The sequence below is a fragment of the Primulina tabacum genome, chromosome 2, assembly GCF_025594145.1.
Source record: "Primulina tabacum isolate GXHZ01 chromosome 2, ASM2559414v2, whole genome shotgun sequence".
Classification (NCBI taxonomy): Eukaryota; Viridiplantae; Streptophyta; class Magnoliopsida; order Lamiales; family Gesneriaceae; genus Primulina; species Primulina tabacum.
Window position 1 is genome coordinate 47,743,288 of NC_134551.1, and position 144,179 is coordinate 47,887,466.

Below are 144,179 nucleotides of genomic sequence, written 5' to 3' on the forward strand. Positions count from 1 at the left end.
CCCTTTTACCTCAAACATCATTTCCGAGGCACCCAGCACTTCTTTATATTAACTCCTGGCCTGATGGACACGTCCCTGTTTCCACTCCTTCTCCTCTCATTGATCAAGAAACGCAAGTCAGTACTGCTCATGTTCACATTGGCTACCGGGGGAAAAGGATATTCATCCACTATCATTGCTTCTTTTTTCTCGGGAAATTTCAGGACCCCCTTGTTGATTCTTTCCTGCAAGACATTCTTGAAAGCCCAACAAGCATTAGTATTATGGTTGAAGGAATTGTGATACTTACAATAATCTCTTCCTTTCAACTCCTTCCTACTGGGTAGCTTGTGATCTGAGGGAATGTTATAAACTTTTCTTTCACTAAGTGATCGAAAACTTCCTCCATCTTTGATGCATCGAAATTATAGGGTGTTTGCACTGGAGGAATGTTTTTCTTGGAAAGTTCTTCACTTTTGCATTTCAAGAAAGGGACAATACGTGATCCGGAATTTGCTACTTCTGCCAATATAATTTCCTCCACTTCCTGGAAATAAGAGCCCACTGTAGATTTTCTTTTATGACTCTCTTCTCGTAACAATTCCTCATATTCTGATACTTTGGCAGCAAGTTCATAAAAATCGTGGAATTCCATCCCTTGAAATTTCTTTCTCAACTCAAAGCCAAGTCCTCGCTGCGCGAATGATAGATTGTCGTAACTGGTGTGGAAGATAGATTGCCCCCGGATGTTATTTCCCGAACCTGGCACTGAATATCCACACATTCCCCCATCACCATACATCCCTGGATGTAAGTTAGGAGACGTCACATAGAACATATTATCAGCCATTTGTTTATTGTTACTGCAATTTTGGAATTTAAACCTCAATTCCTCATCCCTTTTGTGCGGAGGAGTGTACCTTCCTTCCCTGACAGATTCAGGAACCAGTGCTTCTCCCAAGCGGCGATTTTCACCTGCTTGAGGAATCCCCGATCCTTGGCCTTGATCTTTAAATAGTTTAGTGTCCGCTTCTTGAAGTTTATCATTTTCTGATGTAACAACATCTCCTTTTGCAGACTTCCTCCATTCCTTCACCTCTGCCACAAATTCCATCATAACAGTAGCGAAAGCTTGGGTCATTTCTCTGAGATCACTGCGGATATTCTTTTCCATAGTCACAATGAAGTTTGTTGAAGGCCCATCACCACCAGAAACGACAACTCCTTCCATCATAGTCTCCTCTTCGAACTGGTGAACAAGTCTTTCAACAGTTCTTCCATCTGCATCAGTTTCTTCTTCCTGTGAGCGATGACCTTTCCCCTGTGATGGAGGAATTCCTTCATTCTTCTCAGTACGCTTTGGAGGCATAGAGTACCACCGGGCGTGCCAATTTGTTTCTCACGAAAATTGCAAGCGTGCTAGGCACGTGATCGTGCCAAAGTTGTGAAATGATCCGACTCCTTTATCAAACGTTGTGGATCTCGATTCGGTCGTAAGTTCTAACTCCTTCGAAATGGCTCAAAAACGCAAACATAAAATGAGGAATATGACAAAATTATAGGAGGAATCCATTAACAACATCAAATATAATTATGTTGCTATGAACTTGATCAACATTTTTACAATTAAGTTGAAGGAATATGTAAAAATATGAAGGAACTAAAATACTGGAATTTGGAAACAAGTACAGATGAACTATTGAGAGGAATTTTAAAAGCTTTGCTGATGCTTTGTTGGATGTGTTTGTTGTGTCATTCTTTCTGATTACTCCTGCTTTTGTCACACTCCACGGAAAGTTTCAACCGCATTCTACGATCACTCAAGTTGGGTCATGGCTCAATGCCCGGCATCGTGCTTTTCTTGGACCAAACTGCAACTCTTCTTGGGCTTTATCCGTTGGGCTATGGCTTGAAACTATATGATTTTATCCGTTGGGCTGTGGCTCGTGGGCTTCAAAGATTTTGGCTAACAAACTGTCCCTTAGCCAAGTTGGGTTATTGCCTATTTTATCATTTTACTATATTATATGCAAAAAAATCGGTTCAGTTTTTCGATTGTAAAACATTGAGTGTGATTTTTTATTTTTGAAAAAAACAAAAAACTTGAACCAAAAAAATGAAATTACCCAAATCCAAAACCGACCGAAAAATCGTTTAGACTGAACCAAATAAACCGAAATTTACGGTTCAATCGATTTTAACAAACATCACTAATTATGTACCTTTTTGTTTCACAGACCAGTGACGTTGGCCTTTTGGTGTTCGGACCAAAATGTATAAAGATTAGTAGAGTTTAGTCTAAGATTCTTCACGAGAAAATAGTCAATTTAGTTATCCAAATGAAAATGACAAGTTAAAAGACAAAAAAAAAACATGACAACTATTTCGCTAGAACGCTCACATGGCATTGGAAAACTATGACGTGAAGCCAAAAAATACTCATGTAACATCGGAAATTAATTATGTATCCGACATCAGGCCATCACTTCGGTGAAACAGAACTGAAACCAACAAAAATCAAAATTACGACACTGAAACACAAATTTGACAAATTGAAAATAGAAAACTTAAAACTCTAAATTATCTATTTCCCCTCATTAATCACAAAAGAAAGTTGTGGAGCATGTCAACCAATGTCTTTTCACGATCTTTTATGCCCATTAAAGGTTAATACATTTTGGCAGAGAATAAACTAATGTTTTACTAACTATTATGTTGTCTGTGGTTTCAAATGGCCCAAATGCAATACTGGCATAGAAAATGGAGCCATTTGATTCAAGTGGTTCCTCAAAGACAAGTGTGAGTCTGTGACATCTGTCATCTTTCTTGCGAGCTGTAGTTTCTTGGATACCAATTACTCTCTTAAATTAATATTATCACTTCTCACAACTAAAGTCATGCAGCTGTTACAAAAGAATCCATTTCATACATTCCATTCTTACACATGGCAAGAATCCTCTTAGTCTCTTCATCTTCTTCAAAACCATCAGTTTTCATGATGTCGAGGAGTCTATTCACTTCTTTACCACCAGAAATATTTGATTTTAGCAAGGTGTGATACATCTGTCTGTTCAATGACATAACAGATCTCAACAAATCCACAACATCTTCTGTGGCATCGGAACTCCCTTTCTCACCAAATAAACTCAATATTCTGCCAATCACTGTATCTTGAATCGTAGTCCCTTCTCTTACATCACATAAAGAGGTAGCTACTTTCATGGCCCTCAAAGCCTTCTCCATCTCACCATTCTCCATGTAACCTGCTGCCAATCTAGCCCAGATATTAGATGTTGATGCCTTCCCCGTTTCCATCAAGTACTCAAGTAAAGCTCCAGCCTTTTCACACAAACCCTTCTCTATGTGTCCAGCGATGACAACATTTGGCACCCGAAAATCATAGCAGTTTCCAGATGACTCCCACTCCTTCAAAACTTTCTCTGCTTCTTCAAGCTCTTCAAGCCTAACCAAGGAGTCCATTATATTTATGTAATCCTTGTTAAGGCACCTCTTGCAAGCATTCTTCTCAAGATCCCATAATCTGAAAACATCATCTCTGTTTCCCAGTCCAGCATGTAAAGAGATGAGATGATTATAACCAAGACCATCTTTATTCTCTAGCCTTCCCTCTGCTTTTCTCAGGGTAAAATTTGCTTTATCTTTGAGGCCTGCCTTAGCATAAAAATTTGCAACAACAGCGTATGTATTCCAATCCATGACAACGTGGGATTGACTTTCCATTTCACTCAGAATTTTTTCCACTCCATCTATATCAGATCTCACCCCATATGAATTAATGCATATCCGGTAACTCAAATTATTAGGTTGGACCCCATTCTTTTTCATCAGGTCCAAGACATTAGGGACCTTGTCAATCTCACCAATGTTAGAGTAAAGGGACATGATGTCATTGTAAGCAACGGAAGCCAAAGCAATACCCTTCTCTTTCATTGCCTGTAGATGTGCAAATACTTTCTCACTTTGATGCCCCCGAACATAACAATGTAGAAGAGCACCATAAGCCTTCTCAGTTCTATCTTGCTCATTCAAGCCATTGAAGTAGTTTTCTGCCGCAAGAAAACCATGAACCTTACCAATCAGATCCAACTGCACCGCATGTTGAACAGGGGTCAGCGTATACATTCCTGAATTTTTTGTCCATTCTGAAACCTGTAACGTTATGAGGCACGATATTAGGAAACCTAGTGACCTTCAAATGTTGCCTTATTCCTCCCAGCTTTCCCTCCGATGGGCCGATTAAACTACTGCAAATATAGTATTTTACAACACAGGAATAATAATGCCCCTCGGTCAAACCAAATCAGCATATCAAAATACCGCACACATTCTACAAAGTTCAGCCTCAACCTAGTACAACTTAAAATTCCAAAGATGCATAGTTAACACAGCAGTTCACTGAGAAATTTAACGAAAACCATGATATTCCCGAACCCAATAGACGCAATTACAAATCTTTGCTCGCGAATTTTACGTACCTGGAGAGCATGATTGAATCTTCTTCGCTTACGGAGGTCAAGAATAATGCGTTGGAGCTCCGCAAATCGGACTTTATTTCCCATTCCAACCCATGTGTCCAGCTCCCGAGTTACATCAACGCTAGGGTTTCCCAACGGACTGATTTTCTCATACAGAGATGAGATTTTCTTTTGCTTGTGCTTCGTGTAGTAACATCGGGAGTTGATAACAAAAGTTTGAACAAAAGCTTTGATCTTGTCACTATTCCGTAGCATTTTGATGTTGAATTACGCCTTAATTCTCTTCTCTTTGTGAATGAGCGGAGAGGAGTTAACAGATGTGGGTGACCTAATCTTTTTAGGGGCATTATTCAAAAAAGATAAAAAAAAAAAAATTCAAAGTGTTTGACTCCACGTCATCAATAAAATATTTTATTATTCAAATATTGTACATGAACTCATCAACCAAGTATTTATGGTCTCATTTTCACTTTAATAATATCTTAATTTTTCATTTAAATAAAATCATTTATATTTTCTAATAAATTTATCTATACTTTCATTAATTTCACATATAATTTAGTATTATATTAAGACGAACTCGAGAAAATATTGAAAATTCATTGGGTATTGTGTGTAGAGTGAAAATTGAGAATGTTGTAGATTGGGACTGATACCCCATGGATGGGCCTAGCCCAGATGGAAGACATGGATGGACCCACTACTCTTGGCTCATCCCTAGCCCAAATGGAAGACAAGCCCTTGAATTGAGAATGTTGTAGATTGGGACTGATACCCCATGGATGGGCCTAGCCCAGATGGAAGACATGGATGGACCCACTACTCTTGGCTCATCCCTAGCCCAAATGGAAGACAAGCCCTTGAATTGAGAATGTTGTAGATTGGGACTGATACCCCATGGATGGGCCTAGCCCAAATGGAAGACATGGATGGGCCCACTACTCTTGGCTCATCCCTAGCCCAAATGGAAGACAAGCCCATCAAGGGCCTAGGTATCTTCCTTTAAATACCAGGTTTGATTGTTCAGTTAAGCTATTCACTATATTGTTTCAGCAGCGCCCTTAGCTTCTCCCCCCATATATCCTAAGTCTCTGACTTGAGCGTCGGAGGGGCTAAGCCAGGACACCCTCCTGGCCCCCTCCTAACGGTCTTATTTGTGATTCAGGCCCAGGGTAATTTTGAAGCCCGTGTCTGGATTAGTGACGTTTGCGTGGATCGGACCCTAAATTTCCCGTGAGTATCACTTGGCGCCGTCTGTGGGAAACAATTGAGTTGAGACGTAGAGATGGTAGGCAGGAGAGGAAGTAGAAGAGCTACCTCAGCATCATCGCGTCCTCAGAGGGGACCCGAACAGTCTCATGTTGAGACAAGACAGGAACAACCGCGTCTGGAGACGAGACATGAACAACCTCGTCAAGAGACAAGAGCTGAGCAGCCCCGTCACGAGACGAGGGTTGAGCAAACCCGTCCTAATGAGAACGTGGGAAATTTGACCCTGGAACAGTCAGGCCAATTCATCACCCGTACAGTGGATGAGGCCATGAGGAGGAATCAAGAGTCCATGGGTGCTGGGGAACAGGCCCCTCGTCAGGAGCATGAGGAAAATGTTGAAGTCCACCAGAGTAGGGTGGAGGAGACGCAACCCATACAAAGTGGAGAGATTAGTGAGATGGGGGAGATATGGAAGGAGATACGGAGGTTGAGGGAGCAGGTACGGAGTAGGGCGCGGGTACCCAAGAGAAGAAGCCCTTTTTCACTAGCCATATTGGAAGAAGGGCTTCCTCCGAATTTCCGACAGTCAAACGTTGGAGAGTACGACGGACATACGGACCGCGAGGTACACTTGGGGAGATTTGAAAATGCGGCGTTGTTGCATCAATACTCAGATGGAGTCAGGTGCAGGGTGTTTCTGGGCACGTTGGTGAGGTCAGCCCAGCAATGGTTTAATACCCTGCAGCCCAACTCCATACAGTCTTTCGAGGATTTTGCTACAGCTTTCTTGCGCCGATTTGCCAGCAGCAAGAGGCACCAGAAAAATTATCTGAGCCTGTTTGTGATGAAGCAGCAGGAGGCTGAAACTTTACGAGAATTTGTCCAGCGCTTCAACAGTGCAGCGCTGGAGATACCGGCGGCTACCCCCGACATCATGATAAGTGCCTTTACACAAGGACTGAGGGGAGGGGAGTTTTTCAAGTCGCTGGTAAAAAAGCCTTCGTCGAGCTATGATGATCTGTTGGCTCGATCTAAGAAATATGTAAACTTGGAAGATGCCTAACGGTACAGAAGGATGGAGAATCGGCCGGGAGAAAGTAGAGCGGAGGGAGCAGAGAGAGGGGGAAGGAAGAGGGGCGCGGGGGAGAGAGAGGAGGACAGAACTAAAAGTAGAGGACAATTCTCATCACATGTTCCTCTGAATAGGAGTCGGGATAAGGTGATGGAGGTAAGGGAGTTAGGGGAGAGGGGGGAGAAGTCACAGAGGGTTGAAAGCAGTGCTCGGCCTCCGTCGAGGGGTAGACAAGAAGGGTCCTCGTCCGGGATTGAACTGAGATCTTGCCCATCCTCTAGGCGGGGTCGAGGCCCTCCGTGGATAAATCAAAGGATCGAGGAGCCAAGGAGAGAAGGTCGAGGTCAGGATGCCCCTCGGGAGCACGTGGAACCCAGAATGAAGATAACCACCCGACGAGGGGAATGATTCATATGATCTCGGGGGGTGCTACTGATGGGGATTTTGGGCGGGCGCGGAAGGCGCATGGGAGGAGGTTGGAGAATTTTGAAATATCCAGGAGTGCAGGCTTACCCCAGGATCCTGTCATCAGTTTTGGACCAGATGACCTCCGAGGCATTGTGGCTCCTCATAACGATGCCTTGGTGGTGACGGCCACCGTTGCCAATTACGATGTGGCACGAATCTTTATTGATAATGGGAGCTCTGTTAATATCCTGTTCAAGAGCACTTTGGATCAGATGAAGGTGGAAGGATTTGAGTTTGAGCCAATCTCCACTCCTCTGTATGGATTCGCAGGACATGTCATCCCTTCACTCGGTCAGATTGTCCTTCCTCTATCCTTGGGACATGAGCCTCGACGGGTAACAAAGATGACAACCTTTACTGTGGTGGACACCCCATCCGCTTACAATGGAATTCTGGGGCGACCAGCCCTAAAGGATTTCAGAGCTGTAGCGTCCACCTATCATCAGAAGTTGAAGTTTCCTGTGGGGAAGGAGGTTGGAGTCTTGTGTGGAGACCAGAAAGTTGCGCGACGATGTTATGAAGGAATAGTGAAAGGAGAGGGGAAGAGGGCACGTATGGAGGTCAATATGATTAGAAGAGGGCGAAGCGGGTTGCCCGTGGTAAGGAGAGAGGTTCAAGAGGTGATGGATGAAAAACCGGAGATCGTGACATTGGGGCCCGATAAGAAAATGCTCAGAATAGCTTCTGATCTTGACCCAGAGGTCAGGGAAAAACTCATTACTTGTTTACAGGCTAATCTCAGCGGGTTCGCTTGGTCAGCCCAAGAGCTCACAGGGACGAGTCCAGATGTAGCAGAACACCGATTAAACATCTTACCAAATTCTCGTCCCGTGAAGCAGAAGAAAAGACACTTCGGGCCCGAGAAAGATATGGTTATAAAGAAGGAGGTGGGAGAGTTGCTCAGTGCTGGGCACATTCGGGAGGTACAGTTTCCTACTTGGCTCTCGAATGTCGTTCTTGTTCCGAAGAGTTCGGGGAAATGGAGGATGTGTGTGGACTTCAGAGATCTCAACAAGGCATGTCCTAAAGATTGTTATCCTCTACCTCGGATAGATCAGTTGGTGGACTCCACGACCGGACACCAATATTTGTGCATGCTGGACGCTTATCAGGGGTACCATCAAATCTCCTTGGCTGTGGAGGACCAAGATAAAGTGAGTTTCATCACCTCTGAAGGAACTTTCTGTTACGTGGTCATGCCCTTCGGACTCAAAAACGCCAGAGCCACGTATCAGCGATTGATGGATAAAGTCTTTTCTAAACAGGTGGGGAGGAATGTCGAGGTGTATGTGGATGACATCATGGTGAAGTCTAAGGATTCAGCCCAGCTCATACCAGATTTGTTGGAAACCTTTGCTACCCTTAGATCCTACGGTCTGAAGTTGAATCCTCAAAAGTGTATCTTCGGGGTGAGGAGTGGGAAGTTTCTGGGTTATATGGTAACAGAGAGGGGGATTGAGGCTAACCCCGAGAAATTTCAAGCTATCCGAGATATGGTCTCTCCCCAGGGGCCCAAAGATGTTCAGCAGTTAACAGGGAGGATTGCCGCGCTGGCACGTTTTATCTCGAGATCCGCCCACAGGAGCTTACCCTTCTTCCGGACCTTACGAAAGGCAAAAAAATTTGAGTGGGGTCCGGATTGCGAAAAGGCTTTTGCAGAATTGAAGGAGTACCTTGCCGAGCTTCCTGTCCTGGCCAAACTGGCAATGGATGAGCCTTTGTGGGTATATTTATCTGCCACTGAAGGGGCCATGAGTTCGGTCCTTGTCAAGCTATATGGAACAGTTCAACAGCCGGTGTACTATGTTTCGCATGCACTCAAAGGGGCAGAGATCCGATATTCCGGGTTGGAAAAATTGGCTTTGGCTCTGGTGATGACAGCAAGACGCTTGAGGCCCTACTTCCTATCTCATCCGATTGTGGTGCTCACCAACAGTCCATTGGGCAGAATCCTAACTCATTCGGATATGCCTGGTCGTTTGATCAAGTGGACTACCGAGCTAGGGGAGTATGACATCCAGTATGAGTCGAGAACATCTATTAAAGCACAAGCCTTAGCCGATTTTCTGGCTGAGACCGTGCATCTTGAAAATGAAGATCCTTGGAAAGTATATGTTGATGGTTCATCTTCTAAGGATGGAAGTGGGGTGGGAGTAGTATTGATTTCGCCGGCTGGGGAGGAGGTGAAGTTGGCAGTTAGATTGGATTTTCGAGCATCTAACAATGAAGCAGAATATGAGGCTGTGTTGGCATGACTGCGAGCAGCCAGAAACGTGGGAGCTACCCGGATACTTGTTTTTTCTGACTCACAGTTGGTGGCACAGCAGATGAAGGGAATGTATGATGTGAAAGATGAGAAACTTATTGAATATGCTCAAGAAGTAGACAGAGTCAGAGAGAAATTCACGGAGATTACATTTGAACAGATTCCCAGGAAAGAAAATGAGAAGGCAGACACTCTAGCCAAAATGGCTGGGACAATGGGGAGTTGGAAGACTAGAGATGTGGTCTTTCAGGTCGAACTCACACCTCACATGAGTTCACCTGTAGTTGAACAAGAAGAAGGGGATTGGAGAACCGCTATAACCGATTATTTGAAAGAGAGAAAGCTTCTTGATAACCCTCGCGAAGCTCGTAAGTTGAAGATGAAATGCTCGCGTTATGTAATGATTGGGGAAGTGTTGTTTAGAACATCTTTTGCAGGGCCGCTTCTTCAGTGTTTGAGTTACCAAGAGGCTGATTATGTGCTCCGAGAAGTTCATGAGGGATGTTGTGGAAATCACTTGGGGGCATATGCATTGGCGAGGAAGGTGCTGCTCGCCGGTTATTCTTGGCCCTCAGTGCTGCATGATGCTCAAGAGTTAGTGATGTCTTGTGATAGTTTTCAACGTCATGCGCGTTTGAATCACCGGCCGGCCGCGATGATGAAAGCTGTCACGGCCGCATGTCCTTTTGACCAATGGGGAATGGATATTGTGGGACCGTTTCCTATAGCTCCAGCTCAAAAGAAATTCCTACTGGTAGCAGTTGATTATTTTTCAAAGTGGGTGGAAGCAGAGCCTTTGGCCAGAATCACTGAGAACGACGTCCTGAAATTCTTGTGGAAGAGTATAGTATGCAGGTACGGGGTACCTAGGAGGCTGATATCCGATAATGGGAGACAGTTCCAAGGGGCCAAATCGAAGCTTGGTGTAAAGAGATGAAGATCCAACAAGTCTTTACCTCTGTAGCTTACCCGCAGAGTAATGGCCAGGCGGAGGTGACTAATCGGACGCTGGTACAGGGTCTGAAAGTTCGACTGGGCAAAGCCAAAGGCAATTGGGTGGATGAGCTACCAAGTGTCTTATGGGCATACCGAACCACTCCGAGAGAGGGAACCAAAGAAACTCCTTTCGGTTTGGTCTACGGTAATGAAGCAGTGCTACCGGCTGAGATCGGGTTGGAATCGGCAAGGGTGATGTTTTATGACGAGGACAATGGTGCGAGACGCGCTACTGACCTTGATCTTTTGGAAGGAAAAAGGGAGGCTGCCAGCATTCAATTGGAAGCTTATAAGAACCGCATTGCACAGTCTTATAATCGAAGAGTCGTGCAGAGGAACTTTCAGGTGGGTGACTTGGTTCTGAGGAAGGTGCAAGAAGAGCAGAGAGGAAAACTGGACCCAAAGTGGGAGGGTCCCTTCAAAGTGATCGAGAGGCTGAGCTCTGGAGCCTATTACTTAGAGAATACGCAAGGCAAAGCTTTGAAGAGGCCTTGGAATGCTTATCACCTTAGGAAGTATAATTCTTGATTCTGTCGTCGATGTATTTTACTTTCTGAACTTTCTTATGTAATCCATTGGAATTCAATAAAATCAAGTTCTTCTTTTCGAATTTATGAATGTTGTTATATTATGATGGTGTTGATTTTTATTTTCCTACTAAGTTATCGCCTAGTAGAGGAGCAGAGGGCAGGAGAAAATTTTAGTTTTCCTACTATGGCATCGCCTAGTAGAGGAGCAGAGGGCAGGAGAAAATTTTATTTTCCTACTAAGGTATCGCCTAGCAGAGGAGCAGAGGGCCGGAGAAGATTTTTGTTTTCCTACTAAGGCATCGCCTAGTAGAGGAGCAGAGGGCAGGGGAAAATTTTATTTTCCTACTAATGCATCGCCTAGTAGAGGAGCAGAGGGCCAGAGAAAATTTTATTTTCCTACTAAGGCATTGCCTAGTAGAGGAGCAGAGGGTGGAGGAGGTTGATTTTTATTTTTCTGCCAAGGTATGGCCTAGCAGAGGAGTTAGAGGGTGATGATGTTGATTTTCCTGCTAAGGTGTCACCTAGCAGAGGAGTTAGAGGGAGGAGGTGGTGAATTTCTATTTTCGTGCTAAGGTATGACCTAGCAGAGGAGAAAAGGCATCGCCTAGTAGAGGAGCAGAGGGCCGGAGAAGATTTTTATTTTCCTACTAAGGCATCGCCTAGTAAAGGATCAGAGGGTGGAGGGGGTTGATTTTTATTTTCCTGCAAAGTTATGGCCTAGCAGAGGAGTTAGAGGGTGATGATGTTGATTTTCCTACTAAGGTTGTCACCTAGCAGAGGAGTTAGAGGGAGGAGGTGGTGAATTTTTATTTTCCTGCTAAGGTATGACCTAGCAGAGGAGTTAGAGGGTGATGATGTTGATTTTCCTGCTAAGGTGTCACCTAGCAGAGGAGTTAGAAGGGGGAGGTGGTGAAATTTTATTTTCCTGCTAAGGTATGGCCTAGCAGAGGAGTTAGAGGGTGATGATGTTGATTTTCCTGCTAAGATATCACCTAGCAGAGGAGTTAGAGGGGGGAGGTGGTGAATTTCTATTTTCCTGCTAAAGTATGACCTAGCAGAGGAGTTAGAGGGTGATGGTGTTGATTTTTATTTTTCTGCTAAGGTATGGCCTAGCAGAGGAGTTAGAGGGTGATGATGTTGATTTTCCTGCTAAGGTGTCACCCAGCAGAGGAGTTAGAGGGGGGAGGTGGTGAATTTCTATTTTCCTGCTAAAGTATCACTTAGCAGAGGAGTTAGAGGGGGGAGGTGGTGAATTTCTATTTTCCTGCTAAGGTATCACCTAGCATAAGAGTTAGAGGGTGAGGATTTTATTTTCCCTAGCAGGTTAATAATATCAGAAACAAACTCGTGAGAAGTAGTAAATTCAAATGCAAAATACTCAAGGTTGCATAAATAAAACGAGTTCGTACATGTCAAAAGTGCGCAAGAGGAAATAACCAAATGTAAACATCGCAAAAGTCGCATAATCCTATGGAAAGTAAAGCAATGCAGAAAATAACATAAATAAAGGAGCTCAATCTAAGAATCTGGGGGGAGACTCGATATGAAGCCCTCAAGGTCCATGAAGTCAGTAGGGGCGCCTGGCGGAGGATAGCCCTGAGCCTTGAAGAGGTCGACTGCACCCTCGAAACCCACCCTCAGGTAGTGAAAAGCTTTCGGGCCACAGATCTCGACAAATTCTTCGGATTTGAGAAATTCCTCTTTGAAGGAGGAGGCTTCTGCAACATGTCGTGTCTTGGCGTCTTTAAGCTCAGCCTGTGAATTCTTTAATTCTTTCTTCAGCTTCTGGATCTCTTTAGCTTGATCCTCTATCAGCCGCTGAGACTCCTGCTTCTGTTTTGAGAGCTCGCCGCACTGGATCTGGGACTCCGACAATTGAGCTTGGGACTCCGAAAGCTCCTCAGCATGCAACACTTTCATCTCATCAATAGTAGCCTGGAGTTGTTCGCGGAGAGCCTGACCCTCGCGTAATTCTTGACAAGAGTCGGATCGAGCGGCGTGAGCGCGCTCAGCCAACTCCCCGACGTACATCATGCCCTGCATAAGTAGACAAGGGTGAAAAGACGACAAGAAGATCAAATGTATATTAAACATCAATCTAAAGGTTATAAGGAGAAGTATACCTCGGTGACACTGCTGCATGTCCGGCAGAGGAGGTATGACCACCCCAGTGAACTCATGAACGTTGCATCGGCGTCGGAAGGAAGCTGATACATTATATTCTGAGCCAGATGAGTAGGACCCCGCCCCACGTTGGCCGAATCCGAAGTGTATAGAGGATGCACCGCCGATTCAAGGGGAGGCCCCTCATCGGGCTCGGACCCCTCTGGAGAAGAGACCGATACGACATAAATCTCAGAAATCTTGCGCTTGCCATGCTGAGGGGCTGACGGGCTAAGATCAGTGGATGCCTTTTGCTTACCAGACGGAGGAGGGGACTTGGCGCGAGGAGGTGGTGAGGAGGCTCGCTTTGAGGCGGAGGAGGAGGAGCCTGCCTTCTTCTTCTTCGCAACAGTAGGGGAGCTAGGGGAGCTAGCAGGCTTCTTCGCGGTAGTAGAACAGGAACCTGTTTTCTTTTTCTCAGCAGCAGAACAATCTCCCTTTGGGCCCATCGTGACTGCCGGGGTAACGGACTTCTGGGGTGCTTATGAGGAACCCCCGGCCTCCGTCTTGGAAAGTTCACGGAGAAATAGGGCATTCATGACTCTAGTACCTGCAAGCAGAGACAAGGAACCAAATAAGAATGTTATCAAGTAACATAATAAACAAAAGAAAAAAAAAAGTATGGAAAGATGAGAATATCTACCAGCATTCTCCTTCAGCTTAATTTTAGCGGGACTTAACCCGGCATGACATAGGAGATCCTTAGATAAAAGTTTGGGAATGTTAAAGCATCGATCTCCTAGTACACTCATTATCTGCAGGTACTGCTCATCTTTCTTATAACTCTTGGAAAGTTTGGGTTTAGTGAAGACAGGGTACCAATCGGTAAAGCAAGTCAATTCTTTGGGTGGCTGTACAGAGAAGAAGTATTTTTTCCAGTCATTCACATGACTGGGGGCCCCATCGAACAGTTTGTGACTAGACCGGGAGGTTACATAGAAAGGTCCATCTTTTGACCTGGACAAAACTAAGAAGTAGGAAAAGGTGGTGCAATTTAAAGGGAGGTCTAAGGCCCTGAGTAACACAGCGAAACAACTTATTAAACGGAAAGCATTGGGCGTGAGTAAACCTAAATGCACCTGGTAGTACTTACTTAATTCTTGAAAGAAATCGCACAAAGGGAAACGGAGAGCAGCATCAAAATGATGCTGAAAGAAGGTATAGTAGCCCTTAGGGGCTAAATAGGGCCGGTACTTTGGGCCAGGAATGATGATCTGGTCAGATGAAAGAATGTGCCACAGAGTCCTAAGTTGTGACTCGCTACCAGGAGGGATGTGGGATGACAAGTGACCGTACCATAGGTTATCTGCTTCAGATATATTCATTTGTTGGTTCACGTGACGAACTTCCTTACACGGACTTTGGCTAGGGAAGTCCTACTCTGGCTAGACTCGCTAGACCGGCTAGACTCGCTAGACCCGCTAGATCTCTCAGAGCAACTCGAGTAACTAAACTCCGAATCGGAAGAAGACATGAGTATTAAGGATAATCAAACAGGTAAAGGAGAGAACTGACCCGGGTAAGGCGCGGAAAAATACTCGAAAGATAGGACCGCAAGAATGAACAAGTGTTGAGCTCGTGGCAGGGGCGAGCGTGGCACGGTGGGGCGAGCTCGTGGCAGGGGCGAGCGTGTGGTTTGGCGAGCTCGTGGCAGGGGCGAGCGTGCGGCCGGGTGAGCTCATGGCAGGGTATGTGCGCGGAAGGAGCGAGGCGCTCGGGCGAGCGTGACAGGAGCGAGCAGATGCCGGGCGAGCACCTGGCGGGGTGGTGAGCTCGGCTGGGGCGAGGCAGCGGCGAGGGGCGAGCTTGCACTCGTGCGGGGCGGGGAGCGCACCGGGCGAGCGTGCTGCTGGATGAGTATGCGCGGGGGCGAGCGGCTCGGCGGGCAAGTGTGCGCGCTGGGCGAGCACGCAACGGCGAGGGGCGAGCGTGCACTCGTGCGGGGCGAGGAGCGCTGTGGGGACCCGGGCTCTAACTCAATTCTTTTCGGGATTAATAGGATCTTTATTCAAAAATGTGGGTCAAAATTTTGCTTTTTAACATTAATTCAAATGTATATAAACAAGCACAAGATAGTTCTTCATTTTATTTCAATAAACCTAATTACATGTCTTGTTCTAATACATTCATACAAACTAGTGTTCAATCCCAACCATAATCAAAATATAGTACATGTCTAGTAAAAGAAACCACTAGTAATCTACTGCGCCCGAAGTCACCACGCTATCTCGATCTCTCATATCTGTCGTGACCCTGATCCTGCCCCACCTGTTGTTATGCACACATACAGACATAACAACAGCCGGAAACTCCGGTGAGAACAAATCCCAGTATAAAACATGTATACATGCTGATACGAAATCATAAATCATGCATGAAAGCAATAACAATGGCTCCATAGTCTATGAAACCGATCTATCTAAACATGCACCCCAAATCAAATCATGTCTTGACTCGAATCGACTCTACTCTAGGGATCCCGATGTGAATAAGACGCCACTGTCTGTCACCTACCCTCCCAATCGGGGTAACTGTACGTCTTATTCCTAGACTTCGGTCATGTCTGTATCGAATGTCTACAATCGGAGTGAATCTGATCCGAAGCGTCGATACCACCGAACATCTAGTTTAGCAAGTCTGCCAATGACTCTCCTATCTCAAAGGCTTGAATATAAATCTATAAATAAGACATCATCATATCAAGAGATTTGAATATAAATCTATAAACAAATCACAATCATATCAAAATATAAACAATAATTCTAGTATGTGATTTGGTTGGGAAACTCAAATTAAATCTCATTTGAGTTGTGTCTTCCCCAAACAAAACATGAGTTATACCTTTCGTCGCACAATCTCTGTCGATATCGAAGTCTCGATGTCAAAGTCGCCAATACAAATCTGAAATGGCATATATACAATGCACCATATCAACTTCTAACTCAAAAAGATACACATATAGAGCAATATTCAATCTCGGTACGTTTTGGCGGCATAACGGCGTAGTTTCTCGGTACCGGTCAACTCAAACTTCAATAATCAGTAACCATAACTCATAATCATCATCATAAACACATGATAGTACTCAAAATCTGCATATCTTAACACTAAGCATGCTGGAAATAGCAACAATAGCATACAATGTCCGCTATTCGATCCGGTTACGAATATACGTTGCTTAAAATCTCAAGAACATATTATGGAGCTCAATTCATCATTCTCCCAACACATATATATCAAAACATGTTGAAAGTCAACAATACTTACATCCCTTTGTAGCACTTGATGAGAGGAGCGATAATTTATGTTTGGATTGAAGTTGGGATGGTTAAATCTTGCACAAGCTAGCTTTGGAGATGAAAGAGCCTTCCCTTTCCTCTCACTCTCTCCCTCGATTCCTGACTGATGGAATTGCTGAAATGAAGACTCAGCACAATTATATATATATATATATGTCATGTGTCTTCATAGAATTCAAAGGTGGATTTCTCGCATGCAGCACCGCGGGTGCGGTCACTCTTCACCGCGGGTGCGCTGTGCCCACGGCATGCCTTTCATTTTCTGAAATTCGACGACCGCGGGTGCGGTACATATAAGACCGCGGGTGCGGTGACATTACCGCGGGTGCGGTGACGTTTGCACCGCGGGTGCGGTGTCATTTCTGTAATTAATTCCCAACTCTCTGTCCATCAACCGCGGGTGCACTCTGTCTTGGACCGCGGGTGCGGTGACCCTACTGTAAAAATGGTTAACTTTCTGTCCATGCACCGCGGGTGCGGTGCTTCTCTAGGCGCGGGTGCGGTCCCTTTCTTCCAGCAACACTTCATCTTTTCATTTTATCCACATACAATCTAGGGCATTACATTTCTCCCCCTCTTAGATATTAGTTCGTCCTCGAACGTGAAATCAATTAATCAAAGTATGTACGAACAGCAGTAAAGTCAAAAGCTGAATCAATACTCACATCATGAGAATAACTCGGGATATTTCTGTTTCATATCTGCTTCTGTCTCCCAAGTCGCTTCTTCGGTGCCATGACGACTCCACTGGACTTTCACTAGGGGAATAGTCTTCGTTCTGAGCTGTTTCTCTTTCCGATCAAGAATCTGTATCGGTTGTTCAACATAACTCAATGTCTGATCCAGCTAAGCTTCGTCAGGCCGAATGACATGAGAACAATATGGCATGTATCTACGCAGCATCGATACATGAAAAACGTCATGTATCCCGGATAGAGAAGGAGGAAGAGCTAGTCGATATGCTCGATCGCCAATCTTTTCAAGAATCTCGTATGGACCGATGTATCTAGGAGACAAATTTCCCACGCTTGCCAAATCTGACAATGCCTCTGAAGGGAGAAATTTTCAAGAATACTCTGTCTCCCTGTTCAAATACTAACGGTCTACGTCTGATATTGGCATACTTGGCCTGTCTATCATGTGCCGTCTTCATTCTTTTCTGGATTATCTTCACTTTCTCAGTCATATCACGAATCATATCAGGCCCAAGTTCTGGTGCCTCAGAGATATCATCCCAATATAGAGGAGATCTGCATTTCTTGCCATACAACGCCTCAAACGGTGCCATCTCTATGCTCGTTTGATAGCTGTTGTTGTACGAGAATTCACACAACGGTAGTGAATCTTGCCAACTAGTGCCGAAATCTAGCACTACAGCTCTCAACATGTCCTCTAAAGTCTGGATAGTCCGCTCTGACTGTCCGTCTGTCTGGGGATGATAAGCAGTGCTCAGGTGCAATATCGTACCTAAAGCCTGCTGCAGACTGTGCCAAAAGTGAGAAGTGAATCGTGGATCACGATCTGATACGATAGACTTCGGCACACCATGCAATCTAACTACCTCTCTGACATACAACTCTGCCATCTGATCGTGTCGATATGTCATTCTGTATGGAATAAAACACACTGATTTGGTCAATCTGTCAATAATGACCCAAATCGCATCACAGCCCCGGGATGATCAAGGTAATTTCGTCACGAAATCCATGGAAATGTGATCCCATTTCCATTCAGGAATAGACAAACTCTGAAGTAAACCTCCGGGCTTCTTTCTTTCGGCCTTCACCTGTTGGCAATTTAAGCACTTAGACACATATTCGGCAATATCTGATTTCATTTGTTTCCACCAGAACTGTGTCTTCAAGTCGTTGTACATCTTTCTGCCACCAGGGTGAATGCTGAACCGACTACAGTGCGCTGCTGACAATATTTGTTGTTTCAACTCTGAAGCATCTGGCACTACAATACGGTTATTCACATACAGGACAAAATCATGTACCTGATATTCAGACTGATGTCCTGATCTGACCATCTGAATTGACTGCTGTATATTCCGATCTGTTCTTTGGGCTTCTTTGATTTTCATCATCAAATCTGGCTCAACTTGAATCGTGGCAAGTCTTAATAGTCTACTATCTGTGTCAAATGCTAAACCAGACAAACAACAATCTTCAACTAAATTCGAAACACCTATCGTCGATAAGGATAGGGCACAACCCTTTCGACTCAAGGCATCTGCTGCTGCATTTGACTTCCCTGGATAGTACTTGATCTCGCAATCAAAATATTTCAGTAGATCAAGCCATCTACGCTGTCTCATGTTCAACTCTGACTGAGAAAACAGATACTTCAGGCTTTTATGGTCAGAGTAAATATCAAATTTCTCACCATAAAGATAATGACGCCAGATTTTCAAGGCAAATACGATAGCCGCCAATTCAAGATCATGAATGGGGTATCGAATCTCGTGTGGCTTCAGCTGTCTAGAGGCATATGCGATCACATGACCACGCTGCATAAGAACACATCCCAGCCCTCTGTGAGATGCATTACAATATACAACGAAATCACCAGTACCCGAAGGAATCATCAAGACAGGTGCACTGGTCAGCCTCTTCTTCAACTCTAGGAAACTAGATTCACAATCCGCAGACCACAGAAACGGCGCATTTTTCTGTGTCAACTGGGTAATCGGCTTCGCAATACTGGAGAAATCTTTGATGAATCGTCTATAGTACCCTGCTAGACCCATGAAACTGCGTATCTCTGGCACAGAAGTCGGTCTCGGCCAACTGATCACAGCTTCCACTTTACTCGGATCTACAGAAATACCGTCTCCAGATATGATATGACCCAAGAAGACAACCTGTCTCAGCCAAAACTCACACTTTGACAGTTTATCATACAATCTTTCATTTCTCAATGTTTGCAACACAATTCTCAAATGATTGGCATGCTCATCCAAATTCTTAGAGTACACCAAAATATCATCAATAAAAACAATCACAAATTCATCTAAATATCTCTGAAAGACACGGTTCATCAACCCCATGAACACCGCTGGAGCATTCGTTAAACCGAAAGGCATGACAATAAATTCGTAATGTCCATACCTGGTTCGGAATGCTGTCTTTGGTATATCAATATCTCGTACTCGCAGCTGGTGATATCCAGATCTCAGATCGATCTTGGAATAGATAGATGATCCCTGCAACTGATCAAATAAGTCGTCGATACGAGGCAAATGATATTTTTTCTTTATCGTTGCCTGGTTCAGCTGCCTGTAATCTATACACAATCTCATAGAACCGTCTTTCTTTCGCACAAATAGCACTGGTGCACCCCAAGGAGATACACTGGGTCTGATATATCCCTTGGCTAGAAGATTTTCTAGTTGTGCTTTCAATTCCTTCAACTCTATAGGCGCCATCCTATACGGAGCTCGAGATATAGGAGCGGTACCTGGAATAAGATCAATACTAAAATCTACCTCTCGAGCTGGAGGTAACCCTGGAATCTCGTCAGGAAATACATCTGCAAACTCCCGAACTACTGGCAAATCTGCCAATGTCGGGCTCGATTTCAGTAAATCTACTGAATAAATAAGGAACCCTTCTGCTCCTTGCTGCAACAATCTACTCATAGCCAGAGCATATACTAAGGGAATCCGAGATCTGGAACCCTTACCATAGAATTTCCACTCCTCTGTAATTTCAGGTCTGAATCTGACAATCTTGTGAAAACAGTCTACGGTGGCTCTGTACTTAGTCAGCATGTCAATCCCGACAATACAATCAAAATCAGATAAACCAAGTACAACACATTCTAAATCGATCTCATGCCCTTCATACTGCAGTAAGCAATGTCTAACTGAAGTCACAGATATCAGACCACTTCCCAACGGAGAAGAAATAGACACTACAGTAGACAATGAATCTACAGGCAATGCATGTGTCAATGCAAAACGTTCTGATATGAATGTATGTGATGCACCTGTATCTATCAATACATATGCAGGATAACCGCAAAGAAAACAGTTACCTGCAATCACATCGTCTGGTGCACCTTGGGCTTGCTCTTCCGTCAATGCAAACACCTGAGCTTGTTGTCTGGGAGGTTGCCTCACTGTCTGGCCACCTCTGGCTCTAGGTTGAGACTGTGTAGGCGTGGGCTGGAAGGAATGGACAGACGAAGCTTGTCACTCAGGCTGAGTCACTGATGCTGATGACCCTGCACTCTGAAATCTCTGTGCACCTCTCTGGGGACAGACTTTGGCAAAGTGTCCCTGTTGCCTGCATATGTTACATCTTCCCATCACTCCCTGACACTGCTCTGTGGCATGTCGGCCTCCACAAGTAGTACAATATACATCTGTCACATCTGTACTCTGGCCAGGACCTCTCTGTCTGGACCCACTGGAGCTCGATGAACTGCTCCCTGCTCTCTTGAACTGCTTACCCTTAGCTTTCAAAGAATCTTTCTTCCAACTACTACTGATTCCACTATCAAATCGAGGAGGATGTGGTGGAAACTGTGTGGCGAACTGGTGGCGGTCTCTGACCCTGAACACTATAGGAAGCTCCTCGCTGCCTAATCAAGCCAGCCTCTGCTCCCTTCGCTCGATTCAGCGCCTCAGAAAAAGTGTTGAGTCGCCCTGTGTTCACTAGGGTAAAGATATCCGGATTCAAACCATTTATGAACTGATCGGCAATTGCCTCATCATTCCCTGCTACGTGAGGTGCAAATCGAAGCAAGGACGAGAATTTGGCAACATACTCCTCTATGTTCCACTGGCCCTGACTCAAGTTGGCAAATTCGGCCCCTTTGTCTTTTCGATACGACACTGGAAAGAAACGTTTATAAAATTCATCTTTAAAGACTTTCCAAGTAATATCAATACCTCGATGTTCTAAGGCTCGTTTCGCCATTAGCCACCAACTCTTGGCCACTTCTTGCAATTGATGCCCAATCAGCTTCACCTACGTTCATCTGTATAGGCAATTGATTCAAATAACATCTCTATATCATCCAACCAGCTTTCACAATCCACTGCATTTTCTGTGCCCTTCAAGGTAGGTGGATGGAATGATTGAAATCTCTTCAACAAAGTCTCCATCGGTGTCGCAGTAACATCCATCTGAGTACCTGACGTACTACCCTGTTCTGGCACTTGTCTTGCAGCTGGTTGCAGTATCCTTCTAGGCGGCATATCTGATTATCAAACAGATTAAGATACAATCTATACAATCTGTCTCAGCCCTCCTCTGATCATATACCTCTGATCCAGAATCGGTTCTGATTCAGTCTTTACAAGTATATGCTGTAAATCAACTCAGATACAATACAACATATAATAGGGAAAGCATTAAATCATGCTAGCACCTCAAAAGCAAGGAAGAAGACTCGATCTACCCCGCTCATTCTATTCTATCTCAGTCTACAGAACCTACTGCTCTGATACCACATGTTGTGGGGACCCGGGCTCTAACTCAATTCTTTTCGGGATTAATAGGATCTTTATTCAAAAATGTGGGTCAAAATTTTGCTTTTTAACATTAATTCAAATGTATATAAACAAGCACAAGATAGTTCTTCATTTTATTTCAATAAACCTAATTACATGTCTTGTTCTAATACATTCATACAAACTAATGTTCAATCCCAACCATAATCAAAATATAGTACATGTCTAGTAAAAGAAACCACTAGTAATCTGCTGCGCCCGAAGTCACCACGCTATCTCGATCTCTCATATCTGTCGTGACCCTGATCCTGCCCCACCTGTTGTTATGCACACATACAGACATAACAACAGCCGGAAACTCCGGTGAGAACAAATCCCAGTATAAAACATGTATACATGCTGATACGAAATCATAAATCATGCATGAAAGCAATAACAATGGCTCCATAGTCTATGAAACCGATCTATCTAAACATGCACCCCAAATCAAATCATGTCTTGACTCGAATCGACTCTACTCTAGGGATCCCGATGTGAATAAGACGCCATTGTCTGTCACCTACCCTCCCAATCGGGGTAACTGTACGTCTTATTCCTAGACTTCGGTCATGTCTGTATCGAATGTCTACAATCGGAGTGAATCTGATCCGAATCGTCGATACCACCGAACATCTAGTTTAGCAAGTCTGCCAATGACTCTCCTATCTCAAAGGCTTGAATATAAATCTATAAACAAGACATCATCATATCAAGAGATTTGAATATAAATCTATAAACAAATCACAATCATATCAAAATATAAACAATAATTCTAGTATGTGATTTGGTTGGGAAACTCAAATTAAATCTCATTTGAGTTGTGTCTTCCCCAAACAAAACATGAGTTATACCTTTCGTCGCACAATCTCTGTCGATATCGAAGTCTCGATGTCAAAGTCGCCAATACAAATCTGAAATGGCATATATAAAATGCACCATATCAACTTCTAACTCAAAAGGATACACATATGGAGCAATATTCAATCTCGGTACGTTTTGGCGGCATAACGGCGTAGTTTCTCGGTACCGATCAACTCAAACTTCAATAATCAGTAACCATAACTCATAATCCTCATCATAAACACATGATAGTACTCAAAATCTGCATATCTTAACACTAAGCATGCTGGAAATAGCAACAATAGCATACAATGTCCGCTATTCGATCCGGTTACGAATATACGTTGCTTAAAATCTCAAGAACATATTATGGAGCTCAATTCATCATTCTCCCAACACATATATATCAAAACATGTTGAAAGTGAACAATACTTACATCCCTTTGTAGCACTTGATGAGAGGAGCGATAATTTATGTTTGGATTGAAGTTGGGATGGTTAAATCTTGCACAAGCTAGCTTTGGAGATGAAAGAGCCTTCCCTTTCCTCTCACTCTCTCCCTCGATTCCTGACTGATGGAATTGCTGAAATGAAGACTCAGCACAATTATATATATATATATGCCATGTGTCTTCATAGAATTCAAAGGTGGATTTCTCGCATGCAGCACCGCGGGTGCGGTCACTCTTCACCGCGGGTGCGCTGTGCCCACGGCATGCCTTTCATTTTCTGAAATTCGACGACCGCGGGTGCGGTACATATAAGACCGCGGGTGCGGTGACATTACCGTGGGTGCGGTTACGTTTGCACCGCGGGTGCGGTGTCATTTCTGTAATTAATTCCCAACTCTCTGTCCATCAACCGCGGGTGCACTCTGTCTTGGACCGCGGGTGCGGTGACCCTACTGTAAAAATGGTTAACTTTCTGTCCATGCACTGCGGGTGCGGTGCTTCTCTAGGCGCGGGTGCGGTCCCTTTCTTCCAGCAACACTTCATCTTTTCATTTTATCCACATACAATCTAGGGCATTACAAGCGCACCGGACGAGCGTGTTGCTGGGCGAGTATGCGCGCAGAGGCGAGCGGCTCGGCGAGCGAGTGTGCACCCTGGGCGAGCGTCTTGGCGGCGAGCTTACGATGTGGGCGAGCGTGCACCTGTGCGTTCGGGCGAGGGTGAGCTGGATGCTCGGGCTAGGGAGAGCTTGGAGCTGGCAGGGGCGAGCGGCGAGCGTGGAGCGTGTAGGGGCGAGGGCATGCGCTCGTGCAGGGGCGCTCGCCGGGCTCGGCGAGGGCGAGCTCGTGGCTTGGGCTTGCGCGAGGCACGCTGCAGGGCTCGGGCGAGGCGCACACTTGCTAAGACGAGGGGTGCGATGGCTCGAACGAGAGTGGGACGGCGCGCAGTGGTGGCCGGGGCGGCGGACTAAAGTGACGGTGGAGTGGTTATGAGGCGGCGCTAGGGTTAACGCGCAGGTAAAGCGTGGGCAAGGAGGAGCTGGTGAATGAATTTCAGCAGAAATTTTTGTGGGAGAAGTAAGAATGAAATGAGAAGGTAGCCTCTATTTATAGGGGAGCTCAGCCCATACCTTACCATATAGGAGGAGATTGTGATTTGATTTGATATCTTTCCCTCCAGATTAAGATTGAGATTTGATTTGTTTCCAAATCTTGGGAGACTGGAGAATGGCAAGAAAAATGCACGGCCTCACCCTTGCGAGTGCTTATTTCTGAAAAAATTATGGGGGCGTTGCCCCCACACCCCCACGACCTGACCGGGCAGGTCGATCCCCGTAATTTTCGCAGCGGCAAATATCGTTCGTTAACGACAAACGAAATAAATTTTTCTATTATGTACGTCCTCGTCGCCGATAAACCAAGGACAACACAACTAATCGAACTTTGAACCTACGATTCAGTTCGACTCGGGAGGGGGAGACTGATGATACCCCATGGATGGGCCTAGCCCAGATGGAAGACATGGATGGGCCCACTACTCTTGGCTCATCCCTAGCCCAAATGGAAGACAAGCCCATCAAGGGCCCAGGTATCTTCCTATAAATACCAGGTTTGATTGTTCAGTTAAGCTATTCACTATATTGTTTTCAGCAGCGCCCTTAGCTGTTCCCCCCATATATCCTAAGTCTCTGACTTGAGCGTCGGAGGGGCTACGCCAGGACACCCTCCTGGCCCCCTCCTAACGGTCTTATTTGTGATTTCAGGCCCAGGGTAATTTTGAAGCCCGTGTCTGGATCAGTGACGTTTGCGTGGATCGGACCCTAAATTTCCTGTGAGTATCAGGGACGAAGTCGAGAATTTTCTCCAATTTTCGTCGAAATTTGGAGAATTCTACAAATCGATAAAGAATCATTATATTTTTTTTATCCATTTTACATAAAAATTGGGTTAGATTGATTTTTTTTTCTTTTTTTCTTTTTTTGGATAAAGGTTGGCGTAGAAGATTGAGAGGCATGAAGTTTATGTCATATAAAATGAGGTATTTATAAAAAAAATTTATACAACGACTAAATTAGACGTTTTACGGTCGAAATTTCAAAAAAAAAATTATCTGAAAGAGAAATTTTAAAGATTTTTTTATATTATAATAAATGATAATGCTATTGATAATTACATTATGATTTTTATCTGAAAGAGAAGTTTTAAAGAAAATTTTATGAAAAACTTTAAAATTTATTAATGTCTCTTTTATTAATAAATAAACACACCATGAAATGTCCTCCCCAACCAAGCTTACAGCCGCACTATTTTACACAAACAGAATGAAGCAACAAAGCCAACTGTTGACAGAAATGGATGAAACAAACATAAGACCCCAAGTTATGAGACGATCTACAAATTGATGTAGTCAAAACCCTTTTCAGAAAATGCTTCCATGAGCATAGGCAAGAGTTTTCCAAGCATGATCTTGAAGCACATTGAGCTTCCTTTCTGATCAGTTTCTTGTTCAGCATTCTTGTTACCGCTAGCTGCTGGCAAAAGGATACCTCACAGTAGCTCCTTGCATATACGCCCAACAAGTCGATAAAATATTCCTAAAATGCTGATCCACAAGTTCCTCAACATGCCGTTCCAGCCGAAACAGGCAGTGTTTTAAGATGCATGCAGTTAAAACACAATATCTTGGCTATGCTAAAGGCCTTTATCAATTTAGTTACGTTGGGTGGTTTGTTGAGTAGGTATAAGAAAAGCAAAGACGATAATAGAAATATATATAGCAGTCTTCTTATGATCTTGGGGTCTTTCACAATCCAGGAACACGTTTGATAGAATGATTGATAAAGATTAATTAATTAGTTTTCTATAAGAGAAAAACTTAGCAGGTCTCTGGTGGTAACAAAATAATTGGTTTACTTAATGGGTCTTCTCGCTTCAATTTACTTGTAAAAAATTTCATTTATAATGATTAATAATGATAATAAGTCTTTTGTGAGATCGTCTCAGTTATCTATATTCATGAGACGAGTCGAACGGACCTCCTCATATCTACCATGAAAAGTAATATTTTTTTACATAAAAAAACATTTTTCATCAGTGATGTTGAGTTGAATATCTAGTATCACAAAAATAATATGCAAGACATAATACGTTGTATAAATGGTAAAATATTAATGTGTATAAAACTAAATTAGTTTTGCTGCTATACTAAGAAGCGGGGATAGCTCAGTTGGGAGAGCGTCAGACTGAAGATCTGAAGGTCGCGTGTTCGATCCACGCTCACCGCATTTTGAGTGTTTGTTTAGTTTTTCCAGATTGAGCCTCATTTTTCATTAAACAAAATATCCACACCTTCAACCTCAGAGACCAGTAACACTTGATCACCTGGCCCATTTTTGCTGTCCATTTTGCTTGTTTTGAAATTCCCATCGGGCATGGGAATTTTTTTTTATGATGAATATTAGACATGTCCTTTTCAAAAAAAACAAAAATAAGACGTGGACATTTTTATAAGAAATTACTAGAGTCGGTCATTTCGATAATATAAGATAATATATAGGTCTAGAATTCTATTTAGCAAAAAACTTTTTTTTTTCCCTGTCGAGGTTTGAGGCTAATCAACGCAAGTGGCCAGTCGATTTATTATTATAATATTATTATTATTACCCCAAGTCTTGGCATTACAAAACTGAACCAAAGGATCTGTCACGATCTTTCCTAAGCTCTAAACCAAAACTTGCGGAACATTCCACATGATGCTACGAATTCTTACAATAGGATGAGACTAAGACCTACGTTGAACAGAAGATCGAGAGTGGAAATAAGACATAGAACTTTCCAAATTCACACCACTTGGACGGCGGCGGGTCTATGGAAATTCGAAAAAGCTCCCATCATGTCCAATGTTAGCATGGATGATACTCTGGGACGGGCTACACGGCCCGAATCCCCCACCGATAAGGGTGAAGCAGACGTCAACCTTTCGCAAGTTTTTAGCCACTTGGCTTGCATGTAACGATGCTTTCTCCACGGGCCCAAGTGGATTTTTTTCTCCTTCATGCACTTCTTGGCGGCGGCACACAGAATCTTTAACAACCCCAGCAGCCTTTCTATTTTTCCCACGTATATTTCGGGGAGACTTTTGATGAGCTTGTTGTACTCGTCGTTTGCTCGGGCCATCTCGAACTCAGCCCGAAAGTTTAGGCTCGATTATCACTCGCACTTCTTTCTTTGAATTCGATGTGTCCACCACGTCCAAGAATGTGTGTTCCCCTGCAAAAAGTATCAAAGTTTTGGCTATTTTTAATCAAGGAACGCATGAGCAACTAATAAACTCCATCCACCTGGTTTTCTTTTTTGAACTGTTAAATATTCAGTTTGTGACATGAAAATGATTGAATGTTCTCTGAGTTTTACTGTGGTACAGATAGATCCACACAGATTCACCTGATCAATATTTTAAATTTAGTTTTCCTGATCTGTTCAAGAAAGTTGAAGGAAGGTGCGAAAAGGACCCTTGTATTATTTTAAGTGTAAAATATCAATGCCGCACGTTAAATTTTTGTCAATTTGTATTAAAACAAAGAAGATTTTGCCATTTTGCTGCCAATTGCAGCTCAAAATATCATAGGCCATTCATTAATAAGAAGAGTAGCAAATGGTAACTTCCGGAAATTTATCTCCAAACATGGGACTTTGTTGAACGATCGAGTAGAACAACATAGAGAAAAGATAATAAAAACATCGACTTTCAATAGAAATATAAATATTAAACCTGAGGGAAAATCAGGCGTGCTTCTCCACTTAGACTTGCAAATTGCACAATTGAAACCAGCAACTTGGAGGCGGCGGACGGACCTCCTCCATCAGACATTTCCGGCAACCAAACTCAAATGTTCTGCCGCAAACGCAAACATTCCCCGACAGTTGCGCTTCTTTCAACGCTTCTTTGGTGATATTTCTGATTCTTGTTTCTAAAGAACTTGTTCTCCAAACCACATCCTTTAAAAAATTCGTTGAAGATAAGGAAATAATTTTTGATGATCACTCACCATTAATTTAAACATGATATAATCAAGGACTTACTTGCAGCAGTTGATGTTGAGTTTCCCAGAAGTCATCACTATCTTCAACGTTCCCATTTCGGTTCTCTTTCTCTTCTTCTTCTTCTTCTTCTTCTTCAGCATCATCGACTATGCTCGCCGCCGGAGACAATCCCTCGTAATCTTCGCACAAAAACTCGAAAACTGTATCGGTGAAACTAATGGCGACCTGGTCGCCGGGAATATTCATTTCACCGGTGTGACACGTCAGAATCCGGTGGTTTATCGGGATTCTGGTCATTACTCCGGCTCGTGAAGTCTATGGGAGTAGATTTTTTGGGGGATTCAGCAAATTCTGACCTCTCGATGAGGAAAGCAAATGGGTTTAAATAATAAATATGGAACAGAGAGTGGACAGTGTGGGACCCAACAAACTTACGTGGACAAACAACCGTTTGAGGTATAAATCTGAGTAAGTACGTGGCGAACGACGATTGACTGTCTAAATTGGTGAACCAGACAGCCAAGATCCACGTCACTCGAGGACAATAATTGGATCGACCTAGAAACCTTTGGATATGCTCGGACGAATATCCAAAACCCCAACACTAAAATTCTATTTGTTCTACAATAAAAAAAACTATAAAAATATTATATTTATTTTTTAACGACTCCCTTATCTGAATCTCGGATGAATCAATTTTTTTATAACAAAATTTATATGTTAATTTTGAATAATTTTATATTACTTTCTTATTAATCGAGTTACTCAATTTAAAAATTTATAGAATTTAAAATGGGTTAAAGCAAATATCTTGTTGACAGCATCATCTTTGCGACTAGATCTACATGCATCACTACATTCCATGAGTCGGTCTATTTTATTTAAATCTTTGCCCGAAATAATGGGTTTGTATCAATATTTGATTTTCTACCGGGAATGAGAAATAAAAATGTTTGAAGCAAATTAAAATATGTGATGATAATTCAAATTATATATATATATATCTGTGTGTGTGTAGATTTTGGAAATATAAAAATTTTAATTTATTGTCTTGAAAATAAATAAATAAATTTTTACATCGAGTGAAATTCTACATAATAATAATGATAAAGATAATGATTCATGGTCTGTAGCAAGTGTGGTTAATATCATTCTTTTCCAAACTGTAAAAGTTGGTTTAGTTAAAACTTCGAATAAAAACAAATCAAAATGAACCCGACTATGTTAATATAAAAAATCATGTGATAAATTCTATTAATTTAATAGTATGTCTCTTGTAAGACGATCTCACGAATCTTTATCTATGAGACGGGTCAATCATACACATATGCACAATAAAAAGTAATACTATTAGCATAAAAGTAATACGTTTTCATAAATAACCCAAATAAAATATATGTTTCACAAAATATGATCCATGTGATCATCTCACACAAATTTTTGTTTTAGAATTTTATAAAACTGATAAAATACGATTTGATACAAAAAAAAAAATTTAATGTAAAATGGAACAAAATAGCTGTTGAACACTAGATTTTTATTAATGGATTTGCCGAATGGGATGATGATGTGGGGCCAGCTTACTTCGGTTGACTGTAAACGCGGCGCCAAGACACTGGTCGAGTTTTTGTTGCTTTCGGGGAATTCGCACAAATTATTTCGGGGGCATTTTGGTCTTTGTAGTCGAGCAATCATTCACTCACAGATGAGCCAATCGAGATAGGATGAAGATGGTGAATACTATATACTATATAATATAAAATGCATGACAAGTTGTGGAAAATACCCTTTTCTGGTTTCTACCTCTTCAATTTTTTCAAAAAATAAAAAATAAAAAAAAATTCAACAGCAAACACGATAATTCGATCTTTATATTAAAAAAAGGTTTTATTTATTTTCAATTTTTTTTTCCATTGGATAGAACCGATTATAGGTAGATTCATAATTCTTGAAAATCGAATATTGTTTGAGAAAATCAGGTACGAGGTCTAGTAATTATCCACTCATCTGACTTAATTATCATCATTACTTAACGACAAGTGAATTATTGATTATTTAATACTAATTACGCAATCAACTTGTGAAAATCAAGTATATTATAAACTCATATTGGTTGGTATATTTATCTGTTTAAGAGTTGGCAAATTCAAGGTCTCCTCGTACGATATGGCATTAAAAAGCCAAGTGGATAAACTTTAACCCATATTATAAACGTGTGATGATATTTCCAAATAATAAAAGTGAGACGATCTCACGTATCGTATTTTGTGAGACGGATTTCTTATTTGGGTCATTCACGAGAAAAAATTATTTTTTATGCTATTACTTTTTAGAGTAGGTCTCTTGTGAGACGGTCTCAAGAATTTTTACCTGTGAGACGGGTCAACCCTACCGATATTCACTATAAAAAGTAATATCCTTAGCATAAAAAATAATATTTTTCATGGATAACCCAAATAAAGATCCGTCTCACAAAATACGACTCGTGAGAACGTCTCACACAAGTTTTTGCCTACTTTTTATTGTGAATATCAGTAGAGTTGACATGTCTCAAAGATAAAGATATGTGAGACCGTCTCACAAGAGACTTACTCAATAATAAAAACATCTAATTTCCATAATTTCATTTTAAATTCAAAGAATTAAGGTTATAGGCGGCCGAGATATTTATTATTATTAATATACACGTGATCATTATGCTGTTTTGGCTTCCTTATCCTTCTACGTTATCCATTCTCTCCTATGGACCAAAACCTCTATAATTGGATTATTATATGTGGAATTATGGATGAAACTTACCCACAGCCATAGGCTAATATTATTAGTCATTTAATTATTGTTGTCATTAAGTTTTCGTTATAAAAAAATATATTGGACAATAGATTATTAGTTAGAACAAGCCTTAAGGTGATAATATATAATTCACTTTTGTGATGGTGCATGTTAAATAACTCCAATTTGGATTTATTTGAAAATGGAGTGGGTAAGATTAAGGAAGACAACAAAATAATGATAAAATCAGATAGTGATTTCATTATCAAGTATCAAGATAATATATGACCTTCTCGAGCAAGCTTATTATATATAACTTGTGTAATATGATTTATCTGAATAACGTAGTTTGAAAACTATTAGTTAGACCGAGAGTTTAGCTAATGCATACTGAATAGTAACGGCTGCAAGATCTCGCGCCATTGTAGAAAGGAAAAAAACTAGGGTGACATTTGACATCGTATCATATATATGTAAAACAATGTAGAATACCAAATTATCAAAATATGTCTAGTAATTGCATCGAGTGATTCTGGTTTGGTTTTTCTTTCTTTAGAGCGTTACTAATTTTTCGGAACAGGTTGATCCAATATGTGATTATGATTTTTCTCATATAAAAAAAAGTAACTAATTTTAATTTAAATTTTTATAATGCCTTAGAATAACTACCTTTGAGGACACCAAAATATTTAATTCCATAATTACCCTTCTTACTCTACTAAAAACCTTTTCAAATCACTCCATATTTTAAATATAAAAAAATCAAAACAAAATTTTCCTTTTAAATCGAACAACTTTTCTAAATCGAAAATAATTTCGTGTTAAGTATTTAGTTTTATTTAATCAAATTAAATATAATAATAGCACATTATTACAATAAATTTTTATTAAGAAGCATTTTTTTAATAATTAAGACACATTTTGGATCACATGTTGCTGGGCTGCCCTTTTAACTGTGTGTAATATACTGATATCCAATCACATTGTTGGGTTGGATTCCTCAGCTAATACACTTCAAGAAAATACACAACAATTATTGAGAACACCACATACAATAATGCACACCAGAATCACGTGGTTCGGCTAATGGTTAGCCTACATCCACAAGTACAAGCTTTGATCTCTTATGCAGGAATTACAAATAAAGTCTTCCTGTATCAACCTCTATCTTCTCTCTCTTCGATCACCTTGAACTCTCTCTGATTATTTTCTCACTTGATGGTTCTGAGATCAAAAGAATTGTGTGCCATCTCTGGTTTCACCAGCCTTTATATTCATTGACTTGTGCTTCCAGTTACGATTGTTAGCCTCCCTTTCTGTTTTGGCCCTACAGAATCTTACCAGATTAACAACTTCCAGTTATGGCCACTTACCGGAATGATCCGTTGCTATATTTGCAAACAAAGTGAGCCAACTTACAGGCACCATCTTCAACAATCTCCACCATGACAATAAAATTGGTTGTTCTCTAACCCCCTTCCTTGTTAAGACCATTCCACCACCTTGATCAAGTCAAGACAGCATGAGCTTGACTTGAGGCAATGCTTTTGTCAACATGTATGCAGGGTTATCCTCAGAATGTATATTTTCAATTAGTACCTCACTTTTTGAGGTTACATCCCTTACAAAATTTAGCTTGACATCAATGTGCTTCGACCTTTTGTGATATACTTGATGCTTTGTTAAGTGTATGGCACTTTGATTATCATAATGCACCACTAGGCTTTCTAGATTAATCCCCCAACTTAGTTGTCATTCTTTTTTGCCAAAGTGTTTCCTTCACTGCTTCGGTGATAGTTACTATACTCTGCCTCCGTTGTAGACAAGGTCATCCACAGATTGCAAGGAAGTTTTCCAACTGACAACTATTCCAAACAAATAGAATACAAATCCAGTTAATTATTTTCTTGTATCCACACTTCCACCATAATCTGAGTCCACATATCCAACTATTGGACACCATTCTGCCTCGTCTTTAAAATAAGAGTCCTAGGTTAGAGGATCTTCTTAGATATCTCAAAACCCATTTCAAAGCATCCCAATGACGCAGTCCTGAATTTGCCATGAATCTCGAAACTACACTGATGGAATGTGCTAAGTCAGGCCTACTGCTTGTCATTGCATATATGATACTCCCCACTTGACTTGCATAAGGTATTTGATATGTTTCTTTCGTTTCATCCTCTGTCTCTTGTGAATGCTTGGCAGAAAGTTTGAATTGTTGGCCAAGAGGGGTTCTAATCGGCTTGGATTCGTGCATTCTAAACCGTTGCTGAACCTTGTTTATATATGGACTCTGATGAAGAAACTTCTTGTTATTTTTCCTGTCCTTTCTCATCTCCATCCCAAAGATTCTCCTAGATTCACCAAGAACTTCATATCAAACTCAGAACTTAGAAGTTGTTTGATAGGGTGTATTTCATCCTTACTTGCACTGGCAATCAACATATCATCTATGTTACAAAAGTAGATATAGCCTGACAAGTTATCTTCCCCCTTCATATAGACACAGCTGTCGTAGCTACATCGAGTGAAATTTATCTTGATCATAAAATAATCGAATCTCTTGTACCATAGCCTTGGACTTTGTTTAAGTCCACAAACTGATTTCTTGAGGCGCAAACTTTCCAGAGTTGGCTCAAGTGCTATAGCCTTCGGGCTGGTTCATGAATTTCATCTCCTCGAGTTCCCGATGCATGAAGTCTTTTTTTACATCGAGTTACTCTAATTCCAGTTTATATTGAGCTGTCAAAGCTAATATAATTCGAATAGAACAATGTTTGACAACATGAGAGTAGATCTCATTAAAGTCTACTCCTTCTTGTTGGGTAAATCCCTTTGTAACTAGCCTAGTCTTGTACCTCGTCTCTTCCTTTCCTGCATACACCATCATTGATTTTATATATGATTTTATATATCCATTTGCAACGCACTATGCTTTCATTTTATGGTTTGTTATCCAGCGTCCAAGTTTGATTCTTTTCCAAATAATCAATTTCCTTTTGCATAACTTTGAACCATTATTTTTATCTTTGCATAAGATGGCTTCTTTGTATGTGGATGGCTCAATGAACTCTATGCTTTCTACCACAGATAAGGTATAATGGACTAAAGTCAGCATGACCAAACCCTTCTGGTGGTTTGATGACCCCTTTCTGTCTGTCTCTGGTTAGCCAATAGGACCCGGAGTCATGATCTTGTTGAGGTTCTGTCGAGTCAACTTCCTGGTGAATTTGTTCATCTTCTTGCACTATGGTTTCACCTGGAAGCTCGACCTCAACTTGTGAATTGATTTCAGCCCCTTTATCACTGGATGCAGAATTGCTATTGTTCAGATAACCCATTCTGGTCTTATTAAAGACAACATCTCCTAGCTCTTTCAACCAGTTTGTCTTCTTTACATGAGAGCATGCTAAGCAACCAAAAATTCTGATATTGGAATAATCTGCGGAAGAACCACTTCAAACTTCCATTGGAGTCATAAACTCTATTGCCCTTGATGGACACCGATTTATTAGGTAGGCTGCGGTGGTAATAGCTTCCCCCAAAAAGGTCTTTGGCAGGTTTGCATTGAGTATCATGCAACGAACCCTTTCCAAGAGTGTGCGATTCATTCGTTCGGCTAAACCATTTTGTTGTGGTGTTGAACTCAGTGTTCGGTGTCTTGTAATACCATTCTTGGAACAAAATTCCTTGAATTATTCTGGCATATATTCAAGGCCATTGTCTGTTCTTAAATACTTCAGCTTCCACTCCAACTTATTCCCAGTATGCTGAATCCAATTCCTGAACTTGGTTATGGCCTCATCCTCGATTTTAAGTATATATACCTAGACACACCTTAAGTAACATCTATGATAGACATGAAATATTTTCCACCTCCATGAGTAAGGGTTCTAGATGGTGCCCATAAATCGGAGTGCACATACTCAAATGGCTAGTTGTGGTGTGTTTAGCTTGAGTGAACTTATCTCTTTTGGCCCTTCCCAATATACAATGTTCACATAGATCTAACTTCTGAATTTTATGACCACATAACAGATTTTGTTTATCCAATTCAACCTGACCTCTCTCACTCACATGACCCAGCATAAAGTGCCACAATCTTGATGAATTCAGAGGGGTCTGCACAGTGGCAGACACACCAACAACAATATTCCCTTGCAACACACATAATTCATTCCTTTTTATTGCTTTCATGACCACTAAAGACCCTTTAGACACACTTAACAATCCATTATCTGACATGAATGAGTGCCCATCCGTGTCAAGAGTACCAAGGGAGATTAAGTTCCTTTTAAGTTCGGGAACATACATTACATTATGGATTAGTTTTTCCCCACCAGTGTGCATCAATATTCTGATAGATCCTCTTCCCTTTACTTTGCAAGATTTATTGTCTCCAAGAACAACAAGTCCCTCATCAAACTCCTCTAACACTTCGAACCAAGACTTGGTGGGACAAATATGGAATGAGCAACCCAAATCTAATATCCATTCAGTACTTGAATCTTGATCTGTTACTGCCAATACATCAGCCGACTCATAACCATCGGATATTGTATCCACTTCTCCACTGTCCTTGACTTTGAATGGTGTCAACTTATTCTTTTCGGGGCAGTCCCTCTTATAGTGGTCTTCCTTGTGGCAATGAAAGCATTTGAACCTTGAATGACTCTTGGATCTTTGTCTAGTCTTGTTCCCTTTTTGCATACTTTTTGGACTTCTTCCACGAGTTAACACACTTTGATCACCAAGAGAGTCACCACTGGATTGAGGTTTCTTTTCAAGTTCGACTTCTTCAATTGATATGGTTTGTTGTCTTTCATAGAGAAGTGCATCTCTGAAATTCTCGAAAGATCTTGGGAGTGCACTGAGCAAGATCAGTTCTTTATCTTCATCCTTCAATTTGATTTCTATGTCCTCGAGATCATCTAGGATCTTAGTAAATTCATTCACTTGATCTATAATGTTCTTTTCATCAATAATCTTGAAAGAATATGATTTTTTCTTCAAATAGCAAGTGACTTTGTCATGTAGATTTTTTCCAATTTAAGCCACATGCCAGCAGCCGTGGTTTCCTTGGATATTTCTAGTAGGGCTTTATCACCAAGGCATAGTATTATTGAACTTTTGAGCTTTTTCCACCATTTATGCTCTTTCCTTTTCCGTTAGAGTTGAGGACAGTTCCTCCTCCTTCTTGGAGGCTTCAGCTAATCCCTGTTGAATGAGGATTGGTCTCATATTGATTGTCCATAACCGAAAATCGCTTTTGCCAGAGAATTTTTCAATTTTGAACTGCATCAAACCTTTCTTGATCGAAGATTCCCGATTCCCATAGACGGCGCCACTTGTTATGTTATTCGGGAACTATTATGATCAAGAAAAGGAAGAATATTTTTCTCAGAGCAACACACACACCTCCAGTTATGGCTGTTGTTTGTGGTATTCAAATATGAGAGGAAAACAAGAAGAAAACAAAGAATATGACTTGTAGAGGCAAGTGTTGAACACTTTCTCCTTAAGAAGAATTTGCCCCTCACAATGTGCTAGAGGTTTGTGGCAATCTTCTCCCAAGATACAATTACAACACTTGAGTAATGAGCACTCAAATATTCAAGTTCTTTCAAAAAGAAATGAAGAAACTCTCTCTTGTTTAAGAAGGAAGAAGAACAATATGCTTATGATATGTTATGTGTAATGTGTTTTGATTTTCAAAAATCAAGCATTTAATGTTTTTCATGTGAAAGGACGTGATCTTTCATTCATAGGAAGTGTCCATTGGCCATTGTAACTGATCACAAGCATCAAACAATGCCAAAGGAATGAAAAAACGTCAGAGAAACTCGAAGGGACGCGTCTGTGCGTGCAGGTGCGCACGCATGCACAGGCGCGTGCGCGCGCGCGCCTGCAGGAGATCTGCTTATGTCTCGGCAGGCGCGCGCGCGCGCAGCTGCGCGGCTGCCTCTGTCATAGGCAGGCGCGCCTGCTACTGTTCACTAGGGGTGGGCGCGGGTCGGGTTTTCGGGTTCGGGTATCCGAAATTTCGGGTACCCGACACCAACCTGATCATGTAAATTTTACTACCCGACTATCGGGTACCCGAAATGATCGGGTATTTTCGGGTACCCGAAAAAAAAAATTAATTTTTTAATTTTTTTTTGAAAAAATATATGTATATTTTTTTCACATTTCACAAAAAATCACGTCATTATATCGAGTTATAGCTAGTAAGTTAAAAAAAACATGTATTTTTCACATTTCACAAAATATCATGTCATTAAATCATTTTATGATTAATCATTTGTCATTATATCGAGTCATTATTAGCCACAAAAAAATATATATATTTTTTAAATGAATAGACATACAGGTCCAAAATTTGTTTTAAAAAAATTTAGGGTTTTCGGTGAAATACTCGAATCCGAACCCGAAAATTAATTTCGGGTATCGGGTACCCGATACCCGAAAATAAACGCCCACCCCTACTGTTCACGAAGCAAATTTTTTTTTTCCGTTTCCGTCCCTTACATGTTCCGGCTACCCGTTTGAAGTTCTTTCAACATTTTATGAACTCATTTCGAGTTTAATTCAGAACCACCGAACTTAATATTCGTTCATTAAGCTTCGTTCTTCGTTTCGAATTTTTCCAAATCAAACACATTGATTTATTTGCTTAATTTTCATTCATTAAGCATCAAAATTCCAACAATCCCCCACATGAATGAAATTAATGCATGAATGCTCGTGATGCATAAGAGAGAGTATATACGAAAAATTATCACATCAGAAGAGGTAGCTTTTGGCTTTGAACCTGCCCTAGTGGAATACAATCGGATTTACTAGGCCACGAAGTGAACGTGATGTCTTGAACTTCTTGGCGGTTCATGTAAAACCAGACAACTGTACCCACATGATAACCTTCCTTCCATTTCCATTTTGTTTTATCGGTTGTGTCTGTTTTGGCCATGGAACACATCTTGGCTTCATATGTGTTTCATCGTGGGGGCCCGTCCTCACACGTACATAGGTGATCTCCTTGTAAAAGGATATCCTACTTACCCCGCTTTTGCAAGCTACGGAATCATTAAAAATACAATACTTAACCTCGCTACCTTTGTAGGCAACTTCACTCATCGTCTTAGGAATGAGGAGTGATTCCTCAAGTTCTCATAATTTAGTTGTCCCATTGAACCAAGATCTTGGGATCTCCAATCTACAAGGTTGGGTTGCCACTATGAAAACTTTATTTGGTAGGTTTTAAACTCATTCCTCTTGACAGACAGTACATTTGATCTCTATTTAATGCTTTTGTAAGCGGATCCGCTAAGTTATCCTTTGATTTGATATAATCAACAGATATAACTCCATTAGAGATCAACTGTCGCACAGTATTATGTCTTCGACGAATATGTCGAGACTTGCCATTGTACATACTGTTTTGTGCCCTTGCAATTGCCGACTGACTGTCGCAATGTATCAAGATTGTTGGCACTGGACTCGTCCAACATGGAATGTCCTCTAGAAATTTGCGAAGCCATTCAGCTTCTTCTGCAGCTTTATCTAGCGCTATGAACTCCGATTCCATGGTAGATCTAGCAATGCAAGTTTGTTTCGATGACCTCCAAGAGACTGCTCATCCACCAATGCTAAATACATAGCCGCTGGTGGATTTGGATTCATTGGTATCAGAAATCGAATTTGCATCACAGTATCCTTCAAGTACTGCAGGATACCTTGTGTAATTTAGTCCATATTCTGATGTGTGCTTTAAATATCTAAGCACCCTTGTTAACGCCTTCCAGTGTGCATCACTAGGATTACTTGTAAACCGACTTAAGTTGTTAACCGCACAAGCGATGTCAGGTCTAGTACAATTAGTGATGTACATAAGGCTTCCAATTATTCTGGAGTATTCCAGTTGGGAAACTGGTTCTCCACGATTCTTCGCCAAATATACATTCACGTCTAAAGGCATTTTTACTGGGGTAGAGTCATAAGCGTTAAACTTCTTTAACACTGTTTCTATATAATGAGATTGAGATAGGACTATTGCTTCTGGAGTTCTAAAGATTTTAATCCCTAGAATTACATCAGCAATACCCATATCTTTCATATCAAAATGTTTTGTCAACATTTTCTTTGTACCCTTAATCAACTCTTGGTTATTTCCCATTATTAGCATGTCATCCACATATAGACATACTATCACATAAAATTCTCGAGTGCCTATAATGTAAACACATTTGTCACACTCATTAATCTTAAATCCATTTGACAATACTACCTTGTCAAATTTTTCGTGCCACTGCTTGGGCGCTTGTTTAAGTCCATATAGCGACTAAATTAAACGACAGACCTTTCTTTCTTGTCCTTTAAGTATGAAGCCTTCAGGTTGCTCCATATATATTTCTTCTTCAAGTTCAACATTTAAGAATGCCGTTTTGACATCCATTTGATGTATCTCAAGGTTATGCAAAGCTGCAATAGCAATGAGCACACGAATGGATGTTATTCTTGAAACTGGTGAATACGTGTCGAAGAAATCATGACCTTCTCTTTGTCTATAGCCTTTGGTCACAAGCCTGGCTTTGTATTTTTCAATACTTCCATCAACTCTCATTTTGTTTTTCAATATCCATTTGCATCCCAATGGCTTGGTACCTGGTGGAAGATCCACTAGTTCCCAAGTATGGTTTTGCAAAATAGAGTCCATTTCTGAGTTGATGGCTTCTTTCCAATAAGGAGCTTCAGGGCTAGCCAGAGCATCTTGTATGTTCTTTGGTTCATTCTCCAACATAAAAGTGTGGAAGTCTGGACCAAAGAACTTTGAGATTCTAGCCCTTTTGCTTCTTCTTGCCTCTTGCTCCTTTGAAGAGCCTTCCAATGGTATAGCATTTTCATTTAGAGTTGGCTCATGTGTAGGTACTTGACCTTCATGCTCCATCTCAAGTTTTCGCTTGCTAGAACCATTTTCTTTCCTCTCTTTACAAGGAAATATATTTTCAAAAAAGACTGCATTTCTTGACTCAATTGTCATGCCCGTATTCATTTATGCATTTTCAGATTTGTGCACTATAAACCTATAGGCACTACTATTATGTGCATATCCGATGAATATGCAGTCGACCGTCTTTGGTCCAATTCGCTCTTGTTTAGGCTTTGGTATTTCAACCTTAGCTAGACACCCCCACACTTTGAGGTACTTGTAGGAAGGCTTATGACCTTTCCACAATTCGTAAGGAGATTTGTCATTTTTCTTGTGGGGTATCTTGTTCAGGATGTGATTAGCCGATAGTATTGCTTCCCCCCACAAGTTTTGGGGTAGTCCTGAACTTATTAACATAGCATTCATCATATCTTTCAGAGTTCGATTCTTTCTTTCGGCAATACCATTCGATTGTGGTGAATAAGGAGCAGTCGTTTCATGAATTATACCCACAGATGTGCAAAATTCATCAAACGGTGCTCCGTATTCGCCCCCTCTATCGCTTCGAACTCTCTTTATTTGTTTGCCTAGTTGATTCTCAACTTCGGTCTTATAACATTTGAATGCTTCAAGAGCTTCATCTTTCGACCTCAAAAGATATATGTAACAGTACATTGTATTATCATCAATGAATGTCACGTAATATCTTTTCCCTCCTCTAGTTTGTACAAACTTTAAATCACCAAGATCGGTGTGTATTAGTTCTAGAGGAGTTGTACATCTTTCAATCGAGTGGTAAGGCGCTTTGGTCATTTTTGCTTCAACACATATCTCGCATTTGTGTGTTGGATCGACGTTGTGTTTAGGCAATAATTTAAGTTTCATTAAACGTTGCAAGGTATTAAAATTTACGTGTTCTAAACGAACATGCCATAAATGAGAACACTCAAGCAAGTAAATAGAACTTTTGTCTTTATTACTTTCAACAACATTTTGGCGTAAAGCCATTACATTCAACTTGAAAAGGTTCTCATCGAGATATCATTTTCCAATAAAATGACCATTCTTTGTCAATACAACCTTGTTAGACTCAAATACTAGTCTAAACCCGTGTTTGACCAACAGAGACCCCGACACGAGGTTCTTTCTTATGTCTGGTACATGAAGTGCATCAACAAGGGTTACTTCCAAACCCGATGTCATCTTCAGTACCACATTTCCGATGCCTACCACCTCAGATGTAGCGGAGTTCCCCATGTATAGTTTTCTCCCGGTCGATGGAGTGTATGTGGAGAACATCCCCTTGTTTGAGCATATGTGTCGAGTTGCTCCAGTATCAACCCACCACTCATTTGGGTTTTCCACCAAATTGGCTTCCAAAATAACTGCAGACAAATCGAGTTGAGAAAAATCAAATGGTACCGACCTTTCTTGAACTACGTTGGCTTGAGGATTTCCCTTCTTTGGCCTCCTACAATCCTTAGCCATGTGATTCGGTTTTCCGCAGTTATAACAAGTGCCTTTGAACTTCTTCTTGTTTGGTGGTTGTTGGCCTTGTTGTGGTTTCTTCTCAAACTTCCTCTTCTTCCCTTGAAAACTTGATTCAACAATGTTCACCCTTGCTGCCATTTTACTTGCCTTGGCCTCGGTGCTCTTGTTGTCCTCTTTTATCCTCAATCTCACAATGAGATCCTCAAATCCCATCTACTTTCTTTTGTGCTTCATGTAATTCTTGAAATCCTTCCACAATGGAGGGAGTTTCTCGATCAAGGCAGCAACTTGGAAGGACTCGCTTAGACTCATTCCTTCCGCATGAATCTCGTGCAAGAGAAGTTGTAGTTCTTGCACTTTACTCATCACAGATTTTGAGTCCACCATCTTGAAGTCCAAAAATCTCCCAACAATGAACTTTTTCAAGCCCGCATCCTCCGCCCTGTATTTCTTATCAAGCATATCCCATAGTTCCTTGGCGGTCTTGACTTGACAATACACATTGTACAATGCATTGTCAAATCCATTTAGGATGTAGTTCTTGCACAAGAAGTCACTTTGGTTCCATGCATCCAAAGCGGCCCTCATGTTGGTATCTGTCTCATTTTCATCAACGGTGGGAGGATCCTCCTTCAAGAACCTTGACAAACTCAAGGTTGTGAGATAGAAAAGCATCTTTTGTTGCCATCTTTTGAAGTCCGCACCAGAAAACTTCTCCGGTTTCTCTCCTTGTGCAATGATTGCATGTGGTGTTGTAGATGTTGATGCCATTGAAATTCTTCTTGCAAATGATCAAAAAACCAAAATTATTCTTAAGATTGTTGTTTGTGGTATTCAAATATGAGAGGAAAGCAAGAAGAAAACAAAGAATATGGCTTGTAGAGGCAAGTGTTGAACAATTTCTCCTTAAGAAGAATTTGCCCCTCACAATGTGCTAGAGGTTTGTGGCAATCTTCTCCCAAGATACAACTACAACACTTGAATAATTAGCACTCAAATATTCAAGTTTTTTCACAAAAAAATGAAGAAACTCTCTCTTGTTTAAGAAGGAAGAAGAACAATATGCTTATGATATGTTATGTGTAATGTGCTTTGATTTTCAAAAATCAAGCATTTAATGTTTTTCATGTGAAAGGACATGATCTTTCATTCATAGGGAGTGTCTCTTGGCCATTGTAACTGATCACAAGCATCAAACAATGCCAAAGGAATGAAAAAACGTCAGAGAAACTCGAAGGGGCGCAGGCGCGCGTGCGCGCTGCCGAGCGCTCTCGACCGCGCCTGCTTCTGTCTCGGCAGGCACGCGCAAACCCGCGCGGCTGCGCGGCTGCCTCTGTCATAGGCAGGCGCGCGCGCGGGGCTGCGCACAGACACGCGCGCAGGCACGCCTGCTACTGTTCACGAAGCAAATTTTTTTTCCCGTTTCCGTTCCTTACATGTTCCGACTACTCGTTTGAAGTTCTTTCAACATTTGATGAACTCGTTTCGAGTTTAATTCAGAACCACCGAACTTAATATTCGTTCATTAAGCTTTGTTCTTCGTTTCGAATTTTTCCAAATCAAACACATTGATTTATTTGCTTAATTTTCATTCATTAAGCATCAAAATTCCAACAATGGCCACTTACTGGAACCTGTTGCTATATCTGGCAACAAAGTGAGCCAACTTATAGGCACCATCTTCACCACCGTGTTTAATTTGGATACAGATATTTGATCCCACAGTATGAGATTGCATCAGAATAGCTCATAAAAGTTCCACCAGTGCATTGGCCTGAATGCATCTCACTTATCTACTAAACAGCAGTTAAGCTCCAGCCAAAGATAAATTACATGGCCATCAATATATATATATATATATATATATATATATATATAAGGATGCGCGATCTTGTTGTTCCTGGTAAAAGCGACTATTATATGACAGATTGGGGCGCGGCACACCAATAATGAAATGGAAAAATGTCTGAGACCACAGGAAATGAATTTTAGAGAAAAAATAAAAAATAATGAGGGTTTTCTTACATTGCTTCAAAAGATGATGAAAAAACACACATTAATTTCTATAAAACTCTAACTAGTATCAAAAACAAAAACAAATTTCGACTACGCATTTAACTTATTATTTCTAACTATTATATTCAAATCAATACTCACTGTCTCAAATATAAATGCTTACATTTTTTCTGTCATTCATCCAATACATATAGTCAAATGTCTATATTTGATATTAATTTCTTTATTTTTTTACCAATTTATCACATTAAATAAATAACCACTTCCAATAATAGTTTACATCATATTAAAACATTCATTAAATAAAGGTAAAAATGAAAATTTTCTTTGTAAAATAGATTTTTTTTTCAGATAAATTTCTCAATATGTATGAAAACACAGATAAACCTATATATACAAGACATGTGGAATATATACAAAGTATTATGATAAACTAGCTACTATCGCACACGGGGTGCATGTGCCTATATATTATAAATACCAATAAAATATGTCATACTTATAAGAATTTATTAGTCTATGAGATAAATTAATATGCATAAATATTATAAAAAGAAATATTATGAAATCTTCCGAAGATGAGTATCCTTTATTTGATGGATTTAGTAGATTTAATATTTTGAAGGTAGTTAGGAGTATTCAAATTTCGGATAAAACAAAAAAAAAACGAAAATTCAAATAGAAAAAGCCAAACACCGAACCAAACAGAAAATCGAATTATTAAACTCGAATATAAATGCAAACCAAAATTTATATGGTTCGATTTCATATTATATATGTCAAATCGAACCGATCAAACAAACCGAAGTTTTATTCAATTAATGATTTTAATTATATTTATTTTTATATTTTATATTTTGAGATGATATTTAGTTAATGAAGAATTATTTTGAATAAATTTTAGTTGATTTTTGTTTAGTTAATTTATTTAGATTTTATATTTAAATATTTTATTGAATTATCTAAGAAGATAATATATTATATTTTAAAATATATTTTTACTATTAATTTAAATAATTGTCAAAGTCGAAATAATTGAAGCATTTTGCTAGAACATCAAACTCAACCAAATGAAAACAGTTCGAATATCAGATTATATATTTCCAAAATCAAAAAAGCTTAAAAATACTGAAAATTGAACTAACCGATAAACACTTCTTATGACACTTCTTCTCTCATATTTTTCCATCCACATTTTGATTGTAAAAAGAAAATGAAGGTAGTTTTTTAGATTTGATTATACCAAAATGTACCAATAAGTTTTTATGGTGTGCACATTCTGATTAGCATTTAATGACAAAAAAACACTAGGATTAATTAACGTCAAAAGTGTGAGAGATAAAAAAAGTTATTTGTAGGTCAACAAAAATTTTGGCATGACTTTTTCATAAGTAGTATATCCCAAAAATTTGAAAACAACACAAACAATATTTATATATTTGGAATAAAGTCATGTCATCAATCAATAAATCTATAGTCTCACTGATCAGGACTATACACATGCAAAACCAACAAAGTGCGATCACATAACTATCAATCTTAAATATCGTAAAAATTATCAATACAACTACTCAGGACATCTTTCCAACAAATGCATGGCTGATAGTTTGAAATATGGAAGACTATTATCCTTTTAGTGGGTTGGGTGTATTTAGTAGATTTATAATGTGGAAAGAAGTTATACCTCATCTCTCCTATTTATACATCCACGTTTTAATTTTAAAAAGAAAATAAGGATAGTTTGGCCATACCAAAACTTACCAAGAGATTTTTATGTTGGCCACATTTTTTATGAAATAGAAAAGATATAAATGTAAATGTATTACATTCTCAATTATTTTTAAAAAATATCCCAAAAGAAGCAACAAGAATAACATACCACGCTCCCAATTCCAAACGAACTGCAAATCACTCGTATCCGTGCGAAAGGTACAATCTTTACGTATAAATACTTGTATATATTTTCTCAGCAAGAAAGCAAATCCACGAAATGTCTGAGTTTTCCATCTTCATTTATGTCCTTCACCCACTCGCCATTCCTTTTGAGATTGACCCTTTTGTATTCTTCATCGTGTACTTTTGATATTCCTCTAACATACCCTTTTTCTCTCTCTTTTTCCCCTTCTTACTTTACGATGATTGGACCACGTCTCAGCGTCAGTCACCACCTTAACGGGGCCCGCCGAGGAATCACTCAGCTCATCGCCGTGTAAACTACGTATGTTTGTTTTCATTTTTTTTGGGTGTCTTGGGAATTATACGTATTGTTCTTGCACCTCGTGGCACTTGTGTGTTGTATCTGGTAGTTGTACGTGGAATTTTGTTTTTCTGTTGATGAAATAATGGAGCTTTCTGAGATGGATTGTGCAAAGAACATGGTTTTGAATGATAGCTGAGACTTAAAGGAAGGATAGCGTGAGAGATTACTCTCTGGGTAAGCCAAAATCCTAAAATTGCTTGTTTAAAGAATTGATGTTGGTTTGCGTTATCGAATGGGAGGGGACTGATAAATTTTCTTTGAATCGATTATTGTTATTGTTTGGTTGTCAATGGGGTGTTTCATGGTGGGTTTTCCTTTAATTTCAAGAAAATTGATCACGTAAATTGTTTTTTATTCCATGTTTGTATTGTCGGTTTTTTGTAGGATAGGGTATCGATTCATCCTGTTGGGACTGTGTGGGGGAGTTTCAAGGCTTTAGTGGAAGGTGGGATTTGATTTTGCAGCTTAAAGGGGGTTGTATTTGTTTTTGAAGTCTTTTTGTCTGATTTTGATTCATCCTGTTGGGACTAGAAATATTTGAAGGTTTTTAATTTTTCCTGGCCTGCGTGTAATTTTGACGGATTTTAGTTTCATCTGTCTGCAGTTTTATTGCTAGTTGAAACTTTGTTTCCAGATGAAAGTGTGATATTTGAAGGGTCGTTTTATTTTGGTTGTAGCAGCTATATTTCATGGTTTTATGTGCTCTTGATTGGTTTCAGGGTTCTTAAACTCTGATGGAGGTGGAAATGGGATCTTCCCTTTTTGCATTTTGATGTGTTGGAAAAGTTTAGTTCGATATATGTGAGCGGTATGGAGATTTCGTAGCATAGTTTTTGTTCTACAGGAGGAAGAAAAGGTGAACCAAGTAGCTACTATTTATATTGGTAAAATTAGTTAAATCACCATAAATGGATGAAGAGGCAACTTCTTGGATAAGGAGAACAAAATTTTCTCACACTGTTTGTCACCGTTTTGATGCTTCAAGATTGGGGTCTGTTCCTTTCACCATTCAGCCAAATAGTAAATCAAGTGTCAAATCTAGACCGGAATCAGGTAGAGTAAATAATCCGATACCAGGACCAAATGTCGTCCAAATTCAGCGACACCCTACTGCAAATACACAGAGGGCTATATCCCCCCACCCTGAAACAAAGGTTTCTGACACTTTTAAGGAAGCCAGGTCTCTTCAGAGGAGATTCTCAACCCCACATCCACAACGGAAAGAGCACGAGAAAGGAATCGTTGGCAAGTTGCTCCGTAAGGATTCCCATGAAATCAAGTCTCCTCCTTCGAGGTTGTCAAGGAACCATAGCCCCCTTAGGCACTTCACATCAATGAAGTTTCACGAGAAGGCTAAAAGCCGCAAGGAGTCGGGTTGGACAAAGTATTTTGATCATGGTGGGGGAAGGGTCACCTCTGTAGATACTGCTGATGAGCAGATGATTGATCTTTCGAAATTATTTTTAGGGCTAAGATTTGCACACGGGGCACATAGTCAGCTTTACCATGGGATGTACATGGGCGAACCTGTTGCAGTGAAAATTATTAGGGTCCCAGATGATGACGAAAATGGAGATTTAGGTGGTCGGTTGGAGAAGCAATTTGTTAGAGAGGTCACTCTCTTGTCTCGTCTCCACCATCAAAATGTTATAAGGGTATTTGTTTTTGCTCAACAGATCTTCTGTATTTGATCTTCATTTGTCTTTTTCGTTGAGATTTCAGTTATACTATTGATTGGATTTTGTTCTTATTGTTTTTGAATCTAAGGTATCCTGATATCTTAGTAATGCTGTTGATTGATAATGTAGCTTGTAGGGGCATGCCGAAAACCTCTAGTCTTTTGTATTGTCACTGAATATTTGATGGAGGGCTCGTTGAGAGCATACTTGCACAAGCTTGAGCATAAATCTCTTCAGTTGCAAAAGTTAATCTCGATGGCTTTGGATATTGCACGAGGAATGGAATTTATTCACTCACAGGGTGTTATTCACAGGGATCTTAAACCTGAAAATGTTCTGATTAGTGAAGATTTCCACATGAAAGTTGCTGATTTTGGTATTGCATGTTATGATGCACAATGTGATCTTTTGGCAGATGATCCAGGAACTTATCGATGGATGGCTCCTGAAATGATTAAAAGAAAGCATTATGGAAAGAAGGTTGATGTGTATAGCTTTGGACTCATTTTATGGGAACTTGTGGCGGGAACCATCCCTTATGAAGATATGACACCTATACAAGCCGCTTTTGCTGTGGTGAACAAGGTACAGCCGTTTCTCTTCGATATGTTTTGTGTTTTTTTCAAATCCATATGTATAACCAAAAGTACCATTTCAGAATTTGAGGCCCTCTGTACCTTTCGACTGCCCCCTGGTCATGAAAGCTTTGATTGAACAATGCTGGTCGTTGCATCCAGACAAGAGACCCGAATTTTGGCAGATAGTGAAGGTGCTAGAGGAGTTTGAGTTGTCATTGGCTCGTGATGGGACCCTTAATCTGGTACAGACCCCAGCATGTCATGACCATAAGAAGGGATTGCGTCGTTGGATTAAAAAACTCAGTCCTAATAATCAAACTACTACTACATCGATGCCTAAACCAAAATTCTCTTGATTTTAAGCCCATTATCGACCTTTTGGTTTTGCCTGATCCAGTGTAATTAGAAGTGTTGTGCCAAGCTTCTTTTCTTGAAATTCTCTGTTTTTCAATATGCAAAAGTGACTGATCAGGTCTCATGGCGTTACCCCAGTTAATGATCTTTGTAAAATACAGAGTACACCACATTGAATTGCCATGTTTCTTTTTTCGGTAGTTTCTAACATTATCTTATTTGATGTAAACTGGGGAAATCTTGTCTTCCTTCCAATTCCCTATCATGTGCTCGCACATGAATTGCATCTTGCTTTATATCTCTTGAATACATAAAGTTATCTTATAATTTATGTTCATTACCATCGGGTTTTTGTCTCATCTTCTATTAAGATCGTGGGTTATTTTGCAAGTCTGCTCGTTTTGTGATGCGTAACTGGAGGCTGTTGCTGTGGATTTCTGGAAGCGTCTTCCGCTTAACTACCGGTATGTACCATCCTCTTGTACCTGGTTTTGATACATTACTAAGTTGGAGATGTGGTAGTGCAGGATTCATTATTTTTGTACAAGGCGTGTCTGTGTTTTTGTTTACACGCTAGGCTCGGTATCATAATTCACACGAGCCCTTGAGCTGGAGAAGTTGGTAGGTGGAAATTTTGGGTTTAATTTCTTGGTTACATGGAAACCATTCATCGATGAGTTTCAAGAATGCATTTTTTGAGTACAAGATTCTATTGGGGCTTTGGGCTCAAATGTATAGAATAGAAGATAGAGGCCCTTCAAAAGGATCAAACAAAAGATTGAATGCAAAAACTTGTGTGAGACGGTCTCACGGGTCGTATTTTGTGAGATGAATATCTTATTTGGGTCATTCATGAAAAAATATTATTTTTTATGCTAAGAATATTACTTTTTTTTGTGAATATCGGTAGGGTTGACCCGTCTCACAGATAAAAATTCGTGAGACCGTCTCACAGAGACCTACTCAAAATTGAAACATTATTTAGGATTAGGCACGTGCATATGAAGAGTTGCACAAAATTTCTCACATCCGTTTCTTTCTCTAGTTGTCGTTTGGTTCATGTGATAGGATAAGTAAAATGATATAATAAATGTGATTGTAAAATGAAAGGTAGGAAAAAATAACACATCATGATAAATTATATGATGTTTGATATGATATTAAATTGTTTGATTATTTTTATTAATTATATTATGAGTATTAAAACGTTCTCATTATATATTAAATAGTAATATATATTTTATTATTTGTCAAATTAATTTATTTAAAAAGTTGTGAATAAAATTAAAATTTTATTCATTATTAAATTTTCACTAATTTCAATTTTCGAATACATTTATTGTGATAATTAAAATAGTAATACAAATTTGAATATTAAGTAAAAGTGGATAATAATTATAATATTCTGGTTAAAAATAATATAATAATAACTAAATGTGATTAATAATAATTAAATTAGTTATAATATTTGTTAAATTATAAATTATATTTAAATATTATTAAATTGATTGAATTTATAATTATTTTAAACTTTTAAGATATTAAAGAAAATTTTAAATTAATCAAATATCGTCTGTTTTTCTGATTATAAAACGATCAATAAAAGGATAATAATGCTTACCATGCGGGTCGGGTGTGGACGGAATGAACTTATCATGATCTTAATAATGTATATCAAACACGTAGGGAGCATTAGTAATAATTAATTATGCTAACCTAGAAGTCCGTAACGGGTTTAGACAATTAATTTGTATACGGAATTAATGATCGTTTATTGGTTGTCGGGTGGTGTATTCAGTCCAGTTTTATTTCGCAGATCCATTGATTTTTCACGTGCTCGGTTGGAATTGAGAGAGTACATGTATTTAGGGATGTAAATAATCCGAATCGTTTGTGAGCTATTCGAAGCTCAATTCGATAAAAGCTCGTTTGAGCTCGTTTAATGAGGCTCGTTAAGATAAACAAATCAAACTGAAGCTTTAAAGTATTCGGCTCGTTAGCTCGTGAACATGTTCGTTGGTAAGTTCATGAGTAATCTTTTAGATGAAAAAATAATAGTTTTGATATTTGATTTATTTATTTTGCATATTATTTATGAAATACATAGAAAAATCTATTAAATTTATTTATTATAATAAATTTACAAATTTTAATAAAAATAATATATTTTTCTTTAAATATATAATTTATTTTTAATTAATTTAATGAAAATTAAAATGTATGATTCATATTTATTAAGCTTGTTTAGGCTCGATAAAGGCTTGAATAAGCTCGTGAGTCATGCATATATTCGTTAAATAAAGCTCGAGCTAGATTCGATTATAAACGAGTCAAGCTCAAACATTCAAGAGCTCGGCTCGACTCGATGACATTCTTACATGTATTGAAATTTTTTTGGTTTATTCAAACTTTTATTACTATAGTCAAACTTAATTTGGTATAGACTCAAATTTTTTTGGCTGTGTCGCTTATATATATATATATATATATATGTATAGCATTAGTCAAACTTATTTAGTCAAACTTATTTTGGTATAGGCTGGAATATCTGGCCTCGATCCGGGAGCCGGGTTGGACAGAGACCTAAACCGGACTCATGCCGTGGTCAATGGGTTTGGTCTGAAACCGCGTTCGTAGTCGAGTTGGTATTCATCGTTTTCAAACTCAAATGTCGACATTCTTGTCTTGAATGAGTAATAATTTTCAACTATTTAAATATTTTGAATCTAATTTTAGATAAGAACGAATTAACAACTTTATTTTAATTTTGTAAGAAATTATATTTTTAAAATTGGCTTTTAGCAAGTGTAAATTCTTATATCAAACTATCTTATGAAATACACTAAAACTCGGTGTTGAACACAAAAGAAGAATTAATTAAAGAATATGATAGTTTAAATAATCTTTATGTTCGGATATTTGTAGTGATCATTGACAAAGTTGTTCATATATTAGTATTACATGTCATTGGATTGATAATTCTTGGAACATTAAAAACAAGATTGTTTGCGTATGATGTTTTACTGTACTGCATACGACACAAAACATTTATCACCTTATATTTGTTATTTTAGAAGAATATAGTAAAAAAAAATTCCAATTTCTTTTGATAATATTAGTACAAATATTTATAGTGTTATTGGGCTTATTAAATATGTAAATCATCATTAGGTGCTAAATTTTTCCATATTAAGTGCACATGTCATATTTTAAATTTGTGTGGTCAAAATGAATTTAAAAGTTTAGAATCACATATTAAACCAATTAAGAGTGCAATTCATTATACATTGACACATTCCCAAGTTATGAAACCATTAAGCAAATTTTGTAAAATTAATGGTATGAAGCCTAAACGGTTTGCACGGGATGTTCCAACACGTTAGAATTCAACATATAAATAGTTATTATCGTCTTTTGGATATAAAAATTTATTATGATTATTTTTTCATTAATATATTCAAGCTCATGATATTTATTTGTTTGTGAAAGTATAATTCACCAGTACTAGTGAAATTTTAAAAATGTTAAATGATAATAGTGACTACTTATCTGGTGTTTATTATCTTAATTCTCATTTTATTGTAACATATTGTTACAACATGGCATGTATTTAGGGAACACATTTAATCTATTGATGATGTTTAAGTTTAATGTATTTATGTATAAGAAAATAATTTTTTTTTGAAATTCCTGAAATAATTTTTGTGTTATGTTTTATATCCTAAACTTAAATTGGATGGTTTACAAGAAACACTAACATTATATTATGATTTTTTAGACCATATTATGAAAATGGTTTCATCAACCTTACTGATTTTGTTTAATATTATAACTCATTTATATGATATTTATAATAAAAATAACACCACATATGGCGTATAAATTGTTGCACATAAACTACAATCTACTGTATAAGTAATATCATTTCTAAATTTACTAAAACACGATTTTTATTAAGAGAACCGACGAAACGTCCACGAGGATCTTCAAGTTCCTAGGTAGGAACTTGAGAATTATTTTTTCACAACTTCTGATTTTAATAATACAGATGAGGACACTTTCGACATATGGCGATGATGGTAACAAAAAGCTCAAGTATATCCAATTTTTTTTATAATGACAAAAAGAAATTATAGCATGCCTTGTTTCAACGATTGCAGTTGAATAATATTTTAGCATAAGAGGAAATACATTAGATGAGAAACATTATAGTTTAAGATTGAAAATTTTGAAAGCACGATGTTTATTCAATTATTGGTCAAAAGACTTTACCCAAACACGAGATGTTAAAAGTGATGAAGAAGAGCAAGATGAAATTGATAAAACATCTGTAACGACGGGAGAAAATATTAGTGATTGATCAAGATGTAGCTTTGAACGTAGGCTGAAGAAGTCATGTGGTAAGGCTTGGACAAGCCCTGTGATCGCAGAGAATAGCGAAAATTATGATGATTGAAGCTCGATATTTATGAAGATAAATTATTGATAATGTCATATTCTAGTAGTCCTAATTGTGGTATTTGATTCATTCAAAATTTTTGGAGAGATTTTTTTTTATTGAGAGTTGGAAATATTTGATTGTTTTTATAAGTGCAACTGTGCAAACTTTTTTTTAATTTTTTATTATTTAGATGTTTATTAACAAATAATAATTTTTATTTAGAAAAACAAAACAAAAGGTTTGAACTGGACCCATATACAGTAGTTAACTGGATCCGAACCGACTGAACTTTTTGTTTATTTATTTATTTTGAATTTTGAATTTTCATATCTTCCATGTATCACGAGATTAGTACCTTCACGCCGCTATTCTTCACCATAACATCTTTTGTTTTTCGTTTAAATATAACTACTCTGGCATTGAGATTTAGACTGTGCTTAGATTGATCCATTTAAAATAATAAATTTTAAATGAAATCAATCAATCTAAACGTGATCTATAAAAGTACGTTAGTCGTATTTCATGGCAGATTAAATCTTTTGTGATACAGTCTCATAAATTAATTTTCGTAGTACGCTAACGGGTCAACCCAATCAATATTTAAAATGAAAAGTAACATTTTTAGCATACAATATAGACAAAAACTCATATGAGAACATTTCACGAGTCAATTTTACGAGTTAAAATTTCCAACCTGACTTGATCCATTAAAAAATTTTGATTTTAATGTCAAAAGTATTATGGTTCGTTGCGGCTTTACTCGTTTCATAAATAAAAATTTATAAGATATTTTCACGTAAGACCAGTCGGTCAGGTAAATTGCTACTATAAAAAAAAATCCTTTATTCGATTAATGGTTACTGATAACCATTTATTATTTTGAATCCCGTGAAATCCAGAAGATAGATCACTACTGCAAATCCAAATGCTTTTGGACAAGATTTGGACATATATGTATTTCCAACGACGTCACTCGACTGACGTATATCAATTTCCGTCAGAGGGCAACATCTAGGAAGACACAAATGTGTTGCATGCTTTTGAAAAAGCAAAATATATATATTAATAATCCACATAATGAAAATAAATTAAAGGGGATACTGTTAATAGAACTGATTCTGTTTTACTTATATATATGATGATATCTCCTAGCTGAGACTAAGTAGATTGTTGCATTGTGAGTATCAAAACTGGAGGTATGGTACGAGTCGACTTGCGTGATAAAATCTCAATCAAAATAGTCAATCAAGCTCAACTTTCTTCTCCTATATATCGCGATAAGTGGTCTGAATCTTCAAATAAATAGCTCCCACATACAGAATATATAGGTCTTTAAACTTGTCCAGAAGGGGATGGATATTCATTTTGTAAGCTCCTCTTTCTTCTATTTTCCTTCTATTTTTTGGGTTGTATTGATCTTATAAAAAAATTTCTCTCCAGTAACTCAAGCACTCTAACAGTTCTCTTGGCCTAGAAATACTTTAAATTGTTATGTCGGATAGTACTCCTGTCTTTTCATTTTATCATTTTACAAATTCTGAGTGAACTAAAATATATCAATATAACACTTCATAGATCAACTTTCTCCATAAAAAATTTTTACATGTTAGACTTTTGTTTTCCTTTTTAACTTATTTTAGAAGTTGAAAGGTTTCGTTTAAATTTTATAAATTTCGTGTGTTATTTACTGATATTTTAGATTGTTTTGGTTTCTTTATTAATAATTTTTCTGAATTTAAATTTTTATATTTTAAATTTGTTTGATATTTTTTAATTATTATTTTACATGCACTATAATTAATAAATAATAATTAATTTTTGAATTTATATACACAAATAACAGAGAATAATTATTAATTTCTAAATTTTTTTGGGTTATTTATGTTTAGATGATTTCTAAGGGTAACTTTGTAAAATTTTAAAATTCCAAATTCGAATCCTTTTTTCTCCAAACAAGAAATGGATTTGTAAATACCTTTTTTAAATTTTAAACCAAACATCAAATGGAATTTCAAATACTTGAATTTCCAAATCCAAATTCACATTTTGAAAGAACCAAACACACTGTAAGTTTATTTATGTTTTGTAATTTTAGTCAAATTGTTAACGTGACATCAGAAATATCAGCAATTTTAGATGAATTGTCGACATTTTTCGATGACGCCTCAACATTCTCTGGTATTATGTCAGAATTTGGTGAAATACGACCAAAAAAATCAAAATTAAATAACTAAAACCAAACTTTCAAAATTTAGTACAGAAAAAAGTGTAAATCACATAAGTTTATTTCACTTTCAACTATAATCCAATACATCAAGGGGAAATTCTATCCCCACCGGGTGAAAACCGTTGATATGCATGAGCCCAGAATGTGCAGTGCAGACTGCAGCAGAGCTGTCTCCCCTACATCGGGATACCGTCAATGCCAAGAAAATATAAACTATGGTACAGTTATTTCAGAATTTCCTTTTCCTTTGTAAAATTAGATAATCGTGGTTAAACGGTCCCCGCCCGCTGATAAACAACGGCGGACCCCTTCACAATTCCTCTCACAAAAATACTTTATTTTCTCATGTAATAATAATACACATTGCCTTTCCTACATCATATTCACTTTCTTGAAAGCTTCAAGAATACCGCTTTACTTTAAAACCAATAATATCATAATAGTACACAGTAATGCTTTTGTGTTCACTTTTATCTGCAGACTCCCGATTTGAAAATATATATAAACATTACTAGGGTGGGATCAAAACCCTAGCTAATTCATAGATATATATTTATTGATCATGGATCAAAACCCTAGTTCGTCCAAACCTGACAGGAAAACTGTGGAGAAAAACCGGAGATATCAGATGAAATCCCTGTGCTCCAAGCTTAGCTCCATTGTGCCACCGCAATCACATACAGTTCATAGTTCATTTATCTTTTCTCCATCTGATTGAATTAATGATTTTCTTTGCATCATGCGACCTCGTTTGTTCATATCATGAAATTTCACAGGGAGCGGTTTCGCTGCTGGATCAACTGGAAGTAGCTACCAATTACATCAAGAAGCTGGAATTGAACTTGGAGAAAATTAAGCAGAAGAAAAACTGGTTAATGGGATCCAGCAACGGAGGCTTTAAACCACTAGAAATCGACGTTAACTTAATGGGTTCTGTTCTTGAGGTGATTCTGATGACTGGATTCAACTGTCAGTTTCTGTTTCGGGAAACTATCAGAATGCTACAAGAGGAAAATGCCGAGATTGCCAACGCAAGTTTCACGGTACAAGAAAATGCGATATTCCATACAATACATTGCCAGGTACGTGGACTAACATCGTCTTGATCTTTCTTAGATCAGAGCTTCCAGGAACTCCAAAGTGGAGATATTGCTTAAATATTTAGTGATTTTTTCCTTTTCAATGCACGCATATACTTTTTATCTAGAGAGGAAAAATATTATCATTCTAGGAAAATTAGGGGTCGAGAGTGATGCTCCTATCTAAATCCAATGGCGAAATTATAAGAGAGTGGGAGTGGTCCTGATCTTTAAATCTTTTATGTTTTTACATAAAAATAGAATAACCCTTTTGTTCCTTAATCTTATTATTGTTTTTAAGTTTCTCATTTCATATCCTAATATGAATTCTTGGTTGCTCTACTCTCTATCGTAAGAACAGGGCAGGTAATTCATTTAGATGGACTAAACGATCGAGATCCTCTACTTAATCCACCCATAGTTGCGAGCAGGGGCATGTTGGTCCCACGTGCGGAATTTGAGATAATAAAACCCGAAAATAAAGAATAAACTGGACACTGAGATTTACGTGAAAACCCTCTAAAAATTATTAGGGTAAAAACCACGTGCAAGATGAAAAGAATTTCACTATAATATTTTATGGTGTACAACTCACTCACTGTGTTTCCAAAGAGAACTCACACTCTCTTAATACAAGAGAAAACAAAACTATCAAATATTATAGAACTAAGCACTCAAATGCTATAGGATGAGAGAAAACTCGAAGAATTGATGATTTCAGAATGAAGGGGGAGCTCTATTTATAGAGCCCCTTGTCCGTGTGAAGACGCGTTTTTAACGCGTCGTCTGATAAATTTAGTCAATTCTGCCAACCACTAAATTCTTTTGTCAAACTTGTCTGCTCCATTGAGCTTGTCGACATTTCTTCTACTTGGAGATTTGATTGAAAATCAAACACATCTCCACACATTCTTTCAATCTTGTCATTTCCTGCTGCTTACGTTTCCGTTAAACCACTTGAGGATCTACACCACTCAAACTTATCAGTGTTCACTGGCTTGGTTAGAAAATCAGCTATGTTATCCTTTGTATGGATCTTCTGCATATCCAATCATCTTTCCTCTACTACTTCTCGCACAAAGTGAAATTGGACTCCAATGTGTTTAGTCCTTGAATGAAAGGCTGGATTCTTTGCGATGTGCAAGGCACTCTGACTATCACAAAACAAGGGAACATTCTCTTGTTTGTGTCCGATCTTCTCCAATAACCTTTTAATCCATATTGCCTCCTTGCAAGCTTGAGTAACTGTCATGTATTCTGCCTCTGTTGTAGATAATACCACAACAGTTTGCAGTTTTGAAACCCAGCTTACTGCTCCCCCTGCAAGTGTAAACACATAACCAGTAGTAGATTTCCTTTTATCAGGATCACCAGCATAATCTGAATCGTCATAGCCCCTGAGTGTAAAATATGATCCTCCATAACATAATACAGCATTTGAGGTACCCTTAATGTATCTAAGAATCCTCTTAACAGTGCTCCAATGCTTTCGTCCAGGATTCGCCATATACCGACCAACTGCTCCCACTGCTTGAGCAATGTTCGGTCTTGTACAGATCATGGCGAACATCAAACTTCCCACTGCTGATGCATATGGTACTCGAGACATCTCCATTCTCTCTGCTTCACTGCTAGGACACATCTCTGAGGATAACTTGAAGTTAACAGAAAGAAGGGTCGATATTAGTTTGCTATCTTGCATGTTGAAGCGTTGCAAGACTTTCTTCACATAATTTTTCTGGGAAAGTCAAATCTTTCTCCTACTTCTGTCTCGATGAACTTGCATCCCTAGATTCTTGTTTGCTGGTCCTAAGTCCTTCATATCAAATTCCCTAGCTAACTGTGCCTTCAATCCTTGGACCTGATCTTTGTTGGGGTCTGCTACCAACATGTCGTCCACATACAACAGTAAAATAATATAATCATCAGCAGACCTCTTGAAATATGTACAAGGGTCTGCACTCAGTCTGTTGTATCCTAGGCTCATGATATAGGAATCAAATCTCTTGTACCAACACTTCGGCGCATGTTTGAGACTGTACAGAGATTTCTTCGACCATCAAACCAAGTTCTCTTTGCCTATTTCCGCAAAACCTTCTGGCTGGAGCATATAGATTTCTTCTTCAAGATCTCCATGAAGAAACGCTATTTTCACATCTAGCTGTTCTAGATATAGGTCAAACACCGCACACAATGTCAGCACCACTCTGACTGTTGTAAGCCGAACCACAGGAGAAAATATCTCATTGAAGTCAATGACTTCTTTCTGAGCATACCTTTTTACCACCAATCTAGCACGATACCGCTCCACTTGGTTATTGCCATCACGCTTGATCTTATAGACCCATCTGTTTCCAATGGCTTTTCTCCCTTGTGGTAGTGTAACAAGATCCCAAGTTTTATTTATGTCTAATGTCTCCAACCCTTCTTACATTGCTATCATCCAAAAGGATACATTCGAGCTTTGAGTAGCCTCGTGGAAACTCGAAGGCTCACCATCCTCTGATAATAGACAATATGCAATATTGCTTTCAGTGACATAATCTGGAAGCCAAACTGGTGGTCTGCTGTCTCGAGTTGACTGCCTCACATTGGAAACCTCATACTCAACATGTTCTTGTTCTTCGTTCTCTGGTGCTGCTTCACCAGAAACTTGACCTTCGTCCGTTTTATTTTCCACCTGAAATATAGTAGTTTCTGAATTCAATGTGCATTTGTCTCCCTTTACTTTATCTTCTTCGAAGATAACATCTCTGTTAATGACAAGCTTGTGAACAGTAGGATCCCACAAGCGAAACTCCTTTACTCCATCAGCATAACCCAAGAAGATACATTTTCTGGATTTCGAATCCAACTTCGATCTTTCTTGCTCATTGTACAGAACGTACACATGAATTCCAAATGTATGCAAATGAGAATAATCTGTCGGCTTCCCGGTCCATATCTCCATCGGAGTCTTCAGATCAATCGCCACTGAAGGAGAACGATTGATAATATAACAAGCGATTTTGACTGCCTCCGTCCAAAATGACTTGTCTAGACCCGCAGTCCTCAACATAGCTCTTGTTCTGTCCAACAAGGTCCTGTTCATCCGCTCCGCCACTCCATTCTGTTGAGGTGTGTAAGCCCTCGTGAATTGTCTTTTGATGCCCTCATGTTGACAAAATGCATCAAATTTGTCACTGGTATATTCTCCTCCATTGTCAGTCTTCAGATACTTGATTTTATTTTCAGAATAAAGTTCAGCCCGCGCTTTGAAATTTTTGAAGACTTGGAAAACATCTGATATCTTCTTGATTGGATACACCCAACATCTCCTAGAGAAATCATCAATGAACGAGACAAAGTATCTCGCTCCTCCTAGGGATACAACTGGTGCTTGCCAAACATCCGAATGAATCAACTCCAGTATGCTTTTGCTCCTGGCAGTAGAAGTGCCAAAATTTAATCTGTGTTGTTTACTGGTAACACAGTGCTCACAAAAGGGTAGTGACACTTTTGTAAATCCCGGCAGCAGCTTCCGTTCTGAGAGAATTTTCAACCCCCGTTCTGACATATGCCCGAGCTTTCTATGCCATAACACTGTTAATTCTTCTCCTGAACGAATTGGTGCAACAGCTAGTTCTGCCTCTTTGTGTGTTTCTCCCAAAAGTACATACAGATTTGCATCAACTTTTTCCGCCTTCATAATCACAAGCGCGCCCTTCACAATTTTCATGATCCCGTTCTCGATATGGGTTTTGCACCCGATGTCATCCATCCAATTGCCCCAAGGACAAAAGATTTTTCGCCAGTCCTTTCACAAGTCGTACCTCATGTATGGTGCGAATGGTGTCATCAAACATTTTAATTTTGATAGTACCTACCTCACCGATTTCCAAGACTTGATCATTTATCATGAATACAGATCCTCCTGAGACTGGTTGATAATGATCAAACCATTCTCTCCGAGATGTCATGTGCCACGTCGCTCCTGAATCCATAGTCCATGTGTCACAAAATTTGTGCCTGCCTTCTGCAACAGTTGCTGCTTCGCTGAATAATATTTCACCACTGCCTGAAGTACTGGCCACATTTCCTTGAGAACCTTTTTCAATACTCGTAAACTCTTTCTTGAAGTGCCCTTTACCGCCACATTTAAAGCAGTAAATATTTTTCTTCTTACTTCTCGACTTTGATCTACCTCGTCTTTGGCTCCCACTGGAGTCACGGTCCATAAATCTTCCTCTTATCATCGGTAAAACCTATGCCTGTTTCGAAGTTACCAACATGTCTTCCTTATTCTTGCGCCGGCTTTCTTCTCCGAGAACCGCAGTTAAGACATCGTCGAATCTTAGAAAGTCCATAAGAATACTGTTGGTAATTTAATGATAAGTTGATCATATGAATCTGGTAGACTTTGAAGTAGAAGCTCTGCACGTTCATTTTCCCCTATTTTATGCCCCATGGAAGTGAGTTGGGCAAATAGAATATTTAGTGTGTTGATATGGTCGGCCATCGATGAGGATTCCGCCATTTTTAGAGTATGAAGCCTTCTCTTTAGGAAAATCATGTTGGTAAGGACTTGACCTCGTACATCTTTGTCAGAGTATCCCAAATAACTTTGGCTGTTTTTATCTCAGAGATACTTGGCAAAACTTCGTCAGTTATAGCCAAGTGTAAATTGGCAACGGCATTATCATTCATCTCATTCCACTTTTCATCGTAACTTCCATCGGTCTATCTCCAATAGCCGCCAAGCAATTCACCTTTCTTAAAACTGCTTGTATCTTTATTTTCCACAGCATAAAATTGCTTCCGTTGAACTTTGCTATCTCGTACCTTCCCGCCATTATGTCTACAACAATTTTAGTAGACTAGAAAAAATAATCTCATCTTAAATAAAAAAATCTCAAAAAATCTTTTCTGGTGTGGAAGATCAGTCTAGGCTGCAACCACGGAGTATACTCAAAATTTTAAGAAATTTTAAACCAAGGCTCTGATACCACTTGTTGGTCCCACGTGCGTAATTTGAGATAATAAAACAAAAAAATAAAGAATAAACTGGACACCGAGATTTACGTGGAAAACCCATAAAAATTATTAGGGTAAAAACCACGGGCAAGATGAAAAGAATTTCACTATAATATTTTATGGTATACAACTCACTTACTGTGTTTCCAAAGAGAACACACACTCTTTTAATACAGGAGAACAAATACCTCACAAATATTATAGAACTAAACACTCAAATGCTATATGATGAGAGAAAACTAGAAGAATGGATGATTTCAGAATGAAGGGGGAGCTCTATTTATAGAGCCCCTTGTCCGTGTCAAAACGTTTTTTTAACACGTCGTCGGATAAATTTAGTCAATTCTGCCAACCACTAAATTATTTTGTCAAACTTGTCTGCTCCATTTATTGAGGTTGTCGATAGGGCGGAGCTACATAGCCCTATACTCGGGCTTTAGCCCGAGTGGCCCAATTTTTTAAAAAAAATTTATATGTAAATTTTGTATAATTTTGAAATAATATGATATTAGCTCGAATATATCAATTTAAAATGATACAAGATTTTAGAGTTTAAAATTATAGCCCGTGCAGAGCCATATTTCTGGCTCCGCCACTGGTTGCGAGCACCTATCTGTCCACCACTTACCATTTCCACATTGATTGTGTTTCTTGGATCGGTTTCGGTTAATATTAATGTACTTGTTTGGTCTCTTCTAATTTAATTTGTTCACAGATTGAAGGATCTACGCCGGAACATGGAGCTACAAGGATAGCTGAGAGGCTAAGGAAGTTTGTGGCTCGTGTTGATCTTTAACAATGCACCAAACCATGCATCTTAGAACACGATTGGTTAACCTAGAAAGCGCATGTAGGAATATTGAAAAATCATTTCGGATATTTGATTTAATAGTTTTTAGAATGCAATCGAGTCTTTGGGAAGAAATGCATAGCGCGCCGCTGACCATTCGGCTTAAGCGCCTCTTGGGTCCTCCTAACGTGTTGTGTCGAATTTGATCATGTGATCACTTTGCTCTTCCTTCTTGATTAGTTAAAGGATCAATCAAACTAGTCCGCAGTTGATTTTTTATGGGATTAATGTTATTTACACTCCACTTTATGTTATCTGCATTCTATTTAATATATATAATTTATTTACAACAGCGCAAAACAAAAAAATAAGTAAAAATAAAAATATTTTTGCCAGATGAAATATGTTTTAACTAATTTTTATTAATATGTATAATTTATATTTTATCATAATTCAAGCATAATCAGTTAGAAATTTCATTCCATGGATCATTGAGTGAATTATCAATCAATAATCACGCATTCATTAATCTGGGAGCAAACTTTGCTCACAAAATAATGTAAAAATAGAAGATGTTTATATATATTTATAGAAGATTCCATTCCGAGTTATCTTCAGTAAACATGATCAGACCCATATCGGTTAGTCCCATCCATCACACTTGCTTAAACCCAGCTCCATCGCCTTGTCTGACCATCCCAACCACGATTTTCCTGTTCGTCGATTGCGTACGTAGTATCTTAATGCAAAATCCATGAGTCCAAAATTGATTTCGACATATGGAGTCTATAAACAGGACCATTAGATATAACGTAAAAACACTACTTTATTATGTTAGCATCTCATAAGTCATAACCATGTTTACCTACTCACCATGGATCGAGTTGTTCGCCTCCTATTGAAATTACGCCAACTGCAATTTTTTAGTTCTACCTACGATCCAATGTTGTCTGCTTATTAGACGCATCAGATACTGTTGTGGACATGTCCTGCTATTTAATGAGGTCATTATGGACTTCAATGAACATTTTGGTATGGCCGAATTTTGAGGATTGTTGATCCAGGCTATTAACTTGGGAAGGCCCCTTTTGTAGGAATTAATTCGGCTTGAGAGTGTTAATTATTACTCCATAATATTTTTGCAACTTTAAGCGGCTGACGACCTGATGACGACCGTATATAATATTAGAATAGTTCTACTGATATTTTTTTCGTAAGACGAGTAACTCTAATTATGTTTATAATAAAAAAATAATATTTTTAATGAGTGATCCAGATAAGAAATTCATCAAACGAAATTGTCTCGATTTCAGGTCCCCGTGTATTTTTTTTTTTTTTATGGTCAACCCAGAGTGTATCCGAGGTTCATTCCGGACTCAATTCTACAATTGGCTTCTCCGGCCTGTTGGATTAAAGTTCATTTTAAATAAATATTATAGAAGAGTATTTATGATTTCTTAAAAAATTAATTATTTGCAAAATCAGTTGATATGTTTCTTAACCTCAGATTTTGTGTTATAATCTGCTTAATGTAGTCAAAATCTCAAAGCTACTGCCCATGGCGATTTTGTTTCTTTAAAAATAATTATGGTATTTTAAATAAATAAATGAAAATATATTTGGACACTACAATTTATTAAGAGAGAGATGTGTGTTATCCAATTAGGAGTATTTTTTTGAGTAAGTCTCTTTGAGACGGTCTCACAACTCTATTATCGTGCGACAGTTCAATCCAATCAATATTTAAACTGAAAAGCAAAACTTTTAACATAAAATGTAATTTTTTTCTATGAATCGTGTCAGGATAGAGATATATCTCAAAAAATTAACATATGAGACGTTATCAAATGATTTTTTGTGTATTTTTTTATGTGTTATTAAATAAAATCACTTATTTACCAGACACTCTAGCTTTAAAAATTCCAATTTTATTTTCAAACTCTAGAATATATATATATATAATATAATGTGGTCCCATTTGTCCAGACTCCTCCGATCACTTTCGTCCTTGGAAAAATAACACAACCAACGACACATATTTGGCTACTCTATTTTCAAGATATGTTATCCCATTTACATGTTTTGTTTGTATTAGTAGAAGTGGACAAGGGTTGATTCAACCATTTTTAAACTGTAATTTGAAACCCATTTATCTACGGAATTGTATATATTTTTTTTGGTTTTTTTTCCCTCATTTTTCAAAAATAGAAAGTTTATTTTCTTAAATGACCAAAGTCATAATCTTCATCTTAGATTTTAATAAATATTAAAATGAACGATGTAAAACTCGACTCGAGCATGGAAACTTGACTTATATTTTATTATATATACTCGATTAATGTTGTTATATTAATGCATGAGTTAAATGTTTAAACTGGACATAAAAGGAAGGGTTTTTTTTTTTCCTTCCCGATAGTTACACTTAGCGAAGTCTAATTAAATTGGCAATTTTCCAAGTCAATGCCAAATATTCAAAGTTGTTTTGACAATTTCTTCTTTCTCTCTCGACCCCACCATCTCCTGGTCTGAAATTCCCAATCACAGCCAATTCTCTGGCTCCAGTTGGACTTTTCTCCAGCCCCAGTCTCCGTCAACGCACGTGTTCATCACACCTGCCGACTTTCAAACCATTTTTGATTTTACCATGGTAACTTGTATATCACGCGCCAGAGATCGCTTCGACACTTTCTCTCTAAACCAGAGAGATATTCGTGAACTCCCTAAATACTCGGTTCGGTCGACCCTACCCCTGCGGACACTGCCTGCAGGGGTCGATCCAACGGCTCGGATTTTTTCGAGCCAATTTTTTTTTTTTTTTTACATGAAGGTGGGCCCGGATCACTCATGTGGAGTGATCCGCACCGTTCATTGCCCGTGCAGAGTGCCTGCACGGGTAGGATGAAACAAACCCTAAATACTCTCACTTCAGTTTCTCCAAAAGCAAACCCCACCTTTTTGCTCCAGGCAGACCTGACCCATCGATGGAAATTTCGATGAAAATCCAAGAAACCCAAAACCCATCTCTAATTAATTCTCATGGATTCAACAGCCCAACCAGCAATGGCTTCAACACCAGATCCGAACCCAACAATCCGTACCCGACCACCTTCGTCCAAGCCGACACCTCCTCCTTCAAACAAGTGGTTCAAATGCTGACTGGGTCGGCAGAGACGACCCGAATGGCTTCCAGACCGGACCCCGTGAGAAGCTCGATCCCACCAATCAAGACAGGGACAAGGAAAGATAAGCTCTTCGAGCGCAGAAACAGCCTCAAGAACCTGAAGATCAGCCCGTTGTGCCCGGGTATGGTCAACGGTAGACCCGGATTCTTATCCGGATACTCGGGTTCGCCTCGGAACGGAACTCCTGAAATCCTATCACCCAGTATTCTCGATTTCCCGTCGCTGGTCCTCAGCCCGATCACCCCTCTGATACCCGACCCGTTTAACAGGGGAACTGGTACCAACAGTTGTGATAGTAGCTTGAATATGGAAGCAGAGGATAAAGCAATCAAGGAAAAGGGATTTTACATGCACCCTTCGCCAGTGAATACCCCGAGGGACTCAGAGCCCAAACTTCTACCATTGTTTCCTCTAACCTCACATCCTAACGGAGTTGATTCTTGAGTGAGTTTCATTTTCTTTTTTCAATTTTTAATTTATGATTTTGGATGGATGACAGGATGAGTGAGTCAACTCGTGTGGCATTTCACCAATTTTTTTATAACATGAAATTTGGAAGGAAAAAAAATGTCATCTTTGCTTCTGCGTCGTCCTTTTTTCTCCTCAAATTCCTTTGCTCCTAATTTGTAGATTAAATTTCTATAAAAATATATATTTTCGTTTTAAGATAGTATTATGAATTATTATTCTTAATAATATTATAATAATTTGATCGACATGAGGAAACTGAGTGGGAAAAGAGGGATTGGCCAATGGGGTTATAGCTGTGAGTGAGCAAGGAATCTTGACTTTGATGTTTTGTGTGTGATCCGATAGATTATGCCATTTGATGGATCGACAGTCGGACATTACATTATACTCTTCATCTTGCTTTGACATGAATGTGAATATAGTTAAAATCTTGTTTTACATCACCTCTGTGAAATCTTTAAGAAGATGAACCTCTGAAAACACGCAAGAACAAAGACGTGTGCGTTCGAGATTTGAAAATATTAAGATTTAATAAATCAATGAAAGGGGTTTAACAATCTCGAGATTTAGTAACGTTAGAGAATGTCATTGATCTTAAGTTAAGTTGCATTTGTATCGATGAATTTCAAAATATATTTTTGTAATTTTAAAAAATTAAGATGATAAAATTCAAATTTACAATTTACATGTATACGTAATGATACATATTAATTACGAAGAATTTTAATAAATAAAAAAATGTAGTGATTTTTTTTCATTCTCTTTTTCCGGTTTCAATAAGTTAGTGAATGACATTAAATGAAGTAAACTGTTGAAATGTCTTCTAGGATACTTTGTTGGCAATGTTATTAGACAACGGCTACTTGCATTTTAATGGAGTGGGAGCCATTATTACCAAAATTTGCAACCTAAATTTACTTGTCCTACGAAATTTTTGTTAGTGGTCGTCGCACTTTTTGAAATTGCCATTATAAATCCAAACTAAGACCAAAATTTGGAGTTTAATTATCGCCAAAGAAATAAGTTAGATTGATATTTAAAACTTTCTTGAATATTGGTGCTTAAATGGTCAATTTTCGTTCAAAATTTAATGGGGTTCAATTGTATTTAGAAAGTGTTTGGTCTTTATTTACTTGCATGCTTTTTTCCCGAACACCACTCAAATTTCTTTTTGACTCGAAGAAATAAAGTGGAAAGGAAACCTAATTAATGAGGAAGAGAAGTGGAGCTCGTGATGATGAAATTAAGAAAGTATTTCATTGATGATAAATAAGTAAGAAATGGTTGAATTTAGATGTTGCAATTTGAATGAAAGTATTTTTTTTTTGGTTTTCTAATGAAATATTTTTAGTAGTGTCTAAGATGTGTTTAAAATTTTTAATTTTAGTTTATTGAATTTGATTATATTATTATGATAGTTTATTTTAGATAGTTTTAAAAAAACTCAAAAAAAAAAAAGATTAGTTAAATTGAAGATATAAAATAAAAATTATACGCATGCAATAACTTGGTGCCATAATGGAGGGATTGTTAGAATGTTTAATGCAAATATGGACAGTTTTAGGTGATTTTTATTTGGTAGAACTTTTATTTTGTGGGATAAATGGAAGTTAACTTCCATTTGTATTTTAAAATTATTTTAATAGTGATAAATAATAAAAAAAAGAAGAAGATAGTCATATAAAAAATCACTTAAAAATTTTTAAAAAAATAGTAATAATAAGATGTTGAACTAAATCGTCCAAATAAAATGTTAAATAAATAAATTCATCAAAAATACCGCAAAACCAAGTTTAAGAAAATTAAATTGAAATAAGAAATACATACTAAATGGAAAAAAAAATAGCAATGATAAAATTTGGGCCTTAAAAACGGTTCAATTTCAATGATAAAAGCCCGTTTTGTTGCAGCCCATTTTACAGCAAAGATTACATTCAGATCAAATGGGCCTTGAGGAACGCACCCACTTAGGTATTGGCTTTCATAAAACTGTTCACCTGGATAATTGATTTTTAATAGTTGGTAAAGTTATTGAAAATAGAAAGAATGTTATTCCAGGTATAAAATAAACTCATCCGATTAGAGCGAGGATAAATCTTAAATGCAATCAATTATGATGTAACAAAAAATTATATCGAGTTCGGTACGGTTAACCAAATCTTTTTAACTTCACGATGCCGGTCGGTCAGGGCTAGGGGACGGGTCTGTGCAGACGAAGTTAGGACACGAGATATGTTTTTGGCATGGCACCTAAGATTTTTAAGTCATTGCTCGAATCGTAGCGCATTTACCCTGCACATCTTCATTAAACATTTTCTAACATGCAATAACGAACTTAATTAAACATAATCAGAGTAATATCACAAGTCTACGAAACATGAAATCATCATAAATAATACGAATCATAAGTACGAAACATGAAATCATCATAAATAATATGAAAAGTAAAATGCAACACATAAGCATCTATATTCAACTGGATATGTAGTCAGTGCTTACGAAACATGAAATCATCATAAATAATATGAAAAGTAAAATGCAACACATAAGCATCTATATTCAACTGGATATGTAGTCAGTACTTACGTACATCTATATTGGTCTGAAGTAACATGAATGTCTACTTGCGAATTCTAAATATTATAAATCAACGACTTATCATGTCGTAAGCATTATCCCCGAATTATAACAAAGGCCATCAAATCATACTTTCGTCTGTCGTCAACCCTCTGGGGTTGATAGCCTCACGGCTCGATCCTCGAGTCACCGCTTACTCTGTGAGCTATACGCAACTCGTACACACTTTGGAAACGGCTAGAAATGCTCACAATATAGACTAAATTCGAGAGAAAGGCATGCACAAGATATGAAAATTCTGAATCCCGAGTGCCCAATTTAAAGACCGAGTTAGGACGTTTCGAACTCTAAGTGTCATCTTAGGTTTGACACCTCAATGTTCGGACGCTCCGATCTCTCCTTCGAAAGCTCCGAACTCCTACTTGTCTATGCTCATTTGATGTGATACTTCGAAAGTTCTGAGCATCCGTTCGAATGTTTTTATATCCGTTCGAATGTTTCAATCTAGTTAGTGTTGATTGTGGTATTCAAATATGAGAGGAGAAGTAAGAAGAAAATAAATGAATGGTTTAGTAGAGGCAAGTGTTGAACACTTTCTCCTTAAAAAGAATTTGCCCCTCACAATGTGCTAGAGGTTTGTGGCAATCTTCTCCCAAGATACAACTACAACACTTGAATAATGAGCACTCAAATATTCAAGTTCTATCACAAGGAAATGAATGAACTCTCTCTTGTTGAAGAAGGAAGAAGAAGAAGATGCAAAAAAATGTTATGTTGTGTATGTATTTTTGATTTTCAATAAATCACACATTTAATATTTTTCATGTGAAAAGACATGATCTTTCATTCATAGGGATGTCCTTTGGCCATTGTAACTGACCACAATCATCAAACAATGCCAAGGGAATGAAAAAACATCAGAAAAACTCGAAGAGACACGAAAAAATGCGAAGGGGCGCGTCCACGCGCCCGCGCCCGCGCGCTGCCGAGCGCTCTCTGCAGGAGCGCGCGAGCACGCTCGACAGCACTCGGCAGGTGCGCGCGCGGCTGCGGTCCCGGCACTGTTCATCACTGTTCACCGAACAAATTTTTTTTTCGTTTCCGTCCCTTACATGTTCCAACTACTCGTTTGAAGTTCTTTCAACATTCAACGAACTCGTTTCGAGTTTAATTCAGAACCATCGAACTTATATTCGTTCATTAAGATTCGTTCTTCGTTTCAAATTTTTCCAATGAAACATATTGATTTATTTGCTTAATTTTCATTCATTAAGCATCAAAATTCCAACAATCCCCCACATGAATGAAATTAATTCATGAATGCTCGTGATTCATAAGAGAGAGTATATACGAAAAATTATCACATCAGGAGAGGTAGCTTTTGGCTTTGAACCTGTCCTAGTGGAATACAATCGGATTTACTAGGCCACGAAGTGAACTTGATGTCTTGAACTTCTTGGCGGTTCATGTAAAACCAAACAACTGTACCCACATGATAACCTTCCTTCCATTTCCATTTTGTTTTATCGGTTGTGTCCGTTTTGGCCATGAAACACATCTTGGCTTCATACGTGTTTCATCGAGGCGGCCCGTCCTCACACGTACATAGGTGAACTCTTTGTAAAAGGGTATCCTACTTACCCTGCTTTTTAAGCTACAGAATCATTAAAAGTACAATACTTAACCTCACTACCTTTGTAGGCAACTTCACTCATCGTCTTAGGAATGAGGAGTGATTCCTCAAGTTTTCATAACTTAGTTGTCCCATTGAACCAAGATCTTGGGATCTCCAATCAACAAGGTTGGGTTGCCACTATGAAAAGGTAGGTTTTAAACTCATTCCTCTTAATAGACAGTACATTTGATCTCTATTTAATGCTTTTGTAAGCGGATCCGCTAAGTTATCCTTTGATTTGATATAATCAACAGATATAAATCCATTAGAGATCAACTGTCGCACAGTATTATGTCTTCGACGAATGTGTCGAGACTTACCATTGTACATATTGTTTTGTACCCTTGCAATTGCCGACTGAATGTCGCAATGTATCAAGATTGCTGGCACTGGACTTGTCCAATATGGAATGTCCTCTAAAAAGTTGCGAAGCCATTCAGCTTTTTTTGCAGCTTTATCTAGCGCTATGAACTCCGATTCCATAGTAGATCTAGCAATGCAAGTTTGTTTCGATGACCTCTAAGAGACTGCTCCTCCACCATTGATAAATACATAACCGCTGGTGGATTTGGAGTCATTGGTGTCAGAAATCCAATTTGCATCACAATATCCTTCAAGTACTGCCGGATACCTGGTGTAATTTAGTCCATATTCTGAGGTGTGCTTTAAATATCTAAGCATCCTTGTCAATGCCTTCCAGTGTGCATCACTAGGATTACTTGTAAACCGACTTAACTTGTTAACCGCACAAGCGATGTCAGGTCTAGTACAATTAGTGATATACATAAGGCTTCCAATAATTTTGGAGTATTCCAGTTGAGAAACTGTTTCTCCACGATTCTTCGCCAAATGGACATTCACGTCTAAAGGCGTTTTTACTGGGGTAAAGTCATAAGCGTTAAACTTCTTTAACACTGTTTCTACATAACGAGATTGAGATAAGACTATTGCTTCTGGATTTCTAAAGATTTTAAACCCTAGAATTACATCAGCAATACCCATATCTTTCACATCAAAATGTTTTGTCAACATTTTCTTTGTACCCTTAATCAACTCTTGGTTATTCCCCATTATTAGCATGTCATCCACATATAGACATACTATCACATAAAATTCTCGAGTGCCTATAATGTAAACACATTTGTCACACTCATTAATCTTAAATCCATTTGACAATACTACCTTGTCAAATTTTTCGTGCCACTGCTTGGGCGCTTGTTTAAGTCCATATAGCGACTAAATTAAACGACAGACCTTTCTTTCTTCTCCTTTAAGTATGAAGCCTTCAGGTTGCTCCATATATATTTCTTCTTCAAGTTCAACATTTAAGAATGCCGTTTTGACATCCATTTGATGTATCTCAAGGTTATGCAAAGCTGCAATAGCAATGAGCACGCGAATGGATGTTATTCTTGAAACTGGTGAATACGTGTCGAAGAAATCATGACCTTCTCTTTGTCTATAGCCTTTGGTCACAAGCCTGGCTTTGTATTTTTCAATACTTCCATCAACTCTCATTTTGTTTTTCAATATCCATTTGCATCCCAATGGCTTGGTACCTGGTGGAAGATCCACTAGTTCCCAAGTATGGTTTTGCAAAATAGAGTCCATTTCTGAGTTGATGGCTTCTTTCCAATAAGGAGCTTCAGGGCTAGCCAGAGCATCTTGTATGTTCTTTGGTTCATTCTCCAACATAAAAGTGTGGAAGTCTGGACCAAAGAACTTTGAGATTCTAGCCCTTTTGCTTCTTCTTGCCTCTTGCTCCTTTGAAGAGCCTTCCAATGGTATAGCATTTTCATTTAGAGTTGGCTCATGTGTAGGTACTTGACCTTTATGCTCCATCTCAAGTTTTCGCTTGCTATAACCATTTTCTTTCATCTCTTTACAAGGAAATATATTTTCAAAAAAGACTGCATTTCTTGACTCAATTTTCATGCCCGTATTCATTTCTGCATTTTCAGATTTGTGCACTATAAACCTATAGGCACTACTATTATGTGCATATCCGATGAATATGCAGTCGACCGTCTTTGGTCCAATTCGCTCTTGTTTAGGCTTTGGTATTTCAACCTTAGCTAGACACCCCCATACTTTGAGGTACTTGTAGGAAGGCTTATGACCTTTCCACAATTCGTAAAGAGACTTGTCATTTTTCTGGTGGGGTATCTTGTTCAGAATGTGATTAGCCGATAGTATTGCTTCCCCCCACAAGTTTTGGGGTGGTCCTGGACTTATTAACATAGCATTCATCATATCTTTTAGAGTTCGATTCTTTATTTCGGAAATACCATTCGATTGTGGTGAATAAGGAGCAGTCGCTTCATGAATTATACCCACAGATGTGCAGAATTCATCAAACGGTGCTCCGTATTCGCCCCCTCTATCGCTTCGAACCCACTTTATTTGTTTGCCTAGTTGATTCTCAACTTCGCTCTTATAACTTTTGAATGCTTCAAGAGCTTCATCTTTCGACCTAAAAAGATATACGTAACAGTACCTTGTATTGTCATCAATGAATGTCACAGTAGTATCTTTTCCCTCCTCTAGTTTGTACAAACTTTAAATCACCAAGATCGGTGTGTATTAATTCTAGAGGAGTTGTACATCTTTCAATCGAGTGGTAAGGCGCTTTGGTCATTTTTGCTTCAACACATATCTCGCATTTTTGTGTTGGATCAACGTTGTGTTTAGGCAATAATTCAAGTTTCATTAAACGTTGCAAGGTATTAAAATTTACGTGTCCTAAACGAACATGCCATAAATCAGAACACTCAAGCAAGTAAATAGAACTTTTGTCTTTATTACTTTCAACAACATTTTGGCGTATAGCCATTACATTCAACTTGAAAAGGTTCTCATCGAGATATCCTTTTCCAATAAAACGACCATTCTTTGTCAATACAACCTTATTAGACTCAAATACTAGTCTAAACCCGTGTTTGACCAACAGAGACCCCGACACGAGGTTCTTTCTTATATCCGGTACATGAAGTGCATCAACAAGGGTTACTTCCAAACCCGATGTCATCATCAGTACTACATTGCCGGTGCCCACCACCTCAGATGTAGCGGAGTTCCCCATGTATAGTTTTCTCCCGGTCAATGGAAGGTATGTGGAGAACATCCCTTTATTGGAGCATATGTGTCGAGTTGCTCCAGTATCAACCCACCACTCATTGGAGTTTTCAACCAAGTTTGCTTCCAAAATAACTGCAGACAAATCAAGTTGAGAAAAATCAAATGGTACCGACCTTTCTTGAACTACATTGGCTTGAGGGTTTCCTTTCTTTGGCTTCCTACAATCCTTGGCCATGTGATTTGGTTTTCCGGAGTTATAACAAGTGCCTTTGAATTTCTTATTATTTGGTGGTTGTTGGCCTTGTTGTGGTTGCTTCTCAAACTTCCTATTCTTCCCTTGAAAACTCGATTCAACAATGTTCACCATTGCTGCCATTTTACTTGCCTTGGCCTCGGTGCTCTTGTTGTCCTCTTCTATCCTCAATCTCACAATGAGATCCTCCAATCCCATCTTCTTTCGTTTGTGCTTCAAATAATTCTTGAAGTCCTTCCATAACGGAGGGAGTTTCTCGATCATAGCAGCAACTTGGAAAGATTCGCTTAAACTCATTCCTTCCGCATGAATCTCGTGCAAGATAAGTTGTAATTCTTGCACTTGACTCATGACTGATTTTGAATCCATCATCTTGTATTCTAGAAATCTTCCAACAATGAACTTCTTCAAACCCGCATCCTCCGCCCTGTATTTCTTATCAAGCATATCCCAAAGTTCCTTGGCGGTCTTGACTTGACAATACATATTGTACAATACATTGTCAAGTCCATTGAGGATGTAGTTCTTGCATAGAAAATCACTTTGGTTCCATGCATTCAAAGGGGCCCTCATGTTGGTATCTGTTTCGTTTTCAGCAACGGTGGGAGGATCCTCCTTCAAGAACCTTGATAAACTCAAGGTTGTGAGATAGAAGAGCATCTTTTGTTGCCATTTTTTGAAATCTGAACCAGAAAACTTTTCTGGTTTCTCTCCTTGTGCAACGGTTGCATGTGGTGTTGTAGATGATGATGCCATTGATATTCTTCTTGCAAATGATCAAAAATCCAAAATTCTTCTTAAGATTGTTGATTGTGGTATTCAAATATGAGAGGAGAAGCAAGAAGAAAATAAATGAATGGCTTTGTAGAGGCAAATGTTGAACTCTTTGTCCTTAAGAAGAATTTGCCCCTCACAATGTGCTAGAGGTTTGTGGCAATCTTCTCCCAAGATACAACTACAACACTTGAATAATGAGCACTCAAATATTCAAGTTCTATCACAAGGAAATGAATGAACTCTCTCTTGTTGAAGAAGGAAGAAGAAAAAGATGCAAAAAGATGTTATGTTGTGTATGTATTTTTTATTTTCAATAAATCAAACATTTAATGTTTTTCATTCATAGGGATGTCCCTTGGCCATTGTAACTGACCACAATCATCAAACAATGCCAAGGGAATGGAAAAATATCAGAAAAACTCGAAGAGACACGAAAAAAAGCGAAGGGGCGCGTCCAGGTGCTCGCGCCCGCGCGTTGCCGAGCGCTCTCGGCAGCGGTCGGCACTCGGCAGGCGCGCGCAGATCCGTGTGCAGCCGCAAGCCGGGCACTGTTCACAGAACAATTTTTTTTTCGTTTCCGTCACTTACATGTTCCGACTACTCGTTTGAAGTTATTTCAACATTCGAAGAACTCGTTTCGAGTTTAATTCAGAACCATCGAACTTCATATTCGTGAATTAAGATTCGTTCTTCGTTTCAAATTTTTCCAATCAAACACATTGATTTATTTGCTTAATTTTCATTCATTAAGCATCAAAATTCCAACAGTTAGTAGTTCCGATCTGCTCTTCGGTGGTTTCGAACTAACTAAATAAATTTTTTGATTTGCTTAAGTAATGACATCTTAATCATGATTAAGTAATATTTTATTCAAAATAAAACATGGGTCACTACGCATACGAAACCTAAGAGTGATTAATAATTAATGATGAGTGATAGCAATATGTGAGCGAATCAAGTTGTGGAGCTTATTTGGATATTTAAAGAGACGGGGTTTTCGCGCTCGAGTTGGGAATATTTTTGTGTTGGGGCTCCTGTGATTTTGTCCAAGTTACAAAAAATTGTGTTTTTTGCCGCCCTTATGTTTTCCACCACAAATTTACCCCATGAATTGTTCGAACTCTCAATCTTTAAAGTCTCCTAGTTCCATAAATTATGACGCTAATATTAATTTCGTCATGTACAGGGACATGTATACGATTAGTTATAAGGTCGAGTGCTCCGTAAAAATCTAATGACATATTCAACACAACATAAACAACTCATTACTCATCCTTGTCATGTCAACTGTCATGGACATAACTTTATGAACAATTCATTTATCACAACTAGCATAAACATATTATTACATGGCATAAATTAGGTTCAACAATTAAAATCATTTGTAAGAGTGACCGAGCATTACAAAAATAAATGTTTATCTTATGATATAAGGACTCTAGTTAGGAAAGTTACTTCAAATATGTGATTTGTAACCAGATTTGTGATGATCCGTATGGAACTTCTGTAAATTCGGACATATCCTGGAATTTAGATTCTTTCCTAATTATATGATATTAGTATGTGTATTTTCGTGACCACGAAAATTTTGGGGTTTATTTTTTAGTATAGTTAGATCTGGTTAATGAGATCCTACCTATATGGGCACTACCCTCACTTCATTTTAACGGGTAAGATCTTGCTACACATACAATTAAAAAAAAAAATGGGTCCTATATATGCATGGGCAAATCTTGGTCATCCATCCTATCATGGGGGCAATGCGCACATGAGTAGGATGAAATAAACCGTTAGATCTATCTTTGATCAACTCGGGCAGGGCCAAAGGGAATTACACCGACAATAATAGTATATATTTGAATTAATTTTTTTAACAAGTCTTAGTTAAGTATCTTTGGATTCGAAAATATAATATTTTAGATTATTGTATCATTTAATAATTGAATAATTCTTAGATTTATTATAAGTTGGAGAATATTAATGATTACGTAAAAAATAAAAAGGAAAAATATGATACAGTTTTGTTAAAAAAATTATTACATCCAGTATATGAAACGTTTGCTACTCGTTTTCTTAAAACGTATTAGAATTTTTTTTAAACATTACATATCATCGGCCGAACTTTACATATTTGTATAAAATATTTTTGACATCATTTTAAAAATTAACATCCAACTAACATTTAAAAATCCAAATGAAAATATTTTAAAGCATAGAATCGTCAAACGTTTTACTAACCTAAAAACATTATTTGAAAAGTATAGCCCAAACTATAACCTCTCAAAACCACTCGCAAACATAAATAAAAAATCGTAAAAATATCTTTAACATAACTTAAAATCATAAATCATAACTTTATAAAATAACATTTTGACATAATAAATCGTAAACATTTTAAATCCATGTCATAAAAATTCATAAACATTTAAAATAATCATATTAGCATATAAACAGCAATCAGAAAACTGCCATGACGTTTACTAATTTCTAGGTGTAAAATGACCGTTTTGACTTTTTCTTAATTTCATTGACTCTAACATGACTCAAATAATTATTTAAGCCTACAAGAATTTTCTCATGTTTTTATTTAGCTTAAATCGAGGATTTTTAAATTAATCTTTAAATGTGACGTATTAATGCATTTTAATCTCGAATTAAATCAAAACTTAATATAAAATTTTCAAATTAAAAACTTAGATTTTTAATAATTATTTAAGCTTAAATATAATTTTTCATAATTTTATAAATTTTAAAAATAGGCGTTTCAATTAATTCGTTAATTAGCGTTTCGTGCGGCGATTAAATCCCAGAAAATTCCAAAACTCGTTATTTTGATCCCAAACTTTAAACATAACATTTTTAGTATTTATTCTACCCTTCCAAGTCATGATCCACCCCCGTGGACCCATGGATTCATTTTTAGCCTTTTAATTTTCGAAATAGACACCTTATCGAACACACCGAGCCATCTCCCAATTTACTCGAGCCACGCCCGAGTCACCTTGAGCCATAACCTAGGCAACCCATCTATGGACCCTCCTGACCAAGCCCAGCCCGTAAAACCATACATGTCCCGCACAAACACTTGCTGGAACTCGACCCATGTTTCTGCATGTGTGTGTGTGTGTGTGTGTGTGTGCTTCCTTGCATGTCTAGGGCTCCTAACCCAACTAGGAGTCTCCCAGCCGAGCCACCACCGAGCCCACCTGGCCCTAAACATCCCTGGACCACGCCTAGACCCTACCCAAGCCTAGCCCAACCCCTGACCGCGAGCAGTGAACCCCCTGAACAAGACAGCAGCCTCCTCGCCTATCTTGCTGCCACAACTCACGTTTCCCACGTTTTTGCTGCCAGGGCCCCAACCACCGAGCCCAACCTTGAACCATTCCCTCAAGCACCCTCCTAGGACCCTAAGGACCTAACCTAGCCAAGTCCAAAGCCCCCAGGCCGAGCCCCTTGTTCCATGCACCAGCTACCCACCTGCGCAACTTCCCTTGCAACTCACGGGTTGGAGCTAGGACTCCTTCCCTGCCCTGGTATTCGAGTCCTATCATGGCTAGGACTCTTTCCCTGACTCATACATGATCCTAGCCTAGGCCTGGCCTCAGCCGAACCCAAGCCAAGCAACCAATCCCTCAAAATCGTGCCCCTCAAACACCCTGTCGCCCTATGGTTTCCAGCTTTGTTCCACTCATGTTGCAGCATTTTGTGTGTGTTGTTAGGACTCTAAAACTTGTGTGAATCGTGCCCCTTAACATCCTAAGACATGGCAGCCCCTTTGACAACATAATAATCATGTTATTGGATGAAAAATCACGAGTTCAAAACGTGGGTATGCATAGTTGCGAAAATATTATGATGTGTGGCTTGTTTTTCATGCAAAACGATTTTAAATAATTACTATGGTGTGAATGATGAGAAAAAAGAGAATATGGCGTGTCTTTGCGTATTTAACGCACGAAAAAAAACCGTTGACGATCTCGAAGAACGGGGCAAGACCTTTGGCTTGAATTCCTCCTTGAGCTTTCACGATTTTTCTTCTTCAAATTGTGGTGTTGTGTGCCGTGTATTTGGATGATATTGGGGTGCCAAATTCTGAAAAGTGGCGTGTAAGTGTGATGGTGTGGGGAGGGTTTACATAATATATAGTTTAATTATCTCCTTAATTGAGCTTAGGCCCAATAAGCACCTAAATTAGACTCATTAGTCTTAATTAAGATTTAATTAAAATATTAAAATAGTTTTAGTGAAAATAAGTTTGTGAATTTATTAGCCGGGTTGTCAAAACGTTCGTATTTTTTGTTGAAAAACCAACACCGATAAAATTTACGTCCCGGCGTATAAAATTTTCTCAAAACCCCTTATTTTCAAAAATAAGAAAAAACATCAATCATATTTTAAATAATTAAAAACAACTATTTAAAAATCATTTTCTAATTTTCAGCCCTCGGTCTCCGTTCCTCGATCGCAACTCGAATAATCTTTAAAAATACATTTTAATGCAACCATGTAGAAAAATATATTTTAAACATGTCAATATGCACAACATAATTAATTAATGCAATTTAAAACATTTAATTAAAATATACAAGGAATTTAATAATTGCATGCATGTGGTTCACGTGAACTCTTAAATTTTCGGAGCGTTAGTATAAATTCGTGTTCAAGCTTTAAAAAACATGAACGGGTGAGAGGATAAATCAGCCGCGGAAAGTTTCAAACTACCCGTAGCTGACATATTTGATATGGTGGAAGTAAGAATATAATGGATTTTGAAATGAAATAAGAATGAAAATGAGATTAAATATCTATAATATTCCAATAATTGGTATGAGAAAAAATGAAAAATGGATGAAATATAATTATTTTTAATAATCAAATCATATTATAATTATAATATTTAAATAATATATATATATATATATAAAAGCCGGAGAATAGAAATGAATATACCAAATTAACAAGGTGGAATCTCTATTTTCTCATAACGTAGGAATGCTTATCCTTGTTAGAATGAATATTCTTATTGCAAGATTATATCAAGCAAAATAATGAAATTTCATTCTAATTTAATTTCATCCTACCATGAGAATAAACATTTCTCTTTTCAAAAGCTATACGTGATGATATCCTGGTGAATCGGATGAGCTGAGTCGAGAAAATTCACTGAATTTGATAAAAATTATTGTTTAGAGAAAATGAGCAAAGAATATGGTTTCAACTGTAACCTGCAAATAAGGGAAAGAACTCGTGAATGGGTGTCGGAGGGTGTCCGTTGTGGCTACTCCGATGCTTAAATCAGCTGGTTGAAGGTGAAGTGTAATGGCAATACATGTGAAGATACATGTAAATGCCAAGAGCTTAGACACAAGAATGTCTCCATCCCTTTAAATGAAACACATGTATGCTATTTATAGGAAAGAATGTGATAGATACCTTTGAAAGGAATATTTTATTCCTTTATTATTTTGATAAATTGATATCATCACTTTAATATTTTGCCTTTCTAGATTATGAAATCTTGATTGATTTATTTCTAAATGATAAGATCTTGGTTGATTTATATCTAGATATTATAGGATTTGTTTTTAATATTATTTTTATCTCTAATATATTTTATCTTTGTTTGAAAGTGTTTTATATCTAATGAAAATCTTGTTTCCATATTTTGTAGGACTCTTCTATGGAATAGCTTTTAGGTCAAACCATTGATATAAATATGTATAGCCTCACAGCCGTACAAGGGTGGTTGTGGAGAGAGAAAAAAAAGGCTTTAAAGAGATAGAGGTTTTGGAGAGAGAGAAAGTGTGGCAGAGAGGGGCTTTTCATAACGTTGGACATAGAAATTTTCATTGAGAAGAAAAATCACAAGAAGTCCAACATTTATTGTGCTCTGCAATTTTTGTGTGATCGTGTGATCACTTTGTTGTGGAGAGGAGCTGCTGGAGTTTTTGGGAGTGCACGTGTAGGTCGGCTAAGGAGTTCTTGCATAGAAGAAATATACGAGAGCCGAGCCCATTTTGATGAGGCGTTTTTGTGTGATCGGTTGATCACTTTACAGCGTATAAGAGCTGCTGGATTTTTCTGAACACACAGAGAGTTCAGATATTGAAGATTTTCGTGTTGAAGATTTTGTGTGATTGATTCACATATACCGTGTTGCTGATTAGTGTTGACAACACTCAAGAACAACACTAACGCAGAGTGTTGATCGAAGAGTGGTTGTGTTTGTTTTAAGCAATACGTTTTTTTTTATTTTATGCATCTAGTTTTTATGTGGTTTGTTTTGATGCATTTTTAATTCCTTGGAGTGTCAAGGAATTTGGTTTTGTTTTCTCAATAGTATTGTTTTGGTGTAAACGATTTACATAATTTTTCTAGTGAATTTTTTGTCATTAGGCATCGCACAAATATTCGTACTTGTGCATAATTTAAAACTGATGTTTATTTATTAAAATTATATTTGTGTGTTAATACTAAATTTTCGCTGCATGTTGTGTGCTCGTGTTGACAACACCAGAGCACAACACTAACTTCTGATACACACATTATAATATTTTAATTTCCTGTATGTTTATGAGCAACAATTCCTTACAAGTGGTATCAGAGCCAACGCTTGATACACTAAGTGATTGATTCTGGTTTATTGTTGTTTTTTGTTTGCAGGAAATTTTACAGAATCCCAATGGACGTACTGTCTACAAACACTGCTGTTTTGAAGGAAAAATGCTGGCTGCAAGTCAACCCGCACGGTGTCGCAACACCGGGCCGCAACACCACTTCAAAATCCTTGTGTTTCAATGCTAAATCTCACAATGACTCAGGTAATCATGAATTCCAGGATACTGATTCTGATGAACTCACCTTTGAAAGTGTGCAGGCTATGTATGAAGAGCTATACGAAGATTGGATCAAAAGAAATAAAATAAATTTTATGCTCTCAAAGGAAAATACTGAGTGAAAGAGTAGCATGTCTCGACTGGAAGTCTTGTTGAGTAAGAAGGACCTCGAACTGTGCAAAGTCAAGGATGATCTTGAGAAGGCCACAAAGACTATTGCTAAATTCAGCTCAAGTTCATTAAAACTTGACTCAATGCTAACTATGGGAAAGGACAACAGAACTGGTCTTGGATATGTTGAAAACACATATGAACATGGTGAAACTTCCAACTCTAAATCAAAATCAACCGTGTTTGTAAAGGCAAGTGAAGACTGCTCTGTCCCCTTAATAGTGAAACCTCCCATGAAGACTCTGTCACTCTCAAAGCAAGCCTCGGAACGATTGCTGAAACAAAACAGAGCTTCCTCTTCTCATTTGAAAGTTGACCCGCCAGTGAAGATGCCACAAACCAAGAAGCCAGTGTCAACTTCTAAATCAAAGCAAAGAAAGCGACATTTTATTTGCCACTAGTTTCATAAGCCAGGTCACATCAAACCTTTCTGTTTTAAACTGAGAAATGACTATATGAACTAGCATGCAAATCTGGTGTTGCCCACTGTGTTGCCCAACACCAGGCGCAACACAACAGTCAAGAAACCTCCTGTGAAGAAAGTTTGGGTACCAAAAGCTGTTATTCATTGCAATATCATTTATACTTATTTAAAAACTAACATTGCATGTGCATGGTACTTTGACAGTGGGTGCTCACACCACATGACCGGATCTAAAGAACACCTCACGGATTATGTTGAAGTAAAAAGTGGGCGCGTAACCTATGGTAGTGGTGCCAAAGGAAGAATTGTAGGCAAAAGAACCCTGAATGTTGACGGGCTTCCTGAACTTCATAATGCTCTACACGTTGAAGGACTTAACTCAAATTTAATAAGCATAAATCAACTTTGTGATGATGATTTACATGTTAAGTTCAATAAAAATAATTGTGAAGTTTTTAATGATGCCAATGTTTGTGTAATGTCAGGTACTTGTTCAGCTGACAATTGTTATCAATTGGGAGAAGGTGATGGTTGCCGAAGTGCCAAGATAAATGATTTGTACCTATGGCATCAAAAACTGGGACACGTGAGTATCAATACCTTGAAGAATCTGCGTAAGTTTGATGCTGTGAGAGGTATGCCCAATTTAAATTTAAGTGCCGTGTATGCCTGTGGTTCATGTCAGAAAAGTAAACAAACCCGTGTTGCGCACCCGGTGTTGCAACACTTTGGAACAACATGGTGCCTTGAACTCTTGCATTTGGATCTAATGGGTCCGATGGAAGTTGAAAGTTTGGGTGGTAAGAAATATTCGTTTGTTTGTGTTGATGATTTTTCACATTTTACTTGGGTAAGTTTTCTTATAGAAAAATCTGATACATTTGATTCTTTTAAGAAGTTGCATGCTAGGATAACAAATCTGTATGATATGAGAGTGGTTAAAATAAGAACCGATCATGGTGAGGAGTTCGAAAATTCTCATTTTATTTCTTTGTGCTATAAGAATGGTATTACTCATGATATTCATCTCCGAAGACCCCTCAAAAAATCGGCATAGCTGAAAGAAAAAATCGAACCTTTCGAGAAATGGCTCGGGTCATGCTTAGTTCTAAGAATGTGTCAAAATGTTTTTGGGCCGAAACTTTAAATACAACATGTCACATTTCCAACCGTGTTTATTTAAGAAGTGGTTCTACAATGACCTCATATGAGATTATCACGGGAAGAAAACCAAACCTTAAATATTTTTATATTTTTGGATGTGTATGTTATGTGTTGAATGATAGAGATCATCTAGCTAAATTTGATTTCAAAAGTGATAAATGTCTTTTTCTTGGATATTCTACTAATGGTCGTGCTTATCGTGTATTTAATCTGAGAACTAGGACTACAATGGAATCAATTAATGTTGTGTTTGATGATCTTGCAGATCTGACAGTTAAAACACCGGAGGATGATGTAGAAGAATTGCTGGATATAAGTGAGGCACTGACCAGAAACAGTGTTGAGTCTGGTGTTGAGACCAGTGAAGCAACACCAAGCACAACATCGCTTCTGAACCGAACATAAACTGTGGATAATGATAACGATGATGATGATGATGATGATGTGGTAATCAATGGTGGAAAAGAAATTCCCAGCAAAATTCAGAAGAATCATCCATCATCACAAATCATTGGTGAACTACATGAAGGTGTGCAAACTAGAAAAAAAGATAACGTTGACTACCGAAAGATGATTGGACTAATCTGCATGAACTCTACGTTTTCCCAGGTAAGTCACTCGTGTTTCGTGTCTCAAATTGAAACCAAGAATATTAATGATGCACTAAAAGATGAATTCTGGGTCAATGCAAGCGCAATGATGTATGGATTTAGTGCCTAGACCTTTAAATACCAATGTTATTGGAACAAAATGGATTTTCAAGAATAAAACAGATGAATCTGGTAACATTGTTTGGAACAAAGCTCGGTTGGTAGCTCAAGGGTATACACAGGTTGAGGGGGAGGATTTTGATGAAACCTTCGCTCCTGTAGTCCCGAATTGAGTCAGTCCGACTGATGCTTGGCATAACATGTCATATGCACATCAAATTGTATCAAATGGATGTAAAAAGTGCTTTCTTGAATGAAATTCTGAATGAGGAGACCTATGTTAGTCAACCTAAAGGATTTAAAGATCCCCATCACTTGGACCATGTCTACAAATTGAAGAAGGCTTTGTATGGACTGAAACAGGCTCCACGGGTATGGTATGGTAGGTTGGCTGAATACTTGATAAACCTGGGCTTCAAACGAGGTGAGGTTGACAAAACCATTTTCATTCAAAAACTGAAATCTGATATTTTGATCTGTCAAGTATACGTAGATGATATTATGTTTGGTTCTTCATCTGAAATACTTGTGAATAACTTTGTGGATTGCATGTCATCACATTTCGAAATGAGCATGGTAGGAGAACTAAATTTCTTTCTTGGATTACAAGTTAAGTAATTTCATGATGGTATATTGTGACAACTCAAGTGTTATAGACATTTCTTAGAATCATATTAAACACTCTCGAACAAAACACATAGACATAAGACGTCACTTTATTCGAGATTTGGTTGAAAAATGCATAATTCGACTGGAATTTGTTAGGACTGAGAATCAACTGGCTGATATATTCACGAAACCTTTGGACTTTGAGAGATTTTCCAATCTTCGGAAGTCTCTCAGCATGTGCGTACAATAATCACACACACATGTTGTCATTGGTGTTGCCAACACCGGTGACAACACCATTTTTGCATGTCTATTTTTAGGATGTAATGCATACTGCATAATCATAACCATCCTATTTATTTGTGTAATGTTTGAACAGTGAAGGCAATTTCTGAAAGGTACTCTCTGAGTGTTCATACTTCCAATCAAATGTTGAGGAATAAATTATGCTCAATCCAAGGCATCAAGTAGTTGAGGATATTCATGAAAATCGTGATCTTGTCTAATGTGAAAAAGTGACTTGAAAAATGTGAGCATAAGGAGAAAAACAGAAAAGAGGTAAATAAAAATATTGTTTAGAAGAAAATGGAAAAAGCTACCTAGAGGAGTCCATTGAAGACCGTTTTTCTAGTGTGGGAGCTACCACTTCTAAGTAAAAATAGTAATGGAAAAAGCTACCTAGGGGAGTCCATTGAAGACCGTTCTTCTAGTGTGGGGGCTACCATTTCTGAATCAAAATAAAATTTTATGGGAGTTTGAATAAAACTCAGTGGTGTTGCCAGGAGGTGTTGCCAACACCAAGTTCTGACACAGCACAGTTTATACACTGCCTGACATTTTGATAATTCATCATATTGGAGGCATATTTAGGACATACATATTGATTTTTGTTTCGTGAATTCATCATGTGCAGTGACATATCAGTGTTGACCTATGACAGTTGATAAAAACCTTGATTACCTAGATTTTGAATTTATGTGTATACTTGTGTCGGTGAATTATAATCGACGTAGGTTTTACTGGATATTCTTTTGAAATCGTCGTAACACGAGTTTGAATCAATTTTACTGTTTGATTTTGGTAATTACACTTGCTTGTTCTCATTTACCATTGCAATTTTTTTACTCTCGTGATTTTTCTTGTGCGTCTTTGTGTATAACTCCTAATATACCTTTATAACTTTCTCTCACGTTCTACAGGTGGCTGAAGATACTGCTGATACTGAGTCCGATGCTGTCAACACCGTGGACAACATTGACTCTTTTTGATTATGATGTTCTTCAAAGATCAAGGACTATTTGATATGTTTGTCAAGTTCACCCCGACTGTCATCAACGAATTATACAATACCCCTGCGGATGAAGAAAATGAAATCACAGAAGACATCAATGCTTTCACTGCTGAACTCCTTTCTTCTTCTTGATCTTTGGGATACTTGAGTTATAGGGGTTTCTCAAAGAAGATGATGAGACCTTTTTGATGTGAGCAAAACCCTCAAGATCGCTTCGCCTTATTTCAAGGGTAACAAGAAACTGGACCTACCTTGGTCAATTACTGGTGTTGCAAATGGTGTTGGCAACATAGCATCCTCGTCCACTTCCACTCCCGATGTATTTGTCATGCTCTATGTTTCTCACTTACAGGACAAAATTGGCTTTGATCTACAGCAGATTCAAAAGGCCAAAGGATTCATTGCTTCCTACGTGGCTGAGTATAGTCTGCTTTTGGAAGTTGGCTTACATTCTGGCCAAAAAAAGGGAGTAGCAGGACCAAAAATGCAAAAGAATGATGCTGAAATATCTGGAGTTGCTGATATTGAATGAATACTTATACTCTGTCTTTAATGTTGTTTTTGGGTTGCTTTGCGTGATTAATGAATTTCTCATTCGTATGTCTTCTTATGTTTTCGGGTGTTCTAATGATGGTGTTGACAACACTATCAACAACACCAGTGCTCTAACATGTTTAATTCAGGGAGAGATGAACTTTAACTCAGGGGGAGATACATTCTAACGCAGGGGGAGCTTAACTGACTATGATGCTTACCAAGATTATCATTTTTGGATGTTTTGTCCAGAAATGCAAAAAGGAGGAGATTGAAAGGAATATTTTATTCCTTTATTATTTTGATAAATTGATATCATCAATTTAATATTTTGCCTGTCTAGATTATGAAATCTTGATTGATTTATTTCTAAATGATAAGATCTTGGTTGATTTATATCTAGATATTATAGGATTTGTTTTTAATATTATTTTTATCTCCAATATATTTTATCTTTGTTTGAAAGTGTTTTATATCTAATGAAAATCTTGTTTCCATATTTTGTAGGACTCTTCTATGGAATAGCTTTTAGGTCAAACCATTGATATAAATATGTATAGCCTCACAGTCGTACAAGGGTGGTTGTGGAGAGAGAATAAAAAGGCTTTAGAGAGAGAGAGGTTTTGGAGAGAGAAAGTGTGGCAGTGAGGGGCTTTTCATAACGTTGGACATAGAGCTTTTCATTGAGAAGAAAAATCACAAGAAGTCCAACATTTATTGTGCTCTAAATTTTTGTGTGATCGTGTGATCACTTTGTTGTGGAGAGGAGCTGCTGGAGTTTTTGGGAGTGCGCGTGTAGGTCGGCTAAGGAGTTCTTGCATAGAAGAAATATACGAGGGCCGAGCCTATTTTGATGAGACGTTTTTGTGTGATCGGTTGATCACTTTACAGCGTATGAGAGCTGCTGGATTTTTCTGAACACACAGAGAGTTCAGATATTGAAGATTTTCGTGTTAAAGATTTTTTGTGATTGATTCACATATACCGTGTTGCTGATTAGTGTTGACAACACTCAAGAACAACACTGACGCAGAGTGTTGATCGAAGAGTGGTTGTGTTTGTTTTAAGCAATACATTTGTTTTTATTTTATGCATCTAGTTTTTATGTGGTTTGTTTTGATGCATTTTTAATTCCTTAGAGTCTCAAGGAATTTGGTTTTGTTTTCTCACTAGTATTGTTTTGGTGTAAACGATTTACCTAATTTTTCTAGTGAATTTTTTGTCATGAGACATCGCACAAGTATTCGTACTTGTGCATAATTTAAAACTGATGTTTATTTGTTAAATATATATTTGTTTGTTAATACTAAATTTTCGCTGCACGTTGTGTGCTCGTGTTGACAACACCAGAGCACAACACTAACTTCTGATACACACATTATAATATTTTAATTTTCTGTACGTTTATGAGCGAAAATTCCTTACAACCTTGTTTTCAGTGCCCACTTGCCACTTGTATTCTTAGATGTTGACTTCATGTAACGCTGTTCTACTTTTCTATCATGTCACATCAATAGGATCTTGTCAGGAACGCTCATCGAGGTAAGATTTTACCTATGTCGCACTCGAGTGTGACACTGTTATCGAGATACTCGAGTAGAAATCACTCGGGAGCTTGTAAAAAAGAGCCCGGGCTTTCGGTAGCCAGGGGAGAAAATATCTCAGACATTCACCTGCCCAGCTGCTGAAGAAATCATCCTGTCATTTGACTCTGATTTTCGTTATTCATTTAATATCTCGAGTCATTCATGACCCGAGCTCTCACGAGATATCAATACCTAACAAAAAAAATCTCGTTTCATTTCATCTTATCAAATATGATCTTAGCATATTTCTCAATCATGTATTTAAAAATTAATATTTAATAACGAAATCAAGTAAAAAAATTAAAAAATCTAATATATATCAATAAATATTCATATTTCGAGATACCATCCCATTTTCATCGGTAGCTGACTTACTTTCCCAGACAACTTTCCCAAGCATCAAATTACAGGTGGCGTGCTGCTACAACAGGTGTACGATTTCCGCACCGCCACCTTTCTCTCCTTCCTTTTAATTTAATTAATGTCACCAAAATAAAATGGTGAACAATGTTCTCTGATTTACAGAACCCTATTTCATTTCATCTTTGATTAATCGATATATCACAACACGAAACAGTATCGCAGCCATGTTTACAGCCAAGAATACGCTTCTGAACCTTTCAAAGTCTCTGTCTCACAACAATCCTTCGTTCCCTCTTCGTCCTAAAGCCTCTACAGTTTGCTTCACTTCTAATTCACGGGTAAACTTAATGCAATATTACTTTATTTCAAATGATATTTTTTTCCTGATTAAACTCATTAATAATTGGTTATTTCAGGCACGACTTGCTACCAACGATGGCGGCAGGAGAGAGTACAGTCGGTACAATGCTGACGAGGCCGTGCAAGAACCAGGAAATGGGGCTGATTCTCACAAAGCCGCTAGGGATGCCACAAACGAAACGGTGGACAAAACAAAGGAAAAAACAGGCGAAATGAAGGAAAACGTGAAGGAGCACGCTGAGATTACGATGAACAAGACTATGGAATCTAAAGACAGAGCGGCGGGAACTGGGGACGACATGAAAGAGAAGGCGAAAGAGAAAACCGAGGACGTGAAAGAAAAGGGCAAGGAAGAACTAGGCTCCATTGGTGACAAGGCCCATGAGATGCGTGAAAAGACTATGGACGCCGCCGGCAGTGCAGCCGACAAAACTAAAGATTACGCGTACGAAGCGAAGGAGACGACAAAGGATACTGCCGGGACCGCGGGCGAGAAGTCTAAAGGCGCGGCGGAGACGATTATGGATACAGCGCAGAATTTAGGAGAGAAGGCGAAGCAAACTGCGCAGGGAGCTTGGGGAGTGGCCAAAGATCAAACTCAGAAGATCAAGGAGACGGTGGCGGGGAAATCGGGTGGAGTTGACGTGGATGACTACATCGAAGAACATGTGAAGAAGCCGGCGAGCGAGACTAAGGAGAAGGTTAGAGAAGATGTGGTGGATTCGACGAGGCGCCATTAAGCTTTTGAATGATACGTCGGTCTCTAGATGGCGTTGGAATAAATTCTTTTATTTCCCTGATACTAATTCTTGGGTTTAAGAATAAAAATTATTTTGCTGTTTGCATTTTTGATTTTCTACTGGATTCACAAAAAAAATAAAAATTAATCATGTAGCTTCAAAAAGAAAAGTCGGCTTATATATATTTTTAAAATAGACACAAAATATTAACAATATAATATTAATGGGTAAAGATTCAATTTATTATTGAGTTTCAAATTAATTATGTTTAACATCGTTATACACTTCAAAAAAATCTATAACTACGAGAAGATTTTTATTATTCAAAGGAGGATGATTTTATGTTTAAATTTTTTAGTTCTCGATTAACATCTTTAAATTATTTTCTGACATGAGCATCGGAATGTCTACGTCAGACAAACATCGTCGTTTCTGACGTTTGTTTGTAACACATGTGATATTTGTATAGATTTCTCTCCATCAGCTACTTAGATCCGTTAATCACAATTTTTGGTTACATCAACTATTAATATATAACATTTTAATTTTAAATATGATCAATGAATGCAAGCTATGTATTTTTCCTGACAGCGAGGATATAAGGGTAATTTAAAACTTAGAAAAATAGATCCGATGCATAAACACTTAGAATTTGGATGACAGGCAGCCTTCCAGATTATCCAGAAAGTAGTGGAAATCACAACTCAACAAATCCACGCGGAAACCCGATATTTCTTCAATAAATTAATCGGATAATTGCAAAAGCCAGGTAATGGGAATTAATGTTATATTAATAATTTTTGTCTTTAATCAATAGCTGATTTGTCAGTAACACGATAAAAATAGTTAGTCCAACACGAAATTTAATTTGAAATATTTTTCTTATTAACATTTTAGGCATATTTTACATTTCACACACTTGTAATGATGGCTTAGTGTCCAACAACATGGTATCATACGGACCATTTTTATCCGATTGTTACACGACATCAGACAAGTTATCAATTTGTACGTCGCGTCGATTTGCATCCCAATAGTTAAACTTTCAAATTTGAAAAATCAACTTCAAAATTTTAGGTGTATCAATTATAAAAATGAAATAAAATACACTGTGATTAGAATGGAACCTAAAACATCAAGTAAATTAGAAAATATTTACTTTTTTTAAAAAAAATCTTAGTACAAATGTAATAATCATAATTACCGTTTGTTTCGATATATTATTTATTCATATTTTATCCAATCTAATATCATGTTTGATGTACTATTATTTATTCATCTATCAGTCAATTATTTTACATCAATCAAATTATCAAATATTTATCTCATATCAATCAAATCATTGAATTAAAATTACAATATTATCTATAATAAATAATATTATAAATATTTTATTAATATTTTCGACATGACAAAACAGTAATATTGCATGATCTAAAATTTAATCACATTAGTCAATCAAATCAAACATTATATTAGCTATCATTTTTATATATTTTATTATTACAAAATATAGTAGGTCTCTCGTGAGAAGGTCTCACGAATCTTTATATGTGAGACGGGTCAACCCTACAGATATTCACAATAAAAAATAATACTCTTAGCATAAGAAGTAATATTTTACATGGATGACCCAAATAAGATATCAGTATCACAAAATACGACCCGTGAGATCGTCTCACACAAATTTTTGTCTACAATATTACTTATCTCTATACTATTTTTCTCTCTCATGTAACGAACCAAACGGTAAAAGTACAATAGAAGTGTACAATTGTTTTCTCACAATTTTTGCGGAATTACTGATTTAAATTAGATACGGCTCTAGCTAAGATAAATTTATTAAAAACATATATGCCCACATGTCAATTCTTAGACTTCGATATGAATAAATCGCTCTTAGTGGTATAAATCTGTTCCAATAATAATAATAAAATAAAATAAAACGTGAATTTAATCCTATGTTACAACAAAATCTCCATGCTCTAATAAAGAAAAAAATAAAATAAACCCCACCGATGAACAGGAGATGATGTAGTCAATCCACAACTTTGTTTTAAGTAAGTCGTCTATGAAATGGTCTCATATATCTATATTCGGATTGATTCGTCTATATTTATAATGAATAATAATATTTTTGATATAAAAAATAATATTTTTCTATGATCCTAACATGGAAAACTATTTCATTGAGTTTTTTCTGTTATTTGTCTCAAGACAGAGATCCTCGGACATGACCCGTCAATCGATACAAAAGGTAGAAATAAAATCGTCTGATATTTTGAAATAAAATGAAATTAAGATTTAACATCATATTCAAGGAAAAAAGACCAAAATGATTAAACAGAGTAGATAAAGATAAGATAGTGGTATTGTCAAAACTGAAAGGCAACATATCTGACTGGCACAACCTCCATCCCGCTACCTCCAAGCTGGCTGCGACGCCTACCGGCCGGCAGCTGTACCTGAAAACTCAGCCTCCCAATTTGTGCATGTTCTAGTGCTCCATATATTATTTTGTCCTACTTTTCCCTGAACTGTGTGATATGATCATTTATTTCCCTGTCTTATGCAGTAAGGATTTTATTCTGATTTAATCTACTTAATTTCGTCGATCCACACATGTTTTCTTTTCATGTTAATGCCAAACACAAGTTTGCGGTTTGGTACACAGGAAAGGATTCCGTTGATCACTAAATTTGACTCTCCATGTCCAAATATTCGAGGATATCTGCACGCACACTTACTTGTTTAATTGTGTGATCTCTCTTTTACTTGAACCTTAGCGGAGGAACAAGAAAATGAAGTGTTTTTTTCTTCATTTCGTTCTGACGTTCTTGAAAGAAAAAAGATCTAGTTTTTAGATTACATTTGTCCTATCTGGATAAGGGTGAAAAGCGGAGCTTTGGTTTCTGATATTCATAATCTCAACAAAAAATTTGGGATTGGATTACAAGAATATTATTAGCTAGAGATGAATATAATCTTCAAGTCCACGTTAAACTCGCGCATTTAAAGCTTCTACACTCAAATTCATTTGAACCCGATCCTCTTACTGACTATTATATATACGCTGGCCCATCTATATATATACACACAGACGAGCAAACATGCAGGAAGGGGGAAGCCAAGAGTATTTGAATCGTGTTCAAGATCGGAGACAGACGCCGCCGCAGATACCGGATTTTCAAGGGGACGAGAACCATCATCAACCGCCACCGTCCCAGAAGTGTCCGCGCTGTGATTCTTCCAACACCAAGTTTTGTTATTACAACAACTACAGCCTTTCTCAGCCGCGGTACTTTTGCAAGGCTTGTAGGAGGTTTTGGACTCACGGTGGTACCCTGAGAAACGTTCCAATCGGAGGCAGTATCTGTAAAAGCAAACGGTGGAAACCTTCATCATCTTCACCGAACACTGAGATGGCCAGAGGAAATCAATCTCTATCACCCCCACGTCCGTCTCAAAATTTGATCAGTACCGGCGTGATTTCGGGTCAATCATTAATGAGGACTTCGCCTACAGTTAATATTTCGCCATTAGGGAATATCTTATTCTACCCTGCTGGTGGCGCAGTTCTGCCTTCTTTGTGTTAGCCAATATCGAGAAGATCGGATCACAAAAATTAATTTCTTGTGAATTTCAATCATCTCTTCTTCATAGGATCGATTGTTCTACGTATTTAACACGAATTAATTAATTACAACACACAGAAATTATAGATTACCCTTGAAGCGTGTTTTCGATCTTTCTCTGCACTAGATCTACGCTCCAAACCTCCAAGCCTTCTCCAGTGTTCTCTCAAACTCTAAACGTAGGATTGTGTGTGGTCACTTATTACAATATCACATATATAATATATATTTGTAATATCTTGTAACATAAAAGATAATGACAATATCTTTTTAAAATATAAATTTAAATGGACAGAATATATTATACCATATCTATAAGATTAGATGATAAACTTCCATGTAATATAATAGTCCAAATAAATTTATCCCACATATACCATAAATTATAACTCATATAATTTATCCGAGATTATATTAGAGCCACCAAAGAGACCTGGTCGGATTCAATTAAATTAAGCTCTAAATTAATTTGATTCAATCAACTCATGATTAATCAAAATAATTTATTAATCTTATTCTACTTCACTAAAAGAATAAGATTGCACTATCAAATTAATTGATATTACTAAAGCACAAAATCAATAATTATATCATCTGATTTATCGACCCAACATATCACCCATGTCGATCAATTAGAATATCTGAGACAGGGTATCATGATCATATAACCCATATTAGATATTCATAGCTTCTCAACCCTCATCTTCTCTTTAACAGTCCCATGTGATCACATCACATAATTAACTCAACAAGAATGTTGAATTACTGAGCTCAGATTTTACTGTCTTCTAGAAGAACTTGTGAGTTTATGATTCATACCTATTGACTAGGTGACATATTTCATATTACGAACATATGTTCTTTGTTATTTCACTTTGATTCCCAAAACATCAAGATATTGACCAATAGTTTGGTCTTACTCATTGATGTATCAAAGAACTTCAAGTTAGTAATCAAAGTTCATTATCCGTTCAGGATTAAGGTGTTATGTACGACAATCTAGTGATTTTGAATTAGTATGGTCAAATCAAATTCAAATCTCACGTGGTCCAGTCCAATACAACAAAATGTATCCCTAATTTTATTACAAAACCAAAGATAGGCTTCAATAAAATTGAGACGATCTTATCAAAATAATTTGTCCTAATTTATTTACCGATCGTGGACGATAAAGCTTTGGGTTGAATTATAAATTGAATCTTTCTGTGTTTAACGACTTAAACACTCAATTTATAATAATACAACAATCCAATGGACATATGCATTGCTCAAAATAAATTTATTTAAACAAACAAATGAACATTATTCTAATTTCAAAATGTCATCAACATATAACAAAAGTACTCGATGGGCATCATACTACCGAACATTATTTTATCCTCCACTTGCCCTAGAGTAAATGAGTCATGTCTAGTACACCCATATTTCGAATATGTTCCTCAAAAGCTCTAGCAGGTAAGCTTAAAAGCTGCGTAAGCTTTTGGTGAAAGGATCAGCAAGATTTTCAGCAGATGCTAACTTGCACACTGTCACGTCTCCTCATTGAATAATATCCCTCACTGGGTGATATTTTCATTCAATGTGTTTTCCATTCTTTTGCATTTGCCACTGCACCACTGTTATCACAATATAAAGTAATGAAATTTGATGCAACAGGAACAACCTCAAGGCTTAGCAAAAAACTTTTTCAGCCAAACGGCTTCTTTTGCTGCTTCACAAGCCGCTACATACTCCGCTTCCATTGTGGAATCAGCAATACATGATTGCTTGATACTCCTCCAAACAACGGCACCACCACCCAATGTGAACACAGATCCTGATGTAGATTTACAAGAATCTCTATCAGCTTGAAAATCAGAATCAGTATAACCCACAGGTGCCAACTCTGAAGCCGAATAAACCAACATATACTCTCTAGTTCTGCGAAGATACTTGAGAATATGCTTTACAGCAATCCAGTGCTCTGGTCTTGGGTTTGACTGATATCTACTAACAATCCCAACAACATAACAAATATCTGGTCGAGTGCATAGCATAGCATACATAAGACTTCCTACAGCCGAAGCATAGGGAACTCTTTTCATGTATTCCACTTCACTTGGATTCTTGGGATTGTGATTCTTTGACAAGTGAATTCCATGTCTAAAAGGTGTTTGACCTTTCTTGTAATTTTTTATTGCATACCTCACCAATATTTTATCAACATATGAAGATTGAGATAAAGCAATCCGTTTGTTCTTCCTATCCCGAAGGATTTGGATACCTAGAACATAACTTGCTTCTCCCAAGTCTTTCATGTCAAACTATTGAGACAACCAATTTTTGGCAGATGTCATCACCCCTACATTATTCTCAATAAGTAGGATGTCATCCACATATAGCACAAGAAAAATCACCTTGTCATCCAAAATTTTCTTATAGACACAAGGCTCATCAAGATTTTGATCGAACCCATAATCTTTCACAAATTGATCAAATATGATGTTCCAAGACCTAGACGTCTGCTTAAGTCCATAAATAGACTTTTTCAGTTTGCATACTTTATGCTCTTGACCGTTGTGAATAAAACCATCTGGTTGTACCATATAAATGGTTTCGTCAAGATTTCCATTAAGAAATGTTGTCTTAACATCCATTTGCCACACCTCATAATCAAAATGAGCTGCAATGCATAAGAGGATCCGAATAGACTTTATCATAGCCACATGTGAGAAGGTTTCATCGTAATCGATTCCTTCTCGCTGGCTAAAACCTTTGGCTACCAATCTAGCCTTAAATGTCTCCATTTTTCCGTCTATTCCTCTCTTTCTCTTGTAGACCCACTTATACCCTATAGGTTTCACCCCTTCAGGAATGTCTACAAGAACCCAGACGGAGTTAGTGTACATGGATCTACATTTCTGATTCCATGGCACTCCTCCATTGGTCAGCGTCAACATCCTCCATAGCTTCTTTGTACGTGATGGGATCCTTCTCTTGTTCAATGGAAACCGCATCAAACGATTCTCCATAGAGCAAGTATCTAGAAGGTTGTCGAATGAACCTCCCTCTACGTCTAAGTTGTGGAGGTTCTTGGTTGATTGAAATTGATTGTCGTTGTCTTAAGTTCTCTTCTTGACCATTTCCTTCATTCTCCATTTGGATATGATGGGGTGACCGATCATTGGAACCAATGTCTTCTACCACTTCATTTGTTTGGAAACCAGTGGTTAATGGTGGTAGAAATTTGAATTCAAACTGAGTAGGTTCAGTGCGGATCTCTGGAGTAGATGATTTAGCAATCTCTTCCAAAAGAACCTTACTCTTTGATTCACTCTCTTCTATGTGCTTGTCCTCTAAGAAGGTTGCATTTGTACTTACAAATATCTTTTGTCTTGAGGACTATAGAAGTAATATCCTCTTGTTCCCTTAGGATATCCAACAAACATGCATAATTCTGATCTAGTTTCCATTTTATCCATTTTTCTCTTTAGCACATAAGCATGACATCCCCATATCCGAATATGTCTTAGATTAGGCACGCGCCCATTCCACAATTCAAGAGGTGTCTTAGAGACAGAATTAGAAAGAACCATGTTCAATAAGTATATTGCAGTTTGGATAGCATATCCCCAAAAAGATGTACTGAGCTTAGAGAAACTTAGCATGTACATAACCATGTCCAACGAAGTCCTATTTCTTCTTTCAGAGACACCATTCTGCTGAGGTGTAGCTGGTGCACTCAATTAGGATATCATCCCATTATCTGATAAGTATGTTCTAAAGTCATTGGATAGATACTCGCCACCTCTGTCTGATCGAAGTGTTTTTATGCTCTCACCTAATTGTTTTTCCACTTCATTTCTGAATTCCTTGAACTTTTCAAAAGATTCAGATTTGTGGGACATTAGGTAAACATAATCGTATCTAGAGTAATCATCAGTGAATGTGATGAAATACTCAAATCTACCTCTAGCTTGTACACTAATTGGTCCACATACATCAGTGTGCACTAACTCCAAAACTTCATTGGCTCTATGTACTTTAGATTTAAAAGATCTCTTAGTCATCTTACCTTCCAAACATGATTCACATACAGGCAAGAATTCCATCCTTTAAATTACTTAAAGGACCATCCTTTACCAACCGTTGAATTCTATTAAGATTGATATGACCAAGTCTCAAGTGCCACAAACAAGTTTCATTAGTCGGAGACAATTTAATTCGTTTGTTGGATTCAATGTGATGCAAAGAGCTGTCATCATGTTTTAAGACATACAAATCGTTATTCAAATGTCCCTTGCAAATAAGGGCTTTATTCAAGGTAATATCAACCACCATTTTTGAAAAATGACATAATATCCTTGTCTAAACAATAAAGCAACATAAATCAAATTTCTAGTAATCTCCGGAACATAATAACAATGTCTTAAAACCAAATGTTTATTATTCGAAAAATTAAGATAAACAATTCCAACAGCTTTTGTAGACGCCACAGCTCCTGTACCAACTCTTAGAGTATTTTCCCCTTCATTGAGGCTTCTGGTTACTTGGAACCCCTGCAAAGTATTGCATATATGATTAGTGGCTCCAGAATCTACAATCCAAGTATCAGTAGAATCAACCACTAAACAAGACTCAATAAAAGATAACTCACCACTAGCTTGCTTCTTGGAAGCTAGATATTCTTGGCAGTTTCTCTTCCAATGACCCTTTTCTCCACAATGGAAACATTTTCCCTTAGGCTTGCCATCTACCTTGACCTTTTTTTCATTTTGTTGTGGACCCTTCTTGTTGGGCTTCTTCCTTTTATTCCCATTTTTACCTTTCGGCTTGGAATAAGATGGCCCAGCAGAAGCAACAACAAATGCATCACCAGTTTTAGTCTTAAGAACACTTTCAGCATTTTGGAGTTCCTTCATCAGCTCAGTCAGGGACATATTTAGCTTATTCATGTTATAGCTAACTTTAAACTGTGAGAACATCTCAAGGAGAGTCTCAAGTGCCATATCAACATGAGTCTCTGATTTGATTTAAGCCCCTAACACCTCAACCACGTTAAACTGAGCGATCAATGCAAGCATATGATCTCTCACGGACGTCCCAGGTTTCATGCGCATGTTCATAATAGTTCTAATGGCTACTTGTCGTGCCTGACGTCCTTGATGCTCAAACATTTCTTGGAGGATATCCATGATTTTTGTAGCAGTGTCCATGTTCTGATGTTTCTGTTGCAGCACATTTGAGATGGATCCCAAAATGTAGCAACGGGCCATCTCATCAGAGCTGATCCACTTATCATAAGCCTGCCTTTGAGCTACTGTGGACTCCGCCGTAGGCACCGATGGACATGGTTCATTGAGCACATATAATTGTGTTTCTCCGCAGTTAAGACAATCAACAAATTACGTTTCCAATCAATGTAACTTTCTCCGACTAGTTGGTTGTTGGTTAATATCATAGACATTGAATTTCCAGACATTTTTCTGAAATTAAAATAAATTTTAATGAGCAATGCAATAAATAAAATTATGTGTTATGCATGAAATGCATTTGTAGATACCAAAAAACTACTACAATACAGCAATTTACCTAAAACTCCAAAATACACAATTTTTTCTTTAGGAAAAAAAACATGTTATTTATAGCTAGGCTGAGACTCTCCCACTAAATTCAATATATCTAGCAACTCATGCAATATCAATTTAGTATTGCTTGATTTTGGCCATCAAAAGATATTGTAAGAATATTCTATAGGAAATTCTCAAAATATCATTGATTTAAGTGTATACCCTTAAATTAATTATTTATCAAGTACCAAATTAATTATGTCACCTATGGGGTGGTTACAATTAATTTTACTATAAAATAATTATAATAATGGGTCCAATCAAGTAACCAAAACAATGTAGCCCTCCAATAAGGAGACCAATAAAATTGGCACGAGGCATACATATATTCTTACTAATGGACTAATAAGGGAGACTGTGGGCTTATTTAAAATATACCCTCTCACACTTAATATTTAAATTTAATTTTGGGTTTTATCCGATTAATAAAATCATGACTATTTTAACTCTTAAAATAGTTCAATTATTAATCATAATATTTATTCTCTAAACTAAAAATTATAATAGAAAATAAATAAAATTTTATGCATGACAATATGATACCTAAAGCGGTGTTTATGCAATCTACATGACAAGATGCATGAATGACAATTAATTTCGTAATTAAATCAATATAAGCAATAATTAAAGCAAGAACAAATTTATGGCCCAACCTAGACACACAAAAAAATTAAAGATCTAATTGATCCCAATTTGGCCCAATTCTTCAATTTTTTAAAAAATGTGTCCAGTCCAAGTTATTAATCCAGCAACCTGGTTTGGCCCATGAATAATTTTCCGAATCCGACCCGAAAGCCCATGACCCGAACCTGCGATCCATCTTCTGCAACCCTACAGAAAATGTTGCCGCCACCGTCGCCACTGCTGGAATCGCCGAAAACCTGCGGACGTGAAGATTTGATTTTTCATGGTGAAATCCAGATTTGCTTTTTCATGGTGGTTTTAGGAATTTGCAGAACAGGTCCCTGACGTTTTGAAGAAGACGCACTCTGGTCCCTGGAATCCTTTGGACGAAATTTCCTTCTGGTCCTTATGGTTTTAATTGAAATTGCATCCGGCCCTCCAGTTCTTTAAACAGAAATAGAAAAGCACAAATCCGAAAAATACAATAAAAATTGCACGAAAATATACAAGGGGAAACATGGAGTCGTAATCCAACCCCTTGGTTACAGACTCGAAAATACGAAGTACAATTTCACCAAAAAAATATGGCCATAAACTGTTCAAAAATAAATAAATCAATCCATTGAAACCACAATCACATAAATCTAACACCGCTTTAAACTAAACATGCATAAATAAATAATTAATTCGAAATACACAAAACAATATCAAAACCCGTGGCTCTGATACCATATGTTAGCCAAGATCAAGAAGATCGGATCACAAAAATTAATTTCTTGTGATTTCAATCATCTCTTCTTCACAGGATCGATTGTTCTACGTATTTAACATGAATTAATTAATTACAACACACAGAAATTAGAGATTACTCTTGAAGCGTGTTTTCGATCTTTCTCTGCACTAGATCTACGCTCAAAATCTCCAAGCCTTCTCCGGTGTTCTCTCAAACTCTAAACGTAGGATTGTGTGTGGATCACTTGTTACAATATCACATATATATAATATATATTTGTAATATCTTGTAACATAAAAGATAATGACAATATCTTTTTAAAATATAAATTTAAATGGACAGAATATTATTATACCATATCTAGAAGATTAGATGATAAACTTTCATTAAATATAATAGTCCAGATAAATTTATCCCACATATACCATAAATTATAACTCATATAATTTATCCGAGTTTATATTAGAGCCACCAATGAGATCGGGTCGGATTCAATTAAATTAAGCTCCAATAAATTAATTTGATCCAATCAACTCATGATTAATCAAAATAATTTATTAATCTTATTCTACTCCAAAAAAAATAAGATTCACTCTCAAATTAATTGATATTATTGAATAACAAAATCAATAATTATATCATCTGATTTATCGACCAAACACTTTGACTGTCATGCAACCTTTACCCAAAGGAGTGAATCAAGTGACGGCTTCGGTCAGTTTTGGCGGCTGCGGAAGCGGCGGAAATATGACACTTATACAGGGAATGAATCTCCAGTCTTTGAAGCATCCGGCTTCACAACAACTACAAGCCCAAAACCGACTTTTCCCATCACACCAGATCCTGATTCTGCAGAGGCCTCTGAGTTCTTGGACTCAAGCCTCTATAAACAGAAGTATAACCTTCCTTTCTTCCGCGACAAGCTCTAGTTTTTGGAGCGGCGCTGCCACTGGCGGAAACTCCACCAAACGGCCGCGATTCGTTGAATCCAAATCAATGGTCCTGTAACCATCATCCGGGTTATGATCATTCAAATCAATAAACTCTTGTTTCGTATTTATCAACTTTTTTATTGCATGACAATAGCCAAGAAGATTTGTGTTGCAAATACTATTGATAAAGAAATTAAATGGGTCTGCTTGGTTAATTCTTACAACTATTGATATCGCCTTTTGCTTTTGTTCCTTCATTTCAGATTTGACATTTTAAATTTCAGAAACAATTTCCTTGCAGTCGGTTAACTAGGCCTCGTAGAGTATACATCAAGTCTTCCAGAAGAAATAATGGAGGTGGATAATATGAGCAAAATGCATTCGAAATAAGAAAAAGGCAAAGCAATAAATGACATGATTATTCATCGAAATCTTCCCATATATATAATTTTATTATACTACACACTCGATGATCATTTGTATGAACACTGATTAAATGACATATATCTATTGAATATATAATTTTATCACAATTAATAAAAATCTGTAACCTCGTCGGTGTTAACATAAGAAAACACAGCAATATATATATATATATATACACGTATGTACGCGTTAAATATCAAAAGGTTGGACAGTGGTTGAATGATGTCGGTGGTTTAAAATAAGATAACGACTCCTGAACGCTGAGGTGAATGGAAGAATAGTGATGAATGACAGTGAAGAGAAGTGGAAAGGATGAAGAAGAGAAAATAAAAATTTGAATGAGTTTTGTTTTATTTTATTGAAATCCAAATTCTATCAAATTCTTTCGATCTGAAGAGATTCAATTTGAAAAGATTTGAGCTTATCCAAAAAAAAAAATACATTCTCTTTCAAATTTTTGTTAAAATCGATAGTTTTAAAATTGGAACTAGAAATTTCTAATAATTTTATATTTATCATTTAAATAATTATATTAATAAATTCTACAACTAGACGATAAGATAGGTTTGCTTTTTAACTTCAAATTTACTCAACATTCTCATATTGAATATAAAGCTCATTTTTTAGTCAATTACAATTAGAAACTAATATTTAAAACAATATCTACTATAAAACGATTGGTAAAGATAATTTTAATATTTACCAAAATAAAAATCATATAGTTAAGATTTATGTTGAAAATTAAGTTAAATATAACCATAAAAAGTACATAAATTTTAAGTCATGTTAGTATCGGAAATAAATTTAGAGACTGGGAGTTTAAAAAATATTCAACAATGTTACAAATATTTCATATTTTTTTCAACAAAGTTACAAATATTTCGGTTGTGTTAGCAACACTAAAATGAAATTTTATTCAGTTGAGTTCTAAGTAAGTTGACAATGAGAATTGTGCATAAATAAACTGACTGCAACTGTTTGAACAAAATGACTTATCAAAACTCATTTTGTGTTATCAAATGAGAGGTAAAAAAGTAAAATGAAAAGTAAATTGACACAATTTTGTTTCTGGATGTCCAGACAATTCAATACTCATACGTCATCCATTCTTCCTCACAGAAGTATTGCACTAAAAGATTTTTGTAATTACAAGCAATTGAAAATCACTCACTTCAACAGGACTTAACACTGTCTGATTGAAACTCTTCGTAAACTTCAATCTCAATCAAAATGAGCAGTAAGACTTCTTGCTCTCAATTACACATATTTTACAGATAAATTCTAAGCACGAATTGATCCTTAAATTATCAGAAAATATCTTATTGGCGTGAGCTTGATTTTATCAGTTACGGTCGTAGAAAGCTTTTTCAAAAAAATACAATAGATAAGTTAATTCAGAAATTCGTTGAGTTAGATAGCCTCTTAAATGCTTGTCAAACTGATCTATTTATAGTTTTCATCTGCAACAGTAATCTTTTTAAATCATCTATTCGTTTCCAAGTATAGATCTCTTTGTTTTCATGTCATCGTCTTTTCTGAGATATTCTAGTAGTGTGCGTGAATTTTGACTGTCTGAGAATCAGTTATTGTTGGTACAAAAAAATTTATCCGATATTTCAGATGGGTTTTAATTCTTAATCATTGAGTATACCGATATTTTTCATAGAATGTTTGGATTTGAGCTGACCGATCGACTAACCTAATCGTCAATAACCCAAGGACGAGTAAGGGAGAATACACCTCCCGAATTGCATAGACTCTTTTAGAAAGATTGTGCTATCACGAGAAAAATGGAGGTCCGCAGCCGGAGAGCAGAGGTACGGTGCAATATTTGGTTATTCTATAATACACTTGGGTACTGTTATTTTTATGATATTGTCAAATATTATTCTTTGAAATATCAATATATATGTCAAATTTCATAAAAAATATAAAAAATTCAGTAATTTAATGATATTATGTAACATATCTTGAGATTTGATAGATTTTGTGATACAAATAATTAACGACCCCAAGGTCAACAGTTAACTCTAGGGATGTAATCGAGTCGAGCCGAGCCGAACTCTTGAATGTTTGAGGTTGGTTCGTTTATAATCGAGCCGAGCTCGAGCTTTATTTAACGAATATATGCATGGCTCACAAGCTTATTCAAGTCTTTATCGAGCCTAAACAAACTTAATAAATATGAATTATACATTTAAATTTTCATTAAATTAATTAAAAATTAAATTATATATTTAAAAAAAATATATTATTCTTATTAAAATTTGTAAATTTATTATAATAAATAAATTTAATAGATTTTTATATATATTTCATAAATAATATGAAAAATCAATAAATCAAATATCAAAACTATTATTTTTTCATCTAAAAGATTACTCATGAACTTACCAACGAACATGTTCACGAGCTAACGAGCCGAATACTGTAAAGCTTGAGTTTTATTTGTTTATCTTAACGAGCCCCATTAAACGAGCTCAAACGAGCTTTTATCGAATCAAGTTTCGAATAGCTCACAAACGGTTTGGTTCGTTTACATCCCTAGTCAACTCTGCCTCTATGTTAAGTAGCATGACATGATTTTCAGAGTCGTATCTGAAGCGTTAAAGTTTAAACCCTAGGTTCGGCCCATTAATCCTAAGCAGGAAATGATCAAATTGGCCCAAATTGCTAGCCCATGCTTGATAAACTGGACCGCGTGGCCCCATTTGTTGTCTTTCTTCACCTGATACATTATTTTCGTATCGGAACACGTCCAATGGGTACAATATCTGGATCCGTACAACTATGAAAAACTGTAAATGTGGTTGTCTAAATAAATATATATATATATAATTTTGATACTTTATTTTGTTAAATTCCAGTTTCATGTGATATTTTTATTTATGTGTCAGATTTAGTTCTTTTCTAAGTGGTGTCGATATGGTATCGATGTATATAATGACACATCACATCAACAGTCATGTCAAGAAAATTAATTAAAATTTCAACAGTTGAAATATACAAATTAAAACTGAAATGTGTCGATATAAAGAAACAAAATGGCAAATAAGCAAATATGCAATCTTTCCTAAAATTTTATTATAAACAAAATTCTAGTTTTGCGTTGGTTATTTTTCTTTTAAAACAATGGCAAAAAATTGTATGAGACGGTCTCACGGGTCGTATTTTGTGAGACGAATCTCTTATTTGGGTCATCCATGAAAAAGTATTACTTTTTATGCTAAGAGTATTACATTTTATTGTGAATATCGGTATGGTTGAACCGTCTCAAAGATAAAGATTCGTGAGACCGTTTCACAAGACACCTACTCAACAAGACAAAAATTTGTTTGAGACGGTCTCACGGATCGTATTTTGTGAGACAAATCTCTTATTTGGGTCATCCATGAAAAATTGTTACTTTTTTATTCTAAGAGTATGATTTTTTATTGTGAATATCAGTAGGGTTGATCCATCTCACATATAAAAATTCGTAAAACCGTCAATTCACGTAATCACAATTTTCCCAAAATTTTATTTATTGGTGGCTTGGGTAGGAATAAAGGGTCAACATTAAAGTCCACTTTAATAGTTTGTTACCACGAAACGAGTTATTTTGATTGTGTAGCCATAGAAATGCCCACCCGTTTCTTAAATTTTATTGAATTCAAAATTGGTTACACGAAAACTACATTTACTAATTATTAAATGTCGATGAGATGAGATCACGGACAGCCTAACTAAGAAAATATGAAGTGTGGGGACAGAGTCTCGCGGTACGATATACAATATTATTTGTATTTTTTTTTATAAGGAGAACTATTCTTTTTATTTATTTTTAGTTAAAATACCATGATATTGTAATAATTCTGAGTGAACAGTGTTAAGAAATTAAAATAAGAAAAAATTATAATTTACGGATGATTTTACATAAATAAAACCAATGATATATGTAACCAGATATATAATATAATTTGAATATTGATGTTACATAAATACTTCGATATTATCTTTGTTGAGAAATTTAAAAAAGAGTAGGTTTCTTGTGAGATAGTCTCACGTATTTTTATCTGCGAGATCGGTCAACCCTAACAATATTCACAATAAAAGTAATACTCTTAGCATAAAAAGTAATACTTTTTCATGGATGACCCAAATAAGAGATTCGTCTCACAGAATACGACCCGTGAGACCGTCTCACACAAGTTCTTGACTTTAAAAAATTATCATTTGTGCTTTATTTTTACTAATTTGTATATCATATTTACACAATTTAATATTGAATTTATTTTATTTGACTTGGTTCGTATCATTTGCACCAATGAGAAACGAATTTTCGAGTTCAAGCATTTAATTTATGACTTACGATAAGATCTCTCAAATTTAAATTTAAAATAAATTTAAAATTAAAGAACTGCAGAAGTCCTCGTGCCACGTGGAGGTAGCCCATGTAGGTTCCACCGAAATAAAGCAATCATGTCCCGCACATGAGCACTTACTCTTCGGGTCGAATCAAATCCAAACCCGACCCACAAAGAATATAAAAAGCAATATTATATTATGCTCATAAATAAATTATCAACTGTCTCCACTCTACCTGCATAGCACGTCTTACAATCTCTCCTTTTTTCCCCTAAATTCTTGCAATCTAAACTGGAGGATTCTCAATCCCTTGAAAAATGGGCATTGCGCGAAAAAAAGATCTAATCTTGAGTGCGATTTCCACATTTACTCTGCTCTGCGTTCTATAATCTAAATTAGGAAGGGGAAGTGATAAAGTTGAAGGATTTCATTGTCGGAGCTGTGTGCTCAAAACCCGCAATGCTTAGAGTCCGATTTCTCTTACTCTTACTTGCGCTTTTCTTGGCTTGTAAGCTTTCTTTTGCTCGAGGTTAGCTATCTCTCTCTTGCTCCGGCTCGATTTTCATCCGAAAGATGGTTTCTTGGCCTAATGTAGATGGGTTGATTTAATGGGATTTGTTGTGGGCTGTGTAATTGGTTCCTAAGCTTCAATTGGGATTGTTTTGGGGATGCGTGCTATTCCAATGCGAGATAATGAATTTAAATGTGCTGTTTATTGATCTATTTGGTTAGATTATTTCGTAGCTATGCGTAGAGTGACTGTTCGATTCACGTTTTTGCAAGCTTTTATATCGGTGACATTCTGTATAATTTATTGTGTAGTTAATCGTGTTGGTATATGTTTGTACTTTGGAGGGTCATAGACAACTAGAATGAAATGAAAACTTGAACTTATTTATTTATTATTACTGGCGTTTCAGTTGATATATGAATGGTAGGATAAACTGAAAAAACTGTAAGCAGGGAATGCCAGGACTATCAGCATTTCTTGTTGGTGACTTCGTCTTATCTATAGGCCTCATCTGGTGTTGAGCATTTTTCGTATATAAAAAGTGGAGAGTAGTTGAATTTAACTCTGCGTATGTATTTTCTTTAAATAAGCATTAGCTTGTTGTTGCTGCTGTTTGGGATATGATTTATTAAGTGTTCAATCATTTACTAATTAATATCACCTGCTGCAACAAGGTTTTATCACTAGCACTTTGCCTCATATATGGCAATTGAGATTTTGTTGTATTAGCATAGTATTCAGTATTATTTCTAATATTGGTCATGAAGTAAGTTTATATTCTTAATTAGTTATCCTTGGTTGATTTTGGCTCTTAAGATCTTATGGTCACCGATATCAATTTTGATATTGCTGACTCTTTTTACCCGTCTACCATGTCTGCTCTTTTTTTTATTACAGCGCCATATGCTATGCGAATAAGCTGTGGAGCTCGTGATGATTTTCATAGTGATCCAACAAACACTCTCTGGTACAAAGATTTTGCTTACACGGGAGGAATTCCAGGCAATGCTACCCGCCCAAGTTTCATCAGTCCATCGCTCAGCACCATTCGCTATTTCCCTTTGTCCGAGGGTCCTGAAAACTGTTACAACATAAATAGGGTTCCTCGTGGTCATTATTTAGTGAGAATCTACTTTGGTTTGGTCGCAGAACCTAGCTTTGACAATGAACCTTTATTTGATGTTTCCATTGAAGGAACGCTAGTTTATTCATTGCAGTCCGGTTGGAGCACTCAAGATAATGAGCGGGTATTTGTTGAAGCCCTCATTTTTCTTAAAGATGGCACTGCCTCTCTTTGCTTCCACAGCACTGGCCATGGAGATCCAGCTATACTTGCCATTGAAATTCTTCAGATCGGTAATAGGGCATACTATTTTGGCAAAGGGTATGGCCAAGGGACGATTTTCAGAACTGACAGAAGATTCAATTGTGGTGCTGAGAAACCAAAATTTGGTGCTGACTTTAGAGCGGATAGTTGGGGCGGCGACCGGTTTTGGAATTCCCTCCCCACATTTGGCCAGAATTCTGACAGTGTTATATCTACGGATAACAAAATTAAGGGGACCTCTCAATCTCCAAACTTTTATCCAGAGGCTCTTTATCAAACAGCTCTTATCAGTACTGATAGTCAAGCTGATTTGGCATATACAATTGAGGTTGAACCAACTAGAAACTACTCCATTTGGCTACATTTTGCTGAAATTGATCCTTCCGTCACCAAATCAAACCAAAGAGTATTTGATATTCTGCTTAATGGTGATGTTGCCTTTCCAGATGTTGACATTATTGGTATGGCGGGTGATATTAACAGTGCTCTTGTGCTCAATACAACAGTTGTTGTTAGCGGCAGGACTTTGACAATAACCTTGCATCCTACAAAAGGGACTCATGCCATAATCAGTGCCATTGAGCTTTTTGAACTTGTACTGGCGGAATCAAAAACTTTACCTGATGAAAGTATGCAAAACCTCCATGCATATTCTTGCAAAATGTTTCCCTTTTATTTTTGGCACCACGTTGAACTTTGCATGATCTTGGCACCTATATAAGTCTAAATTGTTACTTTATCTACTACCAATGTGTAGATGTTATTTGCATTGCTATGATTAAGGGTTTGAATATAATCATTGTGTCCAAGCAAGTGGAACTGGGGAAGGTGGCAGTTGGTGTTATCGGGCACTTTCTAACACTATTGTTATTTCACTTTCTTAAATGAGAATGCGTTTTTGAAGCCTGAATTTTAAGGGAAGTTTAGGAAGATTTGGTAACTCTTGATTGATCTTACTTGCATATACTCTAAGAACCAAAAGAATAAACTTTTATCCCACCTGAACTTGTTTCACATCTGTTTCCTTATTTATCACTTAGTGTTTGTAAACATTTGTTTCCATGCTGCAGTGGGAAGACTATTATCTGAGTGGAAATACTGGCATTGGTCCCACACTAGAAGATTAGTCAGTTCTATGAGATGCAGCTCACATGTTGATTCATTAACACTTTTCTCCTGTATATTCCAGCTTGTGATAATTGTATCATATGCATCTTTCTTGGTTTTTTCTTTAATTGTTATTGCAATTTGCGATGCTTGTCATGTGCTACATTTTCATTCCCTTGGCTGCACATTTTGTAGAACTACTAATCTATTGCTCTTTCTGCTTGTAGTTAGGGCTTTGCAGAGATTGAAGAGTGCCCTCGGTCTTACCTCTTCGTTTTGGGTGGAATGGTGATCCTTGTGTTCCTGAACAACATCCATGGAGTGGAGTAGATTGTCAGTACGACAGAAATATCAGTAAACATGTTATTGACGGACTGTATGTTCTTGTTCTCTAGCAATGTCTTTCATTGAAGCAACTATGCACCCAAAAAGACTCTCAAAACTTTTGTTAACTTCTATTTATCCAAATTGCGAGCTGTGTTCTCACTTTACTCTATTGTTGATGAGTTTGTCTGATTATTTCTGTTAAACATAAATTAGTGCATGCTTTTGGCTTTGTTGTTGCAAACTTTATAAGAGTTCACTTAATTTTTAACTTTTACTTGCTTGCCTTTGTGTGATTCTGACTTTGTTCTCTTCTCTTAGATTTATATATCACTATGGCTCGACTTATTTTTGTGTTTTTTTATCATGATATAAATGTTTGTAGAGAGGCAAAGTTTTACTAGCGGTCATGTCTGCTTATCACCTTCGGTTGTTTTCCACTTTTCCTATAGGAACGATAATTACAACAAATTACGGCACTAATATCGTCCAACCTTTTATTTTATTGCAAACTATTTTTCATCTTTTACATATATTTCACTGTTATTCTACAGCTGATATTTTTTTATTATTTCTCCCTGTTTGTGGGATCAGAGGTCTGGACAACCAGGGTTTAAGGGGTATCTTACCAAATGACATTTCCCGGCTTCGTCATCTTCAAAGCATGTAAGTTGATAGGGACTAGGCGAATATAATTGTTTGTTTTTTTGCAGCTAAAGTTGAACAAGTATACTCGTCTTAAAATTTGTTCATTTTATTTAACTAGTAGCAAAGCACATAACGAACTTGAGTACACTATGAATATTAGTCGTAAATTTGCAAATCAACGTAGACACATAATTTTTTCATAAATTATTCAATAACAAATATTATTTCACAGTTGATCTATAATTTCAAACAACCATGATTTATTTATCCGATCTTTTCCTTGTTTAATTTTCGAATAATTCATTATGTTTTTCAATTTTTTAATTTTTTTAATTTTCCTGCTTTTTTGTTCATTTAAATTCAGCAATCACATCATCATATTTGATTTTCATGTTTCTGTTTCATCATTGGATTTGATGTTGATTAATCTCTTTGATATTTGTGTTGTTTTTTTCTCGCGACTTTCTTATTTTGTTAATTTAAGTCGTTCAAACTTCAGGTCTTACTCCATTTTATTTCCTCTTGTTTTTTTGAAGTCTCACTTGGTTTTCCACATCTTTCACCACCAATGACACATCATTGTTCTTAGTAACCAATTTGTCTAATTTGAAATGAAACCTGACAACCTGTGGTGTTTCTTGTTTGGTTCTCTAAGATTCTCTTGTTTAGACATATATTTTCCTTATAAATAAACTAAACATATACTTAATAAGTTTTCAGCTCTCATTTGGACATATATAGACAATTTGCAATCATCAAAAAAATTTAGTCAAATATTAGGCTCACACAACTGAGTTTATTTCATGTCCCAATGTATTTATATATTCCACCAAAATATCTGTTATTTCCAGATTATTATTCTTTCACAAGACAAATGACAATCACTACAACCTCAGAACCGTGTTGGGTTAAGCGAGCATGAATGAAAATAGTACTGGGATAGGTGACCTTCTGGGAAGTTCTCGTGTGTCAAGCTGCTGACGTTGGACCGTTTGATCTGGTTGGCTAGGTGGGTCGTAAATAGTGACGCCAGATCTTAACGGGTAATACTGTCTCTGCTGAGAACAAGGACAACAGAAGTAAATGGTAAGACTGATCTCTAAGGGATATGAGACAGCACCAGCAGATAGACATGCACCTCTCCGGACTCATAAGCCTAATAGCCCGACCCATTAGAATCCAAGTAGGTGTATTCTGCGCTGCCACAAGTATAAAGAATTAAAGTTGCGTCTTGGCTAGCAGTTATAGCTTTTAGCCTAGTGACAATTGGTCTGTGTTGCCTTATATTTTATGTTATGCCATCATTCTAAATAAAATAATGGTAATTTAAGTTTTTCCTTCAAAGATGTTGGATAATTGTCTGAAAATAATAAAAATTTCAATGAATAATAAATCATCATAAAGGAAACAGACGAATCAATTATTTAAAATTAGAGGATAGAAGTCCATCTTATAAAGTTTAAATACAAATAGTAAAAGGTGAGAAAGATAAATATGTATCTATATAGTAAATCTAAATATAAATTAAATTACTTGTACAGTTTCAATTTTTAAGAAATGACATTCATTTCGACGTCATAGTCCAATTATTCATGTGTACGAACTTTGATTTATAATCATGTTTCTAAAGAAATGAGGAGAAAGAAGAAGAAATAAAGAAAATTAAGAATCAAGAAACAACTATATTTTTATTTTTTAAAATATATCATATTTTCTCAATATTTTCATCGAATCAATGATATTAAAAATATATCAATTGATAACTCAATATTCCATTCCAATATATAATTGCTTAATAATATAAAAGATAATAATTATATATGCATATTTGAATGAAAAAGAAAAATTCTGATTTAAAATCTAAAAAAAAATTTAAAATATAGAGAAACCATAAGAGCCATATATAGTTTTTTTAAATAATATCAACTTAATACGGTGATAATTGAAAATAAATTAACAATTTTACATATCCAATGTCGGCGGCAAAACAATTTGAACGCATGTTATATAAAGTTTAATTGTTTGGGAAAAAAATGAATAAACAATACAATATCACTTTGAGGAATCTGTGTTGATTGACAAAAACTGATTTAAATTACTTGAATTAATATGAAATTATTATTAAATTAAAAAACATTATCGAATATATCTACGTTATAAGAATAATACAAAAAAGAACATGCATTGAAGTTGCATGAAAACACCAAGTAAATTTTTGTCAATAAAATATCCACATATTCAAAAGAAAATGAAATATGATTTTAATTTTTTACTGCTAATTAAGTGTGTTAATTAAAAATATTGAAGTAATATAAATAATTATAATCTGATAATTACAGAAATTGAAAATTTTGCTATAAATAATTTACTTTGAATATGTTTTAATTTAAACGACATTATATTTCAATTGAATTGAATCTAAAGGACAATATTAAGGAAAAACATTTGTTGTTCGTTGGTTATTAGCGGCATCCCAAAAATATTCGGATCGAAATATGACTTTAAAATTAAGTTTCGAATTAGTGAATGTTGCCAAAGGAAGTGTCAATGTTAAGATTGAACCTCGAGATGTAACTCTGGAATTAAAATCGCTCAACCAAAAACAAAGAAAGAAGAAAAGTCAAAGTTAAATATGCGAGTGACAAAATAACCATAGTGATACCAAAATACAAACATAAAGCATGAGTGCAATTTAGTAAATAAATAATGAAAACTCACACTTTTATAATAATAATCATAATAATAATAGTAATAGATCGAATGATTTAGGGACTTTCCTTGATCTTAAATCACACCCTCTCGCTTGGGTTATATGCCAGTTTGGTTGTGTGCTCGAGGGCTATGATAATCCTTATTCTTTACATGTCTAACTTGTTTAATTACAGAAACTTAAGTGGGAACAGCATTTCTGGATTCATTCCGTCTTCACTTGGAACAATAAGTAGCATGGAAATACTGTGAGTAAAATTTTCTCTTCACGAACTAACTTTCATATTTATTTTTACCTCATGGTGGCAAAACAAACTGTTTGGTCAATATTTTGTCTGAAATATAAAAATGGTCGATGAATGTACTTTTCAGTCTGTAGTTCTGTTCTATAAAATATCCTAATGCCCATAATATAATACACGTGAAATCCAACTGCTTGGTTGATTGAGCTTAGTAGTTATCATGTTACAGGGATCTCTCGTTCAACTTTTTCAATGGATCCATTCCTGAGAGCCTTGGGCAGCTAACCTCATTACAGAGATTGTAAGAAACTCAACATCTTATATACCTATTACACGAGAACATTGGCGTAGACTAAATCGTACCTTCTATAACAGAAACCTCAATAGCAACTCTTTAAAAGGAAAAGTTCCAGCTGCACTCGGAGGAAGGCTCTTGCATGGAGCTAGCTTCAAGTATTTTTTTATCATTATCCATCAATCATTTTATGCATTCGTAATTATTGCGATGGGTTATGTCACAAGTACTTGAACACTTGCATATACAATGTTTTAGCTGCTTTTTTTTCAGAGTTCTCCTACTAGCACTTCCATTCGTTTCTATTAATGTTATACTCTAATGAGTTATCCCGGAATAATTAGTGTGGATATTTGCAGTTTTACTGATAATGCTGGTCTTTGTGGAATCCCCGGTTTACCATCATGCGGACGACTTTCTATTGGTGCTAAAATCGGCATTGGGCTCAGTTCTTGTGTGGCATTTGTTCTCATAGTCACCTGCTTTGTTTGTTGGTGGAAAAGACGACAAAATATTCTTCGAGCTCAGAGAATTGCAGGTGAGCTCGTCAACTAATTTTGTTTTTGCATTTTATTGGTGACATCTGCAATTCCAACATCCCATGCAAACGACTACCCAATGGGCTTCGTTAGCAGTTATTTACATTTGTACCCACTTTAGGAAATGATCTCCTAAATTTGCTAAAATACACTATATTTTCTTGTAAAATTATTCACATGCATCCCACAATTCTGTGTCGATGTTGGACAGAGAATTACAATTGTGGCTTGCTCGTCTCTTGAATTAAGGCCGATTGTGAAATCTTATGTTTATTGCATGATCGTTTTGAGTCGTGAGCATTTCTTTTCCTGATATATTCTTTGGTATTTACTCAGCGAGAGATGCTCCTTATGCAAAAGCTCGTACACATTTCAATCGAGACGTCCAAATGGCTAGGCATCATAACCATGAGCATGCCCGGACGGCGACCGAGAATGGACCGAGCTTGCTAGCCTGATCGAGCTGAACACATATGGTTTTGTAATTTTGTTCACACAAGAATGGAGAGACCCGGGCATTGCAATTCTACCACACTGATTTTACACGTAGAAGGCTGAAAAGTTGTCGATAACCCGGTATTATTGGGCTAAGTTAAGTGTTTGGCATACCGTCAGTGGGTGTACTGTATGTTAGTTTTATTATTTTCTGGTAAAGGAGCTGTAGTTTATGAAAAGGCATAAGCTTGGTTCCAAAGCATTACAGTGGTTATAGTGCGAGTATTGTCAGTTGGAATGAGTCGAATCGACACTGTCCATAGGAACATATTTGAATACAGGACACTGTTGGATATAGAGGGTTTTGTTGTTTTATTATCCGTCTATCACGCAGGTTGAACTGATCAATCAAAGCTTTATATTATAACAAAGTCAAATTCAACATTAGTTCATAAGAGAAATGGATGCAATCAGACCGAAGGGTTTTTGGTTATGCACCTCTCATACAAGCACATGTAAGAGGAGTTATCTAATGAAGAAAATATACGAAATTAAATCAGCCTAAAAGCAAAGAATATCGAAGAACAAACACACAATTCCATCCTACTTTATCTCTAAAATACTTCTAACTTAAAACATGGAAAGATTTGGTGTTAGTTTGAAGTAAAACCTGCTTACCAAAAACAAAGTCCGGTGCCGCAGTAGTAGTCAACTGTGAAAAGCAACATCTCTCTTTCCATGAGAGGCGGCTGGGCTTGTCTTTATTATGTCACCTGGCCCAACTCTATATTTACTAATGAGGTGCTAATTACGATATTTTGAAATATATTAAAATTATATATATATAATAGAGTGTCATATTATTCATAGACAAACAAAATATGATAGACAAAGAATTTGATATTATTAATGGAAAACGTGGAAAAAATATATATATATTAAATGTAAGTACAAAATGATTGATTGATTGCTTGAAGGAAGCGGGCAAGGCTATTGCAGTTTGACCTACCACCGGCCTTCATAAAATCTCTGTTATGACCGCCCAACAAGGCCTTTTTGCATAATATACATGCGGCCATTTAAGAAACTTTGCTGTACCAAATCATAATGATTTCTCTTTTGATTTTTCTTGTTAATAATTAATTTGAAGTACATTTAACTTTAAATATTACAGTATAAATTAAATGGAGATTAAAAAAGAAAAACAATTGTTGGGACGTCAAATTTAGTCAAAATCAGATAGTACTGGTGGCACATAAAGACCTAGTCTCGAGGCAAAGACAGCAATCCCGCAGTTGTTTGTGGTTTGTGCCGTCTAGCCGACGTTTACGATATACTTTCTGGGACCTCTCCACCTTTACATTCCCTCCTTAACCTTTGCTCGTTAAGTTTCCCGTCTCATTCTCTCTCTGGATTTTGTACTTTCAATCTCATTCATGGCTTCGACGAGCGCAGCTCACTACAGGGGAGTTAGAAAGCGTCCCTGGGGCCGTTACGCGGCGGAGATACGTGATCCCAGGAAGAAAACCCGTGTCTGGTTGGGCACTTTCGATACTCCTGAGGAGGCGGCGCTGGCATACGACGGTGCCGCTAGGTCTCTTCGCGGACCGAAAGCGAAGACTAACTTTCCCACGACCTCGTCAGGACTCTCGTTAGACCTCAGTCTTACCTCTGACAACCGATGGGTGTCCCCGTCCGACAGAGTCATGATGAACGACGTCATCCACCCTATAAGTGTACTCCGAGATGTGCCCTCTCAAGGGAATGGAGGACGCCCGGCGGCTGGAGCCGTGACTCCTCCGGATAATGGAGATGGTTCCCCAAAATATATTGGGATTGTGAGGCCCGGGTTGCCGATAGATTTGAACGAACCTCCATATCTGTGGATGTAGCCATTTTTGCGCTGCCCTTGTCTGCTTTCTTCCTTCCGCCGGCGTCTTTTCAGCATATATATGTTAATGCTTCCAGTTTCCGACAACCAAATATATTCTTGACCTAGTACCAGTTATTAGGATCGAGTTGTGTCCTACTATCCAGGATGACGCCCTTGTTATCTTTCTTATTGTTCATGGAATGATCATCTTTTTCTGTGGATTGTCTTGGATTCACGCATCTTTAACTTGCATTTAAATTATGTTTTTTTTTTTAAAAAAAAACATAATTTAAAGCGCTACTCACTTTGGCATAATCTGGTATGTTTTCCTGTGAGATGGTGTTACAAATCTTTATTCGTGAGACGGGTCAATCTTATCGAGATTCACAATTAAAAATAATATTCTTAGCATAAAAAATAATATTTTTCATAGATGACCCTAAATAAGAAATCCGTCACACAAAATACGATCCGTAAAACCGTCTTACACAAGTTTTTGTCATCTATTTGTACATCAAAACTTCAAAAATACGATAACTACGGTTAACTCCACAACAGGGTGATCTACATGGCAGGATAGGTTGAACTAAACTCGACGGATACCAAAGTTCTAAAAAACATGACAAGGATTTGGTATGCTTGATTTTTTTTATTTATTATTGTAATTTTAACTATATAAAATAACACAAAAATTTACACAAAATTTGTTGTGAGATTGTTTTATGAGTCAATTTTGTGAGATATATATTTTATTTAGATCACTCATAAAAAAATATTATTTTCATGTCAAAAATATTATTTTTTATTATAAATATAGACATAGTTGATTTTTCTCACGAATAAAAATCAATGAAACCGTTTAAAAAAAAAAACATATTTAGTAAAGAACATCAATACGTTAAATAACACATAAACATACAAAATTTAAGAATAAATACATAGTTTTATAAATATTTTTAATATCAAGAATAATCATTAAAGAACATTCAAATTTAAAATTTTTTACTAAGATAAACGAAACTGGACAAGGAAATCAAATGTGGGGAATATTGCAAGATTCTGCAATATCGAAGTACTTTTGAACTGTACAAGGTTTTTAGTAGAGATGTCAATAGTGACGGGTATGGGGCGGGTTTGGCTAAACCCAAGACCCTCCCCATGAAAAAAATTTTGACTCATTACCCGTCCCACCCCGGTTAAATATTTTCGGACTCATCCCACATCGAATACGAAACGGGGCCGGTTAGACCCGTGAGACCCGAATTTTTTTAAAATAAAAAAGTAATCTTTCTTCTCACATGACTGAATTATGAAACAGACAAGCCTCTAAATACAACATTATGAAAAATTAATTCATGTCTTCGACTACACCTAATAATAACAAACAAAGTATTTTCACGACACGAAGAATTACATAAAAAAAGAGTTACTAGCTCTCCAAAAAAATCTTGACATATCCGAAAATAAGTAGTAACATAATTTAAACAGATCAATATAAAATCAGCGAGTAGACAATATTTAATCTACTAAGATGATGACCAACTATTCTTCCACTATTGCTAAAAGTAGATTCAAATGCAACAGTTGACATAGGAATAGCTAAGATCGTTATGGTTGAGGTGAGCTACTAAAAAATGAATATTAATAAAACTAATAAACCCTAGAATATTTATATCTACATATATATGAGGCGGGTATTATAGGACCCATGACCCGCCTCATATCCGGACGGGTCTGAAAAATTGGACCCGAGACCCACCCCATGACCCATTTAGTATGCCCAAACCCACCCCATATACGCGGATACACTGCGGGTCTGGGTAAAACCCGGACCCATTGACATCCCTGGTTCTCTGGTCTGTGACTGCTTTTCCAGCATACGATATTGTAGGAAAACAGTATATTCATTGCTTTGGATTTTCATTTGGAAGCATTACGGTAAGATTTCAAGTGGGTTTGAGGGATTTGACCCTACAACTAAGTCTTGTCTTTTTTTTTTTCCAAACATTTTTTTGTCCAAATGGAAAATATAAAGTTTCTGTGTACCCGGAAGGGTAAAAATTTATGGAATCCGACGAATAAATTTTTTTTTTCTAATTTGAATCTGTTTAATTTATATGAAAAAATTGCATAAATTTTAATGGTTTTTTCAAAATAATATTTTTCACATATATATGTCATTGTTTTTAGAATTATTATTAGTATTTGTGTTATAAATCATAAAATAAAAGAGAGAAAAATAAAGAAAATTCATAAAAGTCAATAATTCATGTGCAATTTTCATCGATCCTATTTATAAGAAAAAAATAATGTAATATAAATCTTTGTATATATATCTTGTCATATTTATGTTGATCACAAATATTTCAAATCTATCTAAAAACAATAATAACCTATGATAATAAAATTATCTATAATACTCCTGCTTAAATGATTATTTGCATAGAAATCGATACGTTCAAATTTCAATTTGGCAAGATGGATACTTAGGAATTTTATCATGACTCAAGTGCTGACACGTTCAAACCTTAACAATAAAACCATTTGAAGAAAAACCTGAGTTAAGGAAAAAGAGTAAAACAATGAATAATTTATTCGAATGTCCTCTTAACGATTGATGTGTCTCATTAAAACCTTACCAGGAAAAACCAAGTGGAAAAAAATTATAATGAAAGAAAAAGAGTACGACATCTCTTACTACTTAATAATTGTCTCATAAAAAATCTTGTCATGAAAAATCACGTGAAAAAATATAACTTTGACCGCTCTTTTGTTGCAATCATCACTCGAAATTATTAATTCTTCGTATTCCGATCTTGTATACTAATTTTCCAAAAGTCGATGTAGATGAAATTTAGATATTTAATTAAGATATTTAATTATTATCATGGAAGGATTGAAATTGAAAAATTGGATGTATTTGTTCAAATTCTTGTGGGTATCAAGTAAATATTTTACCTGAAACAATAACATTCAGTCTGCATTTGCAAAACATGCAAACAACATAAAATAAATTAATTTTATCATTCATTTAAAATCAAAGCTGATTTTAATCATATAACTTTGAAAAAAAGTCAAAAGTTATATTCACAGTCAAATCTGAGAAATATAAAAATTTATGAAATTAAAATCTAACAATCCAATATGTCATAAAATAAAAAAATCTCAAATCAGTAAAACATAACCAAATTTTATAATAAATTAATACAATATATTGGGTACAATAATTGTTCTTGCTTGGTAGAGCGATCGAACCGTGGTGCTTGAGCTGCTGTGCGGTTTAAAAGATTTGAGTTGCACCATTACCAATAGCTATAATTTTTGGTAAAATGGTAAGCACTCGGTCCTACACAATATATCATTCAATTTATTGACAAATATAATAAATTCACAAAATTTTATGTCATCAAAAAGTTTAAAACAATATCTACTGATATTCACAATAAAAAGTAATACTCTTAGCATGGAAAAAAATATTTTTCATGGATGACCCAAATAAGATATCCGTCTCACAAAATACGACCCGTGAGACCGTCTCACACAAATTTTTGCCCTTTATTATTATTATTATTATTAATATTATTATAATATCAGCTAAATGATAAAATCAAATATCGAATAAGTTATAAAAACATAAACTCATTTATGACATGATATACAGGGACGTAGCCAGAATTTTTTTTTATCTTGGGCTGAGATGCATCCCATAATCATATCATTGTTGCCCTAAAAAATGAAAAGCAAGCTATTCATCAACGAAATGTATTGCCAAGGATGAATCTCAAGCATTTTTCACTGCGCAGTATGAATCTTAACATTTTACAATACTAAAATTTCAATGTACCGTGGCTTGCACATTTGAATCTTAAATATCAGAAAAATTTAAAACAGATGGATCCATGTGAAACCAGGAAAGAAAAATAAAAGAAAAAAAATATCTCAACCAATGCTAAAAAGACAGACCTCTTTCATGCATAAATAGTAAATATTACTACTTGAAACACTTAGCACCAAATTAACGCATAAGATTCTCATAAAATCCATTCTAAATGAACCAGTTCATACTACAACCAAACAATTTTCAGAAAATCCATTCAAACTACGACCAAACAATTTTCTTTTGCACGCACCGCTAAGTAAACCAATTCATACTAAATGAATAATAATGCCTAGGAAATATTTACACAAATAAAAGTTCAATTACCTCAGTTTTTGCGGAAGACGAACCGCCAAGATCTCCCATGTGAATCTCACTCCCCTCCGTATCCATTTGTTGGAGATGAAGATTTTTTGTGCAGAGAGAAGCCCTTGTGAGACGGCTATGAAATAGGCTGAAAGAAATGGGCTAAAGTGGGCTCAAAAAATTTACTAAGAAGACTAAAATTTAATACAAAAAAAACCCAATACATATTACTACTTTGGGCCAAAATTTTAGCCTGGGTTGGAGCCCACCCCAGCCTTTGGGGTGGCTCCCCTGATGATATATAACTATTATCCTTGTTATTATGATTGACTAATAAATAAATATAAATAATTAACCAAATAAAAGGACTTAAATTTATCGACAAATCAACCAACCGTCTGTTTGTGTAGATTCTCCAACATCATTTTCATTGTATCTGCAAATCTGAAGACAACAAAACTCACAAAATATGTTAGCAAATTCGAAAACGAGACAAGAGAGAATTATTTGTTTTTAAGATGAATTTGCCCCGCACATGATGCTCATTGGTGCTCACAGGATATGACAACTGTCTCACAAAATACAACGACTTTTAACTTGTGATAGTAGCACTACAAATCACAATTTCCATAACTTGAAAAATGAAACAAACTAACTTTTGAGAAGAAAGAAGAAGTAGTTCAAAATGAATGCAAATGACCTTCTTTTGTTTTTCCTCTCAAAGTTGATGTTATGTTATTTCGTATTATGTCAATTCATTTGGATGAATTGACAGATTGATATTTTAAGTCACAAAACTCGAAAATGTGACCAAGAGATATCTTTTGTTGATAAAGATACATGAAAACTCACCACTTTTGGTAAACATTGCCTCTCTCACGACCCTAAAAATTTACAAGGCATAGAGGGGGCGCTTAGACGCCTCTTTCTCATAACAGAGGCGCCTAAGCGCCTCCCCTGTGGCCTGGATTGCTCCAGGCCACATATAGAGTGCTAAGGCACCTCTTCCAGGCGACTCAATGCCTCCCTTGGTGCATGAAATAGTCAATTTCGAGTTTCATATACTTTTTAGCTTGTTTTCCTTTCATTAAACTTTAAATTTATCCAAAAATCCCCCATATGAAATTAATGAATGAATGCACATGATGTTGAAAAAGAGTTTACTCTGAAAATCATCGAATCAGGAGAGGTGACTTTTGGCTTTGAAATTCTTCAGTAGAATATTATTGGGTTTACTATGGCATGGAGTGAACATGATGTCCAGAACTTCTTGGCGATTAGTGTAAAACCAGAAAATAGTACCTACATGATAACTTCCTCTTTCGATTTTTAGGTTGTGTATGTTTTGGTCATGAAATACATCTTGATTTCATCATAAGTGTTTCTTTGAGGCGATCTGTCCTCACATCCACATAGGTGACTTCCCTCTAAAAGTATTCTAACATACTCCACCTTTGATAGGTAAAAAAATTGTTAAAATTACAATACTTAAACTCACTATTTTGGTAGGTTACAACACTCATCGTCCTAGGAACGAGAAAAAAATAATTTCCAAGTGTTAGCTCACATTTTCATTTTTTTTGTCTCATTGAACCAAGATCTTGGGATCTAATCGTTTGAGTTACCACTATGAACACTTTATTTTGTAATTAAGCTTATTCATCTGGACAAGCTATATACTTGATATTGATCCAAGGTTTTTTTATAATAGATCCGTTAAGTTATCTTATGATTTCACTCAATCAAAAATGATAACACTATTGTAGATTAAGTTTATCATTATATTATTTATTTGACATATACTTTCAGATCCTATCATCATTCATTCAATTTCATGTCATATTTTAATATGGTATTTCTATCTTAAATGAGGTACCCCACACTTTGAGTTATTTATATGACTTTGTGACATTTTGAAGTCACACAAATTTTGAAATGTTGAATTCTAAGCATTAAAACTAATAAATCCAAATTCAAGAGTTTATTTCTTGCAAGTTTGGATTCAAGCGTAATGCTTAAAAAATTCGAAAAATCTTTCTAATATAATTCTAAATTTCGAATTTTAAGTGCACAACTTTAGAAAAATCAAACTCCAGAGTTTATATTTTGTGTTATTTTGAATTTTTAAGTGTGGAAACTTAAAAAATCCGCTTGTAGAATTAAATTAGAAAGAAAAGAAAAAGGAGAATGATATAGTTCAATTACAGATGCCAAATGCTTCTCACCACAAATTTGGGTAAGAATAACTTTATCAATTCTAAGCGATGAACTTATCAATTTAAATTCAAGATTTTATATCTTGCTAAGTTTGGACTTAATGTTTATTGCTTAAAAAAATTTCAAACCTTATACATTATTATCAAATTTGACAAGATTATATTTTCCAAATTTTGATTGGTATTGAAACTTCCAAGTTTTCCAATTTTAAACGTTAAAACTTATAAATCTAAATTCAATATTATAAATATATTGCAAATTTAGATTTAACCTTGTTTTCTTTCAAAATTTAAAACTCGGAATATTTAATTCCATTCAAAAATTGAATTTTAAGTGTAAAAGCTTATAAAACTTAATTCAAGATTTAATATCTTACAAATTCGAAGTTTTAAACATACACAACTTACAAAATCCAACTAGAATCAAACAACAGATATTACAAAATTTGTCACAACATATAAAAAACATTGTATATAATTGATGCATCACTATTATATCTATCAGAAGCAACTAAAGCTTCATCTTTGATTTCAAAAGATAATATATGTCTCATATCTTATACTGTAATCAATAAATATGATGAAATATTTTTTTCTCCTATTTAAGGAGCCATACAACTTTCAAGTAAATGGATTGAGACAATTTATGTTTCAACGCACATATCATTTTATGCTGCAAAATTTCAGACATATGATTGATTATTTTTTCCGATCTATATTCTAATTTAAAAACTCGAGTCTCATTCCAATTTTTTTTTAGAGTTTCAAGAATCTTCTTAAAATCAATACACAAAGTATTGAATTCTTGAGCCAAGAAACTACTTGAATGGACTTACTCATATTCAACATATTCCTAGTTTTTCAATCAAAAATTTCGAAAGAACATCACATTTATAGATTATAACAAAAAGAACCAATGAAAAATTTCAAAACCTGACATTTGAAATTTCTATATTTACAAGTTGTCGTATTTTCGTGAGACTGCATAATTTGAAGTTGTTCATGTTCATACTCAATAGATCTTCAAATTACAAACCAAAAAAGACAACAATAACCAAACTTCGTCTTAAGATTGTTTGTGAAGATTCTCCAATATCACTTTGATTCGATATACAATCTGAAGACAACAAAACTCAGAAACTACGTTAGCAAATTTGTCGATGCAATATTAAACTCTTTGTCCTAAGACAAATTTGTCATGCATATAGTGCTAATGGAATATGACAATCGTCTTTCAAGATATAAGGATTTATAACTTTGACATTAGCACTACAAATCACAAGTTTCATAATCAGAAAAATGAAGTAAATTCTCTTTTGAGAAGAAAGAAGAAGAAGGAGAAGAAGAAGTTTAAAATGAATGAAAATGCTCTTCCTTTGTTTGATCCTCTCAAAGTAGTTTTTATGTTGTTACTCATTATATTAATTCATTCAGATGAATTAATATTTAAGTAATAAATCTCGAACACGTGACCAAGAGACGCTTTTTGGTGATAGAGATCCAGAAAAACTCGCAACTCTTGATAAACAATACCATGAGATGCCTAGACGCTGCTTAACAAGTGCCTAGGCACCTCCCTCATGGCCCTGAAAAATTATAGGGCATAGAGAAGGTGCTTAGGCACTCATGAGCGCCTCCTTTGCAGCCTGAAACAATCTACAACACATATGAGACACTTCAGCGCCTCGTCCAGGCGCTGAAGTGCCTCTCTTGATGCATTGAACAATCTGTTTCGAGTTTCGAATAATTCTTTGCTTAATTTCTAATAATTAAACTTTAAATTTATCTAACATCATCGTCATGCATAGGCTACCATCGTCCAAGGCTTGTATTTTCCCGATATTTTTAATACATAAAATTTTGTCTTATTTTCCTATAGTCCAAGGCTCTATTTGTCAATATTAGCTCAACCATGATTTAAAAAATTCTAGCTCGGATAAAAATAAAAGCCTGTCTCCGCTTGCAGTAAATAAATGACATCTAACTAAATATAATTTGCATTAGTCTGGATGCAATTTAAGAACATATACATGTGATATGCTAATGTACAGTGCCTTCTGGAAACAGTGTGGATGGTATTTATTTAAAAAAGAGAGAGATGAAGACTTTTTAAGGTTGGTAAGCAGCAAATGTTGAAAGAAAATGGAACAAAAAATAGGTCCTACGTTGTTGTTTGAGATATAGCGAATCAAAACGGGCCACAGTTTTCTGCTACTTGCGATAGAATATGTCGGCAACAATGGAGGCCATATGCCTTTTGCCTTAATTATGAATTCCTTCTCGAATATATAGTTTTTTTTTTTCATACGTATTAAAAATATTATTTAAAAAGAAAATTATACAAAAAATTTCTTATTTTATCCTTGTATTTTACGAGTGTTTAAGACAACGAAATTAGTTATATGAATGCAAGTTAAAAATAAATAAGGCAAAAATTTGTGTGAGACGGTTTCACAGGGTCGTATTTTGTGAGACATATATCTTATCTGGGTTATCCATGAAAAAATATTACTTTTTATGCTAAGAGTATTACTTTTTATTGTAAATATCGGTAGGGTTGACTCGTCTCACGGATAAAAATTCGTGAGACTGTCTCACAAGAGACCTACTCAATAAATAAATACTATTGAATATAGATATGTATCTATATATTTGGACAAGGGAAAGAAAAATGTAGCTTATAATATATTTGGGACGAAGAAAGTATGTGAGTTTATATGAGTTGTATATGTGCTTAAAATAATTAAGAACCACAAGAAAATAATTATTCGGTAAATGATATATATATATATATATATATATTTAAAAAAAAGAAATTATTTCGCTTAGCTCAAAATAAAACATTAGTTACATTTACAAAAAAAATAATAAATAAAACATTAATTTGAAGTGAATTGCATACCTCACAGTGATTTTAGAGTGATGTTATATTTACATAAATATTTATACATCAAATCTTACATCACAAAAAAATCACTACAAAAATTCAATTGAGCAAAATCTCATTTTGTATTGAATACAATATCTGACAATATAATAATAAAATCTCACTATATATTTAGAGTAGGTCTCTTGTGAAATGATATTACGAATCTTTACCTGTGAGACGGATCAACCTTACCGATATTCACAATAAAATTAATACTCTTAACATAAAAAGTAATACTTTTTCATGAATGACCCAAATAAGAGATTCGTCTCACAAAATACGATCCACGAAACCGTCTCACACAAGTTTTTATCAGATATATTTATATATATATATATATATTATATCGATGTACGATATATCACATGTGTCTTTAACATTATCGTAATTTTATCCCTTTTCGCTCGGCGATTAAAATACTGCAATTTACAAGTGAATGAAAAATGAGGTAATTTTTAAAGGGAGGAAGAATTAGTTTGTCACCTCAGGAGGCACAAAAAATATCCACTTAAAAGTTGGGTGGCTCATAAAGCAGCCGCCCTTGCCATTTACCGTTTCATAGCTTTCATTATCATTTTATTTTCTCTTTTCTAAATAATGCTTTATTTATATATATAGTAGTAGTTGAGACATGCATATTATATGTGTGTATTATTAATACATAAATATTATGATTTCCTAGAAATATTTATTATAATAATTTATAAAATAAATAAATTGAATAAGTATAATATTTTTTAGAAAGAGAAGAAAATGACAGGGTTTGAAGATAAATAATTAGGAAAAATAAAAATGGTGAAATTTATAGAGATATATGAAATTTGTAAAAATATTTCACCAACACAAAACTAAGTTATATAGATATTTTAATGGAAGTTAAGTGGTGTTGAATTTTTTAAAAAACATTTTTATTGATTTTTCAAGATCTAAGAAAAAAAATTAAGAATTGAGAATGGAGGACTACTTGATTTTTTTTTATTTAAAAAAACATTCATTCATTCAAAATTAGAAGTAATAGATTACATATTCAAAATATCACTAAGGGCACCCACATTGGTTGGTTAATTAATTTTCGCCCACCAATGTGGGTGCAAGAATTAATAATCTTGGCTGACATGGCAGCCAAGAAATTCATCAGAATGAACGGCGTTATTTCGAAATTTGCGACGGTTTTTCGTAAACCGTCGCAAAGTGAAAAGCGTCGGTTTTTTTTTAAAAAAAGATCGCTATTTGCGACGGTTTTTTAACACTCGTCGCTATGTGCGACGATTTTTCAAAAACCGTCGCTAATTATCACCAACGGCTATTTTCAAACGGCAAAATTATGCACCAACGGCTATATTCGATTATCGTAATTCGTTTTCTTTGAATTTTGTGTTTTTTTTAAAGAGATTGTGTTGAATAATATTTTAAATAAAAGAGTCCAACTTTTTTTTCATTTCTTAATAATATTTTAATGAATATTGGAATTAAGTTATTTTTAAAATAATAATACTATTTATTTTTAGTAATATTTGTTGTAAAATTTTAAAAATATTAGAAAGATATTGAAATATTAAAAATAAAAAAAATGAGTAAGTGGACAGTGAGACCCATAAATAATGAAAGTTGAAATTAAATGAATGTGGGTGTGTGTTAATAATGGGGAAGTGTTAATGTAATGAATATGTGGCTCGTGGACCCCATCATTTTTGATGAGATGGAGAGTTATTAACATGGATTAATTCCGACGGATGCGGATGCCCTAGTACTACACACTTGATGTTTCTAACAAAACAAAAGGACTAACATAAAAACAGGCATGATTAATGTCACATGAACAATCTCGTTTTCTTGTCTATGAATAAAATGAATCAAGAAACTTGGGTTTACATATAATATTTCTCGACGTGCCCGATAATGCCTCCAAACCTTCACTGCTTGGAAGACTAGACATGCGTCCACCTCGAAGAAGACGACTATGAAATCAGTGTTGTTCATCAATGACAAGGCTTCAAACAGGTCTATAGCATCTCCTTCTTTGACGCATCATAGTCCTTTCATCAAAGGTGTTTTGGCCATATTGAATCTTCCCTCCTCGTCACGCACCACCATGCCTATAACCGCAGCCTTTATGTCCTCAAAGAAGATTGCATCAATGTTGCATTTTACAACTCCAGTAGTGGTGTCCTGATACATAGTTGGTTCCAGCAAGAAGTTTGTGGTGTCTACTCATTTCTTGAAGAGCCCATCCATTCATATAAGAAACTCTTTATTGTAGCCGCCGCTCTAGATGAGGAATATATTCGATTGTCTCATAGCTCGGAGTTCCTTTGCTTCCAGATTGCCCCAAGGACATACACGAAGTTACCCGGTCCAGACCACTGAGAGCATGGATGATGTTAAATGGCCACTCCGAGAAGCCTTCGTTAGCGCTCGCTTGAGACAGTCGATCGCCCATATTATATCACCTCTCTCCAACATTCACGGGAATGTGTGTTATTCTGATTCCAGTTCCGCATTACAGACCACATACAGTGATGAAACATGGATGCCCCTCTTCTGCAGATTAATGCTATTAGGAAGACAATTCCTACCGTCACGCAAGGGAAATTTTTTATTTTTGATCGAACTTTCATGTTCCATGTTGCTTTCCATCCTCCTTGTTATAATGCAAAATCCATTAATCTTATTGCCTTGACATCCATGTCCTCAAAGATAGTATCAATAAGATCGTGATCCCAGTCCCGTAAACCAGGACATCATCTGAACTGTCCGGTCATGCAAATTTGGAATCAAAGGTATATCCACGTAAAAGTTTGATCGGTCACGTAGTGAAGGTTACTTGTACTTCAAAACTAAGAGGTTTTTGGTAATAAATAAGCAATATGTGACAAATTCAAGTTCACGAAATGTAATTTCTTGCGCATACGAACGCGGCGGTGGAATGAATATATGGAAGATGTCCGTACTGATATGGTCCACACGTAAGTTCGCTTCTAGAGCGCTCAGCCCTGTGTCAGAAAGAAAAATCGAAACCACCGAATTTTGCTCCCCAATTCCCTGCCAGTCCAAGGCACCCATGTTGAAGAGAAAGATCAAATCTTGATATAAATATTGTATCTACAGGCTACTGCCGACGGTGGTCATTTACATCATCGGAAAACTTGGCGGCCACCCGGAAATGTCAAAGTTAAAAAGTTAACATCTAATATTATATATAGAAGTAAATCAAATACCACCGGCGAAGTCAGAGATTTACCGGTGGAGGAAGGTTCAGATCGAGATTGATGCCTTCCCCGCGTGCTGATTTTGGCGGCGTTTGGTAAAATGCCGCTGATGATGAATCCGACTGGCTCTGGATCTCGCCCGGTCGCATTTGGTTCATAAGATCTGCGAGTTCTTCGTGCGATTCTGGGCGAAGGTGGAGCATCGTAGTCTTCCCCGCTGTGTTATATGCCAAAAATTCTGCGGAAGTGAAAATAATTTTGGCTGGGAGGAATTTGTGATGATTCTGGACAGGATTTCTCAGAGGCAGATGTCCAAGAGTGAGTTCCAAAGAGAAGGAATCGGCTGCCACAGCCGTTCTGGGGTAAGCCACCGGGCTAGAAGACTCGACGGTGCTGCTCCGGCTTGGGCTCCTGTTTTTCGGAAAATGATCGGTTTTCTTTACATCCACGATATCCACCGGAGGAAAATTAGTCTTAGCCTTATGACCTCGGAACTCACGGGCAGCTTTATCATACGCTCTCGCTGCCGCCTCCGCCGTGTCAAATGTACCAAGCCACACACGGGTCTTCTTCACTGGATCCCTAATCTCCGCCGCGTATCTTCCCCACGGCCTCTTCCTGACCCCACGAAAATGCACTTGGTCACCGCAGCGCCGCCCCTCCGCCGCTCTCGTCGCCATCACATGCAGAATAAGTGATGTATAATGAGTAGGCACGAGAGGAATTGATAATTTGATATATAGAGGAGGTGCGAGGTTGGGCTTACGTTTATTTACGTGGGGGAGTGTGAACGAGTCGTCTATGTTAAGGGGCTGCTTGACTGCTATAAAAATTACATGTTGGCTAGGTCTATAATTTTTTGTTAAATTTTTGTTCGATATATTCTCTATAAAATGGGATCGAAAATGATTTTCTACGAATAGATAATCAAGTTTAAACAAAAAAAAAACTTCGATTTTAATTTATGAATAACATCTTTGTTAACAAAGCAAATTAACGAAATGAAATAAAATGTACATAATAATAGTGTAGCTAGGCCAAATCAGTCTCAACTAGAGGTGTAAATATACATAGGAATATTAGTAAAAATTTAAGTCTATAATTTGGTCCGAATCAAGTATATTCGAGTTTGAGCTCGATTTGAATCTCGAAAGTTTTTAATTTTTTTTTGCTCAAATTTGGCTTGAAATCTTTGAACATATTCACGAGCTATTCGAACTATTATTCGGATAGTAAGGTTCGACAATGAAGGTTCGAAAGCTCGAAATGTATATATTTAATATATAATTATAATACAATAATAAAATATTAAGGCTCGTAAACTATCAAATAAAATAATTTTGACTCGAGTTCGACTCGGAAAAAGTTCAAACATATTTGAGTTTGGTTCGATTTCTATACATTGGATAGAAATATCTATGTCTTTCCACATGAAAAGAGATGCCCCGAAAAACTCCTATATTTTTGTTTGTTTATACAAAACTTGTTATTGTATTTTTAATATATTTACTCATGTGTGAACTTGCAAACACAAGAAAGAAACTGAAGTTGAATTTAGATAAAATGAACTTCTGGCGAGCTTCGATATTTTGATGATATATCACAATGGATTGATTCAAATGACAATCCACCTACTTCACTAATCAGAAAACTCAATTTGGAACAAGTTGTATTTCACGTTAGTTGGACAAAATCGGATGTTATATATGCCAAACTGTTCGTTGGATGACCAAATGGATTGCTCAAAAACAGCGATCAATTGGGTATGAGCAGTTGCAATCTTTTTGTCATATATCTCAGCTCAATTATTTGAATGAAGCGATTAGTATGCGTTGAAAAGATAAGACGATGATCTACAAATCATCTTCAGAAGAAAAGTCTGAATCAAAGCTTAAGATGCCCATAAATGGCAATAAAAGTATTGGTTCTGCACAGCACATTAGTTGAGTTGCGGTTTAGATGTTGACCAGATTGAACAGCTGACCAGTTTGAACCGCTTACCAGTTTTCAACTGCTGACCAGTTCAACCACTGACCAGTTTCAAGCGCTGATCAGTTTTCAACCGCTGACCAATTTGAACCATTGACCAACCAGTTTAAGCTCGGGAAAATGTCCATCAAGGCGAATTTGACCGTTGCAATTTCAGAAACAATACAGAAACTTGTCAAATTGTCATATTCTTGTGTTTAACATATATATCATTATTGTGGCCTATAAATACAACATATTGAAATCAAAAAGAGATTTTGAAGGGGATTCAAATCATGGGCAGCTAGCATGCAGAAATATGCTATTTGAGAGTACAATCCCTTGTGTGAGGATACATTTTGATATGTGCACTTTAAAGGATAAATTTCCCACACATAAGCACTCACACATATACAAGAGAGTTGAACTTCAAAGTTTAGTTGAGTGAAGTCTTCACACAAAGACATTAAAGATTGTGTTTGTAGTCTTGGTATAAGAGATGTTAAACATTATGCGGATTGTGAGGTTACTGCTTACAATCTAGAGTATGCTAGGAGTTTCAATTAGGCAAGAAGAAGTCCTAAATTGAAATGAGTTTGTACAAGGTATTGTATAAATCAAAGTCTTCTGGTGGATCAATCCCTAGAGAAAGAAGGGGTGACATAGGAGTTGTTAATCTCCGAACATCCATAATCAAATTCGTATATATATTTATTTATTGCATTTACTTATTATTTTCATTGCTTTTAAAGATGCATTGTTGATGCATTTTAAGTGTTATTCAAATACCAAAATATTGCATATCAAGTGTTGATAAAATGCTTCAACCAAAATATTTTTACTCATTCAACTTGCATATATCTTAAATGCTTTAAAAAATGTTTAATTGGTTTCTACGAAAGATTATTTTGAGTGTCTTCCGCTTGGTTTGAAAACCAAACTCGATTTAATTCATCGGTGTTCAATATTTCAAGAACCGAGCTATCGTAGCTCAACGATGACCCCCTTAATCGATTCTAAAAACTGGTATCAGAGCATATTGTTTTTGAAAGAGTATTGAAACTGGTTTTGATGTTTAAAATTTGAAAAATTTCAGATTTTTTAAACATATATATGCAAAACAGAATTTTCGTGCAGCGACCATGAGAAAAATGACATATCTAATTGCTCGAGTGTCCAAATGACGAACCACTTTTTCTTTGTAGACTAGACTTGTAGATGATTATAGCGGTATAAAATTTGAAGTCTATTTATGATCGATAAAAATAAATTTATTCCTCGAAGGAAGAGCATATGTGCTACAGCAGAAAATGAGACGTGGAGAAAATTTGTTAGTTATTCCTCTTCTTTTATAATTTTCAAAATTTCAGAGATATAGGGAGATAACTCATTATAATTTTAATGGAGAGATTTTTTTAAATATTGAGGGGGAGAAAATTTTGCGTTTAAAATGTTTTGAATATATGACTTTTTGATTCACACAAAATAGGGGAAGAAATATGTTAGTTGAATCGATTGTTTATCCAAGTTTTGTGATCATCAAAAACGGGTGATTGTTGGAACATTTCATGTTCACGCTCTTGATTTTGATGTTCACGAAACTTGTCATTATATTTCTAACATATTTAATCATGTGTGAAGTTGCAAACACAATAAAGAAACTGAAGCTGAATTTAGAAAATATGAACTTCTGGCGAGCTTTGGTATTTTGATGATATCTCTCAACGGATCATTCAAATGAAAAACCGCCAACTTAACTGATCAGAAAACTCAATTTGAAACAGGTTATATCTCATGTCAGTTGGGCAAAATCGGATGTCATCTAGGCCAAACCGTTCGCTGAATGACCAAACTGATTGCTCGAAAACAGCAATCAATTGGGTATGAGCAGTTGTAGTATTTTGGTCATATCTCTTATCTCGTTTATTGGAATGAAGCGATTCAGTATGAGTTGGAAATATAAGACGATTATCTACAAATCATCTTCAAAAGTCAAAGTCTGAATCGAATCTTAAGATGCTAATAAATAGCCATGAAGCTACTGGTTCTGCACAGCACACCAGTTGAGCTGCAGTTGAGATGCTGACCAGATTGAACAGCTGACCAGTTTGAACCGTTGACCAGTTTTCAACCGCTGACCAGTTTCAACCGCTGATCAGTTTTCAACCGCTGATCAGTTTTCAACCGCTGACCAGTTTGAACCGTTGACCAACCAGTTTAAGCTCGGGAAAATGTCCATCAAGACGAATTTGACCGTTGCAATTTAAGAAACAGTACAGAAACTTTTCAAACGATCATATTCTTGTGTCTAACATATATATCATTGTTGGGGCCTATAAATACAACATATTGAAGATTAAACAAGAGCTTTTGAAGGGGATTCAAAGCATGGGTAGCTAGCATTAAGAAATATGTTATTTGAGAGCACAAGCCCTTGTGTGAGGATATATTTTGAGATGTGCACTTTAAAGGATAAATTCCTCACACACAATCACTCACACATATACAAGAGAGTTGAACTTAAAAGTTTAGTTGAATGAGTCTTCACGCAAAGACATCAAAGATTGTGTTTGTAGTATTTGGATGAGAGACGTTAAACATTATGCAGATTGTGAGGTTGCGGCTTACAATCTAGAGTGTGCTAGGAGTTTCAATTAGGCAAGAGAGAAGTCCTAAATTGAAATGAGTTTGTACAAGGTGTTGTATAAATCAAAGTCTTCTGGTAGATCATTCCCTAGAGCAAGAAGGGGTGAAGTAGGAGTTGTTAATCCCCGAACATCTATAATCAAATTTGTGTCTATTTATTTATTGCATTTACTATCATTTCCATTGCTTTTAAAGATGTATTATTGAAGCATTTTATGTGTTCTTCAAATACCAAAATATTGCATACCAAGTGTTTGATAAAATACTTCAACCAAAATACTTTTACTCATTCAACTTGCATATATCTTAAATGCTTTAAAAAAATGTTTAATCGGTTTCTATGAAGGATTATTTTGAGTGTCTTCCGCTTGGTTTGAAAACCAAACTCGATTTAATTCATTGATGTTCAATATTTCAAGATCCTAGCTATCGTAGCTCAACTATGATCCCCCTAATCGATCCTAACACCTCTTCTCTTTGGCATGCCTTCTTTGGTCAATAATAGAAGCAATCGTCCCTAATGTTGTTAGTAGATTGGATTATTGGAATCTCTACTTATCCGGGAGCGGGTAATGGGACTGGACGCGATGCAGATGGTCAAGACATCATTCTCTTGAGATTGTGAGAAGCTTTATTTTTTATCCCTAAGGATGTATCTTTCGAAACTCTCTTTGCTAATTTAGACAAAGAAAAGAATGGCATAAAGAGGAATCACCTTTAATTAAACAGATCATTGGTATTCGGGACATGTTCATAGGCATGTTGGGCTCGATTGATGGGGCTATAACGTGCTTGAGCAGTTGGTTTGGCAAAACGACGGGTCTGGAGAATGTTTATGATTTCTTTGTCCAAAAAGTTGGAAGATGGCCATGAAAACCTATAATATCCAAGACATTCATCCTGCCAAAGCACATGTTTATTCTATGGCTATTTGCACATACCAAGCTACTCACTCAGGATAGACTTGTTCCTGTTCAAGATGAATCTTGTGCGTTATGTAAAGCGGTTCCAGAATCCAGTGCACATCTATTTTTCTCTTGCTGCATTTCGAAGAACATTTAGGATGAAGTCCGCAACTGGTTGGATATGAAGAAACTAAATGGGATCAGCGGCTGCTGTTCTTAGAGATTTTCGAGGGGCATACCGTGGGAATTCTGTCCTTAACAAAATGAGATGTATGGCTCTCGCAGGTACAGCTTATCATGTTTGGAATGCTAGGAACAAAGCAATCTTAGAAACTGAAAAGCCGGATGTTGCGGCTATAATAAAGAAAATCAAGATTCTCATATTTCGGTGCATCCAAATGCGGTTACTGTATAAGATATGTAGTAATTATTCAAGTTAGACTATGACTTTTTGGTTAATGTAATAGTTGTGTTGCAATAGGTTAGTTTAGATTTGACGTTGTTTGTTGGATTTTACCTGGGAATGCCCACTATACTTGTACCAGTACTCTATTTTTACTTTATTTAATGGAAGCAATTTCATTAAAAAAAAATCAATGGTTAAGTTTCTGGTGATCTTGATAAGATTTTTGGAAAGATTCAATTACAAATAGAATACTTACTTGGAGATTTCCCAAGGGTCCCGAGATTTCTTCTGTTAGAAATTTTATTAAATTCATTTTGTATCACACGAGAAATGTGATATAGAAGGCATAATTGAAGAAATGAGATATAAAAGGCATGAGAAACGAGAAATCGACCTCTCTTTTAATTTAATAATTAATAAAAAATTTATTCCAGTAAGCCGTGTCCAGAGGTATACAGTCTTGTTCATTCAATGGCCTGTCTATATCTACAACGAGTACTATTTAATAGGAACTCGGAGAAAAACAAATAGAATTTGCTACAAAAGCATGCTAACATGGTTTTTTTTTTTTAAAGGGACATCTCTCACTGAAAACACTATTCATATGCCTAGGGGTGAGCAAGATTTCGGTTAAACCGAATTAACCGATCGAACCGAGCCAATTCGAAAATTCGGTTCGGTTATTTCGAAAATTCGGTTTTCAAACTAAAAAAAATCGGTTATATCGGTTAATTCGGTTCGGTTACGGTTTTAAAAATTTTGAAATTTGTTAATCGAATTAACCGATATAATAAATACTATTATTTAATAAGTTTTTATTATTTATCAATTTATATATATATTTTAATTTTTAATTTTAAAATCGATATAATATATATTAATTGTGTTCAAACAAAACTTATACATTTGTGATGTGTGTGATTTTATGTTTTTATGAATTTTTGTAGACTGTAGTGTTAAAAAAATTATATATATAATTAAAGTTAAATCAAATTTTTTTTAAAAAAAAACTAATCGGACCAAATTAACCGATTTTAATTCGGTTCTATTTTCATTGGCTATGAAAATTAGTTCAGTCGGTTTGATTATGACTAAATATTTTGGTTAGATTATGGATAATTCGGTTCGGTCGGTAATCGAACCGACCGGGTTACCGACCGAATGCTCACCCCTACATATGAAATATATTATAGGCATGTACAAGATAAAATATTTTTTATTTACCATGGGAAAAAATATAATAAAATATTAAAGTATTATTTGAAAATTCAGAATCTTTATTGATCCTTACTTTTTGGTACTTCTTGTCACTTTGGTTTTGGCCACTCCAATTCCATTAATTTTCTTCTTTGAATGAATTTTCAATTTATTAAAGTATTATTTGAAAATTCAGAATCTTTATTGATCCTTACTTTTTGGTACTTCTTGTCACTTTGGTTTTGGCCATTCCAATTCCATTAATTTTCTTCTTTGAATGAATTTTCAATTCCATATTTTGGTGAAGCTCCAACTTCCAACGTCGACCGACGATGTAGTTAGTAATTATGTCTGCATTCCATTCACTATCATCAAGAAGACTGAAAGTATAAAACCTTATGTAAATTTGAAAACCTTTTAAAATCATATAATCCTGTTTTTTAGAAAATACAAAATTTTAAAAGATTTTTAATTTTATATAAAGGATTATATGAGTTTTTAGGATTTCACGTGGATCAATGATATATGCTATTTGCCCCACTACACATGCATAGATCTTAAATTGTAACATAAAATTTAATTTTTAAGTGAATTATTTTTTAAAATCATGTTTTGATTTTATCACATCTTATTTTTGGGTGGATAAAAAAGTCAATATATTTAATTATTATCAAAGGAGGACATGATTGAAAAATATATGTTAGAAACTTAATTTCGGTGGTTTGACGAAATTAGAAATCAATCTGTTAAACTAACTGATCACGAACACACGAATTGATAAACTGAAGTTATCAGCCGAACTGAATCTACTTTGTCAACTGATTGATCAGTTGGATACTGATCAGTTAATATACTCAGTTGTGTGGTTACTTATCAGCTGATCATTCAGCTGAACACGTCATCAGTTGAAAAGAACATTCAACCGATAATAGTACAAAGCAGACTGTAACTCGTAGTGAGACGCCGCATTTCAGAGAATACAGTGTACGAATATCAGAAGAATGTTGACGTGGCAATCAACAGATACAAAAGATTCAAATTGTATTTATTATTATCGTTGGAAGAAAGCCTATAAATAAGCAAGAAGAGCAGATGAGATACAGAGCTGAAATATACGATTCATCCATTCTCTTAAGCTTGCTGTTATATTTCTAATTTATTACTCTCACTTGAGATTCAAAAATCTCACACTCATTAGAAATATTCGTAGCATTTGAGGCTACCTTTCGAGCTTATTAGCACAAACCTTTGTATTACTTATATCAGTCATGCTAAAATCCAGTTGAAGAACTGTGAAAATTGTTGTTAACTAAGAGTTTCAGTCTTGGCAGTGTTAAGTCCAAACTGAAGTGGGTTTGTACAAATTTGGTATTGATCAAAGTCTTTTAGTGCATATCATATCCTTGTGATAGAAGATGTGACGTAGGAGTTATTCAAATCTCCGTACATCCATAAATCCTTGCATTATTATTTTAGTCATTTATTGTAGAGCCCAAAATCAGTACACGTAAAACTCATGCATTTATTTAATTGTTAAATCATTTATTTAAATTTAAAATGATTTTTAGTGATGCATGATTTATTTAATTGCATTATTTTAATGTTAGGTGATGCACGTTAAAATATTTTCTCAAGTTTCATGTTTCAGGCGATCATTCGATGCGGGATCGAGAAAAAGAGACCGGTGACGATCTTGGCATATTTTTATGTGCTATTTTATTTTTAAGTTAAGGTTAGGGCATTTTAAATAATTTATTTGGATTTATCATTTTTAAAACCCAAATTATTTATGTAGTATTTTATGATCTTTAAACTTTTAAAAGTTTTGACACTTGTGCAAGTTGTTTTAAATTTAGAGATTTTATTTTATTTAGGAGAGAGTTAGTATTTTTATTAGTTAAATTAGCACTAATTACTCCTAATTAAACACACACACACACACACACACACTTTTTCACACACTAGAATCGGCAAATCACGCGCACACTATCACAATTCAGATTTTATTATTTTTGATAGTAGGAAACTAGGGTTCTTTGCAAGGATAGCAGCCGCCCCTTCCATTCAATTTTCCAGCAATTTTTCGGTGAATTTGATTGCAAGAAAATAGTGCCATGTTCGTCCCGGATCAACCTCGCATCTTTCCCCACTTCGGTGTCGTCGTTCGGTAACGTTAAAGATTTAAAGGCATGTATATTCTATTTTTCCTGCGTCGATCTAGTCATATTATGTGTTGCGATGTTTTTATGCGAGAAAATACATGTGTGTTGTGTAGAAGTTTGAGCAATCATGTTTGGATCACTTTTGAAACCATATTTAGGGATCTCAAATCTCGTTTTTACTGGTCTTTTAAAAACTGCGATTTTTCGGTCGAGATTTTGGGAAAACTTTCAACGTAAGAAACGTAGAACTTTTTGATACCTTCGATTTGATATAAAATTTGAAATATTTGGATAAAAATTGAGTGATATATGATCATTTTTGTGGTACTGCTCAAACTACGTTTTCTAAAAAATTATATTATTGATATGTTCTTAAAGTTTTATTGTTGCAGGCTTCGTTGGGGATCGACGGGTGATCGTTGCTGCATTTAGGTATGTTTAGTATGATGTTGGGTTAGTATTTAGTATGCTGGTTAGTGTGGATAGGCACTTGAATTCATTAGAAGCCGTACGAAACGATTTGGGGTCAATTTTCGTGTTTTTGAGTAGTATTGTGTCGTAGGGTGGATGTCGTTGTTTTGGGGTGGTTGTACGGGTTTGGATTCAAGGTTATAGTATCTTAGGAGGGGTCTCGAGGTGTCAATTCATGGTCAGGATGATCGAGTTAGGAGAAATAAGCCTTGAGTATATGAATTTTCGTTTGTTCACGCGAACCGATCCTACACGGACCCTGACACGGGGTCAGTGCCTTTATTTCCTTGGAAGTGTCAAATTTGCGAGCCTACATGGACCCCTAGACGGACCCTAGCACGGGGTCCGTGTCCTTACTTCTTTTCGAGCATTTCTTTTGCGAACCTACACGGACCTGGGCACGGGGTCCGTGTACTTCATATTTTGGGAAAAAAATTAGACTTCGCATCAGGTTTTATTTTGGGGTTTAAGACAATGATTAGTACGATGATTAAAAGAGGTCAAGTCCTGAGGGAACTAGAATGTTTTAAGCTACTTATTCACTTCGGTGGTGAGCTTGAGTACCTAAGTCTAAGTTATGCAAGTTAAGTATTTCAAACTCATGTTAGTTTGTGCAGCAGCGGCCCCAAGCGAGATCCAACGAATCCCTCAACGCCAAGTAAGTTTGTTTGACGTGCAAAGAAAATATTTCAAGTTTTTGAGGTATGCTAAATGTCTTGTGACCAATTATGTATGGGATTGGAAAGCGGTAAAGCATGACCAGGGACCAATCCACCCCGTCAAAGCATGAACGGGTTTAGATCAGGATTGGAAAGCGTTAAAGCATGAACGGGGACCATTCCACCCGTTAAAGCATGAACGGGGATCTCATGTATGTGGCAGTGGATTTTTCCCTGTCAGCCCAGTATTGTGGTTTAGTCTGATCAGACGATTTATGTTATGGGTCACTTGCTTTGAAACATTCCTCTACGAAAAATGATGAAGTTTATGAATGTTCAAGTATGTACAAGTATGCAGGCATGTTTAAGAAAAATCTTATGATGATGGCACGTCTATGTTTATATATGTATGTACAAGTTTCCAGTATGTTACGTTCAAGCTTTTAAGTATGCAAGTTCAAGTTTCAAGTATGTACGCTCTATTTTAAAGATGCATGTGGTTTAATTACGTATTACTCGCTACTTCCAGTTTATACGTGTTGAGTCTTTAGACTCACTAGATTTGATCGATGCAGGTGATGATGCATTTGAGGAGATGGGAGGTGGGGACCAAGGAGCTGGCTTGGACTGAGCAGGAGGCTAGACCCGAGGACCGCCCAGTTTTAAGAGTTTATGAACTATCCAAAATTTTTTGATTTCATGTTATCGATTATGAGTTTTAAACAAGTACTTTTAGTAAACTTCATTTGAGATCTTTTGTTGCAACAATATTTGGGGATAAACAGTTTATTTTATCGAATTTTGAAGGTTCGCCTTTTATTTAAGAAAAATTTTAATTTTTCCGCAAATTTTAAGTAGTAAAAAATACGGTACGTTACAGTTGGTATCAGAGCGGTGTTCTTGTAAAGGGTTATGCCTACTGCTAGTCGCAAGAAACTCATGAAGTCACAGCTCAAGTCTGTAAGTTTTAAAGTTTTGAGTTATGTTATGTACTAAGCATTAAGTCATGATTTCAGCATGTCCATGTTTTAAGTTCGATTTACGTGCATCTTATACTATTGATATCATGTTCATGCATATGGGGTTTACGTTTTGGGTAAATTGTTGGAACAGTATGCCTTCTAGACGCATAATTAACCGGGAAGCTAGGGATGAAGATAGAGAGGCTCGAGAGGAGGGGAGAGACGCTCCACCTCCTCCACCGCTAGATATGCAGGCACAGATGCTTGCAGGAATGACTCAGTTCTTCGCATAGTTTGCGGGGAACCAGGCTATGATGGATGCAGGGGCTAGGCCCAGACCAGAGGCGGTATATGAGAGGTTCAGGGAGATGAGCCCAAAGGAGTTTTCGGGGACCACTGACCCGATGATAGCCGAAGGATGGATTAAATCCATCGAGGTGATTTTTGCCTTTATGGAGTTGCTAGATGCAGATAGGGTCAGGGGTGCCACATTTTTACTGACCGAGGACGCCAGACTGTGGTGGGAGAGCGCGTGCGTGGCAGCGAACTTGCAGACCCTTTCTTGGGATGGCTTTAAGGAGGTATTCTACTCCAAGTACTTCACTGAAGAAGTACGATCCAGACTGACCAGGAAATTCATGACACTGCGACAGGGAGACAGCAGTGTTGCAGAATTTGTCAGGAAGTTTGAAAGGGGTGTCACTTTGTGCCCCTGATAGCTAATGATGCTCAGGGAAAGTTGAGACATTTCATGGATGGGTTGCGGTCGATCTTGCGCTGAGACGTCCGAGTAGCTGGTCCTATTACTTACGCAGTTGCCGTGTCTAGAGCTTTGGCGGCGGAGCAAGATCAGAGGGATATTGAGGCTGACAGGCAGGGCAAGAGGCCCTATCAGGCTCCACAGCAGTAGTAGCAACGACCTCAGTTTAAGAGGCCGTTCCAGGGGCAGCCAGGAAAAAAACCTTATCAAGGACCGCCAAAGGGAAAGGGTCCTATGCTACAGCAGAAGGCGCCACAGAGGTCGGGTGAGCACCCGGTGTGCCCGAAGTGCAACCTCCAGCACCCGAGATAGTGTTTGTATGGGTCAGGTAAATGATTTCAAGTGCGGAGCAAGTCACCACATGCTGAAGGATTGCCCACAGTGGAGGCAACCGATGCAGGTAAAAGTGTTCGCCATGCATGCCTAGGAGGCAAACCCAGACACGACGTTATTGACTGGTAAACTATTTAATTAAGCATCGTATTACTTTGCTATGCATGTGTTGGAATTTCATTTGGGTTTATTAATGTGCTCGTAATATTTTTGGGTGTCATGCGATATAAATTTCTTCTATGCCTGAGATTAAGGTTAGAACTTTGAGGAGATAAGTTTTGTGTTGTGCTAACGTCTCTCAGAAAATATATTCATAAAAAGACTAGCCACGAAGACCCTGATAGACTCAAGAGCCACCCACTCCTTTATTTCGGAGACGTTCGCTAGTCACCTGGACGTCAAGTCTATTGGACTCGACGTGAGCTACTCATTGACAGTCCCATCAGGGGAAGAATTATCAGCTACTAGTGTGGTCAGAGACATCGATCTGGAACTGCAGGGCCACCTAGTGTATGTAGATTTGATTGTGTTCCCAACGCCAGATTTTGATATCATTCTGGGAATGGACTGGCTGACGAAGAACAGAGTTCTTATCGATTTCCAGAAATGGTCAGTGTTAGTAAATCCTTTGGGTATAGAGCAGTTTCTCTTTGAGCCAGCTAGATGGAGAAGTTTTCCTCACATGATCTCTTGCATGCAGGCGCGGAGACTCATTCACAAGGGGTGTCAGGCTTTCTTGGCCAGTGTTGTTTCTGCACCTGACGTAACCACTCCGTCTATAACTGATGTAATAGTGGTCAGAGATTTTCCTGACGTCTTTTCAGATGACGTCACAGGCTTCCACCAGAAAGAGAAGTGGAGTTCGCCATTGATCTTATGCCAGGCACAGTGCCAATCTCCAAGGCACCGTATCGTTTAGCTCCAGGTGAGATGTTAGAACTCAAACAGCAGATTCAGGAGCTCCTTGACAAGGAATTCATCCGCCCTAGTTTCTCACCATGGGGCGCACCAATATTCTTCGTAAAGAAGAAAGATGAGAGCATGAGGTTGTGTATCGATTACCGAGAATTGAACAAGGTAACTATCAAGAATAAATACCCACTTCCTAGGATCGAGGACTTGTTCGATCAGTTGCAGGGAGCTACAGTGTTCTCTAAGATAGATCTTCTATCGGGGTACCACCAGCTGAAAGTGAAAGACACCGATGTTCATAAGACAGCTTTCAGAACTAGGTATGGGCATTACGAGTTCTTAGTGATGCCATTTGGACTGACGAATGCTCCAGCTATTTTCATGGACCTCGTGAACCGAGTATTTCAGCCTTACCTTGATCAATTCGTCATAGTATTCATCGACGATATTCTAATCTACTCGAAGAACCATGAGGAGCACAACCAGCATTTGAGGACAGTTTTGCAGATCCTGCAGAGTCGCAAGTTATTTGCGAAGTTCAGTAAGTGTGAATTCTTGTTGGAGAAGGTAGCGTTTTTGGGTTACATAATATCTAGCAGCGGTATTGAGGTGGATCCAGCTAAGGTAGCGGTTGTTAAGGATTGTGTTGAACCGAAGAATGCTTCAGAGATCCGCAGTTTTCTGGGTTTATCCGGTTAATACAGTAAGTTTATTCAGGGATTTTGCGTCGATAGCAGTGCCGCTCACTTCACTGACTAAGAAGAATGCTAAATTTGAGTGGAGTGATGAATGTCAGAGAAGCTTTGATACCTTGAAGCAAGCTCTCATTTCAGCGCCAGTGTTAGCCATGCCAACGGGGCAAGGATATTTTGTGCTATACATCGATGCATCTAAGCTCGGATTAGGCGCAGTGTTGATGCAGCAGGGTCGGGTTATAGCTTATGCTTCCAGACTGTTGAAGGTGCATGAGAAGAATTATCCAACTCATGATTTAGAATTAGCCGCCGTTGTCTTTGCATTGAATATTTGGAGACACTACTTGTACGACGAGAAATGCCAGATATTTAATGATCACAAGAGTCTCAAGTATTTCTTCACGCAGAAAGAGCTGAACATGAGGCAAAGACGGTGGTTGGAGTTGGTAAAGGACTACGATTGTGAAATTAGCTACCATCCAGGGGAAGCTAATGTTGTGGCAGATGCCTTGAGCCGTAAAGTGGCAGTCGTAGCACAACTGTCAGTACAGAGATCTCTTCAGTCAGAGATTCAGAGATTTGGGCTAGAGGTTTATCCAAAGGGCAGAGCTCTTAAACTGTCTAATTTGACAGTTCAGTCTTCCTTACTAGACCGAATCCGCCGAGGACAGCCTTCAGATGAGCAGTTACAGAAATGGAGACTGAAAGATGAAGCCAAGGGCGGTGTACTCTAGACAGTGGCTGATGGTATTGTAAGATACAGAGGTAGAATGTGGGTGCCTAGTGTAGATTCGATCAGAGAGGATATTTTGATAGAAGCACACGCATCTCCGTATTCTATTCATCTGGGAGGCACCAAGATGTACAAAGATTTACAGATTCTGTATTGGTGGCTGGGTATGAAAAGAGACATCCGTCGGTTTGTGTCTGAATACCTCACTTGTCAGCAGGTGAATGCAGAGCATCAGAGGCCAGCATGAATGCTTAAACCACTCCCTATCCCCGAGTGGAAATGGGAGAATATCACCATGGACTTCGTGGTTGGGTTGCCGAAGTCAGTCAGAGGATTCAATGCTATTTGGGTTATAGTGGATCGACTTACCAAGTCAGCGTACTTTTTGCCAGTGAAGACGACTTTCTCCATGATGCAGTATACGGAGCTCTATATCAGGGAGATAGTCCGTTTGCATGGAATCCCAGTTTCTATTGTGTCCGACAGGGATCCGAGGTTTACGCCGGCCTTCTGGAAGAGCTTACATGCAGCCATGGGGACGGAGCTGCTTTTCAGTACAGCTTTTCACCCGCAGACAGATTGCCAGTGTGAGCGAGTGATTCAGGTTTTGGAAGATTTATTGCGAGCCTGTATGATCGATTTCCAGGGGACTTGGAAATCGAAGCTACCTCTAGTGGAGTTTACCTACAACAACAGTTTTCAAGCATCTATTGGTATGGCTCCCTACGAGGCATTGTATGGGAGGAAGTGCAGATCGCCGATTCATTGGGATGAAGTCGGAGAGAGAGCAGAACTTGGTCCGGATATAGTTTAACGGACTGCAAATGTGGTGGTCAAGATCTGAGACAGAATGAAGACCGCCCAGAGTCGCCAAAAGAGTTATGCTAATAAGAGGAGGAGAGATCTCGAGTTTGTCGTAGGTGAGCATGTTTTTATAAAGATAGCACCCATGAAGGGTGTTATGAGATTTGAGAAGAGAGGCAAACTTAGTCCGATGTTTATTGGACTGTTCGAGATTCTTGACAGAGTTGGGACACTAGCTTATCGTGTTGTCCTCCCGCCGAATCTGGCCGGGGTACACAATGTGTTTCATGTCTCGATGCTGAGAAAGTACCTAGCAAATCATTCGCATGTGTTGAACTATTAACCGTTACAGCTTGCTCCAGACTTGTCATATGAGGAAAGACTCGTCAAATCTTAGACAGACAGGAGCGCGGACTTCGGAACAAGGTGACCAAGTTGGTCAAAGTCCGGTGGCTGAATCAAGCAGTGGAGGAAGCCACTTGGGAGGCCGAGGCAGGTATGAGAATCCGCTACCCAGAGTTATTTGGTAAGATTTAATTTCGAGGACGAAATTTATATAAATGGGGGAGGAATTATAGAGCCCAAAATCAGTACACGTAAAACTCATGCATTTATTTAATTGTTAAATCATTTATTTAAATTTAAAATGATTTTTAGTGATGTATGATTTATTTAATTGTATTATTTTAATGTTAGGTGATGCAAGATAAAATGTTTTCTCAAGTTTCATGTTTCAGGCAATCATTCGATGCGGGATCGAGGAAAAGAGACCGGTGACGATCTTGGCATATTTTTATGTGGTATTTTATTTTTAAGTTAAGGTTGGGGCATTTTAAATAATTTATTTGGATTTATCATTTTTAAAACCCAAATTATTTATGTAGTATTTTATGATCTTTAAACTTTTAAAAGTTTTGACACTTGTGCAAGTTGTTTTAAATTCAGAGATTTTATTTTAATCA

The 144,179-nt window shown here is 36.9% G+C and overlaps 11 protein-coding genes, 1 non-coding gene and 1 pseudogene across 20 annotated transcripts; 7 read left to right on the plus strand and 6 right to left on the minus strand.

The window, feature by feature from the left end:
* Window positions 1–2,837: 2,837 nt before the first annotated feature.
* LOC142533453 (pentatricopeptide repeat-containing protein At4g21705, mitochondrial-like) lies at window positions 2,838–4,808 on the minus strand. 2 transcript variants are annotated; one of them, XM_075640219.1, is made up of 2 exons: window positions 4,476–4,808; window positions 2,838–4,149 (listed from the first exon to the last, which is right to left on the minus strand). In XM_075640219.1, exons 1-2 carry the CDS (start codon window positions 4,728–4,730, stop codon window positions 2,875–2,877), a joined length of 1,530 nt encoding a protein of 509 aa, XP_075496334.1. In that variant the 5' UTR covers window positions 4,731–4,808; the 3' UTR covers window positions 2,838–2,874. The 2 variants fall into 2 exon arrangements, with proteins under 2 accessions (XP_075496334.1, XP_075496342.1); XM_075640227.1 differs by having other exon boundaries at window positions 2,838–4,244; window positions 4,476–4,611.
* A 7,542-nt stretch (window positions 4,809–12,350) lies between these two features.
* LOC142537794 (uncharacterized) lies at window positions 12,351–13,631 on the minus strand. Its single transcript, XM_075643289.1, has 2 exons — window positions 13,143–13,631; window positions 12,351–13,056 (listed from the first exon to the last, which is right to left on the minus strand). Exons 1-2 carry the CDS (start codon window positions 13,629–13,631, stop codon window positions 12,538–12,540), a joined length of 1,008 nt encoding a protein of 335 aa, XP_075499404.1. The 3' UTR covers window positions 12,351–12,537.
* A 12,855-nt stretch (window positions 13,632–26,486) lies between these two features.
* TRNAF-GAA (transfer RNA phenylalanine (anticodon GAA)) lies at window positions 26,487–26,559 on the plus strand. Its single transcript has one exon. It is a non-coding gene; the product is annotated as a tRNA-Phe (tRNA).
* Window positions 26,560–26,876: 317 nt separating this feature from the next.
* LOC142537795 (uncharacterized) lies at window positions 26,877–28,564 on the minus strand (annotated as a pseudogene).
* Window positions 28,565–38,726: 10,162 nt separating this feature from the next.
* Window positions 38,727–39,266, minus strand: LOC142537796 (secreted RxLR effector protein 161-like). The gene has a single exon (XM_075643290.1). It carries the CDS (start codon window positions 39,264–39,266, stop codon window positions 38,727–38,729), a length of 540 nt encoding a protein of 179 aa, XP_075499405.1.
* Window positions 39,267–45,499: 6,233 nt separating this feature from the next.
* LOC142533467 (serine/threonine/tyrosine-protein kinase HT1-like) lies at window positions 45,500–48,734 on the plus strand. Of its 6 annotated transcripts, none has more exons than XM_075640250.1 (5): window positions 45,500–45,744; window positions 46,171–46,231; window positions 46,506–47,441; window positions 47,595–48,050; window positions 48,124–48,734. In XM_075640250.1, the coding sequence occupies exons 3-5, from the start codon at window positions 46,695–46,697 to the stop codon at window positions 48,397–48,399; spliced, it is 1,479 nt and encodes a 492-aa protein (XP_075496365.1). In that variant the 5' UTR covers window positions 45,500–45,744; window positions 46,171–46,231; window positions 46,506–46,694; the 3' UTR covers window positions 48,400–48,734. The 6 variants fall into 6 exon arrangements, with proteins under 6 accessions (XP_075496365.1, XP_075496374.1, XP_075496389.1 ...); XM_075640259.1 differs by having other exon boundaries at window positions 46,176–46,231; XM_075640239.1 differs by lacking the exon at window positions 45,500–45,744 and adding an exon at window positions 45,751–45,960.
* Window positions 48,735–54,021: 5,287 nt separating this feature from the next.
* LOC142537972 (transcription factor bHLH162-like) lies at window positions 54,022–62,244 on the plus strand. Of its 3 annotated transcripts, none has more exons than XM_075643424.1 (3): window positions 54,022–54,205; window positions 55,842–56,147; window positions 61,873–62,244. In XM_075643424.1, exons 1-3 carry the CDS (start codon window positions 54,191–54,193, stop codon window positions 61,951–61,953), a joined length of 402 nt encoding a protein of 133 aa, XP_075499539.1. In that variant the 5' UTR covers window positions 54,022–54,190; the 3' UTR covers window positions 61,954–62,244. The 3 variants fall into 3 exon arrangements, with proteins under 3 accessions (XP_075499539.1, XP_075499537.1, XP_075499538.1); XM_075643422.1 differs by lacking the exon at window positions 54,022–54,205 and adding an exon at window positions 55,390–55,754 and having other exon boundaries at window positions 55,846–56,147; XM_075643423.1 differs by lacking the exon at window positions 54,022–54,205 and adding an exon at window positions 55,397–55,747.
* A 2,616-nt stretch (window positions 62,245–64,860) lies between these two features.
* Window positions 64,861–65,719, plus strand: LOC142537974 (VQ motif-containing protein 4-like). Its single transcript, XM_075643425.1, has one exon. It carries the CDS (start codon window positions 64,929–64,931, stop codon window positions 65,571–65,573), a length of 645 nt encoding a protein of 214 aa, XP_075499540.1. The 5' UTR covers window positions 64,861–64,928; the 3' UTR covers window positions 65,574–65,719.
* Window positions 65,720–70,371: 4,652 nt separating this feature from the next.
* On the minus strand, window positions 70,372–70,923 carry LOC142537798 (secreted RxLR effector protein 161-like). The gene has a single exon (XM_075643291.1). It carries the CDS (start codon window positions 70,921–70,923, stop codon window positions 70,372–70,374), a length of 552 nt encoding a protein of 183 aa, XP_075499406.1.
* Window positions 70,924–87,791: 16,868 nt separating this feature from the next.
* Window positions 87,792–88,849, plus strand: LOC142537975 (uncharacterized). Its single transcript, XM_075643426.1, has 2 exons — window positions 87,792–87,989; window positions 88,068–88,849. The coding sequence occupies exons 1-2, from the start codon at window positions 87,876–87,878 to the stop codon at window positions 88,749–88,751; spliced, it is 798 nt and encodes a 265-aa protein (XP_075499541.1). The 5' UTR covers window positions 87,792–87,875; the 3' UTR covers window positions 88,752–88,849.
* Window positions 88,850–105,282: 16,433 nt separating this feature from the next.
* LOC142533488 (receptor-like protein 4) lies at window positions 105,283–113,380 on the plus strand. Its single transcript, XM_075640295.1, is given in 10 exon segments — window positions 105,283–105,586; window positions 106,466–107,524; window positions 108,230–108,264; window positions 108,266–108,378; window positions 108,921–108,992; window positions 111,860–111,931; window positions 112,155–112,226; window positions 112,301–112,378; window positions 112,580–112,758; window positions 113,096–113,380. Coding segments are annotated over 10 exon segments (1,872 nt in total). The 5' UTR covers window positions 105,283–105,516; the 3' UTR covers window positions 113,218–113,380.
* A 1,020-nt stretch (window positions 113,381–114,400) lies between these two features.
* LOC142537976 (ethylene-responsive transcription factor 12-like) lies at window positions 114,401–115,308 on the plus strand. The gene has a single exon (XM_075643427.1). The coding sequence runs from the start codon at window positions 114,631–114,633 to the stop codon at window positions 115,084–115,086; it is 456 nt and encodes a 151-aa protein (XP_075499542.1). The 5' UTR covers window positions 114,401–114,630; the 3' UTR covers window positions 115,087–115,308.
* Window positions 115,309–127,459: 12,151 nt separating this feature from the next.
* On the minus strand, window positions 127,460–128,391 carry LOC142533497 (ethylene-responsive transcription factor 4-like). The gene is made up of 2 exons (XM_075640304.1): window positions 127,637–128,391; window positions 127,460–127,540 (listed from the first exon to the last, which is right to left on the minus strand). Exons 1-2 carry the CDS (start codon window positions 128,282–128,284, stop codon window positions 127,505–127,507), a joined length of 684 nt encoding a protein of 227 aa, XP_075496419.1. The 5' UTR covers window positions 128,285–128,391; the 3' UTR covers window positions 127,460–127,504.
* Between the last annotated feature and the right edge of the window lie 15,788 nt (window positions 128,392–144,179).

Coding starts and splice junctions, on each gene's coding strand:
- LOC142533453 (XM_075640219.1), bottom strand. CDS start 4,730: ATGCTACGGAATAGTGACAAGATCAAAGCTTTTGTTCAAACTTTTGTT. Junction 4,150..4,475: donor GATTCAATCATGCTCTCCAG/GTACGTAAAATT, acceptor ATAACGTTACAG/GTTTCAGAATGGACAAAAAA.
- LOC142537794 (XM_075643289.1), bottom strand. CDS start 13,631: ATGGGCCCAAAGGGAGATTGTTCTGCTGCTGAGAAAAAGAAAACAGGT. Junction 13,057..13,142: donor CATGCAGCAGTGTCACCGAG/GTATACTTCTCC, acceptor CTACTTATGCAG/GGCATGATGTACGTCGGGGA.
- LOC142537796 (XM_075643290.1), bottom strand. CDS start 39,266: ATGGGAAATAACCAAGAGTTGATTAAGGGTACAAAGAAAATGTTGACA.
- LOC142533467 (XM_075640250.1), top strand. CDS start 46,695: ATGGATGAAGAGGCAACTTCTTGGATAAGGAGAACAAAATTTTCTCAC. Junction 47,442..47,594: donor ACCATCAAAATGTTATAAGG/GTATTTGTTTTT, acceptor TTGATAATGTAG/CTTGTAGGGGCATGCCGAAA. Junction 48,051..48,123: donor CTTTTGCTGTGGTGAACAAG/GTACAGCCGTTT, acceptor GTACCATTTCAG/AATTTGAGGCCCTCTGTACC.
- LOC142537972 (XM_075643422.1), top strand. CDS start 55,628: ATGGATCAAAACCCTAGTTCGTCCAAACCTGACAGGAAAACTGTGGAG. Junction 55,755..55,845: donor GCAATCACATACAGTTCATA/GTTCATTTATCT, acceptor TTTCACAGGGAG/CGGTTTCGCTGCTGGATCAA. Junction 56,148..61,872: donor TCCATACAATACATTGCCAG/GTACGTGGACTA, acceptor ATTTGTTCACAG/ATTGAAGGATCTACGCCGGA.
- LOC142537974 (XM_075643425.1), top strand. CDS start 64,929: ATGGAAATTTCGATGAAAATCCAAGAAACCCAAAACCCATCTCTAATT.
- LOC142537798 (XM_075643291.1), bottom strand. CDS start 70,923: ATGGGGAATAACCAAGAGTTGATTAAGGGTACAAAGAAAATGTTGACA.
- LOC142537975 (XM_075643426.1), top strand. CDS start 87,876: ATGTTTACAGCCAAGAATACGCTTCTGAACCTTTCAAAGTCTCTGTCT. Junction 87,990..88,067: donor GCTTCACTTCTAATTCACGG/GTAAACTTAATG, acceptor TGGTTATTTCAG/GCACGACTTGCTACCAACGA.
- LOC142537976 (XM_075643427.1), top strand. CDS start 114,631: ATGGCTTCGACGAGCGCAGCTCACTACAGGGGAGTTAGAAAGCGTCCC.
- LOC142533497 (XM_075640304.1), bottom strand. CDS start 128,284: ATGGCGACGAGAGCGGCGGAGGGGCGGCGCTGCGGTGACCAAGTGCAT. Junction 127,541..127,636: donor ATCTGAACCTTCCTCCACCG/GTAAATCTCTGA, acceptor GTGGCCGCCAAG/TTTTCCGATGATGTAAATGA.